The following is a 144,179-nucleotide window of genomic DNA, read 5'->3' on the forward strand; positions in this document are numbered from 1 at the left end:
TCTGTACATACAATATCCTTTGATGTTATTGTATTATGTTACAGAGTTGGGAAATGTTTGCTTTTCCATTATGTGAATAGTGAGTGAATACTGACTGTACTGTGTAAGCTCTGGAGACATGCTTCTAGAGTGATGTCGCTGAAGTCGATTATTTTTTTTTATAAAAAATAAATAAACATAACTACATTTGTAAGTGTGAATGTCATTAAAAAGCATATTAAATGCTGCCGTATTTCACATGGAGCATTATATGTATAGGAACAAGTATTGCAACATGGCTACTTACAGTGGGTATAGAAAAGAATCACCCCCTTTAAAATAATCACATTTTGTTGCTTTGTGGTCTGAAATGAAGACAGAGTTTTTATTTTATACAGCTGTATTTACTCCATGTAACTCAGCTGTATTTACTCAGCGCCACATCATAATCACCGAGTTGGAAAAAGGGTCACCACCCACCCCTGCTCCCCCACCACTTATAGAAATTGCTTGGAAGCTCAATCAGTTGTAGCAAATCATCTTCTCAAATGGCACACAAAGCCATTTGACTTTCACCTGTGAAAATTTTGATTAACTCAGCATAAAAAGAGCTTTCCTGGAGCATTTCAGTGTCTGGCAGTACAACTGAAGCAATCAACTATGGATGGTAAGGCACTGGCAAAAGATCTCTGGGATAAAGTTGTGGACAGGCACAAGTAAGGAGACAAGCTAAAAAAAAACGCCATGTAACATCTGCGTTCAGACTCTAGAAAAGTATATATAAGCAGCCAGCAGCAATTTGTTGATTACAAATTAAAAGCAAATAAGGAAAAAGTGCAGCAAGTAACCTAATCAATTATAACATCAAAGTCCATATAATATAGTTAGCTTGTAAAGCAGAGACCCCTGCACCAGATTTCATGTAAAAGATGAATGCACACAATACCACAGTGATGAGGTCAATCAGCTTACCAGAATGAAGTAGACCCTCAAGTTATAGAATAGTCTTAAAAAAAAAAAAAACGTTTAGCCACTATACTGAAAATCCCCATCTATATAGTAGATCAAAGGTTATCTAGAATCCAGCGATATCTGGGAAACGTTGACCTATTTAATGTTAATAGGTCAAGCAGGACCTTTCCCTTTCATTGAAGGGTAAATAAAGCAGTTATTCCCAGCCACTGAATAAGCAGATGCAATGATCCACAAGCTTCTCCCATAGGATAAGGGGCATAACCAGGCTCATTCACTCAAGGCAAAGACAAAACCCAGCTTTCCAATAGGGGTGTGCATGTACAACGACCCACCCAAGTCAAGGACATTATCTGCCTGGTCCAAATCAACCAGCAAAAGTGACTGAAATATTCCACAAAGGAGTCTTCTAATCAGAGATGAGAAAGACATCCATCCAGTAAAGCATATTGAATATGGGTGGGATACCTCATAGGGGTGAAAAATCATGTCCCTGAACATTTAAGGTATTTTAATTTCTGTTGGTGTCCTCTCTGTAAAGTTTTTTCACCTGTTGTCCCTGTAATAACACAAAAGCATGGGGAAATCTCAACAGGAACGGACGCACTAATAAAAACTATGAAAGAAGTTCCATCTCTGTCCCACTCCATACATATCTGGCTAGGTGTAGATTCACTTTTAAGGTGGCCATGGATGGATGAAAATCCATCCAGGTCACTGCTGGGCAATGCCAAATTTCAATCCATGTGTGGCTACTGCAGTTGAACAGTTGAGTTCTGCTCAACAGCACTGGCTGGATAAAAGCCTCTTGATCTGTGGCTGCAGCACTGATCTGTGTATTCTGAAAGCAAGAGAGCCTTGAATGTGTGGAAGGGGAAATCTGTTTAAATGTTCTTTAGAACCATGTGACCAGCTTTAATAAACAATAACATAAAAATGGTTCAACTTCAAATTGAGCTCATCTTGTTTGCCATGGATAAACCACAAACTGAATAATTCCTAACAAAATAAATGCATCTTTAGATTGAGTACCAACATTAAAAATACATGCCATAATAATAAATTATTTTCAGTGTATTGTATACCTTTACAATAAATCAAGGCAGTGTGAAGCTATTACAATGTAGTTCATTAAAAATGCAATGCCAGTTCATACAGACAGGTCATTTATTGAAAGTGTTCACCTTGTTACATTTAGTGCTTGCAATAATAAATTATAGTTATAATACACAAATATAATCAGAATTCTACAAACTACAACTAGTGTAGAAACATAATGGTAGGTAGATGATAGAAGTCACAAGACTGATATATACTGCTAATGATAAAAGGTATTTAGGAGTTTATATTTACTAAAATAATTGCATTTCCATGTTATGTTTACAGTGGGAGACCAGATATCATGGATGCAGGATCCTGGGTTTAGTAACACTTTAATTTATAACTGTCTAGGCTTACTTATAACATATTTAGATGTGCCCCTATTTTTAGATTACTTGGAGTTATAAGCTAAAAGGTGACATCACAGCTGTCCTACCAACTGCCTTACCTCATTGTGATAACACTTGCTGTCAAACATGTCCCCTGTATACTTATTAATATTGAGTAGCAAGGCCCTGTCGCTAGGAGCGAAAAAAAACCCCAGGAGATTCCGTTATTTTATACTGTTATGCACACTCAGTAGATTGCTGACTGCATGTTATCAGCATGCTGTCCGGACAAGAAAACCATCAGCCACGATTTTCAGAGCCAAGCCTGAGCATCAGACAATGTAGGATTTTTACGCAAACCCCATCATAACTCGAAGTCCACAGGGCAAATTTTCAGAAAAATTTGGGGAAAAGCGCCAAAGCCTACAGAGGATACAGTGTCCAGGAACAGTGAATGTAATTGGCATAAATAAAAGGCGCGTCTTGAGTGTTTTAGTACAACACTGATCTAACAATACAGAACAGTCACCAAAAGAAATGTTGTGCTTTGAACAGTGGCAATGCATATCAATATCTAAAGAGTACCCACGTCAATGATAACTACAATTATTTACAAAGTTGCCATATAAACGGTTCAAATGCCTTGACCTGAAGGAGAAATCATTTCCTTTAGAACAAGATGTAGTAAGTGGTTCTGTTCAGCTGTTAAAAGTGGCCTGCAAGATAGACAAAATGTGTTAGTATTGATGGAATAGGGCATATAACTAATACTATGATGGGAATACAGTACATATTGTTACCTACTAGTAGTCCAAAAGAAGCAATAGAAATGGAATGTTCTTACATACTCAAATTGGAATGTCCCTGCATACTCAAACTGGAATGTCCCTGCATAATCAAATTGGAATGCTAATAATTTAGGGTACTTTTATAGCGCTGTTAATTTACGCAGCGCTTTACATATACATTCACATCAGTCCCTACCCTGAAGGAGCTTACATTCATACATATACAGGGGGGGCAATTTAGACAGGATCTGATTAATCTATAAGCATGTCTTGTTAGAGTGTGGGAGGAAACCGGAGTACCCGGGGGAAACCCACGCAGGCACAGGGAGAACATGCAAACTCCAGGCAGATAGTGTCGTGGTCGGAATTTGAACCTTTTTGCTGCTAGGTGAAAGTGCTACCCACTACACCACTATGCTGCCCCATATCTTATTATCTGTAGTTTTCCAGGAGTTGTAAAATTTATTTTATTGTAAAAAATGTTTAAAGGATATCGAACAATGGAACAAACTCTAAAGCAGGTGTTCTTAACCTGGGGTCCTTGGACCCCTAAGTGGTCCAATTAATGGGTTTCAGGGGGTCTGAGTGTCAGAGAAAAAAACATTTACTATACAGCCCTCCCACTTGTCTTTTCAACTAGCGTTTTGCCCACTAAGCGTCTTTTCACTTGTTGGCCCATGTTCACCATTTAAGCATCATCATTTTCTGCACAACCACCATCTTGCGCCACTCCATAACAGCAAGTGCTAGTTCGGTTTCTAGTAGTACAGTAGATTTGAACAGAATTAAAGTTGTTTTGTTTAATTAGCACAAGCAGATTGTATTTCATTTTTGTAATGATTGTCTCTACTTTTTTGTTAAGATTTGTTTACTTTATTGAGTATATGTGAATATTTCTACAGAGGGTGTACATAGCTTTCATCAGATTCTTAAAGGCCTGTGACTCAAATAAGGTTAAGAACCATTGCTCTAAGTTCAACATTGAGAAAAAATAAGGGTCAGGCTAACAAACTGTCCCCACTGCCCCAATCTAAAGCATCTCTTGAGTAAGGGACAGGCCCATTTAGAGCTATCCTTAACCACTTACGGACCGAGCCTCTGAGATTTGGTGTGAAGTTAAAATCATTTTTTTTTTCTTGATAGAAAATTACTTAAAACAATATATAAATGTTTGAGGGTTCTAACACCCTAGAGAATAAAATGGCAGTCATTGCAATACTTTGTCACACCATATTTGCGCAGTGGTCTTACATCCCTTTCACACCAGGGCGTTTTGCAGGCACTATAGCGTTAGAAATAGCGCCTGCAATCCGCCCTAAAGAAGCTGCACCATTGTGTGTAGTGTGAAAGCCCGAAGGCTTTCACACTACAGCGGTGCGCTGGCAGGATGTCAGAAAAAAAGTCCTGCCAGCAGCTTCTTTGGAGCGGTGAAGGAGCGGTGTGTTTACCGCTCCTCCACCGCTGCTCCCCATTGAAATCAATGGGGCAGCGCTGTTGCGGCTATTGCGGCATATTGCCGGCGGTTTTAACCCTTTTGCGGCCGCTAGCAGGGGTAAAAGCTCCTTGCTAGCGGCTGAAATTCGCCGCAAATCCGGCGGTAAAACGTTGCTAAAAATAGCGGCATTTTACTGCCGACGCTATGGGCGGTGTGGTGTGAAAGGGGTCTTACAAGCGCACTTTTTTTTGGAAAGCAAAACCCCACTTTTTTGCATTGAAAAAAAATAAGACAGCAGTAAAGTTAGCCCAATAACGTTACACCAAGTAAATGGATACCCAACATGTCACGCTTCAAAATTGCGCCCGCTCGTGGAATGTCGACAAACCTTTACCCTTAAAAATCTTCATAGGCGACGTTTCTACAGGTTGCATGTTTTGAGTTACAGAGGTCTAGGGCTAGAATTATTGCTCTCGCTCCAATGATCGGGGCGTTACCTCACGTGTGGTTTGAACACTGTTTTCATATGAGGGCACTTCTCACGTATGTGTTCGTTGGCAGAAGGGCACGTACAGGAAGAATCACGTACCTGTATGTTGCCCTTTAAGAGGTGGCTGGGATACCCGCAATCGTCTCACTGAGAGGAAGGAATGCTAAAGTGAACAAGCATCTCCCTGTTCTGCCTAGAAACAGTGACACTGATCTCTGCTTCCTGTGATTGGAGCAGAGATCAGTGATGTGTAAAACACAGCCATGTCCCCCAAAGTTAGCAACATTCCCCTAGGACACACTTAACCCCTACACTAACACCTAGTGGTTAACCCCTTCACTGCCAGTGTCATTTACACATGAATCAGTGCATTTGTATAGCACCGATTGCTGTATAAATGACAATGGTCCCAAAAATGTGTCAAAAATGTCCAATGTGTCCGCCATAATGTCGCAGTCACGATAAAAATCACTGATCGCCGACATTTAAAATATATATATATATATATATATATATTTATATATATATTAATAAAAATGCCATGAAACTAGCCCCTATTTTGTAAATGCTATAATTTTTGCGCAAACCAATCGCTTATTGTGATTTTTTTTTTTACCAAAAATATGTAGAATACGTATCGGCCTAAACGGAGGGAAAACATTTTTTTAAATATTTTTTGGAGGATATTATAGCAAAAAGTAAAAAATAATGCGTTTTTTTTTTTTTTCAAAATCGTCGTTTGTTCTTGTTTATAGCGCAAAAAATAAAAACCAAAGGGGTGATCAAATACCACCAAAAGAAAGCTCTATTTGTGGGAAAAAAGGAAGTCAATTTTGTTTGGGAGTCACATCGCACGACTGCGCAATTGTCAGTTAAAGCGACGCAGTGCCGAATCGCAAAAAGTGCTCTGGTCAGGAAGGGGGTAAATTGTTCCGGGGCTGAAGTGGTTAAAAAAAATAAAAAATTCTTATTTAATTTTACTTTTTATACCATTTAAAAAAAAATGGTGTCACTTTTATTCCAATTACAAGGAATGTAAATATCCCTTGTAATAGAAAAAAAGCATAAAGACTTCAGATCTCACATTTACACTAAAATGCAATAAAAAAATAAAGGGTCGTTTAAAAAACAAACAAAAAAAAGTAAAAAAAAAACAACACATCCCTTTAAGAGTTATGGGCATTAGTAACGTTTTGACGTGGCTTCCACCCTGCAATGGTATGGAGCTGGGTGGGGGCCAGCTTTCCCTTACTCAGCGCCATACCACACACGGAAAAGGACCTGATGGTGTACAGCAGACTGGTGTACAGCAGATGGGGGGGCCCTCTCCTGCCACCAATAAAAGTGATCTTACGGCAAATCCGCTGACGAGACCACTTTTATCTGAAACCGCTCACTGAAGAAGAGGATACTGGGGTTATAGCAGCAGCTAGCTGTTGTATACAACCATCAGAAAATTTTCAGTGAGATCAGTCACCACTTCCCTTTTAAATAAAGGGAAGTGGTAACTGTATGAGAAGCAGATCCTAGTAAATGACAGGAAGAGGTTTCCCACACCAGTTAAGAATTATTAGACTACAGAAGCAGCTTTTTTGGACAAGGAGTAATTTAAAAAAAATGCATTCTCCGCATTTTTCTCCAAAACAATACCTGTTTTACCACCATAAGAGTTGGTGACAGGTGCACTTTAATTCTAACATTTTAAATCATTCACTTCTAATGCTAGTAACAAAAGTCTACCCATCTCACAAGATTGATCACTGCATTTCAAAGCTTGATAAACCAAATACATTTATAATCAAGTTATACTTTAGGAATTTATTTTTCAAAAAGCATATCTTCTCATCTGCCTGAAATAATGTTAAGCTAAGTAAGCCTTTGTAGAGAAGCTTATATGAAAGCTCAACACACCATTGCAATACAAGTTAAACTGGAAATAATATTTTCTGAGCAGAGGGGATGAGGGGGAGAATTGCATAACATCAATAGCCTGCTCAGTTGCTTGAATACTCCTTGAAGGCTTATATGAAGATAAACACAAGGATTAACCCGGTCAGGGAATACTTGAAGTTCTATACATTTGCTGTAAAATAGCTATAGCATGTCTTATACATTAACAGTTAAAAACACCTATTAGAGCTGCAATTCTGGCTAAAATGAGAATCCACATTTTTTTGGTTAGAATAAAGTTCATGATTCTCTCAAAATTTTCATGGCGTAACATTATATTTCACATTTATTTATTTTTTAATTCCCAAAAATTGTATTTGAAAGAGCGCTGCACAAATACAGTGTGACATAAAATATTGCAACTTCTGACATTTTATTCTCTAATGTCTCTGCTAATATATATATATATATATATATATATATATATATATATATATATATATATATATATAGTTCGGGGATTCCAAGTAATTTTCTAGCAAAAAGTACAGATTTTAACTTGTAAGCAACAAAATGTCAGAAAAAGGTCTGGTCTTCAAGTGGTTAAACTGCCCTCATCTACAGACTGAAGATCATTCCTTTCATCTACAAGAACTGAGAGATGCATTGTATGTCTTCTCTTCTCTATCTCTCAGAGCTGAGGAATGTTGATAAACATTGGTCTTTTTTTTTTTTGACAGCTCCGCTCTACACTGTTTACATAGAATCGTGGAAACAGCTGATTATAATCATCTTTTGGCGATTAATCATGCAGCTCTAACACCTATCTAAAAAAACAGTTTACACTAGCAGATAACTATAAAATGTGCAAATTTACCTTTTTGTTTTGATTAAATGTACACAATTACACACAGTGAATTAAATAGAGCACTGTAGCACTCACCACAGTTCAACTTGAAGTACTTTAAGAGACTCTATATCATTTTCCTGGCACGCCATCTAAAAAGGCAAAATGAAGAGGCTCTTTAAAAGTTTTTACACACTTAAATAAAACTCCTTCCAAGAGTGTCTTAACACAAAGTTCATAATTTGTAGTATTCTACTATATTTATTGACCATATGATACAGTATGATTTAAAAAAAATGACATCCTCCAAGTGATATTAAAAATCAGCACTTGTGGACAAAGTTTCCAGCAATGAAAGATATGCATTTTTAGTTTCTGAGGCCAAATGATTTGATTTTGGCACATGCTGCTTGGGTCACACCACACGGTAAGTAAACTGCAGGAGGGATTACATGAGGCTGGGTTCACATATATGCGAATTGGCATTTTTAAATGCATCCAATTCTCATAACATATGAATCGTAATGACTTTCAATGTTGCCGCACTGGACTCCAAACAGCAATTTCCAGCCTTACTGTGAGATTACTTTAGGGTAGCGTAAGGTTAGTGTTAAGGTCAAAGGTTAGGAGTTTTAGTTCAACTGTTAGGGTTAAAATTAACCTATCATTCGCTTTATCGTCAGGAATAATTCTAGAGATGTCACAACAAAGTCAGGCAATAGTAGGTGTTGCTGTGGCCTTCCAACCATTTTATATATTTGTTTTTACAGTAGAGACTAATTAGCCCTCATGAAGAGGCAGCAAAGACTATTAAAACATTTTTGGTTTCTGTAACGCTCGCCTCAATGATTAATGCGTTTTAGTCACAAGGTGAGAGGCAACAGTAGGATTAAGTTCACACACATGAGCAGACCTTGCCATCCCTCTGAAAAGTAATCCCCGGTGGAGTTTTTTGTCTGGCAATAAGTCAACTCCTCAGCGCCTGCTTTAACTTCCTAAAGCCCGAACCACTGTTGCAACCAGCTTCACATTCAACGGGTACTATCCGGCAAATGTGATATTTTGCCATGGCTGCGCACATTTACATCTCTGTATGGCTGCCTTTGCAGTAGGGGTGCACATCTTCCCTGGTCTCACGATTTAGTAATGATTATCATGTCAACGATTTTATTTGATTCCACAATGCTTCATGATTACTGCCCATATTTTTATGTGGTTATGGAAGATGGCTGGCGAATGGGGGTGAGGAAGACATAGGATGAGAGATGGCATGCCGGGATGACATCATGATGAAGCAGGTGTGGGGGGTTGGGGAGGGGTGTACAGTATGCAGGTGTGTGGGGGGGTGTACAGTATACAGGTGGGTGTGTGGGGGGTGTATACAGTATACAGGTGGGTGTGTGGGGGGGGGGGGGGTGTACAGTATATAGGTGGGGAGGCTCACAATACAAATGCATTGGTTCCTTGAATAATGTGCCTTCAGAGTGTGGTATAGTCTCCCCCCTTCAAAGTAAGTATGCAGACAGCTTTGTAGGGAGGTCAGTGTTCCCCTGGCAGTAGGTTCCTACTATAGTGTGATAAGTACGGGCCCCATGCAGGCTCCTATCATCACTGGACACCGACTCCACTCTTCTTCCTGCCCAAACCTGCCTCCTAGGCAACGTCATCATTCAACAGATTCCGTAGATGATTCAAACTTCTTCCTGTACGAGTGAGAAGGAGGGGGGCAGGAAGGACTTTGACAGGGACGCGCTGGGACATCAGTCAAGCAATTCACAATTCAGCTGGTCTCTGCATCGATGCAGAATCGTTTATGGCTGAATCGCAATGCATCGTTGTGATGATTAATTCCGACACCACCTACTTTGCAGCTTAAGGTAGGCCGACATTGGGATGTAAAAAATATGACTCAACTGCCCATCTACCTTTTTTTCTATGCTTTGAGGTGTTGGCATTGTGTGCGCCAGTCACAAAAAAAAAAAGAAAAAAGAATGCATATATATATATATATATATATATATATATACACACACACACACACACATATATATATATATATATATATATATATATACACACACACACATACCGTATATATGATTCTAAATCCTGGCTTAGGAGTTTCGTTTTAGGTTAAAGTGATTGTAAACCTCAGACATGAAAATATGACCAAACCATATCCCTCTATAACGTGTATTTGTCTCACTATAGAGCACTCAGTGTAACTTCTGTCCGCTGGCTCGTTGCTCTGCTATAAGCATGAATTGCTTCTGCCAAGTTTTCCTGAAACCAAGAGAAATATGGTGACAGGGAAGGGATTGATTGACAGCCCCAACTTTGTTCCTGTGTGAAAGGGGTGGGTCTCTTCCCTCCAATCAGCTTTAAAAGCTCTGCTTGTTGATGTAACTTCTGCTCTCTGCCATCTGCTTTTCAGAGCTGAGTGATCCTGTTTAAATTCTGCACTTTAAACAGATAAAGGGGGAAGACGCTGTAGATAAAACACATACAACTTATGTAGGAGGATGCGTTTCATCTCTGTGTATCACCTGATGTCAGTCACTTTACTGGGTATATTTATATGCAAGGGTTTAAAACCACTAAGTGTTAAAGGTTCATTTTAGCTGTTAGGTTAACCACTTGACAACTGGTCACGTAAACCTCCTTCCTAACAGACCAATTTTCAGCGGTGCTCTCACATTTTGAATGACAATTACTCAGTCATGCAACAGTGTACCCATATTAAATTGTTGTCCTTTTTTCATATAAATAGAGCTTTCTTTTGGTGATATTTAATCACCGCTGTTTTATTTTTTGTGCTATAAATCAAAAAAAAGACTGAAAAACACAAAATTGTTTCTGTTAAAGTTTATTTCAGCGTATTGGCGAGTATTGCACATTATTGCAGAGTATTGTACAGTATGGGCACAGAGAAGCGCTGTGGGCATTGTAGATCTAGCCCACAGCGCTGCTAAAAATGATCTCTCCCCCTGCACTGTACAGATCGGTACAAAGAGGGGAGGGAGGAACCATCATGATATGACGCCAGCTTGTTTAAAAGGGATCACGTGGTAAAAGGCCTCTACAAGTGGCCATTTACCGTAATTTGTGATGTGCCGGGTCTTCCGGACGGATGTTTTCAGGAGCGTGCCCCAGGGGGCGCGTGAGAGCAACATTTTGGTAAGACGTCCATGTACGCCATCCCAGAATAAGCAGACTGCGCTGTAGACGTCTTCCGGCTATGGCCCGGTCCGCAAGTGGTCAAGTATCTAAATCAAAAATGATTTAAAGCGTTTGTTAACCGAAAAAAAAAAAAATCATATTCTGGTCCCTTAAAGCAGATTAAACAGCACAGCACTTTTGCCGTGTAATCTGCCCCCTCTAAACTGTAAAAAAAAAAAAAAAAAAAACGGAATATGCCAAGTCCTGTATGGTCACCCCCTCTATTAGAGGCATACCACACTGTATTAAGCATTTTTTTGAAAACAAATGCTGTAAATACACATTTTCAGCTGACTTCAGGCTGGTCACGTGACTCACGGCCGCTTTACAGCTGAGACAGAGCTTCTGCGGGTGGAGCCGCGCGGCCATGTGATCTCCCCGGCTGACATCAGAGGGAGATCACGGCTCTTCCTGCAGAAGCCACCCGTCAGAGCTGGAAAGCAGCCTTGAGTCATGTGACCGGCCTCAAGACAGCTGGAAATCCGTATTAACAGCTCTTGTTTTAAAAAATGCTTAACAGTGTGCTATGCCAGCCTCTAATAGAGGGCTGGCATAGACTTTACAAATAGGTTCACAAACACTTTAACCAATTTTGGATACAGTACTTTTACTAATGGTAAAGGGAAGGCAAATGGGTCTTTTGTTATCTTTTTCCTTCATAATTTTCAGCATGGTACCGCAGGGAGACCCAATTGTTACATAATTCATTAGCGATTATCTTTACACATAAAGGCAAAGTCCAAGGTTGATGTGCTTTGGAGCAGATTAAAAATTCCCCACAATAACAGCCCTCAAGTTATTAGGAATATGCTATGCTTGAGATATAGGGAAATAATACTTGCCACAACAGATTGTAATAGCAGAAACACCTCTTCTGTCAAAAAGTTCACTGTAAAAAAATAAATAAATCTGTGAGTAAGGCTTCAACTGCATACAAATTGAAAGTGTTTAGGTTTGACTTCATATTATATAGGTTTTACATCCTCTTCTACATTCCAAAGTCCCCCTGCGCATTACACAGAACAAAGACCCCCCCGACACATTACACAGACCCAAGCCTTGTGGGTTTGGTTTACTATGACACTTACAGCATTCAAAGGAGCTATGTGAACGGACTGGCAGTGATTTTTTTTATTTTTAGAGTAAGCCGTGGGCTGTCCCAGGGCCAGGAGAGGCCGGATGGCTGGCATGACACCCCATATCAGACACACACATCACATGAAATATGAACAACGCATATACCTGTATATGATAAAATATACATGCGAATAATATATAACACCCACACCATACCTCAGTGACTTAAGTAAATTAGTGCAATGAGAGCAGCTAATGCTACAACTAGTGAATAGTAGGGTGATAAGACAGCACTGGATAAACTCATTGATTAACAGCGCTTGCTAAAGTGACAACGTGCAAACAATATTAAATACAATAAAAAGCAACTGTGGAAAAACTGTGTTGAAAAAATAAATTATATCAAATTAAAAAAACAATCCCTTTACGGGATTCCAAACAGTGAAGTTATAACAAAGTAAAATGTGACATAGTCCATGTATCAAACGATGCAATCCATGTTCCTGTGTAGCTGATCTGACAGGTACAACTGTAAACACTCAAAATTCAAAGTCTGTGTGGCACATTCCTTCCCAGAGGTAAAGACAGACAAAGATGGCATATAGATCCCTACACACATCGTTGACCCTCTGTCTTACGACAGGAGGAGTCAAATTGTGCACCGTGACCAATTGCATATTTCCAGCCGGGACTTCCTTACGAACGTCCAGCGGTGCTAGATATCCCAAGTGTGCGCTCCCAGGTCTGTTGATGTGAGCTGTGTGGATGGGCGGTATGTCCCTTTCCTCAAATAGGCTCTCAGAGTTTTCCTAATGGTGCTCTGCAGAGTGCAACATCAGCCCTCCTCCCACCCTTTTTCTTAACTCTCAGACAAGCTTTAAAATTCAGCACTTTGAACAGATTTAAAGAAAGGGCTACAGATAAACAGATACAACATATGTAGGAATATTTGTTTTCTCTGTGTATCACCTGAGGCCAGTCACTTCATAGGGTATGTTAAAGGGTTTACATCCACTTTAATAAATTAAAATAGACATTGTATACAGTTGATGTGGGAGTGTGTGTGTGTGTGTGTGTGTGTGTGTGTGTGTGTGTGTCTCTCACATAGATATGGCTTATTTTATTTATATTGCGATTTAGCAGTTGTGTCTGCATTTATATTTATATCTATGTACAATATAAATTTTGTGTACAAGGTTGTGTTTTTCTTTTGCCAACAACCACCAGCTACAGGAGAACTGTACTGTGTATTAGTATTCTTATTACATTTAAGTGGGTATTAACAACAACAACAACAATAATAATAATAATAATAATAATAATAATAATAATGTCTTCTAAATCTCAACTCCAAAAATAACTAGTTATTTTTGAATCATAGCACACCTAATTAAAATACCAGTACACCTTACAATACCAGAGGTTTCAGTCAAGTAATTACAAGGGCAACACCCGCTAGACAAGCAAAGCCAACAAATTACTAATCTGAGTCAAGATACTACTCCCAGGGTTTTGCCGTCATCTCCATACTAAATCGCAGGATGAGCCAATAACTAAAACAAGAACATGGAAGCTGAACACTTTAGTGCACAGTTATGAACCTCAAAAGTTTATGAAATGTCCAATTCCCTATCTTAGGAAAAAGCTTTTGTTATATTATATTATATATATATATATATATATATATATATATATATATATATATATATAGAAATTAGAGTTACGCTTACCGGTAACGTCTTTTCCAGTAGTCTTTCAGGACAGCCACTATGAGAGATAGACTCCTCCTCTTCCTCTGGAAACACTGCGCCAGCCCATAAATTCTTACTTCCCCTGCCGGACCTCAGTTTATATCGAGAATACCTCCGGCCAGCTGAGGAGACACAAGAACACATTAATAACATATTTATCAAATACCATTATCTTGCTGCGCTCTGGTCTTTTGCAAGACTCCCCCCAATTTTCGGGTGGGAACTAGGGCTGTCCTGAAAGACTACTGGAAAAGACGTTACCGGTAAGCGTAACTCTAATTTTCCCTAATCGTCTTTCAGGACAGCCACTATGAGAGGATAAGCGAGCACTTACCAGTTAGGGTGGGACTACAGCTTGCAAAACCTTTCGCCCAAAGGTCTGCTCACCTGCCGACACCAGATCCACTCTGTAGTGTTTTACGAAAGTGGAATAGCTGGACCATGTTGCTGCTCTGCAAATCTGCTCTGGCGTAGCTCCCACTCTTTCTGCCTGGGAGGCTGCCATAGCTCTAGTGGAGTGTGCTTTAATACCCACTGGGATTTCTTTCCCTGCAACTGAATAAGCCTGCTCGATGGCTACTCTGAGCCACCTAGCAATAGTGCGCCGGGACGCTTTACAACCTTTTCTGGCCCCGGAAAACAAAACAAATAAGGAATCTGACCTTCTGAATGTTTTGGTCAGTTCCAGATAGTGTAGGATACATCTCCTAACATCCAAATAATGAAATTTTAGTTCCTTCTCACCGGAGGGATTGGGACAAAAAGAGGGCAAAACTATTTCCTGGCTTCTATGAAAGCTGGATGCCACTTTCGGCAAAAAGGCTGGATCGGTCTTTAAAACTATCAGATCCGGAAAAATAACGCAAAAGGGAGCCCTGACTGATAAGGCCTCCATCTCACTGACCCTCCTGGCAGTTGTTACTGCTACCAGAAACACTGTCTTCAGAGTAAGCTCTCTCAGAAAACACTCCTTTAAAGGCTCAAAGGGGGGTCCAGTTAAGCTCTGTAAAACTAAAGATAAATCCCATCTGGGAAAGGACAGACCCTGGACCGGTCTCTGTCTGGACAGGGCCCTAAAGAACCTGACTACCCATGGGTTGGCAGCCAAATGATCTTCTAAATAAACACTGAGGGCTGATACTTGACCCCTAAGGGTACTAATGGATAAGCGCTTATCTGCCCCACATTGTAAAAATTCCAAAACTGCGGAGGAGCTCCGTACTGGGAAAGAGCTCTCTGCGCACCACTTGTTGAAACGCAGCCAGACCTTTTCATAGATCTGGCGAGTTTCCTTCTTCCTACTGTCCAGGAGGGTAGAAACTAGTCTCTTTGAAAATCCTTTAGATTTTAATAAACCCTCCTCAGTAGCCAGGCCGCTAACTTCCACTGGCGTACCTGTGGGCAGAGTAAATTTTGTGAAAAACAGTGTAGCGCTTATTTGTTTTTACATTACAATGTGACCAATGTAGTCAATACATGTATTAGACTATGCAAAGAAATAAAAAAACACATTTAAAACATTCATTGCTGTATGTGCAAAGCTAGAATGTCCAGACAAATATATGAAAAAATGTGTCCAAAGAAAAAATGGAAAAAACAGCATGGAAACAAGTGAAGAGTTCTCCGAATTTTCCAAAGTATCTGTGTGTGATACGATGAAGTGAAGACAGTCCTACACCTTCTCCAAGGAATAATCACACAATCACCGCGTGAACCCTCCACCGCATAAAATGGGGGCTTACCAGATTTAATAGATCCTACTCAAAATTATATTTGGAGGATCATATATGCTTGTAGATATACATAGGCTGTTTTTGGGGTGTTGTCCTTTTCTGGAAGACTTTCAAGTGTGGCTATTTCCTCTGCGGTATGTCTCCATCCACATAAATCATCATAGGTAGTGGGATAGATATAAAGGAAGAAAGCAGGGACCACAATAGTGTAACTCCGTTTTTCGTTTCAAGTAATTTAATAAAAAATTATCAAACTCACGTGTACAAAGAACATAAGCGCTTTTTCAATAAAATCTCAGGCTGCAGTGAAGTCCCGACGCGTTTCGTCTTAAGCAGACATCATCTGGGGCAGAGGAGATCGTCCCGAGGGGGCAAGAGTAGGGGAGGTTCTACCGCCAACTGCTTTAGCATTGAGAACCATGCTCTCTTGGGCCAATGTGGAGCCAACAGAATCAGAGATGTGCTTTCCATCTGAAACTTTCTCAGAACTGCTGGCAACAACGCTGGAGGTGGGAAGGCATAGCAAGTTCTGAAGTGCCAATTCTGGTTCAAGGCGTCCACACCTAAGGCTCCCTCTCCCCTTTTTAGGGAGAAAAAACAGGGGGTTTTTGCATTGTTTTTGGACGCGAACAGGTCCACCTCTGGATACCCCCATCGCTTTATTATGAGATTGAATACCTCCTGGTTGAGAACCCAATCGCCCTCCCTCAGCCTCTTTCGGCTGAGAAAGTCTGCTACCACGTTTTTCTCTCCCCTCAGGAAAACTGCTGAGAGCGAAAGGGTGTAGGTTTCGGCCCAGGACAGGATCTCTGTCGCTAAAGACAACAGGGTTCCGCTTCTCGTGCCACCCTGCTTGTTTAACCACTTGCTTACTGGGCACTTAAACCCCCCTCAGTCCCAGACCAATTTTCAGCTTTCAGCGCTGATGCACTTTGAATGACAATTGCGCGGGCATACAACACTGTACCCAAATTAAATTTTTATCATTTTTTTCCCACAAATAGAGCTTTCTTTTGGTGGTATTTAGTTACAGCTCGGAGTTTTATTTTTTGCTAAACAAACAAAAAAAGATGCAAAAAAAAAAAAAAAAAATCATGTTTTAATAGTTTGTTATAAAATTTTGCAAACGGGTCATTTTTCTCCTTCATTGAAGTGCGCTGATAAGGCGGCACTGATAGGCTGCATTGGTGGGCACTGATGGGCTGCATTGGTGGGCACTGATAGGCTGCATTGGTGGGCACTGATAGGCTGCACTGGTGGGCACTGATAGGCATAGTTAAGGCGGCACTAATAGGCACAGATAAGGCGGCACCGATGGGCACAGATAAGGCGGCACTGATGGGCAAAGATGGGCACAGATAAGATGGCACGGATGGGTGGCACGGATAAGTGGCACGGATGGGTGGCACGGATGGGCACTGATAGGTACCACAGATAGATGGGACTGATGGGCACTGATAGGTGGCACTGATAGGTGGCTCTGATGGGCGGCACTGCTGGGCACTGATGGGCGGCACTGCTGGGCACTGATGGGCGGCACTGCTGGGCACTGATGGGCGGCACTGGGGTGCAGCACCTTTGAGGCAGATTGGGTGGCACTGTGGGTGGCACTGTGGGGTGGCACTGTGGGGTGGCACTGTGGGTGGCACTGTGGGCACTATGGGCACAGACGGGGGGCACTTACTTTTACTTTTAAATCTACTTCAGGATGGCACTGCGGGAGGCAGGTGGGCACTGGCAGGTGGCATGTGGTGCCTTGCATTGCTGGCCGTGATCGGGACTGATGTCCCGATCACGGCCGCCGGTGATCGGCTTTTTTTTTTTCTCCTCGCGCTGTCAGCGCGAGGAGGAATAATAGCCGATTACCGGCTCCGTTCTATCACATGATCAGCTGTCATTGGCTGACAGCTGATCATGTGATAAGGGGTCGGGATCGACCCCTTACACGGATCGGTGATCAGGCGAGTCTCACGGACTCGCCGATCACAGAGCGCGCCGCGCGCGCCCCTCAGGGGGCGCGCAGGCCGCTCAAAACCGGGACGACGTCAATAGACGTAGTCCCGGTAATCTAGGTCCGCGCTAATGCCGTCATTCGGCAATAGCGCGGATCCCAAGTGGTTAAATAGGCCACTACGGAAGAGTTGTCCGACCGCACCTGAATGTGGTGACCCCGGAGCTCTTTTTTGAAGAATCTGAGGGCTAGTCCCACTGCCCTTAATTCTTTCCAGTTGGACGATCGAGTCAACTCGCCGTCCTCCCAAGTGCCCTGGGATAGAAGGGAACCCAAATGTGCCCCCAACCTTTTCCACTTGCATCTGTGGTCACTACCCGAGAAACCGGGATGAGCCACAGACGCCCCTGCGACAGATTCGTCATTTTCCTCCACCACCAGAGGGATCTCTTTACCTGGTGAGGAATATGTACTAGGGTGTCTAGAGCCTCCTGACTGTGGTCCCACACCCCTAGGATGAAGGTCTGTAGGGGACGAAAATGTAGCCCTGCCCACTGCACTGCTGGGAGGGTAGATGTAAGGAGACCCAATACTGACATCAGAACCCTTATGGAAACCAGCTGGTTGCTCTGAAGAGAGGCCACCGCTCTGTCCAGTTTTTGTACCTTTTCTCTTGGTAGAAAAACTCTCAACAGTGTTGAGTCCAGCAGGAAACCTACATAGGAGATCTGTTGTGAGGGGATCAGGCTGGACTTTTCCAAGTTCAGAAGCCACCCCAGGTCTGTAAGGACCCCTTTGGTTAGATCGAGATCCTTGACCAACTGTGTTGGGGATGCTGCAAATAAAAGCAGGTCGTCCAGGTAGGCTATTATACATATCCCCTGGAGCCGAAGAAAGGCCATGGCTTCTGCCAGGACCTTGGTAAAAATGCGGGGTGCAGAGGATAGCCCGAATGGCAGGGCCTGAAACTGAAAGTGTACTGTTTCTCCCCCTAAATCTATGGCAAGGTGTAGAAAACTCTGCGAGGCTTCCGCTATAGGGATGTGTAAATACGCGTCCCTTAGGTCCAGAGATACCATGAAACAGTTGCGGGGCAGAAGAGCCTTTACTGAAAAGATCGATTCCATGCGGAATCTTTTGTATGTCACTGAAGCATTCAGGGGCTTTAAGTTCAGAATCAACCTGAACTTCCCTGAGGGTTTTTTCACTACGAAGATGTGAGAATAAAACCCCCTTCCCTCTTCTGCTTTTGGGACCCTGAGAATAACATCCTGATTCTCTAATTCCCTCAGAGCTTCTAGCAAGGCCTCGGCCTTTACCATGCACCTGGGTAGATGCGCGACAAGGAGCCTTTAAGGGGTTGGTCTTAAGAATTCCAAGAGGTACCCCCTTCTTATTACCCCTAAAATAAATTGATTGGGGGATATTGTCTCCCACTGTGGTAGAAAGGCCCCCAGTCTTCCTCCCACTGTAGCTGGAATGTCACTGGGTTTTACGGGGCTGGACAGGAGGGCGAAAAATCGTCCCTCCTCTGCCCCTGCCTTTTTGGGGCCAGGTTTTCTTTTTCCCCTCTGGTTTAGAGGTTTCCCTACGCCCTTGCGGTCGAAACCCCTTTTTAGTTTGTACGGGGGTTTTCCGTTTAAGAGGAAAGGATTTTTTCCTGTCCGCTGTCCGGTCTAGAACAGTGTCTAGCCCTGGGCCAAAAAGGAGGTCCCCCGTCAGGGGTATCCCACATAGCTTTATCTTGGAGGCATTATCCCCTGGCCATGTTTTTAATCAGAGGGCCCTCCTGCCACTCCTTTTTAACTGTTTCCATTAAAACTTCGTGCACTGGAAACACCCTTCTTTTTGGCTCCCCCAAACCTGAATACATTTGGTTATGCAGGGTTAGGGGCTTTTTATCCGTCTGGATACCGAGGGTTGCATAAATTGCCTTTAAGAGGTCCTCTACCTCATCAAGGGATAATTTATATCTGGAGGCTTTCCTGGACCCGTCCTGGTCCTCCCCCTCGGAACCCTCCTGGGAATCGGAAGAGGAACTGTCTGGAAGTTCCCTACCTGTCCCTGAAGGGCCTGCAACCTCTGTCCCTCCTGTACTAGCAGGTTGGACCGGAGCAGAACTCTGTGCTAGAGGTGGGGTTGTATCCTGGGGAGATGGACCCGTGGGAAGCTGAAATTTTTCAAAAAGGGACCTAAAAGAAGAGAAGGTGGACGAGAGCTCTTTGACTGAAGCTGCTAGTCCTGACTCCTGTTCAGATTCCCTTTCCCTAACGAGGGAGTCAATACAGCCTTTGCACAACACTTTGGTCCAAGATTCCCCTAAAATGTCCCTACAGGAGGCACACTTCTTTTTAGAGCTATGCATAGACCTAGTTTTTTCCGTAGCTTTCTAAAAAAAAGGGAAAAAAGAAAAAACAGAAAAAGTCAATCCAAAGCTCGGGATACAACCCTGGGAGTGCACTAGACCCTTTTTTAAAAGAAGGAATCTGAGCCTCCCCTCCCCCCTGGCCACCCAGGGGGTCTGCCCCCCCCATGATAGAACCATACATTGGGGTGGGGGGATCCTAGATAGAGAGTACCCCTCCCCAGGGTGCTCTTACCTTAGGAATGCTGGAGATAGAGTCTGTTGTTTGAGCCTCAGCTTCCGACATGACTGCAGGTGGCTGCTTACTACAGAGTTCCACACTGCCTGTGCGCGTTCTGAACTCATCTCCAGCTTGTGCCCGGCCCTCCTATCAGCTCCACGACCCGGAACCGGAAGTCGATCGTTTGAGGTCAAGCCTTCGTTTCCGCCGGATACCACGTCGCCTGTCGTTCGGCCCGCTCGGTTCAAAGAAAAAAAGGGGCGGACTGTACCCTTGTACAGGGAAATCTTCCGAACGGCTTGCCAGCTGCGTCCCTGTAGACGCGATAGGAGTCCCCCACAACCTGAAGCCGCGCTCGACTCGGAAGGGGTGGCAGTACCTGGTGAGGTAAGTAAACCGTTCGACCCGCCCGACACGCGGACGTTGGTTTCGAACGGTTTGAACCCAGCTTTCTCCAAACGAAGCCCCTGCTTCTTTCAACCGGGTTCTTTAACGACAAAACGGCCACAGCCTCCCCGACTGATCGGTCTGGTTCCTTGCACAGTGTCTCCCCGCCGGAGGAAACACTAATAACTGAGGTCCGGCAGGGGAAGTAAGAATTTATGGGCTGGCGCAGTGTTTCCAGAGGAAGAGGAGGAGTCTATCTCTCATAGTGGCTGTCCTGAAAGACGATTAGGGAAAAAATATATATTTATTATATACACATATAGGATATAACACACCCCTGTTAAAATGTCAGGTTTCTGTGATGTAAAAGAAGGAGACAAAGATAAATCATGTCAAATTTTTTTCCCCACATTTAATGTGACCTATAAACTGTACAACTCACTTGAACAACAAACTGAAATCTTTTAGGTGGAGGGAAGTAAAAATAAAAAATAAACTATAATAACTCTAGTTACATAAGTGTGCACACCCTTACACTAATACTTTGTTGAAGCACCTTTTGATTTTACTTCTGTCTTTTTGGGTATGAGTCTATCAGCATGGCACATCTTAACTTGGCAATATTTGCCCCCTCTTCTTTGCAAAAACATTCCAAATCTGTCAGATTGTGAGGGCATCTCCTGTGCATAGCCCTCTACAGATCACCCCACATATTTTCAATCGGATTTAAGTCTGGACTCTGGCTGGGCCATTCCAAAACTTTAATCTTCTACTGGTAAAGCCATTCCTTTGTTGATTTGGATGTATGCTTTGGGTCTTTCTAATGGTGAAAGATGACGTTCCCCTTCATGTTCAGCTTTCTAGCAGAAGCCTGAATGTTTTGTGCCAATATTGACTGGCATTTTAAGCTGGTCATACTTTCCTCTACCTGGACTAAGCCAGTTGTTCCAGCTGAAGAATAACAGCCCCAAAGCATGGTGGTGGCAGCATCATTTTTTTTTTTGGTGATGTGCAGTGTTGTTTTTTGGGCCAAATCTATCTTTTGAAATTATAGCCAAAAAAAGTTCAACCTTGGCTTCATCAGACCATAACATGTTTTCCCACATGCTTTTGGGAGATGGGAGAGGTGGAAAAATTACTGAAATTATCTATCTTTGATAAAAAAAATTCACATTGCAGAAACCTGACATTTTATATCCAGTGTGTGTGTGTGTGTATATATATAATATATATATATATATATATATATATATATATATATATATATATATATATATATATATATATATATATATATATAGTTCTGTTCTCTGAAAATAAACCCATCATGCTGCTAAACTAGAAACTGAAAGTCTGCTCACACCTGCAGCAATCTCTTAAAATCATCCACCAGCCCCGAAACCCATGGCAACCCTCCTGTAGTAGGAAAATCAGCTCCTGCCCCACCTTTTTTCCGGGCACCTTTAGTGGTCCATCAATGTGATAAGTATACTTTTGTTCCAACAAAAAAGGTAAAGAAGGTAAAGAAGTGGGGGCGGTATAAAGCTTTATGGCTGCATTAAAGTGGTTATGTTGACAATGCCCAAATCTTCATAAATGCATTAACACCTAAAAACCAAAAGCCACAGCAGTTATGGCACAGTGTATTAGGCAGACTACTCAAAATGAATGGGCTGTGACACACAAAAATGAAGCATAGTGCTACACACATTTAAAAGCCACCACTCCATGAATGGTGTAGTACTAAACCATGGGTAGTGTGAATGAGCCAATATTAAGTACTACTATTAAAATTGTATAAAAATGTGTAAGGAAATTTTATTTTTAACACCTCAGTCAAAAGGAGGCAGTTCCATCAGAAACAGGTACAGGAATCTACATACTGTGTGTACACTATCTGTTAATGTACATCAGCAGATTGCAATGATGTAACTGCTACCCTGTACGGAGTTATTTACCTGTCTTCATGTACTTGTTTGTTTTATTTCTGTCCAATAAATGTTCTGGAAAGTAGAATCTCTTTGCTTACTCAGAGCTACAGTCTCAGCATTGCATACTAAGCTGTCAACCATGCATTACGGTTGAGGGAAGGCTGCTATTATTGGAGGATTCCACCCCCAGTCGACATTTAGAAATATAATGACGCTGGAAATGTCAGTGAAAGACAATCAACTAAACTACATGGGCATTGGGGGAGTCTCAGGGCTGGAAGATCCTCACCATGGTTGTGACTGTCAAAAGCTTCCCAGTCATACTTCTCTAGAGTCTGTGCATGTTCTGGTAGAAGTTTTTGAGGGGGAGGCTGAAACAAGAGAGAGAAAAAGAAAAAAAAATTAAGAAAAGTTACAATAGTTCAGATGCGACATAAGTAAAAAAAAAAAAATACAAACAAAATGGCATTAAACCTTTGACATAATGCTTATGTACTCCTACTACTACTGTAGGCTTGGGAGAGGGAAGTGTAAAATGATGTTACAATCTGCATTAGAAAGAAATCACAGAGCTAGGCCTGTAATATCCAGCAATCATTCTAAAACTTGACCAGACCCCATTCCATTAGATTCTTCCCCTTTTCTCTGGGTTTCACATTAGCTTGAGATTCAAGTAATGTTAAACATTTGTTTGTTTTTATTAAAATTACTCAGTGCATTGCTTTTGCACAGAGCAGCCCCACAGTCCCCTGTAGTGCTCCAGGCCCCTTTTCTCTTCAGTGAGTGTCCCCATGGAAAGTGTCTTTTCATGGGGGCACCTGTGCGGGCTTGCGCTTGAGCTACCCTGTTTGTGCCCATTGAAACAGACCGGGCAACTCTTCCCCGCCCCCTGGTCACTGCATTTGATTGGCAACAGCAGGAGCCAATGGCTCCCATGCCTATCAATCTGCCCAATGAGGAGGAAGACAGTGGCGAGAGTTGCTGCTCTACTGCACGCTGCTGGATCAGATTGGGCTCAGGTAAGAATAAGGGGGGCTGGGGGGATTCTGCAGCAGAGAAGACATTTTATGCATAAAGGTATAACACCTTGAGGCTTCAGAACCACTTTAAGAACACAATAGACAATAAACTACTTGTTAAACACAAACACACATAACCTTTGAATTTTAACAATGATGTAACACATCAGCTTTGTTCATGCTTCCGCTTTGCAACAGCTGGCCATAACAATATCATGAAAATCTTTTGGTTACCAAATAGACTTTTCATTATGCTGGAGCCTCCCACATATAACTGCTTTAAGTGCCTGTTTATACCAGGACGGGGTGCAGAAAACCCGCGTTCGTCACCCCCATCGCGTTCAAAACACACTACCGTTGCAATCTGCTGTAGTGTACCATAGTTGTAAGTTAGCAACACCCCAAAAAAAGGTTGCAAACGCAGTGCCTTTGCCTGCACTGGATCACTTAGTACAGAAATACCATGCAATTCAATTGCAGTGCATTTTTTATAGCGAAGCACTACTTTTGATGTGGTCCAGTGTGATTTAGCCCATTTAAAGTGAATGGACTAAAATTGCATCACATGTGAATCTCACAGGAATATGCAACATGCTCGTGGTACAATTTCTGGTGTGAACTGACTCTAAAAAAAGTTTTCTGCACACAATTTATATCAATTATCATGCGTCTCATCCACGTACAAAACAATCAATAAAAAAAAAAATCATCATGGAGGTTGGACTATACCCTACTTATTTTACTTATTTAACATGTTGTGGCCCAGGTAACATATATAAATTACTTCTGTGAGTGTCTTTTTTATTACCGGATACAATAGAAAAAATTTGTTCAGGATTCTAGAACAAAAAAATCCTCCTCACTACCAATAGCACAAATTTGTAGGTGAAAGTTACCAAAACATCTACCTAAAGGGTAAAAAGCCTTTGAGGAAGTCACTAGTGAAAGCCCAAATTAAAGGACAAGGCGTTATCTGACCAATTCACTTCTAGGTCAACTTATAATCGGTCAGCATATTGTGGGGATGGTGGAAGATCACTGGCGGTGATTACTGGAACTAAACAGCACACAGACATGAGGAGATGCATACACTTTATTGTTGAATTTTGACAATGGTAATTACCCTTCATAGTCATCAGTGGGAGGATCTGTACACTTTTTGGACAGTAAAGTTGCTGCATACATTCATGGATTTAGGTTATGTTAACTGGAATTTATTGATAAGGCATATGTATTATGTCACTTTAAGTATTGACGGATACTCTTAGTATTGTACACATAAGTGTGTGTGTGTGTGTGTGTGTGTGTGTGTGTGTGTGTGTGTGTGTGTGTGTGTGTGTGTGTGTGTGTGTGTGTGTGTGTGTGTGCAGAAGTGATTAAATACTATGAAAAGAAAGCTTTATTTGTGTGAAGAAAATTATAAAAAATTCACATGGTTACAGTGTAGCATGACCACTCAAATTTTCAAAGTGTTACAGTGCTGAAAGCTGAAAAATGGCCTAGGTTGGCAGGGGGTGTAAGTGCCCTGTATTGCGGTGGTTAAAAGATGTTACAGAACAAAGTAGACATCTACGGATGGCCATATATGATCAAATTTTTCATACAACTAGATTCGACCAATAATTTTGCCAGCCAAGAAAGCAAAGTGAGAAAAAATGTATTTTGAGATTATGTTGTATGCCAATAACACTTTTCAATCATTTGTATCAATTAAGAGAATAGCTTCTTTGTTGCATAAATATATTAGAATTACAATAATTACTGCTTACTTGCAACAGCATGAGGAGGAGGACACGCGATACTTCACATTTTGCTATAATGTCCAAAAATGCTCCTGTAATGCAAAATATTACACAAAATAAATAAAAAACATAAAAGTCTAATGTATGCATTTTTTTCAATCCTGTGTGTTGTTCATTTTTCAAAATTTTCTTTACCAATTCACAAGACATTCTTTTTTATCCTTTTTCAAATCACTCGATTTTTTATAACATGGATCTGGTGAAGTTTCTACGTGTGAGGTTTTATTGATTTCTGCAATATTTGGTTTTAAAACTTTACTTTGTAATGAGTTACTAACAAGTCTGCTGAAGAGGGATATGGCTTAGCAAATGGCTGAATTTGCATATATATAGCATTATCTTGAAGACATAAAATTATTTTATTTTAGCAACAACATTTACCATACCATATTTAGGGCAGTATCGCCCAAATTCATCTGTTTCACAAAAAAAAGTTGTATAGACTGTTGAATACTTTATTGCTTTTGTTTTTCGACAGATAGATAACCAGATAAAACATTAAATTGATATTAAAGTTTTTTTTGTTTTTTTTAAACAACATGTTATACTTACCTGCTCTGTGCAGTGCTTTTGCGCTCTCTCCTGTCAAGTGCCCCCAAAGCAAGCACCTTGGGGGGGGGGGGGGGGGGACGACGACAAGGCTCGCTCTCAAACTGTGGCTCTGCATGTTCACTCACACACAGGGCCGTGGCTTGGCCCTGCCCCCTCGCTCTTTTCATTGGATTACTGGCTGTGATTGACAGCAGCGGGAGCCAATGACTTTAACCTGTTCCCGTCAACGCTATAGCCGAATGATGGCTACATTGCGGACCTACATTGCCGGGAGGCAGTCGATACAAGTCCTCCCCTTTGCACGCTCCCTGCAATCACCAAGTCTCCCGGCCCCTTAACACGTGATCAGCTGTCAGCCAATGACAGCTGGTCACGTGATGCAAACAGAAGATCAGTAATCTTTTTAAAACAGCTTACCTGTAAAATCCTTTTTCTTATCGTACATCACGGGACACAGAACCATATTAGTTACTATGTGGGATGTCCCATAGCAATGCCAACTAAAGGGAGGGAGACACAACAAAAGTAGGGCACTAAGAGACTAGAGGACTTATACTGCAGCCTGTAGTACACTGTGCCCAAAGGCGATATCCTCATGACCTTTTACTATCTATTACTATCTATTTGATAGAATCTGGTAAATGTATGGACTGAAGACCAAGTTGCGGCCTTGCAGATCTGAGCCATGGAGGCCTGGTGATGCACTGCCCAGGAAGTACTAACAGCCCTGGTGGAGTGTGCTTTAATATGAAAAGGTGGAATTTTCCTTTTTAAACCATAAGCTTGAACAATCACTTGACAAATTAATTTAGAAATAGTAGATTTGACGCTGTTTGTCCTCTTTTAGGACCTTGTGGCAACACAAACAAAACAACTGTTTTACAAATCTGTGCGGTCTTCTTCAAATAGACCTTGACTGTTCTCACCACATCAAGAGTAGTGACCTTTCTTCCGCAGAATGAGGTTCTGGAAAAAATGAAGGCAGAATAATATCCTAGTTTAAATAAAAACCTGACACTGCCTTCAGTGGGAAATTAGGCCGTAATACAACCTTATCCTTATGAATAATCAAATATGGTTCTTTACAAGAAAGAGTGGCCAACTCCGAGACTCTTTTTGCAGAAGATATGGCAACCAAAAAAATGTATTTCCTTGTCAAGAGGACCAAGGGAATATCTGGTATTGGCTCAAAAGGCCCTTTCTGAAACGCTGACAGGACTAAATTTAAGTCCCATGGGTGACCTAACTGGAGTATTAATGCGCATTACCCCCTGAATAAAGCTACGAAACAGAGAGTGTAAAGCAAGTGGTCATTGAAAAAACACCGATAAGGCCAACACCTGGCCTTTGATAGTTCCTTTAAGCCAGCTTAATTTCTAATCCAATCTGTAGAAATTCAAGGATCCTTCCCTATGATATATTTCCTGGGGTGCCAACCCCAGGATTCACACCAGGAGACATAAGCCTTCCAGAATATATAGTATATGACTCTGGAGGCCGGCTTCCTAGCATTAACCAAAGTAGAAACTACTGAAGCCGACAGCCCATGGTCTTTCAGAATGTGGGTCTTAATAGCCAAACTGTTAAATTTAGCGTTTCTAAGGTAGGATGGAATACCGGACCTTGCGAGAGAAGGTCTGGCCGTGGTGGTAGCGTCCATCGGTCCCCTACCACCATTTTACGATCTCTGCAAACCAAGACCTCCTGGGCCACAAGAATCACCTCCTTCCCTTCCTGCTTGACCCTGCGAAGAAGACACTGTAGTTTTTGAACAGGAGGGAACGCACAGATCAGTGAAAACTGATCCCATGGAAAAAAACTAAGGCATGTGTTCTGCATGTCATTGGATGTTGTCTATTGTCTAACTTTTTGTTGAACCTGGACGCAAACAGATCCACGTCCAGAATTTTCCATCTTTGACATACTGACAGAAAGATGTCGGGGTGAAGAGACCACTCTCCTGCGAACAACTGTTGGTGGCTCAAGTAGTCCGCCTGCCAATTCTCTATTCCTGGAATGAAGATTGCCGATGACAAGGAATGTTGTCTTCTGCCCAAGATAGGATATGATTCACCTCTCTCTGGGCCGCACGACTTCTCGTGCCCCCTGGGCGATTGATATAGGCCACTGTTGTCAGATTGGATTCTGACAGTACAATTTCGTAATATGAGCGTCCAGTCCTTCAGGGCCCAGCATGCTACCCAAATCTCTTGAATATTGATGAGCAGGGTAATTTCTGATTTGGATTATTTCCCTTGGACAGATGCTTCTTCCAAGACTACTCCCGAGCCCAGAAGGCTGGCATCTGTTGTTACCATCTTCCAGGTAACTGGTAGAAAGGATTTTCCTTTTTAAAGATTCTTGGATATCAACCGAGGTTTTGACGCACTTTGGGGGTTAAACCCATTGGGGAGTCCAGAGCTTGGACTTTCTTGCTCCAAGTTGACAGGATACAGTTTTGCAGCAGTCTCGAATGAAACTGCTCATAAAGAACAGCCTCGAATGAAGCCACCATCTTTACCAACAATTTCATGCAAAGTCAAATAGAAGGATTCTTCTTTGTTTTGACCAGCTGAATCAGTTCCCTTATGGAACTAAATCCTTGCCTGGGGCAAGAACATCCTCTTCTGAGCTGTATCTATGATCAGACCCAAGTACTGCAATCTTCTTGATGGTTTTAAGGAGGACTTCTCTAGGTTAAGAATCCAACCTAGGTATTCCAGGTAGCGGACTGCGGTGACAAAACTTTGGTTTAAGAGGGCTACTGACTGATCTATCAAGAGTAGATTGTCTAAGTAATCCAGAATCGTTATGCCTTGAGCACTAAATCTGGCTAAAGGAGGAGCAAGGACCTTTGTAAACACTTGGGGTACAGTAGCTAGACTGAAAGGCAGAGCTACGAACTGAAAATTAAGATTTTCTATCTCAAATCGTAGATATTTCTGGTGAGTGGGAAAAATAGGCACATGGAGATAAGCATCCTTGATGTTGATTGACGCCAGATGTTCTTCACCTTAGGATGGAGACTACTGATCAGATTGACTCCATGCGAAAAGAGCGGATATTCAAAAACTGGTTTAGATCTTTGAGATCTAAAATAGGTCTGACATCCCCGTTTGGTATTGGTACCGTGAAAAGGTTTGAATAAAACCCTAATCCTCGCTCTTCCAAGGGGTCCACCGATATCACTCTTTGAGACAAGAGATGATCCAAAGCTAGAAAGGGAGACTTCTTTTTCACTGGATTTCTGGGATCGTTTGATCTGAGAAAACAAGGAGACGGGAACTCTCGTTTGTAACCTAGAGATATTGAGGAAGCCACCCATCTGTCTTAACATTGTTCCTTCCAGATCCTTGAAAACGGCAGAAGTCTTCCCCTCACTGGAGCGAGTGGGGGCGTCCCTTCATAAGGAGGTTTTAATATTTTGTTTTGTGGGCTTCCTCCCCCAGGTCCTCTTTTGACCCTGGAACTGACCCTGAGGTTTACCTCTTGAACCTGATGGTGGAGGCCGTCATCACTGCCTGGAGGCTGATGCTCCTTAAAAGCAAAAGCACTTAAATTTCTTAACTGTAAAAGGGAACTTTTTCCATTAGAAATTATTTGGATATACTTATCCAGATCATCCCCAAATAATCGTTAACCATGAAATGGAAAACTGGCCAAGAGCTTTTTGAATGGCGCTTCGGCTGACCAATTTTTCAACCCTAAAATTCTACGCACGTGTACCAGCCCTAGCATAAGCCGTGAGGCCTGGAATAGAATCTTTCACAGCGTCTACTGAAAAAACAGAATGCCTCTGATATCCTGGCCAAATCTTGGGCCTGCTGATCAGGAATAACCTTGAGTACCTCTTTAAACTGGTCCTTTAAGGGCTGAGCTACCCCAATTGCTGCCAGCGCAGGCTGAACCACTAAACCCGTGAGTGAAATATATTTTTTAAAAAGGAATTCCAACTTTTTATCTGTTGGATCCTTTAGCATTTGAGCATTGTCTACTGGACAAGTCAGGTATTTGTTCACAGAGGATATAGCAGCGTCAATTGCTGAAATCCCCCACTTTTTATTAAACTCTTCCTCCATAGGATAAAGTGTTGAAAACTTTTTTGGAGGAAAAAAAGGTTTATCTGGGTTGCTCCCACTCAGAATACATAAGCTTTTTTAGCAATGAATGGATAGGAAAAGCATGCATAGTTTGGGGAGGTTTTAGCGAACCCAAACTAGAAGTGGGCTCATCGACTGACCTACCGACATCAAAAATGTGGAGCAGACCAATTCAGTGACAGATTGTACCAACAACCTTTCCTGTGAACCTGATCCATCCGTTTTAGACTCTTCAGTCACCAGCCTCTTCCTGGTCCCCTGAGAGATCATCATTTCTCGCCCCCCTATTCCTCAGTTTAAGGGTCCTGAGTAATGGACGGGGGCCTGTTACGCTTAGTTCCACTCTGGGAACGGATTAAAGCATCAATTTTTTGCCCCAAGCCAAAAAAAAACTCTTCCGAAATATAAAACAGGGGCTGCAGTGTTAAGAGCAGTTGCAACATCCGACGTCTCTGATGGCTCACCCTTTCCAGGCATATCACTCTCAGGGGAGGATGCCATCTTCTTTGAGATGGTTTTAGGCTTACTTGTGACTGTAGAAGTCTTTCTAGAGTCATTTTTTAAGCTGCTTTTACGCCCCCTTCCGACCATAGCCTGATGCACAAAGCAGAGGTACTACCAGAAGGAATGCATCCACTGCTTGAGCAAATAGTCCAGCCCTGCTGCTGCTATTAATGCTCAGCCTCATGCAATAGTAAATGTGTCAAAAGGAATGTCTGCGTTACCAAACCTCTTTCATGCCACCCTTGCTCTTGTGTCCCTCCGCAGCTTGGAGCAGTAACAACGATGCTTTTACTTTCCCGTGCTGGACATTGGAGGACATCAATGCTGCGCCAAGCCCCGCCACAATCCATCTCCTACGGCCCCCCTCCTCTCTTAAAAAAAGAGCTTTCCCACACGAGAGCAGGCCTCTGATCCTATGGGATCACTTTTGAGAGGTGGAAAAATGGCGAGGAGGGAGCCTGGAAGCTGCCGAGTAGGGCAGCGTGGCAGGCTTTTTTTTTTAAATCTTTTCTCCTGGCCCTTCTTACTCGTGAAGAGTGGGAGAAAATAGCACAGGTTGGGAGTGTCTGGTGGGGAGGAAAACCCCCCCAGACTTACTGGAGGACTGCTGCTGACTGGAAGAAAGGAAACTGCTTGTTCTGGACACGTGAGCTCTCTGAGGAAGCGTGAGAAGGTATGTGCTCAATAAAGCCCCCAGTGGTGACACATAGGCATGACAACATTCACTAATTAAAGGAGACATTTCACAAGAAAATTCTAAATGTTTTTAGAAAAACTCCACTTACCTTTCCTGCCGCAGAGTTTTCTGTGGTAAAACCAACAGACCCAATCTTCACGGTGAGTTCTGTTACAAACCTTCAAGAGCTGGGGATCATCGGGGGAAACCCACAATCCTGGACCTGTAATAGTACTACCGCCAGTAAAAACTTTATGGCCTTAATACCAAAAGTACTGGATCCCAGGGTGCAGCTCTCTAAAAGAGAAGCGTTTACAGGAAAAACCTTTTTTCTTCCGATACGGGGCCCAGGTACCATTCAAATTGGCCAAAAAGACACTTTGAATGGATCCGGCTGCATGGCTAGCCTCAGCAAGGATTGCTCCAATGGAGCTCAGCACAGCACATCATTACTCGTGACCAACACCTTAGACACTGGCAAAAAAACTGAGGTAATCCCAGTAGTGGGAGGGGTTCTATAGGGAGTGGACTTTTTGTCTTGGGGTGTGCCAGTGTCCATCACCTGAAGGTGGCCTATAACCCACACAGTATCTACTATGGCTCTGTGTCCCATGATGTCTATCACCAGCTTCTGTGTAGGTTCGAAAGAGGCACAACCGCCTCATCTGTGCCCAACAGTGTATATCAGTGCCACCAATCAGTGCCAACTATCAAAGCCCACGAGTGCCCCCTATCAATGCCCACCAGTGGTGCAAATCAATGACTCATCAGTGCCACCTAGCAGTGCTGCCCAGTGTCACCTACCAGTGCCAATCACTGCCAGATATCAGTGCAGCCCATCTGTGCTAATCAGTGCAGCGTACATCAACGAAGGAGAAAAATTTCCTGTTTGCAAAATTTTATAACAAAATATAAAACGGTTTTGTATTTGTTTTTAAAATTTTCTGTCTTTTTTCATAAAAAATAAAAACCCAAAAGGTGATCAAATACCACAAAAAGAAAGCTCTATTTGTGGGAAAGAAATTATAAAATTTTTATTTGGGTACAGTGTAGCATGACCACTTAATTGTCATTCAAAGTGTGACAGTGCCGATAGCTGAAAATTGATCTGGGCAGGAGGAGGGTTTAAGTGCCCAGTAAGCAAGTGATTAAGGCCCCCCTTATGGTTTGTGTACACCACTGCTGGGCCACTAACTGGGTGACCTTGCAGAAGCTGGGTCCAATGCTGTGGCTCTCATTTACAGAATGTCAATGAAAAGGTGGACATCCAGAAGTCAAAAGGAATTGTAGGAGTAGTAGTAGTGGGAGGAGGGAGGGAGTAAGGAAGGGAGGAAGGAAGGGAGGAAAGGAGGAGGAGACTCTGCTTAACAATTCTAGAACTCTGATCAGTGGATTACAACCTGCTGTTCAGTGTTATTACCCCTAATGTGACCGCCTCCCAAAGTCATTGCCTCCCTGCATGGTGCTGCATGGGGCTTGCGGGGGGTGTCCAGACGTGTCCCCCAAATACATCTGATCACCCCAATCCATGATCACTGTGAGCTGCATCTCTCCTTCCCTCCCGCTGCCTGCAGTGTCGCCCTGCACAGATCTCTGTGATCTGTCAGCTTGGAGAGTGCGGGGCAGAGGGGAGGGGGAGCGGTTCGGGTGGGGATGAAGTTGTGGCTTGGGGGGGCTTGGTATACATGTGTATACCAAACCCCACCCCTCCTGTACAATGGATAAAGCCATCGATATATCCACTGACAGTTGATCATGGTAACCGTGTTACAATGTATCATGAATGAATGGAATCTCTATTCCATTCATTCATTCATGTAAAGTGCTACAGAGAAAGGGACTATCTCACCAAAGCCTCAGGCTCTAATAATGCAGCTTAAGAAAAAAAATTATAAATGGATTGGACTCTGTCAAGCAGATCCGCTTGATCAGCAGGGGATCTGTCTGCTGATCCCTGCTGAGCAAGCGGATAACAGGTCCGTGTCCGCTCCGCTGATGCAGAGCGGACACGGACACAGCCTGCTATTCTCTATGGTGTGAAAGGATGGAAATGTACCGTCTGTCCATTTCCATCCAAAACAATTTGATCTGCTGGATGGATGGGGGATAGAATCGCCATGCGTCTGTTTTTAGCAGACTGGACTGCATCGGATGCAGACGGGTGTAAACGGACACATATCCATTTACATCAGCCTCTCCTTAGAGAACAATGAGTGGTCCGATTGGGCCCCCTGAAAAACAGACAGGCAGACCCAATCAATCTGCTTTTGTGAAAAGGGCCTAAGGCCTTGTTTACACAGGGCATACACCGCGTACCTTTACGGGGACGCACAGGTGTTTCGTGCATTCCTGTGCAGGCAGTCCCGCTGAAGTCATTTGGGATGTAGCACCTGCACGAACGCCGTTGCTCCCAATTTTACATCCATGTAGGTCCACATGCACATCCCTGAGCTCACACTGTCTGCGTTCGGGGTCATGTACCCACACGGATGTCAGACTGGGAACAGCAGCTATGCCGTTGCATCCCAATTGACATAAGTGGGACTGTCTGTACAGGGATGCACGGAACACCTGTGCATCCCTGTGTGGGTAAACGTGGCCTCTCATGAGTGTAAACTTTAGTATGTCATATGTGAACGATGCTTTAGTAATTGCAGGAATTTTGTTGAGTTTATGTACACTATTAATGATTTTAGCGAAAATATTGATTTGATAAACATTTGCGCAAATATCGCGATGCCTTAAAAATCAGTAGCACCTTCTTTTTATTCTACTGGCCATGTGCTTTCATAAAATGTATGGTGTGTGGGGGGTCTTTCACAAATTCTGAAAGCTGTAAGTTAAAAGTGAAAACCTCTAAATTGTTGGAGAAATTTTTGGGCATGTTCGATTTTTACCGTTTTTCAAAAAGGAGCAATTTACAAATACTTGTTATTAACTCCATACAGGTTAAGCTTTTACATTTAGTAGGGATTTAGCAGGAATTTTGTAAAATTAGCTGTACTTTTATCTGCGAATAATGGTTTTACTGCATTTCTTGCGAATATACTGGTTTGATGAACATTTGCGCAAAAATCAGTAGCAACTTCTTTTCTCTGTTAGAGAAATTTGGATATTTACATTTTTGCATATGTTCGTTTTTCACCATTTTGCAAACAGCGATGACCGACACTCATGTCTCTCTGCTTAGAGTGCAAGGGGAGAACTGAGCAATCAGTGGTCTTTGATCGCTCAGTTCTCACCCTTCGAGATGGCGGGGGATAGATGCAGCATTGCATCGATGCTGCATCCACTTAGGCAAGTATAAATTAAAACAAAAAAATCAACCCCCCCCCCCCCCGGTGACAGCAGTACGGGGAGATGTTCCCCATACTAGATGTCTTTTTTAAATCAGTATGGCGGTGCGGGGCTCCACTCACATGGCCACATCATTAATTTACACAGCTATGAACTACTAAAGCACTGACATCCTTTGCAGCTTGTAGTTCTCTATGAACTACCACAGCGCTGTTGAGCGCTGTGGTAGTTCATTGATTCTTCCCATCAGTGAATCTGCTTGCCCGTACACGATGTACAAGCACACAGATACACTGACAGATCTTCAGGTCTGCTGATCGCTGGTGTAAGGCTTTACAAGTTAAATAAATGTACTTTTTTTTTTCCTGCAAAAAAAAAAAATAGGATTTTTATAACAGCTTACCTGTTAAATCCTTTTCTTTTGAGGTACATCACAGGACACAGAGACTCAGTAATTACTGATGGGTTATAGGGCATCACTAGGTGATTGGACACTGGCACACCCTAGACAGGAAGTTCAATCCCCCATATAACCCCTCCCCCTACTGGAGGTACCTCAGTTTTGCAGCAAAGCAATATAAGTGTATTAGAAGCGGGGAGGGACCCCTGTGTCCCATGATGTACCTCAAAAGAAAAGGATTTTACAGGTAAGCTGTTAGAAAAATCCTATTTTCTTTCTCGTACATCACGGGACACAGAGACTCAGTAATCACTGATGGTATGTCTCAGAGCAATGCTATCTGATGGGAGGGAAACCACACAACATAGGGTGTAATCAGACCTGAGGACCCTGTACCTGTAGTGTGTGCAGCACACTATGCCCAAAGGCGATATCCTCATGCCTTCTCACATCCACCTGATAAAATTTGGTGAATGTATAAACTGATGACCAGGTTGCGGCCTTTCAGATTTGAGCCATGGGGCCTGGTGATGCACTAATAGCCCTAGTGGAGTGCGCCTTGATTTGAAAAGGCGGAATCTTTTGCTTCAAAGCATAAGCTTGAACAAATTACTTGTTGAATCCGTTTAGCAATGGTAGATTTCAACGCTGCCTGTCCTCTCTTAGGACCCTCTGGCAATACGATGCAAACCTGAGCAGTCGCTTCCAGATAGGCTTTGACTGCTCTCACTACAGCCAAAGAATTTAGTGACTTCTCTTCCGTAGAGCAGGGATTTGGAAAAAAGGAAGGCAGAACAATATCTTGGTTTAGATGAAAACCTGAGACCACCTTCGGAAGAAAACTAGGATGAGGGCCTAACACTATGTGCATTATCAGGTATGGCTCTTTACAAGAGAGGGCCGCTAATTCTGATACTCTTCTGGCAGAAGAAATGGCCACCAGAAAAATGAATTTCCTTGTCAACAGAACTAAGGGAATTTGATGCATCTGTTCAAAAGGCTGCTTCTGTAAAGCTGACAGAACCAAATTCAGATCCCAGGGGTTCAGAGGCACCTTAACTGGAGGATTAAGGCGCGTTACCCCTTGTATAAAGCTTCAGACCAAAGAATGTGAAGCAAGTGGACGTTGAAACAGAACCGATAAGGTCGAGACTTGGCCTTTGACGGTACTCAAGGCCAGTTTCATCTCCAACCCATTTTGCAGAAATTCTAGGATTCTGCTTATGACATATTTTCTGGGGTGTCAACCCCTGGATTCACACCAGGAGACTCTGTGATAAATCATTCTGGAAGCTGGCTTTCTTGCATTAATCAAGGTAGAGATCGCAGGGCCCGAAAACCCATGATCCTTCAGAGTGTGGGTTTCAATAGCCAAACCGTTAAATTTAGAGTTTGTAATTTAGGATGGGATACTGGTCCCCGAGATAGCAGGTCTGGACAGGACGGTAGGGTCCAAGGAGAGTCTACCGCCAACTTCACTATTTCTGCATACCAAGCATACCACTTCTGGGCAATGCTGGGGCCACCAGAAGCATCGACTTCTTTTCCTGCCTGATCCTGCAAAGTCCTCGTGGCAGTAACAATAGGAGGGAATGCATAAATCAGAGAGAACTGATGCCACAGTTACCAACTCATCTGTCCCGCATTCAAGAGGATCCCTCGTTCTTGACACAAAGTTGTCGATTTTGTTGTTGAACCTGGACGTAAAGAGATCAACATCTGGAACCCCCCATCTCTGGCATACGGCCAAGAAGACGTCGGGTGAAGAGACCATTCCCCTGGGACTAACTGCTGGTGGCTCAAGTAGTCCGCCTGCCAGTTCTCTACCCCCAGAATGAAGACTGCCGATACGCATGGCACATGTCTTTCTGCCCAGATTAAGATCTTATTTACTTCTCCCTGAGCTGCACGACTCTTGGTGCCCCCTTGGTGATTGATATAAGCCACTGCTGTGGCATTGTCGGACTGGATCCTGACAGGGCAACCCTGCAACCTGAGTCTCCAGAATGTTGATCGGTCTTGGACCATCTCCCTTGGACAGTCGACTGTTCCAGGACTGCCCTCCAACCCGAAAGGCTGGCATCTGTTACCACTGTCCAGGTAACTGGTAAAAAGGATTTTAATTCCGCAGATTTTCGGGTATGAACCACCAGCTGAGGCTTTGACGCGTTGTAGGAGACAGATGCATCAGAAAATATAACGCCTGAACCTTCTTGTTCCAGGCCGACAGGATACTGTTTTGCAGAAGCCTCGAATGAAACTGAGCGTAGGGAACTGCTTCGAATGAATCCACCATTTTCCCCAACAACCTCATACAAAGACGAATAGAAGGACCCTTCTTTGCCCTGACTACCTGAATCAGTTCTTTTATAGCATTGATCTTTGCTTGGGGTAGGAATACCCTCTGCTGGGCTGTATCTATGAGCAGACAGAAATATTCTAGTCTTCTTACTGGTTTTAAAGAAGACTTCTCTAAGTTGAGGACGCAACCTAGGTATTCCAGGTAGTTTATTGTGGTGACCAAATTTTGGTCCAGGCGGGCTACCGACTGGTCTATCAAGAGCAAGTCATTTAGGTATGCTATTATTGTTATACCTTGGGCCCTTAATCTGGCCAGAGGAGGGGCCAAGATCTTTGTAAACACCCGAGGTGCAGTAGCTGGCCCGAAAGGCAGAGCAAAAAACTGAAAGTGATGTTTTTCAACTTCGAAACGCAGGATTTTTTGATGAGCCGGGAAAATATGTACATGCAGGTACGCATCCTTGATGTCTATTGACGGCAGAAGTTCTCCTCCTTGCAGGATGGAAACTACCGATCGGATCGATTCCATGCGAAAGGACCGTATCTTTAGAAATCGGTTTAGATCTTTGAGATCTAGAATGGGTCTGACATCTCCGTTTGGCTTTGGTACCGTGAAAAGGTTTGAATAAGCCCCATTCCCTGCTCTTGTGTGGGAACTACCATGATAACTTTTTGCGAAAACTGTCGCTCCAACGCTAGAAGGAGAGACTTATTTTTCTCTGGGTACATTTGATCTGAGGAAACAAGAAGGAAATTCTTGGAATTTTAGTTTGTAACTTAGAGTTATTGTGGAGACCGCCCATTTGCCCCAAAATTCCTCCTGCCAGAGCCCCGAGAACTTTAGTAGTCTTCCCCCCACTCGAGCAAGCGAGGGTGCCCCTTCATAAGGAGGCCTTAGAGTTTTGTCTTAAAGACCTTCTCACCCAGGACTTCTTTTGTCCCTGGGGTTGACTCCGAGTTTTAACCTTTCAGCCTGATGGATGAGGCCATCGTGACTGCCTGGAGTCTGATGACCCTGGTACTGGAGAAAGCGCTCGTTTAAAGGAGGGACGTTTACTCCTTTTCTTGACTGGTAAAAGGGTGCTTTTTCTACTAGAGATCCTTAGGATATAATTGTTCAAATCTTCTCCAAACAGTTTTGCACCACAAAAGGGAAATCCCGCCAGGAGTTTCTTACATGGTGATTCGGCTGACCAATTTTTCAACCATAAGATTCTACGCATATGTACCAACCCAAGCATAAGGCGAGAGGTCTGAAGGATAGAATCTCTGATAGCATCAACAGCAAAACACAAAGCCGCTGGTAGGTTGGCTAACCCCTGGGCTTGCTGTTCAGGTAAAGCTTTAAGCACCTGTTTAACATGGTCTCTCAAATATTGACAGACTCCAATTGCTGCCACTGCAGGTTAAGCTACTGAACCTGCCAAGGAGAAAACGTTTTTTTATCAGTTGGATCCCTAAGCAGCTGAGCGTTGTCAACAGGAGGTCAGGCTTTTTTTATGGAGGAAATGGCGGTGTCAACTGCCGGTATACCCCACATCCTAGTAAATTTTTCCTCGATAGAATAAAGCACAGAAAACTTTTTAGGAGGAAAAAAAAATGTTTATCTGGGTGATCCCACTCAGAATAGATAAGCTTTTCCAGTAAACAATGAACAGGGAAGGCAGAAGAGAAGCTGAAGAGGACCCTTCACCACTAGATTCCTCAGAAGTGGATTCCTCAGTCTCCACCCGATCCTCTGAGGGGGATTCCTCTCCTTTATCCCAGAGTTCCTCACTCTGAGGGTCCTGGGGGACAGAGAGGGACCTAGTGCATTTTCTTCCACTGAGTGAAGACGCGATTAAGGCCACTAATCTGTCCTCTAAACCGTTTATGGTTGAGGAAAAAAATCTCCTGTGTAATGTATACAGGGGCTGAAGTGTCAACACCTAACACACTGGCGAAAAAAACTGATGTACCTCCAGTAGGGGGAGGGGTCATATGGGGGATTGAACTTCCTGTCTAGGGTGTGCCAGTGTCCAATCACCTAGTGATACCCTATAACCCATCAGTAATTACGGAGCCTCTGTGCCCCGTGATGTACGAGAAAGAAAAGTGCATTTATTTATTTTTTGGAAAAGTGAACTCATCCTTTAAATTTGGCATTTTCTTTCCTCCCATCTAGACTTGCTTTTAGGATGATGATCATATGATCTCGACACCTCCCAGCTGCCACACTTCCACCACCGATAGCTGCTGAAAAAGCACACAGCATATTTGCTGTTCTTCCTGCTGCCTTCTGCAACACAGACACACCCGCAAGTACTAGGTCAGCACCTGAGTTATTTTAGCTCACGCATTCTGAATATGCAAAACCCCATTCTTTCCACATCCCATTCTGTGAGTAATACACCAGGAATCCCCTTCACTTGAGCAATAAGAGATCACGGGCGCAAGGGAGCTGAGACAAAAGAGCTGACTAACACATATTTTGCTAATGGCCTACAGGAAATTCAGAACACCGGACTGGGTGATAGCTGTTCCCTTGTCCTGCAGCAATGTTCTACTATGACACCGATCCCATCCTCTGACTCTAGATTCCTCTTAGGAATGCACATCATGCAGTAATCTAAAAGCAGTATTTATTTCTCTGCCAGAATTTCTGAATTCTTTGGAAAACTTTTGGCACACTTAGAACCCTTGTTTTCTAGGTGACACTACAATTCCTCTCTCCCATGATCATATTGAAACCTTCAAACCTGTTTGAGGATGAAGTGGAAAGGGATGGGGATTTTTTAAATCCCTGCATTTTATGAGCCACATGCTATGGCTTCTCAACAAATGTTCTACATTGCTGACACTCTGATGCAGTGTGAACTAGTTTTTGCCTAGCAGCACCCAATTCTTCACAGCCAAAATAAGCCCCTATGGGCAATAAGAAGCCTGGAGAAAAAACAAAAAATACTTTCATATCCATGCACAAATTGAATGTGCACTACATGAGGAATGGCGTAATCCTAAATGAGATTCACGCCTAAGCTTTTCAGTGAAATGTACCCTATGGAAACCAAATTTTTTATATTGCATTTTAAACAGCATTTTCACCATGCAATTTTACTCTTGAATTTTATACATATTAACATTAGAAATATTATAACAAATATATCAAACATAAGTATTTCTTGTACTTCTACTGCTCTAGAAGCACTAGAACATGGGAAAACAGCATGTGTTCAAGTACATGTAAAACAAACAGTACAAGTGCCATGAAATACTTACCCACTGGTAGATTGCTTCCTGGGGCAGGCAGACCCTTTTCTTGAGCCAGCAACTGCATCTCTGTGAATACTGCAAGAGCTCCATCATAATCTCCTGCAGGGAATATTAGCAAATTCCAATCAATTAAATAGAATGCAGAAGACATTTATGTGCTAGCACGTTTTATGATGTGACAAAAGAAAATAAAAAAAGTGTGTGCTGCCAAAAATCTGAGTTCAAGTAGGTTTGAGTCACTGATCTAGAACTAGTATTCATATCTGTAAATCCATAAAACCTTATTTGTATGCATGTTCCAGGTGAAGAAATGCAAAATATTACAGAAAGAGGGTAAACGACCAAGAAACTGGTATATGTGTGTCACGTTTACTCTTCTTAGAAGGAGAAGTAGCATCCATGTGTTTCTTTTAGTAAATACATCTTTTAAAGCTGAACCCCAGGTGGATATAAAAGGTACACAATTATTGTAGCTCTTGCCATTAATACTTTGGGGGTTTATTATTTTATTTTATTTTTAAAGGATGCAATGTCAGTACCAAAATTTGAATGGCATCAGCCTCTTGCAGTCCTTGTACAGCAAAGCTAAGAAAGGGTATAGGAGAAATATAACAACTTGGCAACGAGCATGAGCAGGGGGCATGTAATAGGAGAGAGTAACTGGCATCATACTACTTCTTTCACTGAACAGTCACAGGGTGGAACCTGTAAGTAAAAGTGAACTTGCAATAGAAAAACATAATGTTCCCTCACCTTCCAGGTAAGGATGTGCTTTGCAGCAGAGCAGTGTAAATCTCAGGAATTGATGAATAGAAAAAACGTTTTTTAAACAGGAATTCCAATTTTTTAGCAGTTGGATCCCTAAGCATTTGCGTATTGCCAACCGGACAAGTCAAACTTTTATTCACAGAGGGTATAGCAGCGTCAATTGGCTGGTATACTCCACATCTTAGTGAATTTTCCTCCATAGGATAAAGAGTTGAAAACTTCTTCGCAGGAAAAAAGTGCTTATCTGGGTGATTCCACTCAGAATACTTAAGCCTTTCTAGTAATGAATGGACAGGAAAAGCATGCAAGGCTTGTGGGGGCTTTAGTGAACCCAAACAGGAAGCGGGCTCTTCGACCGACTCCGCTAAGGGTAGCTTAAATGTGGCGCGGGCCATTTCAGTAAGAGAATGCACCAGCAACTGAAGCATGTGAAGCTGAAGGAGATCCTTCCCCACTTGATTCCTTGGAAGAGGAATCATCAGCCTGGTCACGGTCCCCTGAGGGGGATTCATCTTCCACTCCCACAGTTCCTCCATTTGGGGATCCTGGGTGGTAGAAGGGGACATAATGTGTTTTCTTCCACTCTCTGAAGACGTGATTAAAGCCACTAATCTTTCCTCTAAGCCACTCATAGCTGAGTAGAAAACTTGCTCAGTTATATAGACAGGAGCTGAAGTGTCGGAAGCAATTGCAGCCCCTAATGACCCTGATGGCTCACTCTGACCAGCTTCTTTAGTACAGGATGGTGTTGCAGAGGGAGGGTCCTTAGGACCTGAGGGCAGCCCCTTTGTGTCCTTGGTCTTTGCGGCATTTGAACCACCTCCTCTGGTCATAGTGCTGAGCGCAAATGCAGAGGTACAACCAAAAAAATGCACCCACTGCTGAGCAATAGTCCAACAACTGCCGCTGCTAAGCTCAGCCTGATGCTTAACCACATCAATACTGGGCACTTTGCCCCCTTTCTTGTCAGACCAATTTTCAGCACTCTCGCACCTTCAATAAGAATTGCGCAGTCATGCAATGCTGTACCCAAATTAATTTTTTTGCATTTTGTTCACACAAATAGAGGTTTCTTTTGGTGGTATTTATTCATGACTCCGTTTTTTTATTATTTGCGAAACAAGCGAAACATTTTTTTGGAAAAAAACATTTTCTTCTTTATTCTATTTTAAAAGAAATCCAATAAAATCAAATTTTGTCATAAATTTAAGCCAAAATGTATTCTGCTACATGTTTTTGGTAAAAAAAAATCCTGTTAAGTGTATAATTGTTTTGTGTGATTACGGACATATGCACGCAAATGATCATGTACAGATGTGCACAGGTGATCACGGACATGTGTGTGCAAATGATCATTGGGACATGTGATTTTACTGTTATATATGTGGGGGACATGTGTTTTGGGGATCATTACTATGTGGGAACATGTGTTTTGGGGACGTGCGTTTACTTTGTGTGTGTTTTACATGTGTGCTGACGCTAGACTGGTGATCAGTGATTAAAAAGCTGTAAAAAAACAGCTCATACTCACTGATCACCAGCCGACTGCAGAGATCCGCTCTCCTCTCCTCAGCGACAACTTCTGTGTAAGGAGAGGAGAGCCAATCGCCTAGCAACCGGCTGTTTGTTTACATTATATGACGGCCGTGTTTGGACATATAACAACAGAGCCCTCCTGTCGATCTAAGATGCGCCATGTCCGGATGACACAAGCGCATCAGGATCGCACCGCTGTGCGGGAACGCACGTTCTTCTCCTTCTGAGGGACATTCCTTAACATCCACTCAGGAAAGTGGTTAAAGTAAATGTGCCTGGGAATGCCTGTTTTACTCATTCACATGCCACCCGTCCGCTCTATGTCCCTCCTAGCTTTATGCACCTGAAAAAAGGTGCATTTTATAGCTATGCAACCCGCGTTGTGGACGCTAATTCGTGCCAATGCCACTAAGCCCTGTTCCTTCCTCCGATCACCCATTGCACCCCACATCTATTTTAAAATAGTGTTTTTCCGCACGAGCGGGCTCCTATCCTGACCGGACTGCATAGAGGAGGGCTGGGGGAGGAGGGGAGCTGCCGATGGAAACCGCCGTAATGGCAGCTAGAGCGGCGCAGCATACCGCTGTCTGACGCCATGATCCTACTGCCTGGAGGAAAGTTATCCAGGTGGGGGGACATTTCTAGGAGGAAAAAAAACCCTCTCCCATGACTTTACCTGGAGCCTGGGCCAGAGGAAGCGTGCAGCTTGTACACAGAGACGAGATTGACAAGCATGGAATCTGGTATGTGCTCTTGACAGCCCCCGGTGGTGACTATAGGCATATCAATATTTGCTTTAAAGGAGAAAACCCACAAGAATTAGAAAAATTCCTTAGGAATCTCCCTTCCCTTATCCAGCTGCAGGGTTCTGTGGCAACAGACCCAATCTTCACCTCTCACGTTGAGCTCCGTTTAAAAAACATTCAGGGACTGGGGGCCCCTTTTTTATCAGAGGATCTACAGCCCTGTGCCTGTAAAAAGCACCCCGTCAGGAATATGGCTGGAAAAAAAAAATACTGGATCCCAGGGTCCAGCTCTCTAAAAAGAGAAGCTTTACAGGCAAAACATTGTTTCTTCAGACACAAGGCCTGGGTGCCATTCAATTCGGCCTGGAAAAGACACTTTGAATGGATCCGGTTGCATGGCTTGCCCCAGTAAGGATTATTGCAGTGGAGCTCAGCACAGCATATCTTTACTTGTGACCAATACCCAAGACACTGGCGAAAAAACTGAGGTACTCCCGGTAAGGGTAGGTGTTATATGGGGAATTGAACTTCCTGTTCAGGGTGTGCCAGGGTGTGCCAGTGTGTACCACCTGAAGGTGCCATATAACCCATACAGTTATTACTGTGGCTCTGTGTCCCAAGATGTAAGATAAAGAAACATCTTTAACCTCCCTGGCGGTATAATTATGTCAGATTTTTGATGCCGAATGCCGTAAATTGTTTTGCATGGAAATTTGGTGTTTTATAATTGTAGGCCTGTAAATCTTCGGAATAACTCACTTAAAGCGGAGGTCCACCCTAAAGTGGACCTTCCGCTCATTGGATTCCTCCCCCCCTCCGGCGCCACAATTGGCACCTTTCAGGGGGGAGGGGGGTGCAGGTACCTGTACAGTACAGGTATCTGCACCCACTTCCGGGAAACACACAGACCCCAGAGGCAGCAGGTCCATCCTTATTGCGCAGCGACTCGCGCATGCGCAGTAGGAAACCGGGAAATGAAGCCGAAAGGGTCCACTTCCTGATTCCCATACCCAAGATGGCGGCGGCAGCACCAGAAGCCGACATCGTGGGCGCGCTGGACAGGTAAGTGTCACTATTTTAAAAGTCAGCAGCTGCCGTATTTGTAGCTGCTGGCTTTTAAAAAAAAAAAAAAAAGGCGGACTCCCGGCGGACTCCCGCTTTAAATCAGTCTAGTAGACATTCTGGGTATGATAACGTTTGAAACACAAAATCATAAAAATATAACAAACTATTAATTATCGAAAACAATATAATAATAAAATGTAATCAACTCAAAAACACTGAAATTTGCTCAGTTTCTGAATTGTCGCCGTCGTCATTTTCTGTGTCTGATGACGAATTTCCCTACTAATTACCATTGCTCAATTCTGCAAGTTTTCTATCGCTGTTTTCTAGCTGTTCTAAAACATCTTTTGACATTTTTTGCGGGCGTGGCCTGGACGGCGATGGAGTAGGTCGCACGTGAGGACTGCTCCGCTCCCGGTCTATCCTGTACAGTTATCCTGTGTTTCGGTAGCAGCCTGAAACTAACGGGGATCGGTGGATTGAGACCCTGTCTCCTATCCTGACATGTCGCCTACGAAAAAGCACGGCGCGGCGGTGGCATCTCTGGATAAATACCGCAGGCAAGACAGAGACTCTGCCCAAGATGGCGCCTCCTTGCCCTCCGCTTCTCAACCAGCGGCGAATGACACAGACAAGGTATTGGAAGCTATCTTACCACAAAAATTGAGGAGGTCAGAGTCGACATATCCCTCATTAGACAGGATATGTCTAAACTTAAGGACCGGGTGAAGGAGACGGAGGAAAGGATCGGCCGGACGGAAGATGTGCTGCACCCTCTTCAGTATTCCCATGAAGAGGTGAGGTGCCAACTTCAGCTTCTTGCCCAGAAACAAGACGATCTCGAAAATAGATCACGCAGATCGAACATTCGTTTCATAGGCCTGCCAGAGGGTGCGGAGGGACCCGATCCACCTACTTTTGTTGAGAGACTCCTGATCAACACTTACGGACGGGAAGCCTTTTCTACCACCTTCATAGTGGAGAGGGCACATCGAATGCCCGCGAGGCGCCCGCCGGAAGGCGCACCGCCTCGCACACTCATTGCCAAGTTACTCAACTACCGTGACAGAGACGCTGTTCTTAGACTGAGTAGAGAAAAGGGCAACATCCCCTACCAGGCAAGTCATGTCATGGCTTTCCCGGACTTTTCCGCAGAAGTCCAGAAACAACGTGCTCGTTTCGCCGAGGTCAAGAGACGACTGCGCACTCACCACCTCAAATACGCGATGATGTACCCGGCAAGACTTCGAGTCCTGGGAGAAGACTGAGCGCACTTCTTTGATGACCCGACGCAGGCAGTGGAGTGGCTGGAGAGGAGGGAGGCTGATAGGAATCGCCGGGCCTAGCGGATAATTTGACATGATGTCTCGTGGTGGTAAGCTGTTCTACCTTGCCACTGCTTCTGGTTTTCTTCCCAAGACTATATCCCTGCCGTTGGGAGTACGGCTTCACCGTCTGGTAACCGGGCTACACTAATTGTTCTCGTACGCCAACCCGCTGACGCCTGCGGACCTGTTTGGCTTTACCCACCACTACATACCGTTTCGCCTTGTGTGCCGGGTCACATTGTATAAACTGAGACTGTCCCAGTTCAATCGGATATCCTGATGTCTGCCTACTTTCCTCTCCTCTGGGACTATCTATGTGAACCTGGCTGTGTCTCTTTGCCTCCCAACGGCCAACAGGCCTGGTGCTATAACTGTACCTAGGCCAGAAGCAGGCTCTCCCTCTGTTCTTTTACTTGTCTTTGTTCCCTTTCTCCTTCTCTCATCTTTCCCTCTTGTGTTCACCTTCTTATGGACATAGCTGATTACCGTGCTTTGTTTGGAATGTTTCTTTTCCCCTTCTTCTCTAATATTTTCTTTCTACATAGATACCGGGGGCAGAGGCCGTGTCCCTTGTTCTATGGCCCTGTCCGGCGGCCTGCTCCCTGAACCTTATGCAGCGAGTGACCGCCCCGTGTATAGTTATATGCCTGGTCTGTCCCCCTGCGGAATCGAATAATCCAGGCGAGGGGAGGAGGTTGCGCTGGACGCCTTCGATGCAGGGGGTACAGACTATAGTTTGGCAATTTAGGGATGTATGCTCCAACCCAGTTGGGGGGGCTGAGAGCTGGGTGGGGGGAGGGGGGTTGTGTTTGGGGTTTGAGTTTATGTTTATTTTTTGGTTGATTACTGCATATATGGTACAGTGCAATGTATTTCTATGTTTACAGATGGGCTGGTGGTTGGTGGGGGGAGGGCGAGGAGTGGACCCAATTCTGGGGTCCGGTCTGCCCCGACTGCTACCTGGACTAAGCACTAATCTCTTATGGCTCCGATCAAGTTTCTGACGTGGAACGTCCGGGGTATCAGGGATAAGCTTAAACGTACGGCCGTTTTTACTTGCCTTAAATCTTACAGAGCTGATGTTATAGTGCTTGTGGAAACTCATGTTACGGGCCGGCTTCAGCTGGCACTTAGGAGGCCGTGGGTTGGCTGGGCGTACCATGCGACCCACACCTCCTATTCCCGGGGCGTGTCCTTGCTCGTAGCGAAAACCGTGCATTTTCAGTTGATTGACTTACGAACAGATCCCCAGGGCCAGTTTGTTTTTCTACAATGCACTATACAAGGCAGACGTTATCTACTTCTGGCAATATACATACCACCTCCCTACTCTGCCACTATTGTGTCTGAGGGACTCTCGTATATGGCTCAGCACCCGAATATCCCTGCCATATGGCTTGGGGATTTTAATGTAGCCCTTAACCCGCACATGGATAGACTGCCGGGTGGTTCCGCGCCTCCGGCCCAGACGGAGTCTAGGTTATGCAGCACCCTCAGGGAGTTTTCCTTAACTGATGTGTGGCGTCACAGATACCCCACGACTCAGGCGTTCACATGCTTCTCGGCCACGCACTCTACCATGTCCCGCATAGATTACATTTTGACGTCCAGCGTTCTCCTCCCTTATTTGGAAGACGCGGGGTTCTGTGCGAGATCCCTATCGGATCATGCTCCGTGCTGGGCTACCTTTACGCTGGCCCAGCAGGCTGGATCTCGGGTCTGGCGCCTCAATCCCTTTTGGCTGAAGGCGCTGGGGGAACAGGAGGACCTGTCGGAAGAATGGACTCATTTCTTTACGACTAATAGGGGAACGGCGACTGGTGGTAGTGTCTGGGAGGCATTTAAGATCCATGCACGTTCCACTCTGATCAGGCGCATTAACAGATTAAAAAGCTCCTCTAAACTTACACTTAGTCAGGCAGAAGAGCGCTTGGAGGTTGTTACCCGGGAGTTTGTACTGCACCCTAGTGCGGAGAACGCCTCGGCTCTCAGGCTCCAAACTCGTGTTTTAGATCAATTACACTTTGAACAGGCTAGGAGAAAACATTTTTTTACGCGACAACGGATATTTGAGCAGGGTGAGAGAGCGGGTAAATTGTTGGCGTATCTCGCTCATCAGGATGCGAGGCCGCCGGTAGTGGTGTCGCTGCTGGATGAGCAGGGAACTATTGTCTCTGACCCGGAGAGCATTGCTGAGATGTTCAGGTCCTACTACGCTGATCTCTACGCCTCTCGTGTGGAAGTCACGCCTCAGGAGACCCGGGACTTTTTGCAGGCTGTTCTCTTTCCCCAACTTTCGGTGGCCCAGATCGCGGATCTGGAGGCTCCGATCACACTGGAGGAGATTGAGCTGGCGCTCTCGTCCTTGGCAACGTCCAAGGCGCCTGGGCACGACGGTTTGCCGCTGGATTTCTATGCGGCTTATTCTGAGGTATTGGCCCCCGAGCTACTAAATCTATATAATTACCTTTTTGAGTCAGAATCCCTCCCAGACACCCTACGACAAGCGACAATTATAGTTATTCCCAAACCAGGTAAAGATCCCAACCGACCCGACTCGTATCGCCCGATATCACTGCTACAAGCGGACATAAAAATCTTAGCAAAAATTTTAGCATCCCGGTTATGTCCCCGTATCTTGTCCCTTATCCACCCTGACCAAACGGGTTTCATGCCCGGTAAAAATACGGCAATGAATATCCGTAGGCTTCACATGAACTTACAGGCTTCCCACGACAATGGGGGTTCTAGGGTTGTGGTGGCATTAGACGCGGCCAAGGCATTTGACTCTGTGGAGTGGGGGTATTTGTGGGAATGCCTTGGCCGGTTTGGGTTTGGGCCAAATTTTTTGAAATGGGTCAAGATCCTTTATTTTTCTCCGGACGCGCGTGTGGCGGTAAACGGTTGCCTGTCTGGTCCTCTTCCCTTGGGGCGGGGGACCAGGCAGGGATGCCCCCTATCCCCGCTTCTATATGCCCTAGCGGTGGAACCGGTGGCTATATCCCTTAGGTATAATACCCTTGTCAGGGGCCTTCGTGCGGGGCCCATCACGGAGACGGTGAGCATGTACGCCGATGATATGCTCCTCTATCTGGAGGATGAAGGGCCCTCGTTGAGAGCTGCCCTTCATACCATTACAGAATTTGGTAAACACTCGGGCCTTACTATTAATTGGGCGAAATCACTAATCCTCCCCATTGACCTGTCTCCACCGGAACGTGACGCGGCCTCACTCCCCCTGTGCAGGGTGTCTTCCATCCAATACCTGGGAGTCCAGATCACCAGAGAACCCTATGACTACATAGTCCAAAACATCGAACCCCTGATTCAATACTTGAAAACTAAAACTCAGTCCTGGACTTCCCCTCGGGGTAATGGGTAGAATAAACGTAACCAAAATGATTCTTCTGCCCAAGTTCCTCTACAAATTCTGGCAGGCGCCCGCTCTTATCCCCCTCAAATGTTTTAAAACCATAGATACTATCCTTAATTCCTTTATCTGGGGCTCTGGCAGGCATAAATTGGCATGGAACATACTAAAGAATCCTACCAATATGGGAGGAGCTGCGCTCCCCGATTTCCACGCATATTACATCGCTGCCCAGCTCTCTCACTTCTTTCACCTACATAAAACGGACGCTTCCAGATACCAAGCACTGCTATGTGGCATGCCTCATAGTCGCACCCACTCCCCCCTTCAGGTTTTGTTTTGGGGGAAGGGGCCCGACAGGAGGGCGCGGAGACGTGCCCCTTTGCTGCTTCAGCATAGGCGGATATGGGAAATTGCGCAGAGGATGTTGGGGGGGAAATGGGTGCATTCCCATACCCCCCTGTGGTTTCATTCTCAGTTGGAGGAGCTTAGGGGATTGCCGGGGGCGGGTCTGTGGGCCTCCAGGGGGGTGGTGTACCTGTATCAGGTCGTCACCCCGTTGGGGGTACGTAGCTTCCAGGCTCTGCGGGGTGAGTTTGAGATTCCTCAGTGCATGGCCTTTTATTTTGCTCAGCTATCCCTTGCCCTCCGGGCCCAATTTGTGGGGGGATGCCCGGATCCCCAAGAACTGCCAGTAGTGGGTGTGATAATTGGGGAGGAGCCCACGAAATTAATTTCCACCCTCTATGACTATCTTAGGAGACGGACTGTAGCCAGACTTGCGGAGGTGGCAAGATATCGGTGGGAGGAAGACGTGGGTCCGCTTGAGAGTGAGGCATGGGAGGAGATCTTAGATGGGGTCAAGTTAGTTTCCCCCAGAATAACAGACAGGCTGACTCAACTGTACATCATACACAAATCATATCTTACCCCGGCCAGAATTCGCAAATACAAACCCTCCCTGGAACCAGGGTGTCCGCACTGTGGATGCCTCCCGTGCTCTTTCTATCATTTGGTGTGGTCGTGCCCGGACGTTCAGGCCTTTTGGCTACAGGTGGTTCAATTTCTGCACGATCACATGGGCTCCCCCCTTCAAGTGGACCCCAAGGCTTGTCTCTTAGGCCTTGAACTAGACGTCCCGGCGGGCCCCTCGAATGCTGCTTTTGTTCAAGAAACCTTATTTTGTGCTCGGAAATTGCTTGCCCGGCTATGGATGCGACCGGAGACTCCGACGCTCAGAGATTGGGTAGCGGAGGTTAACCTAACTTTGCCATTGAAGAAAGTTATCTATGCACATAGGGGCTGCCCAACTAAATTCAATAAGATCTGGGATTGTTGGCTCAATGACCCAGACACTTGTGTAGGCTAGCCATACTGTAATGTCCTGATTTTCCCGGATGAACTGTACCACTGTATAATTGAGGTTTTTTCCCTTCCTTTTTTTTTTTTTTGTTGTTTTCCTTTCTGTAATACAGTCTTAGTGATTTTATGGGTTTAATGATATGGTGTTCATAGACTTGACCTGAGTGTTCTTCTCCTTTTGGCTATGGAGCTACTTCTGCCTGTTATTACTCTTAGTTACTGCATGTACTAAAAATGTAACTTGTTACTGTACCATGTACCAATAAACTTGTTTTGCAAAAAAAAAAAAAAAAGGGACATTTTTTGGTTGCTATGGACATTCTCCAGTTTCCAGGCAGAAAGAACAGTATATATTAAAATAAAAAACTGCATGCAAGGCACTGGACAAAGCATTAGGGACAAAAGGGAGGTGAAATTAAATGATACAGTAATGTAATCTGTATGATTACAGTCTACTATATGTGTTTGGAAACTGAGCACGGAATAGAGTACATTGGGCGGAGGACACAGCTGCCACACACAGCGGGGAGACATCGCAGGATCCTGGTAAGTAACTTTCCCTGGATACTGCGATGGAGCCCCGAGTGTGCCTCGGGATTACCGCTCTTGGTATGGAAAATTCACCCTGACCCACACTCGGTAATACCGCTAAAAAGGTTTAATGTGCATGGACACATAGGCTAACATGAAGGGGAGTTTAGAGGCACAGAAAAAAAAAATGCCTGAAGAAGCAGCTTTTTTGAGCTGCAGTGTACATGAGGCCTAATAATGAAAACATGTTCCATCCAATGTGTTTGATGCCTGTTCCCCTGTTACACTGTGAATCGTAGTGATGTAGGGGCAGTGAGAGGAAACACAGTGCACATTAGGTGACCCGGAAATCAATGTTCTTGCAAGTGATCTCTGCGGGATCTTCTACTAGTGGTTCTCTTCAATACTACAGAAATTGGCAGTGCGAGCAGAAGAGGGGAGTATTCAATGGGGTTGATTTAATAAAAGCAAATAGTGTGTTCATTCTGCAAGCAATGTTGCCCTTTGCAGGATAATTTTCCCCAGAGCTTAGTAAATATGGTGAAAAATTCACTTTGCAAAGAATACCCAATCATCTGCAAGGAAGAATACAAAAAAAACACACAAACACAAACAGCATTTATTAGTTCCACATGATTGAATGATGGAAGTCAGAAACTACATGGCAAATGAGGTTCAATGTAGAAAAATGTAAAATAATGCGTTTGGGTGGCAAAAATATGAATGCAATCTATACAATGGGGGGAGAACCTCTGGTATTTCTAGGATGGAAAAGGACCTGGGGGTCCTAGTAGATGATAGGCTCAGCAATAGCATGCAATGCCAAGCTGCTGCTAACAAAGCAAACAGAATGTTGGCATGCATTAAAAAGGGGATCAACTCCAGAGATAAAATGACAATTCTCCCGCTCTACAAGACTCTGGTCCGGTTGCACCTGGAGTATGCTGTCCAGTTCTGGGCACCAGTCCTCAGGATGATTGTACTGGAAATGGAGCGAGTACAAAGAAGGGAAACAAAACTAATAAAGGGTCTGGAGGATATAAGTTATGAGGAAAGGTTGCAAGCACTGAACTTATTCTCTCTGGAGAAGAGACGCTTGAGAGGGGTTATGATTTCAATATACAAATACCATACTGGTGACCCTACAATAGGGATAAAACTTTTTCGCAAAAGGGAGTTTAACAAGACTGGTGGCCACTCATTAAAATGAAAAGAAAAGAGGTTTACCCTTAAACTATATAGAGGGTTCTTTACTGTAAGAGCGGCAAGGATGTGGAATTCCTTTCCACAGGTGGTGGTCTCAGCGGGGGGCATTGATAGTTTCAAGAAACTATTAGATAAGCACCTGAATGACCGCAATATACAGGGATATACAATGTAATACTGACATATAATCACACACATAGGTTGGACTTGGACTTTCTTTTTTCAACCTCACCTACTATAACTATGTAGCAGAGCTTCACCTCATTTACTAAGCTTGGTTGAAAACTGCCCTGCAAACTGCAACATTTCTTGCAAAGCCGACAATCTGATTACCTTTAGTAATGAACCCTGTGTTCTTATCTCGAGCCACTTCATTTTACAATTTTATTTCAGTTTTGTTACAATATATGCATACAACAGTCACTCATAAAACAGAATAAAAAATACAACTGTCATTTTCATACAACCTAGAAACCATCAAATTATTTGATCAGACTGCAGCAACTGAAATTTAACAAAACACTGCTTAAAAAAAAAAAAAAAACTTGAAAAATATCCTGACCAGATGACTAGCCTTAAAGGAATCTGTCCAGCCATTAATAAGATGGATGAATATTCTAGTTTGGGGTTATGCACTGGTATGCTTTACTGGGAGCAAGAAAGCAAGAAAACAAGATTACTACTCACGTGTCAATATTTTACAAGATGCCACATATCCCAGAGAGAGAAGGCATTCGATAGGAACCTGTGTTTGTAACTCTGCTGCCCGTTGGAAATAAACTAAAGCTTCTCCCAACTTGTTCATGTCCTTAAAAATAAGAAGACCCATTTGTACCAGAACCCTTGATCTTACACAGACTGAATATCATATCTTATTCCACTAAACAAAAACACAATGCAAACATTACCATAATTTAACCACTTCCCCTCTGGAGAAACTGGTTTCATGATTCGCACACATTTTAATATCTACATTTTTGTCCATAAATTACCTTAAAACCCCCAGAACATTTTAGATTTCCCAAAAGCAAAGGACCTTCAGAATATAAAAATCGATGTTTGCAATTTCTTATGTTGCAAGATCATTGCGTAACGGTTTATCAAATCTATATTATCGGGAGAAAAATACACTAAAATGAATTTTAGTGCACATAAAACAATTTGATCCAAATTATTTTTTTGTACAAAATAAAAGATTGGGTAGCTTTGAGTAAAATAGATACCAAATACATCAAGCCTCAAAACTACACGCACCCTCAAAATTTTGAAAAGCACCTAAAATGATACTAGGCGATGCTTAAGGCTGTATCCCCATTGGTGTTTAGCTACGATGCAAATCCCAGTGACAAGAATCCGATTTATGCAGCTTGGATTGACAGCTGCACCTACCGAGCCCACAGCTATTCATGACTTTGCACAGTCAGGGATTACCTGCAGTGATCATGGCTGGAAGCACAAAGTGTATCCAGTTATAATCACCACAGGTAATCATTGGCTGTGCCAAAAAGTCACAAATAGCTGAAGTCGCCAACAGCTACTCATTGCACTGTGCAAACTCGGCAGCCGCAGCTATCCACACACAGCTGTCAATCCCTGCAGCAGAAATCTGTCGATTTTTGCTGCTGTGATTTGCAGTGTGACTAAACGCCCATGTGAATGCATCCTTAAAGGAGTTGTAACGGCAGAATGCTTTTTATCTTAACCACTTAAGGACCGAGCCTCTGAGATTTGTTGTTTACAAGCTAAAAACATTTTTTTTGCCAGAAAATTACTTAAAAACCCCAAACATTACACATTTTGTTTTCAACACCCTAGAAAATAAAATGGCGGGTGTTGCAATACTTTCTGTCACACCGTATTTTCACAGTGGTCTTAAAAGCGCACTTTTTTTTGGAAAATATACACTTTTTTGAATGAAAAAATAAGACAACAGTAAAATTAGCCCAATTTTTTTTCGTATTGTGACAGATAAATGTTACGCCAAGTAAATTGATACCCAACATGTCACGCTTCAAAATTGTGCCCGCTCGTGGAATGGCGTCAAACTTTTACCGTCAAAAATCACCATAACCGACATTTAAAAAATTCTACAGGTTGCAGGTTTTGCGAGGAGGTCTAGGGCTAGAATTATTGCTCTCGCTCCACCGATCGTGGCGATACCTCACATGTGTGGTTTGACTACCGTTTTCATATGCAGGCGCTACTCACATATGTGTACGCTTCTGGGCGCAATCAAAAAATAAATTGACATTTAAAAAAATAAATATATAGCCCTTTAAGAGCTATGGGCAGAAGCGCCGTTTTGACGTTGCTTCCGCCCTGCAGTGATATGGAGACGGGTGAGGGCCATCTTCCCCCTCACTCTTCTTCATACCCAGGCAGGGGACAGTATAAATGGTGAACCACAAAGAGAATTGTTCTATTCTCCTTAGAGTGTTGCCAACATCCCAAATAATTATTGTATAAGGACCCTAACAAGGGACCCAAGTACCCCACAGTACAGTGGGACTTTATAGGCGAACAAAAAGAAAATCATGTATCATAAATTGTAATTTATTTAGAAAAAGTAGTTTGTTATGAAAACATATATAAATGATAGACAAAGCAAAAAAAAAAATTTGTACAACAAAGAAAATATTCGCACATAATACATTTCTACAAATTCCAATGAATGCGAGTTTTTCTCCTTTGGCCTGACATGTTTCAGGAAAGATATCCCTTCTTCAGAGGCATTAGAGGAGGTTTTAACACAATATCTTACAACGCAACATCAACATTGTAGCACATGAGCACATCCAGTATACAATTCCGACATGGAATTACAAAAAACAATTGTTTTAAAATCAGATTTGCTGCTGTCTGTCCATCAAGAAACCAATGAACCCGGCCTGGGCTCGGAACAGCCCTCACAAAGGTCCCCACGGGATGATCACCATAGCGCAACCACAGAAACACCCTAAGAATCCCATTGTAAATAAGATTTGTATATGAACACAATATAAATGGCTATAACATCAATATACTACATGTATATGTATATATAGCGTTCATATACAAATCTTATTTACAATAGGATACTTTGATCATCCTTTAGGGTGTTTCTGTGGTTGAGCTATGGTGATAATCTCGTGGGGACCTTTGTGAGGGCTGTTCCGTGCCCAGACGGGGTTCATCGGTTCCTCGAGGGACAGACACCAGCGAATCTACCTCTTTATGCAAATCCGATTTTAAAATACCAGGGTTATGGCAGCTAGCTGCTGCCATAACTACGATATCCTCCTTCAAAGTACCGATGTATATCGACATGAGCCGGTCCAGAAGTGGTTAATGCATTAAGATAAAAAGCCTTCTGGTGTGTAGCAGCCGCCCTAGCACCCACAGCAAAGAGGCACCTGAAAAGAGGGGGATCCGGCCTTCCTTGTGCAAAATCAAACTGCACAGGAGCAGGTAAGTATAACATGTCTGTTATTTTTTTTAAACAAGACTTTACAATAACTTTAAATGCCTTCAAAGCTTCTCAGTTTAGAGTTAAGTTAACCATAAATAAGGGACTTAGAATTATTTATCTTACTCCAGCATGCATGGTAAGGCCCAATATGTGTTGCACTATTGTTTGCTTACATTTTATTTATTTTTTTTATAATGTATTAGACATTTTTAAATACTTTGTTACCCCAAAAAATATAGATCCTGTTCCCTTAAAGCATGTTATACTGCACAGTGCGTGTGCTGTGTAATTTGCCCCCCCTGTATTACCTAAAATACCTGGTTGATGCTGCCTTGTTCTGCCCTCCCCTTTGTAAACTGAATGAAACAGAGCTATCTGAAATAAATCTGCTATAAAATGTGTACCACATCCCCAGAAGAATAGAAAAATTGAGAAACCCCCTAGAAGTGGGACTTTATAGGTACTACCATATTACACATACATAGGAAAAAAAATTAAATTGATATATATATATATATATATATATATATATATATATATATATATATATATATATATAAATGTTTTATTATACAAAAAATACATATACATAATTACAATATCACAGAAATTTCAGATTACAGAATTTCATGCTATATACAGAGGGATGCATATCATATTGTAAAATGCAGCCTATATGATAATATATGCTATGCTATGATATGCATCCCTCTGTATATAGCATGAAATTAATTTTATTAGTGATGTCCCTCTGTTTGCTTTCCCTTGCAGATTCTCCAGCCTTTTCTGGCCCCCAGTGCACATGTAGGCCCCCTGTTGGTCCGATATTTTGGACTACAGTGTGGCTGATAGGATAGGTGATTAAGTGGGGGAATGCAATACTATTCCCTTGTCCTTTCCAATTTTATTTTTCTTGTTTACCATCTATATACTCTTTAAAGAATATCTGGTTGGATGGGATTCGGATTGGCCACTGCGTCAGGATGTCTCTTCTGCATTTATTTTAAAATTGTTTTGGATGCTAGAATGTACCTATCTAGTGATTAGGATGTAAGTATATGTATTGTACTATCAAATGGCATTACAAAAATCTTAGTTGTGATTTTTTTGGCTGATTTCCTTGTCTAAATCCTTTACTATGGTGTTACCCGGAAAAAAATCCCTGATGAAGGAGAATACGACTCATCTCTGAAACGTCGTTGGGTTTGGGTTACTCCATTACACCTATCCATGATTGTGTATTGTTATGCATCCTTGATTATTTATATGTTTCTGTGATATTGTAATTATGTATTTTTTGTATAATAAAACATACACATTATATATAACGAGAGTTAGACTTACCGGTAACTCTGTTTCTAGGAGTCGTCCAGGACAGCACTAGAGAGATAGGCTCCACCTCCAGAGGCAGGAAACACAAACCAGATCTTTAAAGGGCGGTCTCCGTCCCTTCCCCTTCAGTCTTGTAAACGAGAACTTCCCCGGAAACGGCTTCTGTAACGACAAAAACACTTGTCCAGCATTATAACAGCATATAGGGAGGGAATCCATGCTGTCCTGGACGACTCCTAGAAACAGAGTTACCGGTAAGTCTAACTCTCGTTTTCTCTATTCGTCTGTCCAGGACAGCACTAGAGAGGATCAACGAGAACTTACCAGATTAGGGGGGGACTACCGCTTGAAGGACCTTTCTCCCAAACGCCTGGTCTTGCGCTGAGATAAGGTCCAATCTGTAATGCTTCATAAACGTCGAGTAGCTTGACCAAGTTGCTGCTCGACAAATTTGTTCTGGTGTTGCTCCAGCTCGCTCTGCCCATGAGGTCGATAGCGCCCGTGTGGAGTGAGCCATGGGGGAAAAAGGACATTCCATTTTCATTCCTTTGTAGGCTTCTACAATAGCTTGTTTGATCCACCTTGCAATTGTATTTTTTGAAGCTTGTGACCCCAATTTTTTACCCGCATGTAAAACAAATAATGCATCTGATTTTCTAATGTTTTTTGACATCTCCAGATATTGTAAGACACAGGCTCTCACATCCAGTTGGCTGAACTCAACCTCCTTAGGATTAGTGGGAGACCCACAGAACGAAGGCAAAACAATTTCCTGTGTTCTGTGGAATTTTGTCACTACTTTGGGTAAAAACCCAGGGTCCGTGCGCAACACCAGCCTATCCTCAAAAATTTGTAAAAACGGCTCTTTCACCGAAAGTGCCTGAAGCTCGCTAATGCGTCTGGCTGTGGAAATAGCCACTAGGAACACCGTTTTAAGCGTGATCCATCTCAAGGAAGGTTCTTCTTCCAGAGACTTTTTTACCCATCCCTGTAACACAATTGACAGGTCCCATTTGGGTAAAATTTTGAAAGGAACAGGTTTAATCCTGGTCAACCCCTTAAAGAACCTGCTAACTAGCGGGTCTATCGCCAGAGGTTGATCCAAAAAAACAGACAGGGCCGTAATTTGTACCTTTAAGGTACTAATGGCCAGCCCCTTATCCACACCGTCTTGTAAAAATTCCAAGACTGTCGGGATACTTATAGACACCTTTTTAGTGTCCAACCATGAACAAAAAACTTTCCAGTATTTAACAAATTGCTTGGGTTACCTTCTTCCTACTAGAAAGAAGTGTTTTAATTACCCTATCTGAGAGTCCCTTAGACTTCAAGAGACTCTCTTCAGACGCCAGGCCGATAACTTTAGGGTCTGTAGTTCTTGTAGCAGAACTGGACCCTGAGACAGCAGATCCTCCCTCTCGGGCAGTATGAGGGGAGGTTCGTCTGTCAGGCCCAGCAGCACCGAGAACCATGGTCTCTTCAGCCAGTACGGAACCACTAGTATCAATGTGGTCTGTTCCTGCAAAAATTTCCTCAGGACTAGAGGAATTAGCTTGAATGGGGGGAAGGCGTAGCAAATGTGAAAAGCCCAGCTTTGTGCCAAAGCGTCTATCCCTTTTGCCCCTGCCTCCCTCTCTAGGGAAAAGTATACTGGGACCTGGGTGTTCGCTTTCCTGGCGAACAAGTCCACTTCCGGAAGACCCCATTTGCGCACTAACATCTGGAAAATCTCCCTGTTTAGTGACCATTCTGATTCGTACACCCGGTGTCGACTCAGAAAGTCCGCCAGGTGGTTGTCCACCCCTTTTAGATGGACCGCTGAAAGCGATTTTAGGCTTTCTTCTGCCCAATGCATGATCGTACTTGTTAGCTTGATCAAGGACGGGCATCTTGTTCCTCCCTGCTTGTTTAGGTAGGAAACCGTCACTATACTGTCCGAGAGGACCTGTACATGGTGGTCCTTCAGATCCCTGGCGAACACCCTTAAGGCTTCCCAGACTGCCTGCAACTCCCTCCAATTGGCTGACCTCTGGGACTGTGTCTTCCCCCAGCATCCTTGGGCTACCTTCGACCCCAAGTGGGCCCCCCAGCCCCAAGCACTGGCATCCGTGGTGATGCGAACAGACACTGGAGGAGACCACCAAAGACCCCGTACTAGGTTCTCTTCTCTTCCACGACCAAAGAGACCTTTTGGTCTTTGAGGATAGATGGATAGTCCCGTCCAGGGACTCTTGTGTCCCGTCCCAACTGTCCAGAATATTGGCCTGGAGACACCTGAAATGAGCTCTTGCCCAAGGAACTGCAGGGATTGTTGCCACCAATAGGCCCAACCCTGCCATAGCTGACCTGATGGAAATTGTCTGATTGGACTGCAGGAAGGTTACCATCTCTTTCACCTTTATCACTTTTTCCTCCGTGAGGAAGACTTTCTGTGACACTGAATCCACCAGAAAACCTAGATACTGTAAGGCCTGTGTTGGTATCAGGTGTGACTTCTCTTGGTTTATCAACCACCCCAGCCTTTTTAGGCAAGAGATAGCTACCCTCAGATCTCCCTGCAGTTGGAGCTTTGAGGGGGCAAAGAATAAAAGGTCGTCCAAGTACGGTATGACAGCGATCCCTTTCAGTCTTAGGGGAGCCAATGCTTCTGCCAGGACCTTGGTGAAAATCCTGGGGGAAGAAGACAGACCGAAAGGCAGAGCCCTGAATTGGAGGTATCGAATCTGACTTCCCCAAAGAATCGCTATCCTTAAATACTTTTGAGAGTCTTCTTGAATCGGGATGTGAAGATACGCATCCCTTAGGTCGAGAGAGGCCATGAAACAATTTGGAGGGAGTACTGATCTCACTGTAAAAATTGTTTCCATCCGGAATTTCCTGTAAGTTACCCACTTGTTCAGTAACTTCAGATTCAAGATCAACCGGAATTTGCCTGACGGTTTCTTTACTACAAACACGTGTGAATAGAAACCCTGATTTATTTCCTGTGGCGGAACTGGCACTAGAACCCTCTGATCTATTAAATCGCCAATTTGCGACAGCAAAGCTGACGCTTTCTGGGGGTCTTTGGGAGGTTTGGTCAGACACATCCTTGCAGGTGGGACGTGTGTGAACTGTATTTTGTAACCCTCCCTGATGATCCTCCGGATAAAAGGACTTGGAGTAGCGTATTCCCACTGTGGGAGGAACTGCCCCAGTCTCCCCCCCACAGGAACCGCGTCACTGGGATTTAGTGGTTTTTTTAGAAGAGGAAAAGAGATTGCTTTTCTGTTTTCCTCCCATCCACTGTTTCTTAGGGGTTGACTCCTTAGAGGTCTGACCTTGTGACTGTCCCTGCCTTTGAGGACGAAAAAAGCGTTTGCCTGTAGTCTTCTTAGGTTTGACAGGAAAAGCCTTTTTCTTGTCTGCAGTACGGTCCAGGACTTTCTCAAGATCCTGTCCGAACAGAAGGTCTCCCTCAAAGGGGATGCCACATAACCTCACTTTTGAGGCTGAGTCTCCCGACCAAGACTTCAGCCAAAGTGCCCTACGTGATGAATTTACGAGGGCAGCGGTCCTGGCTGACAATTTAACAGACTCCGCAGAGGCATCTGCTATATAGCCTGCTGCTTTATGTAGCATAGGAAGGGAATCCAGAATTTCCTTTCTGGAGGTCCCCCCTTCCAAGTGGCCTTGTAATTGTTCCAGCCAGACCTCCAAGTTGCGAGCCACTATTGTCGTGGCCATTGCAGGTTTTAAGTTATTCATGGTTACTTCCCATGACCTCTTTAACAGTACTTCCATCCTTTTATCCATGGGTTGCTTTAGAACACCCATGTCCTCAAAGGCGAGATCTGTTGACTTTGCACACTGGGAAAAAGCTGCGTCTACCTTGGGCACTTTATTCCAAACACAAGAGGGGTCCTCGCTGAGGGGGAATCTCCGCTTCATGCTTTTAGGAAAAAATAACTTTTTCTCTGGTTCCTCCCACTCTTTTTTGATTGAGTCTATCAGTGTGCTATGAACCGGAAAGACCCTAACTGAATCAGTTTTAAGGGTCTGATACATCCGGTCATACAAGGACAGGGAGACTGGCTCCTCTCTGATTTCGAGCGTCTCATAAATTACCCCCAGTAAGGCATCAACCTCCTCGAGTGAGAGCCTGTATCTGGGAGAGCTTGACCCTTGAACAGGAACATCTCTGGATGATGCCGCCTCACTTAGGCCATCCAGAGAATCAAGTTCCTCCTCCTCTGATTCGTCACCTACAACTGGGGTGGAAGCAGAGGGAACTGCGGCTGGTTTTGGGGTTTCAAGGTTCGCTAACATTGCTTTGATGGACTCCATTTCTTTCTGTACTCCAGAAATCAAATCCTTACAAGCTCCCGTAGCTTCCTTATAGACCAATTTGTCTATGCATGGTTTACAAAGGGGCTTAGACCATCCTTCTTTTAATTTAGTCATACATGAAGGACATCTCTTCTTCCCCCCTGACCTCTCTGGTTCTTTGGGCAGAGCCTAAGGCAAGAGAAGGAGAGAAGAAGGAAGGGAAAAAACAGACAAGCCAACGTCAGCGAAACCTTTAGCAAAATAGGACGCCTTCACCAAACACCTATGTGCACCCCACCAACCGCTAACAGGATTCGCAAGACTCTTTAGTCCGGATCCTGTTTGAGAGAGAGGGAGGGAGGAAAAATACACATGGACCATTTCAAAATGCCTATGCATTGATTAGTCCATTACTCCCCCCCCCCCCCTCTCTCCCAGCCCTGTAGGTACAAGACACCTCTGTGTTTGCCTACCTGAGCTGGTTCGGCTCCACTGCCACTCTCCACTGCATCCATTTCGTTCAGAACACGCCTGGAGGCTTCCCCTCGTAACGGCGATAAAGCGATGCAGCACGAACGCTTGAAGCACGCGCTTAACCGCCTGGAGGCTTCCCTTCGTAATGGCGATAAAACGATGCAGCGCGAACGCCTCGTGGCTGCGGCTTTTTATAATAGCCGCCAAGGTCCCGAACGTCCACGCTCGCCGCGCGACCCGGAACCGGTAGTGGATTGCCGGAAGTCCTCTATCCTCCTCCTGTGATGCACAGGCCGGAACTCGAAGCCTGTGCCCGCCCCCCGCCTGACTTCGCGCCCAATTTAGAACCTATTGTCAGGCGGGGAAACGAACGCCCTCCCCGGGCTTCAGAAGGAGAACGCCGGTTCGAAGCTGCAGTCAACCCGACCGGAGGACTTCAAAAACGTCCGTTTACCAACAGGTAATCCAAACTCCTTCCCCGTCTCTTATGGGCTATCCCACCGTCAGGGGAAGGGGAGCTCCTGATCCAGCCTCCTCCTCCGGTGGAGGAAACACAAAGACTGAAGGGGAAGGGACGGAGACCGCCCTTTAAAGATCTGGTTTGTGTTTCCTGCCTCTGGAGGTGGAGCCTATCTCTCTAGTGCTGTCCTGGACAGACGACTAGAGAAATATATATATATATATATATATATATATATATATATATATATATATATATATATATATATATATATATATATATATATATATATATATATATATATATATATATATATACACACACACACACACACACATATATATACATATATATATATACATATTTATTTATTTCCTATGTATGTGTAATATGGTAGTACCTATAAAGTCCCACTTCTAGGGGGTTTCTCCATTTTTTCCCTTTGTAAACTGATCAGTTTATCATGGCTGCTGAGCCCTGACAAGGTGGTCAGTTTACGTGCCTCTGTCCTTTCCCACATCCTCTCACCCCCCCCCCCCCTTGTCAGTTTGTGACAGTGCCACGCCTGCTGCTATAAAACTATCATACAATCCCCTCTGTTAAATAAGGACATGTGCCCCACAGTATTATTTATATAAAAAAGATGGCGATTTCTACCTTCTTGGTAGAAACGTGAATCCTCGGCTCTCTCCTTCGCGCCTCCTCTCCTCCCGGCTGATGTCAGCGGTAGTTCTCTGCCCCGCCCACAGGAGCCGTCAGCCCAGGAGAGGAGAGAGGAGTCATGTGAGCTCTGGGGGATGCTCTGAAAGAAGGTAGACAGCAGCATGTTTTGTTTTTTTTTTTTAGAAAAACAAATGCAGTGGGGCACATGTCCTTAAGTAACAGAGGGGATTGTATGGTTGTACAATAGTGGCTTTACAACCACTTTAACTTTATTGCTAGCATAAGGGGGCCAAAAAGTCCTCTGAATGTGCTGCCACCCATGGGTTATGCAAAAGTGAATAGGTCGGCTCTACAGCTGCCCAGATCCTTTTTACAGAAAAGCAGTGAGTCGGGTGATCAAAACTCATTACGCTAGCCCTGAGCTTCTTTTAATCTAATCAAGCTCTGGGCATACTAGACATGTCCAAAAAGATGAAACTGTATGCATACAAAACTATTCGGGTAATTACACTATAAATTTGTAAGAGGTTATTCACTTTACACATTGACACAAAAAGGAAAAAAGGTCTTGCCATATATAATGTGTGTTGTGGTGTACTTTTGAGATTTAAGCCTAGGTTCACAGTGGGTACAAAATCGTGAGAATTCAGCTGAACTCGCACTATTTCATTCCCACGTGTCAGTCCCAACTTCAGGGACAATTTCAGAGATATCTGTGCAGGTTTCTGCACAGATATATATCAAAATCGCACCCTGAAGTCACCAAAAGTGACATGTTAAATCGCAAAGTCCCTGAAATTTGAACCAGGGCTAAAAGAGAAAAAGCACTGAACATAATAAATAAGGGCACATTGAGTATTTATATTTAGATTTACTTTAGATTTACTTTTGCCTGCAGACTAACTGCAAGGTACCCGTTTTGTTGATACACAGGAATATACTAGAGGAGCTAAAAGGGCAGACAAAAGTCACTTTGTATTGGAAAATATGAACAGTCTCTGCCACTTTTCTTCCCTTCTATGCCATCTAGTGGTGGCAGAAGCAGCTGTTGCAGGAATGCAGGTCGAAAGCATGGTTTCCAGGCAGAAGGCCCCCATATGCCAAACTCCCATTTGCCTGAAAATCAAGTGCCCTTACTAAATGACATTTTAAGCAGTTTGTAGGCATTAGCAAGAATAAAGGATAAGTTCTGAAAGTACATTTAGCTGCTAAAAACAACAATATCAATGATGGATAATTCAATAAAAAATACCAGAGAAGGTTTGATAGTGAAATACCTTTAATGCATTTCCCAGTTCTAAACATAAGCTGGCTGCCATCACAGGCTGATTCAGTTCAATGTATACCTGGAAATAATAAATACATAAATATGCTAAGAAATCTGGTTTAATGACAGTTTAAATCCCTAAATACAGCCCAGTAACCAGTCTGCATTTGGATACATTTGTCACACCTCTAGACTCAAGTTGCTTCTTGATTACAGTGTGCTTAGGTCTCACATATGCCTTAACCATTTGACCACTGGGCACTTAAACACCCTTAATAACCAGACCAATTTTCAGCTTTCGGTGCTCTCACATTTTGAATGACAATTACTCAGTCATGCAACACTGTAGCCATATGACATTTTTGTCCTTTTTTCCCACGCAAATAGAGCTTTTTGGTGGTATTTAATGACCGCTGGGTGTTTTTATTTTTTGTGCTATAAAAGAAAAAAGACCGAAAATTCTGTAAAAAAATGAATTTTTCTTTGTTTCTGTTATAAAATTTAACAGATTAGTCATTTTTCTTCATAAATTTTGGCCAAAATGTATACTACTACATATCTTTGGTAAAAATAAGTACAAATTGGTGGATATTATTTGGTCTTTGTGAAAGTTATAGAGTCCACAAGCTATGGTGCCAATCACTGAAAATTGATCACACCTGAAGTACTGACGGCCTATTTCAATTCTTGAGACCCTAACATGCCATAAAAAGTACAAATACCCCCCAAATGACCCCTTTTTGGAAAGAAGACATTCCAAGGTATTTAGTAAGAGGCATGATGAGTTTTTTGAAGTTGGCATTTTTTCCCACAATTCTTGGCAAAATCAAGATTTTTTTTCCTTTTTTTTTCACAAAATCGTCATATCAGTTTATTTCTCACACACAGCATATGCATACCACAAATTACACCCCAAAACACATTCTGCTATTACTCCCGAGTACGGCGATACCACGTGTGAGACTTTTACAGTGTGGCCACATACAGAGGCCCAACATGCAGGGAGCGCCATCAGGCATTCTGGAGCACCCAGGACAATTCTGACATTTCTCTCCTACATGTAAAAATCATCATTTATTTGCTAGAAAATTACATAGAATCCCAAAACATTATATATGTTTTTTTTAGCAGACCCTAGATAATACAATGGTGGTCTTTGCAACTTTTTAGCTCGCACAGTATTTGCGCAGCAATTTTTCGAATGCTTTTTTGGGGAAAAAAAACTGTTTTGTGCTTAAAAAAAACAAAACAAACAAAACAAAACAAAAAAAACAGTAAAGTTAGCCCAATTTTTGCATAATGCGAAAGATGAAGTTATGCTGAGTAAATAGATGCCTAATATGTCACCCTTAAAAATTGTACACGCCCGTCGCTACTTAAAAATCCCCATTTTTACTGGTTACATGTTTTGAGTTACAAGGGAGGTCTAGGGCTAGAATTATTGCTCTCGCTCTAACGTTCGCAGCGATACCTCATGTGTGGTTTGAACATCGTTTTCATATGTGGGTGGGACTTACGTATGCGTTCGCTTCTGCATGCCAGCACATGGGGACAGGGGCGCTTTAAAAAAAAAAAAAAAAAAATGTATTGTTCATTTTACTTTATTTATTTTAGTTTGACATATTTTTCCCCAAAAATATATATAAAATATTTTTTTTTGAACACTTTTAATGTAAACATCCCTTGTAATAGGAATATGGCATGATATAAAAACCGTTTGTAAACAAAGGAATATGGCATGACAGGTCCTCTTTACAGTCAGATATGGGGTCATTAAGACCCCACATCTCACCTCTAGGCTGGGAAGCCTGAAATAAAAACAAACAAAAAAACAAAAAACGATTCTGGCTTTGATCGTATTGGCGAGTCGGTAGAAGCACCGGAGGGCGGGGACGACGACGTCTATAGCTGGGTATCACCGAGTATGGCTGAGTATTGCAGAGTATCTCCGAGTATGGCTGGGTATAGCAATTTATGGCAGAGTATTGCAGAGTATCGGCTGGTATTGCAGAGTATCGGCGGGTATTGCAGAGTATCGGCAGGGAATTGAGGGGTTAAATTCGGTGAGCAGCGATGTGGGCACTGCAGATGCAGCCCACAGCGCTGCTGACACCGAAATCTTCCCCCTCCGCTGTACCGATCGGTACAAAGAGGGGAGGGAGAAACCGACGTCATAACATGACGCCGGTTTGTTTACAAGTGATCACTCCGTGATTTGACGGAGCGATCACGTGGTAAACGGCCGTGATTCGCCAGGTCACGGATGCTCTCGAGTGCGTGCCCCAGGGGGGCGCGCGAGAGTGTAATTCTGGGAGGACGTCATATGACGGCCTCTCAGAGTAAAATAACTGCCCTATAGCCGGAATTCGGCTATGGGGCGGTTGTTAAGTGGTTAAACGGATCTATAGTCACCTTCGCCACCATCGTTGTGGTATACTGGCGCTCTCTGCCAGTCACTGACATGTTGGCCACCTTCTGGATATTGATCGCTGAACGCTTTTAATTGACCAGGCCGAGATGACATCCCTCCTGTGCATTTGTTCAGTCATTTTGGCATTGCCACACTTGAATAAACTACAGGGATGGACAGGCAGGAAAGTAACTTTAATCTAGAAGAGACATAGCATGTCTTTTCTGCATTAATCATGCTCGTTAGCCCCCCCACCTTTTTTATTTTTTTTAATAGGCATGTGCATTCTTATTTGAATCTTACTTGATGTGATTGTAGCCATATTAGTGCAATTGTGAAAGAGAAAAATTGGAGTATTGTCCTAAAACAAATTGAATGTTAGTGCAAATAAAAAAAGTATCACGGACAGTACTTCATTTTGGTATCCTTTATGTATTTTTTCCAGATCCACTGAATGTTTGCCTTTGGGCAGAATTTTCCTGTAATTAAGACTAGTCGCTGCTGCTCTGTGCAGGGTGACTGGTCTTGTATCTGCCCCATTATAGTTTTCTGTAGGCACCTGGTATTTGGTGGACCTAATGTGTCCCTTTCACAGCTCTGTGTGTGGCACAGTGATGATTTTCCTGCTACTTTTAGGAAATTGAAGGGAATACAGTGACACACAAAAAAAAAAAAAGTGTATTTGAAGCTTTTGGCATAAAATGTAATCTAAACCTCATCTAAGTAAAAAATAAAAATAAACAGATTTCTTGTGTCATCATTCCACACACCCATTAAACATGCACAGACAAAAGGTACGGGAACCCTTGGCATTAATAGCCGATTGAACCGCCTTTGGCAGCAATGATTTCAAGCAAGCACTTTCGGATGCACTGGATCAGACCTGCATAATGTTCAGAAGGAATGTTTGACCATTCCCGTTTACAAAACTGCTTCAGTTGTAGGATGTCTGCTGTGAACATCTCTATTGATGTCATTTTACAGTATCTCACAAGAGTTAGTACACCCCTAACATTTTTTAAATATTTTATTATATCTTTTCATGTGACATGTAAAATAGTGAGTGTACAGCTTTTGTAACAGTGTCAATTTGCTGTCCCCTCAAAATAACTCAACACACAGACATTAATGTCTAAACCGCTGGCAACAAAAGCGAGTACACCCCTAAATGAATATGTCCAAATTGGTCCCAAAGTGTCAATGTTTTGTGTGGCGACCATTATTTTCCAGCATTGCCTTAACTCTCTTGGGCATGGAGTTCACCAGAGCTTCACCAGTTGCCACTGGAGTGCTCTTACACTCCTCCATGACGACATCACGGAGCTGGTGGATGTTAGAGACCTTGCACTCCACCACCTTCCGTTTGAGGATGCCCCACAGATGCTCAATAAGGTTTAGGTGTGGAGACATGTTTGGCCAGTTCATCACCTTTACCCTCAGCTTCTTTAGCAAGGCAGTGGTCAGCTTGGAGGTGTGTTTGGGGTGATTATGTTGGAATACTGCCCTGCGGCCCAGTCTCCGAAGGGAGGGGGATCAGGTTCTGCTTCAGCATGTCACAGTACATGTTGGCATTCATGGTTCCCTCATTGAACTGTAGCTCCCCAGTGACGGCAGCACTCATGCAGCCCCAGACCATGACACTCCCACCGTATACGTACGTCTATTTCCCAAAGACAACCTCTGAGCATGTGCACTTAACTTCCTTGGTTGACCATGGCGAGGCCTGTTCTGAGTGTAACTGTCCTGTTAAACTGCTGTATGGTCTTGGCCACTGTGCTGCAGCTCAGTTTCAGGGTCTTGGTAATCTTTTTATAGCCTAGGCCATCTTTATGTAGAGCAAAAATTCTTTTTTTCAGATCCTCAGGGAGTTCTTTGCCACGAGGGGCCATGGTGACCTTTCAGTGACTAGTTTAAGAGTGAGAGCTATAAAACCAAATTTACCACACCTGCTCCCCATTCATACTTGAGACCTTGTAACACTAATGAGTCACATGACATTGGGGAGAGAAAAAGGCCAATTGGGCCCAATGTGGACATATTTCACTTAGGGGTGTACTTTTGTTGCCAGCGGTTTAGACATTAATGGCTGTGTGAGTTATTTTGAGGGGACAGCAAATTTACACTGTTATACAAGCTGTACACTCACCACTTTACATTGTAGCAAAGTGTAATTTCTTCAGTGTTGTCACATGAAAAGATATAAAATATTTACAAAAATGTGAGGGGTGTATTCACTTTTGTAAGATAATGTATATTGGGGTAAGTTGTGGGCTCGGACTGGGACACTCCAAAAAGGCACATTTTCTGTTTCTAAAGTAATCTGTGGTGGATTTACTTCCATCCTTAGAGTCATTGTCCTTATGCATCACTTAACTTCTACTAAGCTTCAGCTGTCAGACAGCCACCCTGACATTATCATGTAGAATGTTTTGGTATACTTGGGAATTTATTTTCCCCTTGATGATGACAAGTGGCCCAGGCCCTGAGGTAGGGTAGCAAGCCCAAATCATGATGTTCCCTCCACCATTAGGACCATGTTTTGATGTTGGTAAGCTCTGCCCTTTTTGCAACCATACATAGTGCTGAGTATTCTTCCCAAACAATTAAAATGTTGTTTCATCAGTACATTTTCCCATAGTGTTGCAGTTTGCCAAAGTGCTCTTTGGCATACTTTAGGAGCTCAGCAATGTGTTATTTTTGGATAGCAACAGCTTGCTCCATGGTGTTCTCCTCAAATACGTATGGTAGACACATGAGTAGGTATGTTTGCCAGTTCCATTGATATATTCAAGTTTTCTGCATTGTGCTTTGGAAGTCATCATGACTGGGTACCCACTTCTAGGTAGAGAAGTCCACAACACTAAACTGTCACCATTTCTAGATAATTTGTCCCAGTTGAAGCAAGTTATTGCGAAACATGTCGGGTACATAGCCTGCAGGCAAGATCTTCTGCGCTTTTTTATAGCTAGTCTTGTGTTTTTTTGTACCCCTCTTCACTGATGGCTTGTACATGCATGTATCCAAATTTTTATTGATTTTTTATTTTAATAAAAAAAATTTTACCGGATTAATCTGCTCTTTGAAGAGGCCTTCTGTTTTTCCTCTTTTATGCATCTATTTGGGTGCGAATACATTTCACTTCTTTTGAGTTCAAGCCGACGGTATTCCATATTGGACATCCTGATTGCAGAGAGTACGGAGGACTGCTCAGTGCAGCTGAGGTTTACATCACCCCTATGGTAGGATTGCCGTTAATCGCAACTTGATGCCTGAATGACTCACCACTAAGGTGTGTGGGTCCACACCTTCCGGTAAGCGTACCTATTACCTTTCTTTTATACACTCAGTGTGCTGTGGTACCTATAAGAAGAAACTCTAAGGGGTGTCGACCTGGTTGTGTCTTCATTGTTCCAACCTTCTAGGCATTGGATGTTTGGCATCGCTGCTAGTTCCGGCTACTCTCCATTGAGAAGTGACAATCTATGGTTAAAGGGACTATTGTTTCTTTATATGGTTTTGGTCTGGTTTCAGGCTATCATTTATTCATCCAATATAGTAGTTTTCTGATTCATGTGTTATGTTTTACATGAATTCTTACTAACTATGTAACTACGCTTGATCGTATGTCTTCAGAAAGCTCCTTTTTGTGATGCATGGTTCACATCAGCTGATGCAACTTATGAACAGCAATATTAAACACCTCGCGCCCAAGGTGCCTCATATGACATCCTGGAATTTCAGTGGGGATATCTGAATGATGCCTGCATCTACAGGCATCATTCAGACATCGTTCTCTCGCAGCAAGCGATTCTGTGCACCATAAGAACAATCATAGTGGCAGCTCTGCTGCTCGATTGTTCTTAAAGGCAGTGTCCTCTGGTGCTTCTCTGGGCTCTCCCAAGCGATCAGTGACCCGGAGAGGGAATCTGCTGGTGCTGGAAGAGAGTCATAGAGAAATCAGAGGGACAAATGGTCCTCTGCAACCTCTATGACTCTCAAAGGCCCGGGTGCAACGTTATGACGTCATGTCCAGGCCAGCTGAAGTAAACAAATGCAGGGGACTCGGCAGGAAAGCCTGAGATTGTGAGTTTTTTTGTGGTGATCTCAACTTATCCTGCCTAGAGGAGAGATGTGGGGTCCCACATCTCTCCAAAAAGAGGACCCGTCATGCACTATTCCAAAGGCTGTTTACATTTCTTGTAATAGGAATAAAAGTGATCAAAAAAATGTTTTTAAAGAGAAAAAGTGTAAAAAAAAAAAAAAATTTGTAATAAAAAAAGAGAAGATGAAAGAATTAAAAAGTGCACCCCATCCTCACATACAGAAGAGAGCGCATACCTAAGTTGCACCCGCATATGTAAACTCAAATCACACATGTGAGGTATCACTGTGAACGTGAGAGCAATAATTCTAGCCCAAGACCTCCTCTGTAATGCTAAATGGTAACCTGTAAAAAAAAATTCAAGCGCTGCCTATGGAGATTTTTTAAGTACCACAGTTTGGCACCATTCCATGAACGCGCTTAAATTTTAAAAAGTGTGACATATTAGGTATCTATTTACTCAACATAACAGAATCTTTCACATTATACAAAAAAAATTGGGCTCTCTTTACGGTTTTGTTTTTTTATTCATGAAACTGTTTTTTTCCCCCAAAAAACACATTTGAAAAAAAGCTGCGCAAAGACATAAAAAGTTGCAACAACCACCATTTTATTCCCTAGGGTTGCTGCTAAAAAAAATAAAATAAAACAAACCCTATATAATGTTTAGGGATTCTGAGCAATTTTCTAGAAAATAAATTATGATTTTTACATATAGGAGCGAAGTGTTAGAATTGGCTTGGGCGCAAAGTGGATAAAATGCTTGTGTGTCTATTAATCAAAGCAACTGTAAACCACACCTACAAACTAATTTCATTAATTGCACTTTAGGTGTGCAAACTACTAACTTCAATTAGCTTTTTAAGTAAATCTCATGCAAAAAAATCCGATAGGCTGGTTGTAATGAAGTTGATTGATGGATCGACTTCAGGACAACTAGCTTGCCCATAGATGGACCGAATCCTGCTAAACTGGATTTGATCCATCTATGGCCAGCTTTAGATGAGGATTAGACCACATTTTAGGGCAATTTACTGAAGAAAATCAGTTAATTCTAAGGGGTTCACAATGTCTCTACCTTATCCCCTGAATACTTTTGCAACTTTGACACGTGTTCATAAAACTACAAATAATCACAACTACTTGGTGCATCTAGATGCATTGTATCTTGTCCCCCCCCCCCCAAGACAATTCGGTCTTTCATTTGGTCTTAAATGGTCATGGATCTCTCTTGATTTTATTCATTATCTAATGAAATAATATAAACTACAGGTCCAAAGTTTTAGAACGCCCCCATTTTTTTTCAGTTTTTGTTGAAAATCTACATAGTTGAATGCTTCAATGTACTCTGAAAATAAGGCATAGAACAAAGAAACATCTGGACACAAAAAAAATAGGATTTTCTGTACTCACTGTAAAATACTTTTCTCTGTAATTCACAGACTGACACAGCTTCTTCTCTTTAGACCATTGGGTTGTTATGCCACCTTCAAGAGAAGACTAGGCATTACATGTTAACATGTGATAATAAAACTAGAACTTTTTAGTTCCGCCCAAGGGGCGGTCCCTTAGGTAACAACCCCTCAGCATGCTACTGCAGCCTCAATAAGTCAACAAGCAGTATAACGTAAAGAAAAATATGAGGGGTGGGTGCTGTGTCAGTCAGTGAATTACAGAGAAAAGGATTTTACGGTGAGTACAAAAAATCCTATTTTGTCTTATATTCACCGACTGAAACAGCTTCTTCTCTTTAGACCACTGGGACATCCCCAAGCAGTGCCAAATCGAGGGGTGGGAAAACAGCATAAAACTTCATCCACCATGGCATGTGGGAGCGAGTACAAACTTTACCCACAAAAAAAAAAAAAAAAACTACAGTGTGTGGAATAACCACCACAAAAAAACAGGGTGCTCCTCAACAGAGAAGCACTACCCTCAAACCGCACCAAAACCGTGATAACGAATGCAACAGTGCATTAACTTAAAAAGGTACTGTGCTTTTACCCAAAAAGCAGGAAAAAAGGAAAAAAATTGCATATACAATTGCAACTATACAGCCGCCTGAAAAACTTTGCAGCCAAAACAGGCATCACCCGATGCACTGACATCTACCTTGTAGAACTTTGTAAACATGTGGACAGATGACCAGGTCGCTGCTTTACACACTTGAGCGATAGACACTTGATGTCGGAAGGTCCAAGATGTTCCGATTGCCCTTGTGGAGTGGGCCATGACCGGAAAGGGGGGCATCTGCCTGTTCAAAGCGTAGGCTTGTACTACAATCTGTCTGATCCACCTGGAAATGGTGGCCGATGAGAACGCCATGCATTTCTTTGGACCAGCCAACGAAACAAACAGTGAGTCTGACTTCCGGAAGGGAACCGTGACAGACAAACACACCTTCAAAGCCCGAACCATGTCCAGAGCATGAAGGCCCACCTCGTTAGGATGTGTCAGCTTAGGACACAGAGATGGTAACACAATGTCCTCATTGATGTGAAACGCAGAGACTACCTTGGGCAGGAAAGACGGTTGCGGATGCCACACCACCTTATCCTTGTGGATAACCAGATAGGGTGACTTGCATGACAAGGCCGCCAGTTTCTAAACCCTCCTGGCTGATGTAATGGCCACTAGAAAGACTACTTTCTGGGAAAGAGTCAACAGGGGAAACTCCCTGATATTTTCAAATGGTGGTTTCTGAAACAAAGATAATACCAGGTTCAGATCCCACGGGAGTAACGGTGGACGCACTGGAGGGACTACATGTCACACCCCTTGAGCAAAAGTACTCACTATAGAGAGACGCCAGGGGGTCGCTGGAAAAGGACAGCCAAAGCTGATATTTGTCCTTTAATGGTGCTTAACGCCAATTTCTGGTCCATCCCTTGCTGAAGAAACAGCAGGATCCTGGATATAGAAAATGAGCGCGGATGCCATCCTCTCTCCTCACACATGGAGACGTAGGCCTTCCAGGTACGAAGATATCTTCTGAGAAGAAGATTTCCATGCTCTCAACATAGTTGGGATCTTCGAGTCCGACAGACCCCGGTTCCGCAACACCTGGCTCTCAATAGCCATGCCGTTAAAGCCAGCGATGGTAAAGCAGAATAGAGAATCGGACTCCTTACTGCTGCTGGCTGAGGGGCTCTTTCCCGCAGGACTCACCACCCTGAAGGGTTCTGCGCTATCCAGCAAGTAGTGCCTGTGGTCTCGGTTGGCTCCCATGTGCAGAGTGATCCGCTCTGTGTCGGTGGAAGCTGCTACTAATGACACTGAAACGGCTCTGCAATGTGCTCAGGCTCAAAGGAAATGGTAGCCCAGCGTCCAGTATAAGGACATAAAACACTGGGAAAATGGCCGCCAGAGCACAGGGACACATGCTGACGCTAGAGAAAGCTGAAAAACGTGTTCAGGCTTCTAGAAAATGGCCGCCGGCGTCCAGTAGAAGGACAAATCTCAGGGAAAATGGCCGCCGAAACACAGGAGAGCATGCTATCCCTTGCCTACACGTAAGATGGCCGCTGATGCTGAAACCACGAGGGACAGAGCTGAGCAAATGGTGGTGATCAGCGCTGCAAGGGGCACAGGTGCCTCCAGGGACATGAGAAACAGGATTCAGGACACAGCCAGCCAGTGCAGCCCCCCCCCCCCACAGTTGAAAGCCCTCCCCAGAGAGCCCCTGTACACACACATCGCTCAGCAGCCACATGCAGCAGGTCAGGAAGAGAAGAAAGGGAGGAGAGGGACCTCCGAATCAACCTCCCAGGGAATGTCCAGCTGCTCAGCCCCACCTAAGTAGGGAGAGATGTACTTACCAGTCCTGAAGAGCTGGGAGACATTACATTACAGACCCACTTTCTGATCAGTACAGGGTGGCTGAGGTTTAGTCGTGGCCGACCCAGCGCGGCGCTCTGGTCTGCATGCGCTTGATGGCCAGGCTGGGGAGACTACAAGAATAAGGGTATCCAGCCTGTCACCCATCCGGCTGTTGATAGCAGATCACAGGATCTTTCATCTTGCGCAAAAAGCCAAGCTTCTGCAGATTAAAAGCGGACCAATGGGGTCGTCAGGGTTCCTAGGTCCTTCTCCTTCACTAGGCAAAATAAAACTGAGGCTGCAGTAGCATGCTGAGGGGTTGTTACCCAAGGGTCCGCCCCTTGGGCGGAACTAGAAAGTTCTAGTTTTATTATCACATGTTAACATGTAATCCCTAGTCTTCTCCTGAAGGTGGCATAACTCAATGGTCTAAAGAGAAGAAGCTGTGTCAGTCAGTGAATATAAGAGAAAAGAAATTATGGAATAGTCTTCTTTAACAACTTGCCTACTGGCCACTTTATCCCCCTTCCTGCCCAGGCCAATTTTCAGCTTTTAGTGCTGTCGCACTTTGAATGACAAATGCGCGGTCTTGCAACACCGTACCCAAACTAAATTTGTATCTTTTTTCACACAAATAGAGCTTTCTTTTGATGGTATTTAATCACTGCTGAGTTTTTTTTTGTTTTGTTTTTTAGGCAAAAATAAAGACTGAACATTTAAAAAAAAAAAAAAAGTTTCATCGTTTATTATAAAAGTTTGCAAACAGGTAATTTTTCTTCTTCACTGATGTGGCTGCACTCATAGGAGGCACTGATTGACAGCACTGGTGGGTACTGTTGGGACTGCATATATAATCAGGACACAGTGCCCTAATTATCAGTGCTAATGTCCCTTTAACACCAGCTGGCTATTGGCTCTCTTCTCTAAAAAGTCAATAACCGGCTTGTGTTTACATCCGTGATCAACTGTCACTGGACACAGCTGGTCATGTGGTAAAGGGCCGCTGTGATTTGCCCTTTACCCCGATCTGTGAGCAGTTCAATCCAAAGGACTCAGCGATCACAGGGCACACACGGGGCGCGATCTTGGAAGAATGTCCATGTACGCTCCCCCAGCAAAGTAAGCCAGCAATGGAGCCGTTTGGATTTAGTGCAGGAAGTGCTTTACAAAATGTCATTAAATTTATAAATTTATATTTATATTTATCAAAGTAGCCACCCTTTGCAAATATACCAGCCGACAAGCTTGTGGCATTCTTTCTACAATGGAAATCGAATTTTGTTCAGAAAGTTCTTCCCGACACTACTACAGAAGTTCCCACAATGTGCTGCACTTGTAGAATGCTTTGCTTTCACCCTTCTGCCCAGTTCATCCCAAACCAGCTCGACAGAGTGTAAATCTAGAGACTGTGCTGGTCATTTCATTATTTGAAGCCTATGTTTTTTTTTCTTTTCTTCCAAGGTTGTTCTGACACTGGGGGTAGGTTTTGGGTCATTATCTTACTATAGGATGAACCCATGACCAACTAGGCATATTCCAGAGGGTATTGCAAGGTACTGCAAAATGCTGTGGTAGTAGTTTTGGTTCAAGGTGCTACTCGCTCTCTGTCCAAGTCACAGATGGATCTAGCAAAAGAGCTCCAGACCATCACGCTTCCCCCTCAGCGTTTGAACCATCCTATCACCTACTCAATGGCATACAATAACTCCTCAAATTCTGATTCATCACTCCACAAGACCGTCTTCCATTCTTCAGCAGTCCACTGGCAGTGCTTCATGGCCCAGGCAAGCCTATTTCTTATTTCTTTCTTCTTGTTGTCTTATTCTTCTTAGCAATGGCTTTCTTACAGCCACTCGACCTGTCAAACCAAACTTTTTATTTACTTACACTGCTGTAGAATAACTGAGTTAACTCATTCCTTCTTCCCTGAAAAATGCCTTTGTGTAGAACTCTGAAATGTACATTATTTTTCAGTTTTTGTTAACCTGAACTTTTTTTTTTCTGCCACTTTACTTCTTACCTTTTTACCATTTCAGGTTATTCACTGGCCTTCAAATTTCATGAAAACTGTAAAAATAGGGGTGTTTAAAACTTTTGACTGGTAATGTATGTACAATGTATCTTTTTCTAAATTCAAGAAGGAAAATAAAACAGGGCCAGGCTGTACAGAGTGATCACTGTGATAGTCCGGGACAATAACAATCAAGTGATCTGGAACCAGACCTGTTAGTACAGGACCTGACCTCTATGCTGGGAGGATGCAGATATATATGTTTTAAATGTAACCTTTTATATTTTTTTCTTTTTTCTTATTTCCTTTGAAACATATAGAAATTTAAAGTGGAACTAAAGATTCAAATAAACTACGAGCACACTGACTATTGCAGAATAGACATGCAAAGTCTCTTCTACAATAAAATTCTGGTTGCTCACAGTTATTTGTAGAATGTACACTTAGTTGCACATGCACAGCTAGGTTTAAATTTTGGCGCATTTCCTGTGTGCCAGGATGACATTGTTTTTGTGTTTGTAAAAGCTTCTGAGATGGAGGCATCCACATGTAATGAGGCTACAGCTTGGTAAGGCCATATTGGATTCTTTAGCACCCTCAGCAGCTACATAATTGGCTTTCTGGGGAGGAGCTGTACCAGCACGGACAGCAATTAGACACTCCCTGAATAGGCTATATACACATACATATATATATATATATATATATATATATACACACACATATACATATACACACACACACAATCACATGGCTCAAAGAATTCATTTGAAATCAATTCAAACCACATACAAAGCAGCCCAGTTAAAATGTCTTGAAATATTTACAGAGAAAATGACCCATGCATTAGGTTTTCTTAGACTGGAATGTGAAATGAAGCAAATGTAATAAACTAGCAAGAACTGAATGGTTGGAGAAAACGAAGAGCTGCTTTCTGACCCAGAAAAACATTAATTTTCTACCTTGATAGCAAAGCTGTAGCAGTTGATAGCTGCCTGCAAATGCTCCTCAAAACCGGGGCATTGTAATCGCTGAGTCTCCTTTTCCTCTTGCAGGAATAAGCGGGCAGCTTCAGTCAGAGCCATGGCTTCTCCCGATGCATTAAACAGTGTTTGTTCACACCTGTATCAATCAATATGTCACTACCAATTGGTAAAAAAAAATGCTGTAAATGTTACATTACCATAAACATGTCTGGGGTTCTGTCACACTGCTCCATTGCAAAAAACATGTTAAAAACGTATATGCATTTTTGATGCATTTCCGCTGTGTTTTCTGGTTGCCTGACTCCAATCATGCACCAGTGAAGCATTTTTGGTGCGTTCTGAGTCACGTGTATGTAATGCATTTTTGATGTGTTTGACACACTTTCCAATCATTTTAATGAGGCGCTGCATTTTTGTTGTACTTTTGAAAAGCATACCAAAGATCCGCAAAACGCGTTGACCCTTCTAGCAGACCTTATGCACAGACTTGTTTCTAATGTACTATACTGATAGCAATACATGCTTTTTATATTGTGTAAAATAAAGACAAAATTATTTTAGACATATTGTATGTAATTACTATCCCTTTCTATGGTATTGTGCACACGGAGGTATATCTAAAGTCCCAACCCCCACTTTTCCGCTTTGTTACTACATACGGGATGAGACCCCTGTGTTCACATGTTTTCAATATAGCTACACTCCTTCCCACAAACTCCTTGCATAGATACTAAACATGCCACACTTTAGAATTGCACACAATAGTAAAATGGCATCAAACTTTTGCACTTAAAAAGCTCCATAGTCTACACATTAAACATTTTTACAGGTTACCAGTTTCGACTTACAGACGTTTGCATCAATACGTCACATGTGGTGTGAACGGCATTTACATATGCAGGCGCAACCTACGAATGCATTTCGCTTCTGTGTGTGAGCAAGAGGATGGGCGGACATTACATTTTATTAATTTATTTATTTTTACACTGTCCCTTTAATATTTTTTTTTTTATCACTTTTATTCCTATTATAAGAAATGTAAACATCCCTGGTAATAGGAATAAGGCATGACAGGTGCTCTTTATGGAGACATATCTACTCTACCCTGAAAAGCATGAGATTAAAGAAAAAAAAAAATAATTTATCTCTGTTTTCCAGGGAAAATACTGGCAGTGTTTACACTGCCAGAGCCAGCAGTGACGTAATGGCCTCCCAGGGTCATAGAGATGGATGGCTCCCACTGTTATCAATCTGTCCAATGAGGAGAGATGAGCTTGTGCACATCGCTGGATTGGATCGGGCTCAGGTAGGAAAAAGTGAGGGTCTGAAAGGGAACTACTGCAGCATAGAAGGTTTTTCCACCTCAATGCATTATGCATTAAGGTGAAAAAAAACCTTAAGGCTTTACAACCACCAAGTCAAAGCTTTTATTTAGTAATAGCCATTTTAGGCAAATGATCCTGTAACTAAGATTTCTGAAGCTGTATAGAAAAGATGTCCACTGTATTATCTGATGAACAGTCTCTATAGAATGTGGTACAAAATTGTATTTGTAGATGCAAAACTCACCGGGCCATTGCCAGGTTACAGAACCCGGCATACTGAAGACAGTCCTGCTGTTTTAGCTCCTTTGCCAGCTGACCTAAAAGAAAAATGCACATGGAAATCAGTCAGTCATCAACTCTAGATAAAAGCTGGACACACAGCTACAACACACCAGCAATGCACAGTGCACACGGCCACATGGCCGTGTGTGATGTGAAGACAGCAGTGCCAATGTAAATAGCACATCACACTTTAACCTTTTTTTCTTAGAACTTTATTGAAATGTTACAAAGTGAGATTTTTTTCGGTGAACACCATCGCTGCGCAGTGGTGTGAAATGCCATGATAGGGAACAATGCTTTTTGCTTTGGGTATGAGTTGGGACTGCATTGGGAAAGGCTCTGTGAAAGGGCCTTTACAATCTGAGCACAGAGCACTCTGGTGACCCAGTGGTAAAATGGAGTTACAACAAGGAGCAATGCCAGAGAGGGGTGGAAGGGGTGTACTGCATCCTGATCGGTTTTATTTTGTTTACAAACGGTTTTTATTATGTAAAAAGGTCAGGGTATAAAACAGTTACAATGATGGTACAGATATAAATTCAGTTATAATAGTGAATATTGTACAGGAAGAAACAAAGGGTAATGGTTAGTCTGGCAAGAGGAAGAAAAGCATTATTTTATTTTTTCTGCATAGTTTTTATAATCCGGACATTTGAGAGTAGTAGGGAAGAGACAAGCAACAACTAATGCGCATGAGCCATCAAGGGGAGGAGAGAGAAAGAAGAACAAAACCAGCGCTTCCCCACTCTCTCTCTCCCCCACCCCACGCATCCAACTGCATCCTAAGTCAAGTGGGTAGTGTTCCAAAGGATCCATTTTTTGATAGACTGACATTGAATCATATAACGTGTGGTGAATCCTTTCTGAAGGTTTGATGCTTGTCATGCGACTGAGGATTTGTGGCCATGGTACTGTAGTGGAGCGCCAGTTAAAAGCTATGGCCTAATGTATAGAGCTAAGGAATGTATGGATTAGGCGCGTGTTAAACTTTGGAAGATCCTGTATAGGGAAGAACAGGAGGCATATCTGGGGTGTAAGAGCAAGCTTTTGTACCGGATATTTTTTCTATAATTGTACTGGCCCTGTGCCAGATGTGTTTTATGTGGAGACATTCCCCAAAAATATGTAAAAGTGTTCCCTGAGAGGGACAGCCCCTGAAGCATAGTGGGGAGATTGATGGATAAAATTAGTTAAGTTTGATGGTGGTAAGAGACTATCTATATTGCAATTTAATAGCGGATTCTCTGATTGATGTTGTTTTGGTAGATTTGTAAGAATAGAGTCCCACTGTTCAAGGGTGAATGTGGTATTTAAATCAGATTCCCATTGTAGCATGGGGTGTGTTTTCTCTGGCATATTGGTCTCATTCAAACACTTATATAATCTGGAAATCAAACCCCTGTCTCGAGGGGAAGAAAAGCAAATTTGCTCAAATTGGGTATATGGGGGGTGGAGTGTAAGTGAATAATATTTCTGAAACAACTGTCTAATATTTGTATAGTTTTCTAGTTCAGCGAATGGGAAATCACATTTTGTTTGTAGACTAGTGAAGGTGAGGAATGAATTCTCGTGAGATAGCGATTATCCTGATCTGTTTTAAAGGCATTATAAACCTTCCTACTTGCACCTTGTTTTTCACCTGAGTAAGATGTACATTAAAATAGGATTTTTATAACAGCTTTCCTGTAAAATACTTTTCTTTGAAGTACATCATGGGACACAGAACCATAGTAGTTACTATGTGGGTTATAGGCCACCTTCAGGTGATGGACACTGGCACATCCTAAGACAAAATGTGCACTCCCTACATAACCCATCCCACTGCTGGGAGCAACTCCGCTTTGTAGCAAAGCACACGTGTATACCAAAGAAGGGAAGGACCCGTGTCCCGTGATGCACTTCAAAGAAAAAGGATTTTTATAACAGCTTACCTGTAAAATCCATTTCCTAATCGTACACCACGGCACACAGAGTCATAGTAGTTACTAAGTGGGATGACACATAGCAATTCCAACTGAAGGGAGGGAGACACAACAAACTAGGGCACTAAGAGACCAGAGGACTCATACTGCTGCTTGCAGTACACTGTGCCTGAAGGCGATATCCTCATGACCTTTACATCTACCTGATATAATCTGGTAAATGTATGGACTGAAGACCAAGAAATGGCCTTGCATATCTGAGCCATAGAGGCTTGGTGATGCACTGCCCAAGAAGCACTAACAGCCCTGGTGGATTGTGCTTTAACATGAAAAGGAGGAATTTTTCCTCTTTAAACCATAAGCTTGAACAATCGCTTGACAAATACATTTAAAAATAGTAGATTTTGACAATGCCTGTCCTCTTTCAGGACCGTCTGGCAACACAAAGAAAACATCAGTTTTACGAATCTGAGCGATCACTTTCAAATAGACCTTGACTGCTCTCAACACATCAAGAGAATGTAGCGACCTTTCTTTCACAGAACAAGGTTCTGGAAAAAATTAAGGCAGAACAATATCCAGTTTCAAATGAAAACCAGACACTACCTTCGGTAAGAAGTTAGGATGAGGCTGCAATACAACCTCATCCTAATGAATAATCAAATATGGCTCTTTACAAATAAATAAATAAATAAATAAATATTTTCCTTGCCAAGAGGACCAAGAGAATATCTTGTATAGGCTCAAAAGGCTGTTTCTGTAATGCCAACAGGACTAAATTCATGTCCCAGGGGCTCAGAGGTGACCCAACTGGAGGATTAATCCGTGTTACCCATTGAATAAAGTTACGAAGCAGAGAGCGCAAAACAAGTGGTCATTGGGGGGGAAGAAAGAAAGGAAAAAAAAAAAAAAACACACAGATGAGGCCGACACCTGGCCCTTAATAGAACTCAAGGCCAACTTAATTTCTAATCCCATCTGTAGGAATTCAAGGATCCTACCTATGACATATTTCCTGGGGTGCCAACCCCTGGATTCACACCAGGAGACATATGCCTTCTAGACTCTATAGTATATGACTCTGGAGGCCAGCTTCCTAGCATCAACCAAAGTAGAAACTACTGAAGCGGACAACCCACGGTCTTTCAGAATGTGGGTCTCAATAGCCAAACCATTAAATTTAACCTAAGGTAGGATGGAATACCAGATCTTGCGAGAGAAGGTCTGGCCACAGTGGTAGGGACCCAAGGGTAACCTACCTCCATCTTTTTACACTCTTGGCAAACCAAGATCTCCTGGGCCACAAGAATCACCTGCTTTCGTTCTTGCTTGATCCTGCGAAGAAGGCGTGGAAGCAATGGAACAGGAGGGAACACATAGATCAGTGAAAACTGATCCCATGGAAAAAAACCAAGGCGAATAGAAGGATTCTTCTTTGTTTTGACCAATTGAATCAGTTCCTTTATGGAACGGACCTTTCCTGGGGCAAAAACACCTTCTCATGACTGTATCTATGATCAGCCCCAAGTACTGAAATCTCCTTGAAGGTTTTAAGGAGGAATTCTCTAGGTTGAGAATCCAACCTAGGCATTCCAGGTAGCCGACTGCGAAGACCAAAAACTTTGGTTTAAGTGGGCTATTGACTGATCTATCAAGAATCTAAGTAAGCTAGTATCATTATACCTTGAGCCCTTGGCCTGGCTAAAGAAGGAGCCAGGACCTTTGTAAAACACTTGAGATGCAGTAGCTAGACCAAACGGCAGAGCTACAAACTGAAAATTAAGATTTTCTACCTTGATGCATAGAAAATTCTGGTGAGCGGGGGAAATCAGCACATGGAGATAAGCATCCTTGATGTCGACTGACACCAGAAATTCTCCCCCTTGTAGGATGGAGACTACTGATAGGATTGACTCCATGAGAAAAGAACGGATATTCAAAAACCGGTTTAAATCTTTGAGATCTCAAACGGGTCTGACATCCCCATTTTGTTTTGGAACCGTGAAAAGGTTTGAATAAAACCCTAATCCTTGTTCTTCCAAGGGGACCACCGTTATCAATCTGAGACGAGAAATGATCCAAAGCTAGAGAGAGACTTATTTTTCAATGGATCTCTGGGAACGCTCGACCGGAGAAAGGAGACGGGAACTCTAGTTTGTAACCTAGAAATATTGAGGCAGCCATCTATCTGTCCTGACATTGTTCCTGCCAGATCCTTGAAAACTGTAGAAGCTTTCCCCCCCACTCGAGCGAGAGGGGGTGCCCCTTCATGAGGAGGCTTTAGTATTTTATTTTGTGGGTTTCCTCCCTCAGATCCTCTTTTGACCCTGGGACTGACCCTGAGATTTACCTATTGCACTTGACAGAGAAGGCCGTCATGACTGCCTGGAGGCTGATGCCCTTGGCACTGGACAAGAAGCACGCCTAAAAGAAAAATATTACATTTCTTCAACCAGAAAAGGGGGACTTTTCCCATAAGAAATTCTTTGGATATACTTATCCAGATCGTCTCCAAATAACCATTCACCATTAAATGGGAAACTGGCCAAGAGCTTTTTGCATGGCGCTTCGGCTGACCAATTTTTCAACCATAAGATACTACGCATATGTACCAACCCTAGCATGAACCGTGAGGCCTGGAGAATAGAATCTTTCATAGTGTCTACTATAAAAACACAAAGCTTCTGAAATCTCGGCAAATCTTGGGCCTGCTGATCAGAAATAACCTTGAGTACCTCCATAAATTGGCCCTTTAACCACCTCGCGCCCGCCCTATAGCCGAATGACGGCCGTAGAGCAGGCGCGTTCGTCCCTGGACGTCCTAATGTTTACTTCCGCGATGCGCGCCGCCGCGGGCGCGCATCACGGAAGTTCTGTGTTCGCCGTGTCCCCCGGGGACAGGCAAACACAGATCGCTGTAAACGGCCAATCACAGCGGCCGTTTACAGCGTGATCGGCGTGTCCAATGGGAGATGATCTCATATGTAAATATATGAGATCATCTCTCAGCGCCGCTCTCCCTCCTCACACAGTGTGAGAAGGGAGAGATGAACGGCTGCAGCGGCAGCCGTTCTGCCTCGAGTTAGAAAAAAAAAAAAAAAGGTAAAAAAAAAAAAAAGTGCCATCCTCCCCCAGCAGTGCCACCCTCCCCCAGCAGTGCCATCCACCCCAGTGCTACCTGCCCCCAGTGCCATCCACCCCAGTGCCACCTGCCCCCAGTGCCATCGGTCCCCAGTGCCATGTGTCATCAGTGCCACATAGTGCCACGTATTAGTGCCATCTGTCATCAGTGCCACGTATCAGTGCCATTTGTCATCAGTGCCACCTGTCAGTGTCACGTGCCATCTGTTGTCAGTGTCATCAATGGCACTTATCAGTGCCATCTGTCATCAGTGCCATGTCATCGGTGGCACGTATTAGTGCCATCTGTCATCAGTGCCACGTATTAGTGCCACGTGTCATCAGTGCCACGTATAAGTGCCACGTGTCATCAGTGCCACGTATTAGTGCCATCTGTCATCAGTGCCACGTATTAGTGCCATCTGTCATCAGTGCCACGTGTCAGTGCCATCTGTCATCAGTGCCACGTGTCATTGTCCTGGTGCTTCAAAAGTGTAATAAATAGTCAACAAGTTAGATGTGTAATTTATGTTCCTAGAACACATGATGGCGCTACCTGCATGTTGGGCCTCTCTATGTGGCCAGGCTGTGAAAAAGTCCCACACATGTGGTATTGTAATACTCAGGAGGAGTAGCAGAATTTTTTGGGGGGTGTCATTTGTGGTATACACATGCCACGTGAGAGAAATAACCTATTACAATGACAATTTTGTGGAGAAAAAAAAAAATCTTAATTTTGCAAAGAATTGTGGGAAAAAAATGACAACATCAAAAAGCTCACTATGCCTCTTACTAAATACCTTGGAATGTCTACTTTCCAAAAAGGGGTCATTTAGGGGGTATTTGTACTTTCCTGACTTGTTCGGATCACAAGAAACGAGATAGGCCACCAGTACATCAGATGTGATCAATTTTGTGCGATTCGCACCACAGCTTGTAGACTCTCTAACTTTCACAAAGACCAAATAATATCCACTAATTTGGGTTATTTTTACCAAAGATATGTAGCAGTATAAATTGTGGCCAAAATTTATGAAGAAAAATTAATAATTTGCATAATTCTGTCACAGAAACAAAGAAATATGCTTTTTTTCAAAATGTTCGGTCTTTTTTCATTTATAGCGCAAAAAATAAAAACTCCAGAGGTGATCAAATACCACCAAAAGAAAGCTCCATTTGTGGGAAAAAAAGGACAAAAAATTCATTTGGGTACAGTGTTGCATGACTGAGTAATTGTCATTCAAATTGTGAGAGCACCGAAAGCTGAAAATTGGTCTGGACAGGAAGGGTGTTTAAGTGCCCAGTAAGCAAGTGGTTAAGGACTGAGATACTTGGATCGCTGCCAGTGCAGCCTGAACCTGTGAGCAAAATATAGGTTTTTTTAAAAAGGAATTTCAACGTCTTATCTGTTGGACCCTTTAACATATTTATCTGGGTGCTACCACTAAGAATACATAAGCTTTTTTAAACCATACATGGATAGGAAAAGCATGAATTGGGTAGGCTTTAGTGAACCCAAACCAGAAGTGGGCTCATCGACTGCTGGCAGTAAAAATGTGGAGCGGACCAATTTAGTGAGAGATTGTACCAACAACCTTTCCTGCGAACCTGACCTTCCTGTATTAGGTTCTTTGGAAGGAGACATCAGCCTCTTCCTGGTCTCCTGAGAGAAAATGGTCATCTCTTGCCCCTTGTTCCTCAGCATGAGGGACCTGAGCAAATGGACAAGGACTTGTTACACTTAGTCCCACTCTGGGATGCGATGAAGCATCAATTGTTTGCTCTAAACGTAAATGTTGAAGAAAAAAACCTCCTTAGTAATATACACAGGGACTGCAATGTTGACAGCAGCTGCAACACTTGCCCCTCCTGATGGCTCACTCTGACCAGCCATATTACTCTTAAGGGGACGATGCCATCGTTACTGAGATGCTTTGGTTCTAGGCTTCCATATGACTGTTGAAGTCTTTCTAAAGCCCCTTTTTGTTTTTACCTCCCACCCCCTTCTGACCATAGCCCGATGCACAAGGCAGAGGTATCCCACAGGATTGGGGCCCATGCCAGAAGGGATGCATTCACTTGCTTGAGCAATAGTCCCAATCCGTTGCTGCTATTAATGCCCAGCCTGATGCAGTAGTAAATGTGTCAAAAGGATTGCCGGTGTCACCAAACCTTTAATATGTCACCTTTGCTCTTGTAAAATGGGAAGAAATGTTGGGACTTTATATGAGACCATGACCATCCGGTACACAGGTCTCCATCCCTGTTTATATGAGAAATAAAGGGGAAAATTGGGACTTTATATGAAACACATCACTAGGGCGGAATAAGTCATCAAATGTAATTAAATTAGTATATTTATTTGTTGGTACCACATGAGAGCACAATGCAGTAAATTATACAGGCATAGAATCAATAAGTATGGTACAGAGTGCATAAAACATGATAATTTAGTCACATTATAGTACAATAATAGTATGTTAAACACTAACACATGATACATGATAGTAACATTCAGCACTACACCCAACATGTATATACACAATCAAAATTGTATTGGTATAAAATTGATGGCTTAAACATTGAGACCCCTTGATAGGTACAAGATTGCCATGACATGACATCAAATATGAATGCTCAGCGCGTTTCATGGAAGTTTGTCCACTCATCAGGAGCTGCTAAAGGGGGATCCCTATAATGTAATATAATCTAAATTATTGTTAGTCATATCACACTACAATAGGAAGAGATGGAGCAAAATAATTGGTCCTAACACTACCTATGGATATATTGTATGAAAATAGTAAGGTATATGTGATAATATTCATGATGATGGAAGGCATCAGGGGATGCCTTTTTTAGGCGGACTGAAACCCGGACACATGATTCAAAACTCGAACTGTCCTGTTGAATCCCGGACAGGTGGCAACCCTAATCATCTGTACTGCCAATCACTCATCATTAAGGATGAGCAAAGGCGTGTTCGCAACGCCACATGCCTTCCAGGAAACTGACACTCTGCAGCGCTAATCACAGGTAGTGAGACATTTCCCAATCTGTGCAGCCACAGATCAGGAAATGTCTGTCTGTGATTAGAGCTGCAGAGTGTCAGCTTCCTGGCAGCCACATGGAGTTGTGAACACACCTTTGCCCATCCTTACTCAACATGGGAATTTGCTCACCAAATTGCTCGCTGGCTTCAGCAACATTCGGCTTTCGGAGAAATCTCCTACAATGAAAGACAGGAAAAAACAAAATGAGTGAAGATCGTTTTCATTAAGTTACATTAATGGGAAAAAATGTTTTAAAAGTTTTACAGTTGCAGCCAAAGATGTTTATTATATTAAAACAATCCACAACAAGTTCAGATCCCTATGATATGATCTGTAACACCTGACCATACACTATACAATTGGATTGTATAAAAGTTACTAAACTATGTAATGCAGTGTTTCTCATCTCCAGTCCTCAAGGCGCCCCAACAGGTCATGTTTTTAGCTTTTCCATTTTGCACAGGCGATTTGATCAATTTCACTGCCTTACAAATTATCACAGCCGTGTCATCTGAGGAAAATCCTGAAAACATGACCTGGAGTTGAGAAACACTGATGTAATGTGAAGACAAACCTACACAATCATTCAGGAATGCCCTGGTAATCTGTAGGTTTTGATGGATCTAAAGCTCACCTCGTTCTACAATCTCCTTTAGATGTAAAAACAAGCACGGTATGTAGAAAAAGGGCCTGTCTGATTGGATAGTTTAGGTGGCTTCTCTATCACAAAAGCAGATTGTGTGGTCAGATTGTAAGGTGTTTGGTGAGCCCTGACAATGAGATTGTGTAATGTATGGTCAGCATACGATCTTATTCAGAGAAGTAGAAGAACTGCAGGTCTCTGGGTAACATCTGACATGTCCTAGTGACAAGTTCCCCCCTGTGGTCCTGTACACCCCTATAAATGTCAGATGTACATCAGAGGTGTCATTGTCGGAACATTAGCCTGCTCTCCCCGGGATCACAACACATAAATACACTACTAGGAGAAGTAACGCACTTCTTTAGCTTGTTGGACACCGCTCGGTATCTCAGCAAGAAGTCTCCATCGGCCGCCATTCTAATTCCACAAAACACAGCGCTCTAGGACCTCTGATGATGTCACAGTCACATGACCAGGGTTGCAGGAAGCACTCCGTGAGCTAGTGGGCGTGGTCGTTCAGGTATTTGTAGTGCGCGCGCATTGGTGGCTGCAGGGAGGAGATGGAAGAGTCAGAAATAAATCTGTGTGGGGAAGAGACTGTGATACTTGGTGGAGGGCAATGGACGCAGTGTGTGTGTGTACAATATAGAGCAGAAGAAGGTGTATTCAAAATGTGAATGAAGATCTATTATAAACATCCCTTAGAGGCGCTCTCTCCCACTGAAGCCCCATACACACTACCAGTTTTTCTGCAAAGTTTCCCTTCAGATTTACCAAACCATATAATATGAGGTCCAACCTTAGGAGTTTCAATTTGTATGCAATCAGGGCGGCCCTTACACTACATGGTTTTGGTAAATCTGAAGGAAAAACTGGTAGTGTGTATGGGGCTTTACGGTAGGGTGACCAGATGTCCCCAGTTTCAGGATCCCAGATTGAGGACACTGTCCCTGGACCAAGTCTGTTCCCGGTTTTGACTTCAACAAGAGCTGGGGCAATTTTCAGACAGTCAGTGCAGAATAAAAAAAAAATCTGAATTACACAACCCCGCTCCTACTAGTTTAGGGGGTGTATTTTTTCCATTATCTGTGTCCCTTTCCCTGATGTGCTGGTCAGAGCGGATGGACTGTTTCTTCAGTTTCTGGCACATGCCCATTCAGCTCTGCTCACATTCTTCTGCCTTGGCTCAAATGCCGGCCAGCCGTCTGATTATTTCCTTGCCTTCCCTGGCAGAGTAATTTTCCTCCGCTCCCCACCCAGTTAGGGTTGCCACCTGTCCAGGATTCACCCGGACAGTTCGGATTTGGAACCATGCGTCCAGGTTTTAGACTGCCTGAAACCCGGACACATTATTTTGACTGGACCATGGCTTCCCAGCAGGGTTACTGGCTGCAGTTATCTAAGCTGAGAGTGTCTGTTACACCCTCTTTCACACTGCCTAAAGCCAGCACCCCCCCAAACACACAGACGGGAAAGGAGAGAGGGCTTGATCTGTATCTCTTACTCTCTTAATTAGAAGTCCAGCAGCCTCAGATACATCTGGGTGAGAGGTGCTGACTACCAAGGGGTGAGTGAGCTCACCATCCATCCCTATCTGTGACTGAAGTCTCCCCCCTTCTCTCTCCTGCTTCTGAGAGAGTACACTTAGGTAAATCAGGGTTCTCAGAGCACCCTTTACATCAGAGTTCCCCTTTCTACCAAAGGGCACACTGTTCCTTCTTACATCAAAGTCCTCTCCGTACATCAGAGGTCTTAGTGTTCCCCCTTAACTCAGGGTTCCCAGAGCATCCCTTATGTTAGAGTCCCCAGAGTTCTCCCTTACATCAGAGTCTGCAGAGTCTCCCCTTACAGTGAAAGGGAACTCTGCAAGTTCAGATGTAAAAGGGGAACTCTGTGGACTCTGATGTAAAGGGGAACTCTTGTTATTAATGTCATATGATTAGAAATGTTATTTAATAGCAAGATTTATCTATAGTTTATACTATAAAAAAAAATTGCTGTGCGCCGATAAAGTGTTCGGGTTTGACTTGAACAAAAGGTGGCAACCCTACACCCAGTAGTAGCCGGGGACCGGAGAGTGAGACCCGAGAGGATGTGAGTCGTGTGGCGGAGGTGGCACCGGGCAGAGACAGGCAGCTGAGCTCAGATGATGATGTCCAGCAGCAAGAATAGAGGGGAAGCAGATCCAATCATGGGGCTGCCAGTGCCTTCAAGGCTTCAACACAGGTGTGCTTTGGGGGTGTCTGTGAATAGACTACTTTGCACTGTGTCTGTCTCTCTGGCATAATGGATGATATCAGAACTCACAGGCAGTGGGGGGCACTTATTGGTTATAAGTTAACAAAATCAGCACCCAGCAGCCATGTTATGTGACACACTGTGACAGAGGCAGCCAGAGCCATGATAGAATGCCCGCAGCCTGTGAGCTATAATAATGCTGATGATCTTAACCAGTTGCCGATCGCCTGATAGCAGATTTACTACAGGGCAGTCGCGCTGCGCAGGATCACTTATATATGTGATCCTGCATTTCTGGATATCAGAGCCAATCAGCGGATCCGGCGGACTCGCCTAGTGGTCTGCCTATGTAAACAAGGCAGTTCACCATTCTATTAGTATGGAAGACATTGATCCTATGTTCCTGCAAAGCAAGTACAGGGATCTATGTTTTCCCTTAGTAAAATCACCTGCCCCACATTGAGAAAACACTTGTTAGGCACACATTTAACCCATTGATTGTCCTAGATGTTATCCCCTTCCCAACCAGTTTCATTAGTACAGTGACAGTACATATTTTTAGCACTGATCACTGTATTAGTGTCACTGGTTCCCACAAGGTGTCAAAAGTGTCACTAATGCCGCGTACACACGAGCGGAATGTCTGACAGAAAAAGTCAGATGGAATCTTTTCATAGGATATTCCGATTATGTGTGGGCCTCATATGATTTTTTTTTTTTTTTAAATTCTGACGGACCTAGAAATAGAACATGTTTTAAATATTTCCAACAGGAACCAATTCCTATTGGAAAAAACACTCGTTTGTATGCTGTTCCGACGGACCAAAAACGACGCATGCTCTGAAGCAAGTACGAGATGGCAGCTACGTGTTGTACGTCGCCACGTTCTAGATGGTCAAACTTTGGTGTGATCATGTGTAGGCAAGACAGTTTCAGTGGAATCCTTCGGAACTTCGTCTGAAAAACCTATGGAGTTTATTCCGATGGGAAAACCGGTCGCGTGTACGCGGCATTAGTGTCCGATTTGTCCATCGCAATATCGCAGTCCCGCTATGAGTCGCTGATTGCTGCCAATACTAGTAAAAAAAAAAATATGTCCCCGGTTTTCATTTTAAAAATCTGGTCACCTTACTTTACGGTGTTCTATCAGATTATCGCTACCCATCAGGTTGTGCAACAGAAGCGACATTCTGACCAAAAAAAAATACTGTGCATGCGTGATGCATTCCACCATGTGTTCCAAACACTTCATGATCTGACAGGTAACAGTATTCTGATAGAACAGTGGCAGCAGACATCTTAGTACACCCAGCTATGTCTTGAATTGCAGACTAATTTTAGCAATAACGTGAGCGTATATAAATCAATAGCACAGATATCAATATAATATATTTATTTCTATCCACTCACTTAACTGCTAAAATTACTCTGAAATTCAAGACGTAGCTGGGTGTAGTAAGGTGTCTGCATGGTGTCTATTCCACTGCGGAGCTAGAACTACCACTAGGAGGAAGAGAGTGTCCCCTGTGAGAGGAGAATGGGTCCATGCAGGAGGGGCAGTGTTCTCAGAATCCCGCTACCCATCGGGTTATAAAGTGTGGAACGCATCGCACAATCTGATGGGTAGTGGTAATCTGATCGAACACCAGCACATGGCTGAGGGATTCTGTACTGCGTGGGCGGACCCTCATGGGGATCTGGGAGACTACTTCCCCCATCATGTCTGCATTGCTATTGATTGGAAGTTGGCGGATCCTTAGCTGTTATTCAGTCCAATAGCGGCTTCAGAATTTGCACACTGTTGTGTGCTGTCAGTCAAAGCTAAAGCCAACCTGATGACTCCCAGTAGCCTCCAAGATCCCATCAGACTCCGCCCATCCAATGACAAGGCATTGGTAATGACATCCGCGCATCCCTGTTTACATGTAGCCTTCAGCTGGAGCATCTCCCAGCAGACCGCTGAACAGGGCCAGGGATACAGTGCTATGTGGGAAGCTCCCACATACATGACAGCTTCCCTGTACAGGCACGACCTGCTCTGAATATCTCTATATGCCAGCTTAGAGCTGGTCTTAATTGCCGCTGTTCTATTCTGAGAACTGGCGGTAATTCTTTAAGCGATTGTCGCTGTCATGGTGCCGATAGTAAGAACTACCTTAATTTGTTGCACATTTCAGTAATGTTACCAACACTGGTACAAATGCTTGCCTGAAGCTAAGGGGAAAATAATACTGGGAGTATGCTATAGGCCCTCTAACTTGAGGGAGGAGGCAGAGGTGGACCGCCTACCACAATTTGAATTAGCAGCAAGGATGGGAAGTGTCATCATAATGGGGAATTTTATTTATCCAGACATAGACTGGGCGGAGGGAAACACACATCCGTCTAAGGCTCGCTAGTTCCTAAATGTCTTGCAGGACGATTTCATGGGTCAGAAGGTAAACGCACCAACTAGAAATAAAGCATTACTAGATATACTGATTACCAACAATACAGACCTGATCACCGATGTGGAAATACGGGGCAAGTTAGGTAACAGCGATCACAGGTCAATTGGCTTCAGTATAAATCACACAAATAGCAAACATAAGGGGACTACAAAGGCACTGAATTTCAAAAGAGCCAACTTCCCTAAACTATGAATCTTGCTAGAATGTATAAATTGGGATAAAATCTTAGGAACAAAGAACCTGGAGGAGAGATGGGTTTGCTTTATAGCATATTAAAAAAGGCATTAGCCAGTGAATCCCTTGGGTAATACATTTAAAAGGGCAAATAAAAGTCCTGGATGGCTTAACTCCCATGTAAAAATGCATATAAAAGCAAAGGAGAAGGCCTTCAAAAAATGCAAGGTTGAGTGATCATTGTCAGCTTTCAGACTTTATAAAGAATGCAACAAGAAATGTAAAGGTGCAATTATGGCGGCTACGATAATACACAAAAAACCCATAGTGGAGGAGAGCAAAATCCCAAGAAATTCTTTAACCACTTCCCACCCGGCCAATGCACATATACGGCCGGGTGGGAGCCGCCTACTCCTGATAGGACGTTCAGGAACGTCATTCAGGAGTAGCGGGATCGCGCGCGCGCGCGCCCGCGCAGCGGCGCGATCCCGATGCGCCCGTGTCACCCGGACACGGCGCATCTCAGATCGGCAGGAGGGCTTTGTGATTGGCCCTCCTGATCACATGACAGCCGTGTCCAATCACGGCCGTCATGTGATGTAAACAAACAGCCGGTTGCTAGGCAATCGGCTCCTCCTCTCCTCACACAGAAGTCATCGCTGTGGAGAGGAGAGCAGATCGCTGCAGCCGGCTGCTGATCAGTGAGTATGGGCTGCTTTTTACAGCTTTTTACTCACTGATCACCAGTCTAGTGTACACAGTAAACACACCACACAGTAAACACATCACACAGTATAAACACAATGTCCCCACACATGTCCCCAAAACATACATGTCCCCAAAACATACATGTCCCCAAAACATACATGTCCCCAAATAATAAAAACACATGTCCCTAATAATAAAAACATGTCCCCCACATATGTCCCACTAAAATCACATGTCCCAATGATTATGTGCACACATATGTACGTGATCACCTGCACACATATGTACATGATCATTTGCGTACATATGTCCGTGATCACACAAACCAATTATTATACACTTAACTGATTTTTTTTTACCAAAAACATGTAGCAGAATACATTTTGGCTTAAATTTATGACAAAATTTGATTTTATTGGATTTTTATTGAAGTAGAAAAAAGAAAATATTGTTTTTTTTTTCCAAATTTCCGCTTTTTTGCGCTTATATCGCAAAAAATAAAAAACGGAGTCGTGAATAAATACCACCAAAATAAAGCTCTATTTGTGCGAACAAAATGATAAAAATTTAATTTGGGTACAGTGTAGCATGACCGCGCAATTGTCACTGAAAGCGCTAGAGCGCTGAAAGCTGAAAATTGGGCTGGGAAGGAAGGGGGCGAAAGTGCCCTGTATTGAAGTGGTTAAGTATGTAAACAGTAAAAAAGGAGGACAGACCATATTGGCCCCATAAAGAATGAGGAAGGACATCTGGTTACAAAGGATGGGGAGATGGCGAAAGTATTGTATTTATTCTTCTCCTCAGTCTTCACGAGGGAATCGGGGGGCTTAAGTAACCAAAACAGCAGTGCTTTTTCCTCATGGCACGTCACAGGAAGAACCCTCATGGCTAACAGAGGATAGAATTGGACTTGGGAAACTTAACATTAATAAATCACCGGGACCAGATGGCTTGCATCAGAGGATACTTAGGGAACTCAGACAAGTAATTGCCAGACCATTGTTCCTAATTTTTACTGACTGGAATGGTACCAGCGGATTGGAGAAAAGCCAAGTAACACTAATAATTAACCACTTGCCGCCCCCCCCCCCCCCTATAGGCAATTGACGGCTGCAAAGTGGTTTCATAATCAACTGCAACTACAATCTCGGTAAAGAGTCTCAGACGGAGACTCTTTACCACGTGATCAACCGTGTCCAATCAAGGCTGATCACAGTGTAAATAGGAAAAGCCGGTGATCGGCTTTTCCTCACTCGCGTCTGTCAGACGCGAGTAGAGGAGAGCCGATCAGCTGCTCCTCTGACAGGGGGGGTCTGTGCTGATCGATTATCAGTGCAGCCCCCCCCCGAGGATGCCCACACTGGACCGCCAGGGACGCCACCAGACCATCAGGGATGCCCAGCACAAGGTAATCCTCCCTAGACCACCAGGGATGCCAGTCAGTGCCCACAATGGATGCCAATCAGTGCCCACAATGGGCATCACTGATTGGCATGCATTATTGTTTGGCACTGATTGGCATCCATTAGTACAGTATAACATAATACAATGCCGCCTATCAGTGCCCACCTGTGCCGCCTATCAGTGCCCACCTGTCCCACCTATCAGTGCCCATCCGTGCCACCTATCAGTGCCCACCCATGCCAATTTGTGCCGTCTATCCATGCCCATCTGTGCCACCTATCCATGCCCATCTGTACCGCCCATCCATGCCAATTTGTGCCACCTATCAGTGCCCATCTGTGTCGCCCATCAGTGCCACCCATCAGTACCGCCTATCAGTGCTGCCTATCAGTGCCACATATCAGTGTCCATCAATGCCACCTCATCAGTGCCACTTCATTGGTGCCACATCATTGGTGCCCATCAGTGCCGCCTTATCAGTGCCCATCAGTGTAGCCCCATCAGTGCCCATCAGTGAAGGAGAAAACATACTTATTTACAAAGTTTTGAAACTGAAACAAAAAAAAAAATATTTTTTTCAAAATTTTCTGAATTTTTTTATTTGTTTAGCAAAAAATAAAAACCGTGGAGGTGATCAAATACCACCAAAAGAAAGCTCTATTTGTGGGGAAAAAATGATAAAAATTTCATTTGGGTACACTGTAGCATGACCGCGCAATTGTCATTCAAATTGCGACAGCGCTGAAAGCTCAAAATTGGTCTGGACAGGAAGGTGTTTAAGTGCCCTGTATTGAAGTGGTTAAAAAAAGGCCCAAAATACATCCCAGGGAATTACAGACCAGTTAGCCTAACATCAATAGTATGAAAGCTCTTGAAGGGGATAAGGGACTATATACAAGATTGTACCACACTTGTTTGCTTCTTCCCCCTCCCCCCGTGCCACATTTGGCACCTTTGGGGGGGAGGGGGGAACAGTTATCCGTTTTTGACAGGTACCTGTCCCCATTTCTGGGAGACCTGGCTGCATCGAGGTCCCCCGGAAGTTCGGCCCCCTTTTGGCAAGTTAGAAAGCACAGTCGAAAGGCTTCACTGCCAGTTTCCCTTAACGCGAATGGTGGTGGCAGCACCCAAGAGCCGATCATCAGCTGGGGTGCCGACATCGTGGGATAACTCGACAGGTAAGTGTCCTATTATTGAAAGTCAGCAGCTACAGTATTTGTAGCTTTTTTTGGAGGGAGGCTGGAGCTCTCCATACTGTGCCAGCCCTTCAGAGCTCCATGCCGCAGCCAAGGGCTCATGTGCGCATGCGCGGGAGCGTCTTCATCTGCTCACACAGCCAGAGCCTGCAAACCACGGAAGTAAGACTGGGGAAAGATGGAGGGTTTTGTTCTAAGGTAAGTATTTCAAAATGTGCTACTATGTAATACATACTACATACTTGCCTTGCAGGATTTTTTTTTTTTTTTAAATGCTGCAACCTACTACCGCGTTAAGGGATCCACTGCCAGAAAAAGTGCTCTCATTAAATTTCCCTATATATTTTCACCACCCTTCATTAGAGGCCCAGTCTCTAAGTATTTGTTCTGCCTCTGCAACAGCCTTTCTCCACATTTTATCCTAAAGGAACCCTTAAAATCATTTTCAGGGTCTGGGGGGGGGGGGGTGTCTTGTTAAAATGGATTACAACCAGTGGTGGCTGGTGTTAAATTTTTTTTGGGGGGGGGGGGCAGCAAACAAACCGATTGCCACCCCCCAGTCGGTCAAATCCGTGCCCCCCTTCGCTCGATCGCCAGCCCTGCACTTACCCCGTCTAGGTCCTCAGCGGCTTCACCCTGCATCTCTTCCTCAGCTTCACTGCGTCTTACCCTGCGTCTCCTCCTCCTCTGCAGCAAATACAATTGCTTCTCCTCTCGGCCAATTGGGTCTCAGGACCTGCTTCTTTATTGGCCGGGAGGAGAATTGGGAAGACAATAGCGAATATTAATTTGCTATTCTCACACAACTGGGTCGGCTCAGGGCGCAGTGCTCTGCGTCCCAAGTCCACACTTTTTTGAAGCCAATTAGAGCCTCAGGCTCTAATCATGTGCTTCAAAATAAAAACCCCCATTGAAATTCATGCATCCAGCTCCCTGCATGTAGATTAGGGGCCAGGCACATGGATTAGGGGGGCGGCGCCCCTGTACCCCTTATGGACAGGCCACCACTTATTACATCTACAGCTTATGGTACCTTAGCATGATCAATATGTTGAAGTGGTTGTAAACCCTTACATATAGCCAGTGAAGTGACTGACCTCAGGTGATACACAGAGATTAAACAAATCCTCCTACATAAACTGCACCTGTTTATCTGCAAAAAAAGGGACAGAGAGCTGAGATGAGCTCTGACAGCTGATTGGAGGGAAGAGACACCCCACCTCCCACTCACACAGCACATATTTCTTGGATAGCGGAGGAGCGAAATTACACTTAGTGCTCTTAATTAAGACAAGTACACACTATAGAGGGATATGCTTTGTTCAAGTTTTATGTTCAACCAATTGAAATAAAAGCATAAGCGCTCATTGTTACATGTGACAGCAGCCCTTGCCACCTCTGTAAAAGGCAATCTGCGATAGATTGCTTTTCAGAGGGAATTGGACAGGTTGTGAGAAGGTGATATGTCACCTTGTTGGAAGTAAAAAAACACCCCCTATTTCACACCTCCTCAATGCCTGTTTTAACCCTTAAAAGGCTGCATGGCCACAATTGCACTTAAAGCGGGACTGCACTGTGGAAAAAAATATTAAAAGCCAGCAGCTACAAATACTGCAGCTGCTGACTTTTAATAAATGGACACTCACCTGTCCCGGGGTCCAGCGATGCTGGCAGCCGAGGCCGATCGATCGCTCGGCTCTTGGCTGCTGCCGCCACCATTCTAGGTGAGGGAGTCAGGAAGTGAAGCGCTGCGGCTTCACTTCCCAGTTCCCTACTGCGCATGCGAGAGTCGCGCAGCGCAATAGGAATTGTCCGCGCTGTCTCTGAGACCCGTGTGTGTCCCAGCAGACAGCGCGCAGGGACAGGTAGAGGCATAGACTCCCGTGGGAGTCTATGCCCGGAAGTGGGTGTAAATACCTGTCTTTGACAGGTATCTGCACCCCCCTCCCCCTGAAAGGTGCCAATTGTGACACCGGAGGGGGGGAGGGTTCCGATCAGCGGAAGTTCCACTTTAGGGTGGAACCCCGCTTTAAATGGGTTATGTTTGGCAGGGGTCATTTTTGCCACAAAGCTTTGTACATCTGACTCTAGGTTGTGTTTTTTTACATGTCCGTTTTTTTTAAGTTATGGAAGAAATTAGTCTTAGGTGATAAGAAGAAAGACAAAAAATATGTTTTGTAGGTGGTTGCTAACATAATGGACAAAATGGGTGGACAATTACATTTTCCCAAGGGACCAGATGAGAAACTGAGATTATTGTGGAGGGCTGAACTTAAAGAGGAACTGAAGTCTGCTCACATAAGTTGTAATAAAAACATCTTTGCCATTCTGAAGCTTCCCTCCAACCACTTTGCATATTATTTTATATAAACTGCCAAATATGCTGCAGAATTCTCCCTCCACTGAGTCTGGCTGCAACCATTTTAAAGTGATTGTAAAGTCATGTTTTCTCTTTCATTCATTGACGGACACAGCATCTTCATCTTGACCTGAGGGTTATAGGAGAGGACTAGGCAGAACATGTAAAAACAGCAAAACTGCACAGTACCGCCTAGGTGTCGGTCCTACTGGCTATAACCCCTCACACTGCATCCAGCAGCTCAGTTTTTTTCTGCCTAGTGTAGAAGGACCTGGCTCCCGGTGGGACCATTGGTCCTGGGATTTTTTTTCGTTTGTTTGCATTTTTGATTCCTGTGATCTACAGTCTACAGCCAGGCTGGGTGACAGGCTGGATAATATATATCCTGGTAGTCTCCCCAGCCTGGCCATTGAGTGTGAGCAGACCTTAGCTACGTGTTGGGTGAGCCCCGACATGCTCTGTCTGATCCAGGGGCAGCCAATGAGCTATATGCTCCAGGGCACACATATGCCCGGGCTACTGCTGTCCGTGTCACAGTGTGCCATGACCGACAGCCACCCTGTACTGCGCAGGTGATGAGTCTGTCCATGGAATGCGTCTAGAAGTCCATGCAGGAGAGGTAAGTATGGTTTCACCTGTTTTGGCAGGATAGAGCAGCTGGGCATTCCCTGGGGGGTCTCTCACTCTCCCTTTCTTCTCTCCCTGTCCCTTTTCCTCCTCCAAATGCTATGGGCCGCTGTGTGACTGGGCATATGGGGGTGCGATGCACGTACCTGGCTGGGGGGGCTCTGAGTCCTGGCAGGGGGCTACGCTGGGTGTTGGTGGTCCGCTTGTCCTTTTCCCTGTTCTTCGTCCATGGTGGGTTGTTTTAGTGTCTACGCCATGTGGGGAGGCTGCAACGCGGACCACTGCCATTTTCCTAAGGCCGTGGCCATTTTTCTGTAGCCACAGCCAGTTTTTCCCTTTCGGCCATTTTCTGGAAGTCCTGCGGCCATTTTCCTGGTGCCCTCAGATGTTTTTTGCTGAGGCGCCCATTTTCTAGTAGCCTCAGCTTGTTTTGCCTCTAGTGCTGGGTTACTGTTTCTTTCTGGAACAGCGCAAATTTTACACAGAACACCTTGTGGCTGACACAGGGGAGAGCGGGTGGCGGCAGCACAGCGCAGTACCTGGGTCATGGTGGTGAGTCCTGCGGGGGGGCCAGTCAGTCTGTGGCAGCTAGGACGATGGGCATTTTGTGTGACTTGCCTTAGGTCCAGGCATGTGTGTGTCAGCATGGCGTCAGAAGCTGGCGCTTCTTCCCCAGACATCCCTGTTATGGCAACTGGTTCCCCTGCACCTGGGGTGCCTATGGACCCTCTGTCAGCAGTCCTGGAGTCCTTTGTTGACAGGGTGGAAGCGGTGTGTGGGCGTAAGGGGAGTAAAAAACGCCCCCTCACCCACCATCTTCTGGGGAAAGCCCTGATTCAGACTGGGGTCCCGCTGTGGCAGGCCGGCCCCTGTTCTGAAGTTTCAGATGATGTGAACCAGGACCGTTTGGACAGTAAGAATGACTCTGTGTCTGAGTCAGTGCAGGAAAAAGCGCTTGTAGGAGCACTTATCACAGCAGTGCGGGATACCCTAAAGATGGAGGATACGGCGGGGGCATCTACAAAGGTGTCGCTCCCTTTTGGGTCCCACAAGTGGTCCGCACAGCTAAGGTGTTTCCTTACCTAACTTATTTTGATACATTTATTTACAGGGAGTGGGGAAGCACGCAGCGGGCCTTTTCAGTCCCGAGACGCATAGCGGTGTGTTACCCCTTTGATGAGAGTTTCCTAAAGAGATGAATATCTCCTCCGATTGTTGACCCCCCGGTATCCAGATTAAATAAGGTAACCACGATTCCGGTAGAAGGGACCCCTACTTTCAAGGACCCTGCCGACGGGAGGGGTTGCCCAGTCCATGTTTACGGTGGTGGTGTGAGCATTGCGGCCCATGTTAGCCACGGCCCTGGTGTCCCAGACGCTTACTGAATGGGCTAAATTGTTGCACCGTGAGTTGGAGAAGCAACAGGCTTTCCCGGTCTGCGTGGAGCTGGCAGACCAGTTGGTGCAGGGCCTTAGGTGTGTTTGTGATGCAGCCTTAGATACGGCCCCCTTTCTCTCTAGAGTCTCAGTATCAGCTGTGGTGCTATATCGCCTGATTTGGCTAAAATGCTAGTCTGCTGACCAGGCATCTAAGTAAGCAGTAGCGGATTTTCCCTTTCAGGGAGAGAGGCTGTTTGGAGCTTCGCTGGATGACATTAAGAATGTTACTGGGGGTAAGAGTACATTGCTCCCACAGTCCAGGAAAGGTAAGGAGCCACGCCATAGGCAAGGGCCCTCATTTTCCACTCTTCACTAAGGTGCTAGCACCAATTCTGGCTTTGCTAAGGCATTGAGGGATCGCAATCGTGGGTTACCTGGACAACCTCCTTCTGAGAGAAGCTTCCGCCTCAGAATTAAGGGAGGATGTGGCAATCACCATGCAAACTCTTCGGGAGTTTGGTTGGGTACTGAACCTCCAGAAGTCCAGAAGTCGGTGTTGGTGCCGACTCAATGCTTGGAGTACTTGGGCTTGCTTCTGGACTCCTCAGAGGTGAGAGTCTTTCTCCCTTCAGATAAGCTGCAAACTCTTCAAGCTGCGGTGAAGTTGTTGGTGTCCCGCAGGTGGTCGTCGCTGCGTTTTTGCATGTGAGTCCTGGGTCTCATGGTAGGCACTTTTGAGGCGGTACTGTATGCTCAATTCCACACTCGAGTCTTGCAAAAGGAGATCCTGTCCAAATGGGACAAATCTCCGAATTGTCAAATTTGGGTGAGCCAACTAGTCAGAGATTCCCTGCTCTGGTGGCTGAGGTTGCCGGCCCTTCGGTCCAGGAAGTCGTTCCTTCCTCTTCATTGGAAGGTGATCACAGCGGACGCCAGCCTAACCGGTTGGGGGAAGAGTTTGGGGCATACAGTCGCCCAGGGTCGCTGGATGCAGGAAGAATCCCGCCTGACGATCAATGTGCTGGAACTTCAGGCGGTGACTCTCCACATGGTCACAGAGACTGTAGGGAATCGGGTCAGGATCCAGTCGGACAATGCCACGGCAGTGGCATATACATCAACCATCAAGGAGGAACAAGGAGCTTGGCTGCAGCCCTGGAGGTCGCTCACATCCTGCAGTGGGCAGAGCAGCGTGTGCCAGCTCTGTCGGCCGTGTACATTCCGGGCGTAGAAAACTGTCAAGCGGAAGTCGCCAGATGCTGGACCAAGGGGAATGGTCGCTACATCCAGATGTATTTCGGCTCCTTTGCCTAAGGTGGGGAACGCCAGATGTGGATTTCCTGGCTTCTCGACTCAAATTGCAAGGTATAGAGATTTGTAGTCAGGTCAAAAGATCCCTGGGCGGACGCGGCATACAAGGTGTGGCTCCATGGGGGCATTATTGGCTGATTTATGCCTCCCCCCACTCAAACTTCTACCACATCTGCTTCGCAGAGTGGAGGCCGAGGAAATTCCGTTGATTCTGATTGCCCCAGATTGGCCTCGGCGTTCTTGGTACACCGACATAGTACGAATGGTGGCGGATGTTCCTTGGTGGCTACCAATGTAAAAGGACCTTCTGTCGCAAGGTTCAATACTTCATCCTGCCTTACAGTCACTGGCTTTAATGGCATGGCTGTTGAAAGCCAGGTGCTAAGGGACCGAGGTCAGTCGGGTTTGATAATCTCCGCTATGCTAAGAGCACGGAAGCCATCTTCTCGGAAGAGTTATCATCGTACATGGAAGGCCTACATCTCTATGTGTGAGGAGATGGGGTGGCGTCTGCATACATATTCAGTTTCCAGGATCCTACTGTTTTTGCAGCGAGGAGTGGATCAGAAACCTGCCTTAAGTACCATTAAGGGGCATGTATCAGCTTTGGCTGTCTTTTTTCAGCGACCTTTGGCGACTCATTCATTGGTGAGTACGTTTGTTCAGGGGGTTCGACATGTGGCCCCTCCGGTTCGACCACCGCTGCCTCCGTGGGATTTGAATCTGGTGCGCTCGGTGCTTCAGAAACCGCCATTTGAAAACGTTAGGGAGATCCCCTTATTGACACTCAGTAGTCTTTCTAGTGGCTATTACATCTGCCAGGAGGGTTTCTGAGTTGGCAGCCTTGTCATGCAGGTCGTCCTCCACAAAGATAAGGCGGTGCTGCGCCCGCAGCCTTCGTTTCTTCCAAAGGTGGTTTTGGCCTTTCATCTAAATGAGGACATTGTGCTTCCGTTCTTATGTCCTAGGCCGTCACACCGCAAAGAGGTTGCTTTGCATTCCTTGGATGTGGTCCGTGCTCTGCGGGTGTATCTGTCTACTACGGCTCCTTTTCGGAGGTTGGACTTGCTGTTTGTATCGGTGGCTGGTCCGAAGAAGGGGCTGGCGGTCTCGTTGGCCACCATTTCTCCGTGGATCAGACAGATCGTGGTTCAGGCTTATGCCTTAAGTGGGTGGGAGCCCCCCTTTCCTGTCACCGCGCATTCGACCAGGGCAATTGATGCCTCCTGGGCTTTTTGACATCAAGCGTCCGTTTCCCAGGTGTGTAAGGCGGTGACCTGGTCGTCCGTTCACACTTTCACTAAATTTTACAAGGTTGATGTGAGCGCATCTTCGGATGCTTGCTTTGGCCACAAGGTTTTGCAGACGGCTGTTTAAGGTTGCAACTCCTCCGTTGAGGAGCTCTGGTTGTTATGGGTGGAGTTATTTTCTTGCTGTTCCCACCCCTTGTTTTTTTTACACTGCTTGGGGACGTGCCTAAGTTCAAGATGAAGATGCTGTGTCCGTTAATGAATGAAAGAGAAAATAGGATTTTTCTACTCACCGTAAAATCCTTTTCTCTGAAGTTCATTGACAGACACAGCACCCACCCCTCCTATTTATGTTTGTACTGCTTTTTGATGAACTGAGCTGCTGGATGCAGTGTGAGAGGTAATAGCCAGTAGGACCGCCCCCTGGGTGCTACTGTGCAGTTTTGCTGTTTTTACATGTTCTGCCTAGTCCTCTCCTGAAGGTGGAGATATAACCCTAAGGTCAAGATGAAGATACTGTGTCCGCCAATGAACTTCAGAGAAAAGGATTTTATGGGGAGTACAAAAATCCTATTTAAAAATAACAAATATGTTATACTTACCTGCCCTGTTCAGTGGTTTTGCACAGAGCAGTCCAGATCCTCCTCTTCCCAGGTCCCTCTTTGGCACTCCAGGCCCCTCCCTGCTGTCGAGTGCCCCCACAGCAAGCAGCTTGCTATGGAGGCACCCAAGCTGAGTCACAGCTCCCTGTGTATATTCAGAAATTGAGGCCCGGTTCTGCCCCATCCCCTCTCTCTCCTGATTGGCTAACTGACTTTGATTGACAGCAGTGGGAGCCAATGACACCGCTGCTGTGTCTCAGCCAATCAGGAGGAGACTGCCAAGGAATTTGTGGACATTGATGGATAGAGATGGGGCTCAGGTAAGTATTATGGGTGCTGGAGGGCGGCTGCTGCACACAGAATTTTTTTTTTTACTTAGGGACTACCTTTCAGAAACCATGAAATCAGATGAGAAGTACAGTTAAATCACACTTGTTTAATAATAAAAGTAAAAAGAATAAACGTAGTCAAAACATCCAAAGTTCAGTAACTGGAACGGATAGTTAGCCAAATGTCAGGGATCAATGTAGTGGAACAGCAAGCAGGATCTGGAGCTAGGAGGGATGTCAGCAAAGCAAGTCTTGAACAGGATCACAGGAGAGAATTTCTGTGATGTTGACCAAGGAGAAGGCAGAGCTCCTCTGGACCGGATGGCTTAAGTAGGCAGGACTGACGAGCAGGAAATCATCAATAGCTGAGTAGCTGTGGAGAGATAGGAGCTGCCAATTAGCAGACAGCTGAGCGGCCAGCCCAGAGAAGGAAGGACTGATCCCAGTCCTGACAGCACCCCTCCTCAACAACCCCTCCCGCTCAGGGGACCACCGGGCTTAAGGGGAAAACACCTATGGAAATCATGAAGGAGGACAGGGGGCATGTATGTCCAAGTATGAGACCCAAGAGCGTTCCTCCGGACCGTACCCTTTCCAATGCACCAGGTACTGTATGCGCCCATGGAACCTACAGGAGTCAACAATGGACTGTACTTCATACTTGTCATGGTTCTCAACCTGTGCAGGGTGAGAACATGGCAACGAGGTGGTAAAGTGGTTGCAGACCAAAGGTTTTAATAAGAAGACATGAAATACGCATATTAAAATAAAGTTATAATGCGTAAGCCACTGGGTTAATCCTGCATAGAATACGGAAAGGCCCAATAAACCAAGGTGCGAACTTCAGTGAAGGAACACAAAGTCGGAGGTTGCGAGATGACAGCCCCCAACCTGGTAGGAAGGCGCAGGCAGGTGTCTGCAGTCAGCATGGAGTCAGTACCTAACATTAGCATGTCGCAAAGCCTCCTGAACTTGTGCCCAAGTGGAACGAAGACCATGGAGATGCTCCTCTAACGCAAAAATACTCTGCGGAACAAACAAGTCAGGCAACATGGAAAGTTGGAAACCATAATTTGCCATAAACGGGGGCAATTGGGAAGCAGAATTCAAGGCACTGTTGTGAGCAAACTCTTCCCATGGTAATAGGTCTGACCAGTTGTTATTATGGTCAGAAATATAGCAATGTAGGAATTGCTCCAAGGACTGATTGGCTCGTTCTGATATGCAGAGGAAAAAGCAAGCTGAATTCCCAACTGTGCACAAAAGGCTCACCAGAAACGGGACACAAACTCACTACCCCTGTCCGAGACAATTACCCTGGATAGCCCATGTAAGCGAAAAATCTCCCGAGCAAAAATGCAAGCCAGTTCCTTAGAAGTGAGCAACTTTTTAAGTGGAATACAATGACATATCTTTGAGAACCGCTAATCCACCATAAGGATAACTGGGTTGCCCTGGGAGTTGGGTAACTCCAGAATGAAATCCATAGACAGGTGGGTCCAGGGTCTCCATTGAGGGCCACTGGAAGGTGTCGTGGAGTCTTACTCTGAGCACAAACGCAACAGGCAGCTATGAAGGCAGTTACATCAGCACATAGACTAGGCCACCGGAATTGTTGGGAAATGGCCCAAAGGAGTTGATTCTTCCCAGGGTGGCCAGCAGCCTTGGGAGAATGGTAAGTCTGGAGCACGGCAGCGCTCACAGGGTTTCTTAGGAGGAGCATGGACCTGAGCAGCAAGAATTTTGTCCCCTAAAGGAGAAGTGAGACTGGTGCGAACCGTAGCCAGAATACAATCAGGATTAATGACAGGAACTGGAACCAACTCCAACTTTGAAGTGAAGGAAAATTGTTGTGACAAGGCGTCAGCCCTTACATTCTTAGTACTGGGTAAGAATGCGACAATGTAATTGAAACTTGACAAGAAAAGAACCCATCGCGCCCTTCTGGGTCAGAGGCGTTTAGCCTCAGACAAGAATGTGAGATTCTTATGGTCGGTAAGAATGATAACCAGCACAGTGGCACCTTCGAGGAGATGTCTCCATTCTTTCAGGACTAAAATGATCGCTAACAGCTCTCTGTCACCAATCGTAATTTCACTCCGCAGGTGACAATTTCTTGGAAAAGTAGCCAGAAGGATGCATAGCGCTCTCAGAGGTAGGACATTGAGACAGAAGGGCGCCAACACTAGTCTCAGAAGCGTCAACCTCAAGGATAAAAGATAACATAGGATTAGGATGTGCAAAAACAGGGGCAGAAACAAAGGCAACCTTGAGACTCTGAAAGGCCTTAACGGACTCCGGAGACCAACTCTGCGTGTTACCGTCCTTTCTGGTCATATCAGTCAGTCACTTCCGATAATAGTCGGCAAAGCCCAGGAAATGCTGCAGAGGATGTAAACCCAGGAGTCGAGGCCACTATAGAACTGCCAAAAGTTTCTCTGGGTCCATCCAAAAACCAGCAGTTGAAATTACATAACCCAGGAATTTAACCTGTTCACTATGGAACTCTCTAGTTTACAATAGAGATTGTTCTCTCTTAGTTTCTGAAGCACACAACAGACATCTGTGTGGTGGCTCTCCAGCGACTTGGAAAATATGAGGAGATCATTGAGATAAACACCACACATAACTGCAACAAATCTCAGAGGACATTGTTAATACATTTCTGGAAAACTGCCAGGGAGTTACAAAGGCCAAAAGGCATTACAAGGTACTCATAATGGCTTGTTCTGGTATTAAATGCAGTTTTCCACTAGTTGCTCCCCTTAATCCTCACAAAATTATATGCCCCTCTCAAATCAAGCTTTGTGAAAAACATTGGTCCCTTGAGGTGGTCAAATAATTCTGTAATCAACGGAATCAGATTGGCATAGCCAGGTTGAAGGTTAATTGCACAATCATATGGCCAGTGTGGAGGCAAACTACCGGCTTGTCCTTTGTCAGACACCACTAAAATTGCGGTACTCCGGCAGAGAGGAGAGTGAAGAGGTGCACAGGACCTTGGCTACCTTCTGGAAGCATGTCTCACTGCATTGTGGTGACCAGGAGAGAACCTCAGCACAGAGCCAATCAAAAGGGCGGCACAGTGGTGTAGTGGTTAGCACTCTCGCCTAGCAGTAAAAAGGGTCACTGGTTCGAATCCCAACCATGACACTACCTGCCTGGAGTTTGCATGTTCTCCCTGTGCCTGCGTGGGTTTCCTCCCACACTCCAAAGACATGCAGGTAGGATAATTGGCTTCTGTCAAAAAATTGGCCCTAGTATATGAATGGGGACCTTGGATTGTGGGCTCCTTGAGGGTAGGGACCAATGTGAGTGTGCAATATACTCTGGATGGACTGGTGTCTTTATTCAACCTTACTAACTATGTAAAAGAGGGGTTGTGCCTCTGTAACCAAGGATAACCAATAACCAGCAGAAACTTAGGTGAGGAAATAACTTGGAATTGGATTATCTCATGGTGAAGAGCCCCTAGGGCCATGGACAACGGAACCATCTCATGAGTCACATGAAGCATCTGTTCAGGTCTGCCTAAAAAACCATCAGGCGGACTTGAACGGTCCGTCCGTGTGAAAAGGGTCTTAATGTTATACTGTTACTGTGTTTTATTAACTATTGTTTGTTTGTTTTGCAGGAACATCATTCAGTTCCAGCACTGTTCTCTTCTGACAGCAGCAGGGAAAGAAAAGTAATGTTTTATTTAATTTTTTTCAAAACCTTGACAAAAAATTTGATCTGCAAAATACTAAACTGTGTCTGATCAAATACCTTGGGGTGTCTACTATCCAAAAAGGGGCATTTCAGGGCCCCAAACCTGGGATAGGTAGTCAGGAACTGAAATAAGGAAATTACGACCTTTGAGAGCCTAAAGGTGGTCATTCGTTTTGGGCTCCTGTATGCAGCTAGGCTTCCATATGTGGGATCTCCATACTCGGGAGAAGTAGCAGAATGTGTTTTGGGATGTAATTCCACATATACCCATGGCATGTCTTTAAAACCATACGTTTTAAAGACATGCCATGGGTATATGTGGAGTGTGCATATATCACACTCACATTTGATGGGTGCTCCAGTGCACCAACTGTATACAGCGTATATCAGGGTTTCTCAACTCCAGACCTCAAGGCGCCCCAACAGGTCATGTTTTCTGTTTTTCCCTTAGGCCGCGTACACACGCGGGGACTGTTCGCTCAACTTTGTCCGCTGAACAGTGTTTCAGCGGACAGTCCGCTCGTGTGTGGGCTTCAGCGGACAGTCTCAGCGGACAGTTTGACGAACAAAGTTTTTCGGAAATCCTGAAAAACTGTCCGCTGAAACTTGGTTTGAGCGGACAGTCCGCCCGTGTGTAGGCTTGTTCGTCAAACTAAGTCTCGCGCATGCTCAGAAAGAATTTACACGCCAAAGGTTGCATTGCAGTGTATAGGACGTCGTTTTCTAGTCCCGTCGTATGTGCCGTTCACGTCATCGCGCACGGTTTCAGCGGACTGTTCGTTCGTCGTGTGTGGGCAAGTCCGTCCATGCTAATTTTGAGCGGACTGTCCGCTGAAACTGTTTGACGAACAAAGTTAAGCGAACAGTCCCCGCGTGTGTACGCGGCCTTAGATGAAACAGCTGTGGTATTGACTAAGGTAGTGAAACTGATCAAATCACCTGTGCAAAATAATGGAAAGCCTGAAAACATGACCTGTTGGGGAGCCTTGAGGACTGGAGTTGAGAAACACTAGCATATATTATATGAATCCATGGCACTGCAACAACTCCATGCTGCTCCAAATAGCTCAGCCTCTTGTCATACCATCTCCTGCTGCCCTACGGGTTAGGTCACAGGGTCACATGAATTCCTCAGGGGGATTCCTTGAATAGGAAGTCATGTGATCCTGACGTAATGCTTAGGGGATGTCAGATGGTATGAGGAGACGCTGAGATATTCTTTGGAGTAGCACGGAGTTGTCGCAGTGCCATGAATTCATATAACGCTGTATATAGTTGGTGCACTGGAGCACCCATCAAATGCAAGTGTGATATATGCATTTTAACCAGTTGCCGACCGCCGCACGACGATGTACGTCGACAGAATGTCACGGGCAGGCATATGGGCGTACCTGTACGTCCCTGCCTTCCCGCCGGCGGGGGGCCCCATAGGTGCCAGCGGCGGTCGGAATCCGTTCAGGAGCGATCCGGGATGAGGGGGCGGCCATTCATTCATGACCACCCCCTCGCGATCGCTCCTGACGAATGGAAGTGCAGCATGACATCACTTCCTCTCCTGTAATGTAAACACAGGCAGAGGAAGTGATGTAATCTCTCCTCTGTGTCAGTATTTTTCGTTCCGGCACCGAGGAGAGAGGATCGGTGAGTTGCACCAACACTACACTACACAGTAGAACATGCCAGGCACACTCTCACCCCCCCTTCACCCCCCCAATCACCCCTGCACCCCCAGTCACAGTGACACCAATTGCATTTTTTTTTTTTTTTGCATTGGTGTCATTTGTGACTGTAATAACTGTTAGGGCAGTTAGGGTTAGCCCCCTTTAGTTCTAAGGTACCCCCCTAACCCCCCCAATAAAGGTTTAACCCCGTGATTACCCCCCGTCGCCAGTGTCACTAAGGCTGGGTTCACATTGCAGCGGTTTATGAGAACGGATGTGATTCGCACCGCACTGCAGTGTAAATCACATCCGATCTCTGTGCGATTCGAGTTCAGCCATACAGATAGTATGGCTGAATTCGCGTCGCACCCGCCGCAATCTCGCACGGGACCCTTTTTTTGGTCCGCAGCAGAATCGGATCGCATGGGTGTTCACACCATGCGATCCGATTCCTGTCCGAGTTTGCAGATCGCACTGCGATATGCGAACTGATCTGGGGGTGTCATTAACATTTCACTGACACTCCCAGCAGTTCGCATAGGGCAGTGTGATGCGGGAACCCGCCGCAGATTCGTGGCGTTCCCCGCATCGCTCCAGTGTGAACCCAGCCTAATAAGCGATCGTTTTTCTGATCGCTGTATTAGTGTCACAGGTGATGCTAGTTAGGCAGTTAGGTATTTAGGTTCGCCGCAGCTTTTTATAGCGCCAGGGACCCCCATATACTACCGCATAAAGCCCCCTGATTGCCCCCTAGTTAACCCTTTCACCAGTGATCACCATATAACTGTTACAGGTGACGCTGGTTGGTTAGTTTTTTTTTATAGTTTCAGGGCACCCGCCATTTATTACCCAATAAAGGTTTAACCCCCTGATCACCCGGCGGGCGATATAAGTTTGAGGGTCAGATAAGGCCTGCGTCGCCCCAGGCAGCGTCAGGTTAGTGCCAGTACCGCTAACACCCACGCACAAAGCATACACCTCCCTTAGTAATATAGTATCTGATCAGATCTATATTAGCGTCGCCAGCAGTTTAGGTTTCCCAAAACGCATTATTAGCGGGATCAGCCCAGATACCTGCTAGCACCTGCGTTTAGCCCCTTCGCCAAGCCCAGCCCAGCCCACCCAAGTGCAGTATCGATCGATCACTGTCACTTACAAAACACAACACACATAACTGCAGCGTTCGCAGAGTCAGGCCTGATCCCTGCTATCGCTAACAGTTTTTTTTATAGCGTTTTGATACAGTCGCTGACAGCCTAGGTGCTTTTTTTACCTGCGAGTCTCACTAGTGTACCCCTAAATTTAGGGGTGTCTACTTTCCAAAAAGGGGTCATTGGGGGGGGGGGGGTTGTGCCATCTTGGCATTTTATGGCCTTCAAAACTGCGATAGGTAGTGAGGAGTAAAATCAAAAATTTACACCCTTAGAAATCCTGAAGGCAGTGCTTGGTTTTCTGGGCCCCGTACGCGGCTAGGCTCCCAAAAAATCCCACACATGTGGTATCCCCGTACTCAGGAGAAGCAGCAAAATTTATTTTGGGGGGTCATTTCACATATGCCCATAACATGTGTGAGCAATATATCATTTAGTGACAACTTTGTGAAAAAAAAAAAAAAAAAGTTTGTAATATTCCCGCAACTTGTGGCAAAATATAAAATATTCCATGGACTCAACATGCCTCTCAGCAAATAGCTTGGGGTGTCTACTTTCTAAAATGGGGTCATTTGTGGGGGTTTTGTGCCATCTTGGCATTTTATGGCCTTCAAAACTGTGATAGGTAGTGAGGAGTGAAATTACAAATGTATGCCCTTAGAAATCCTGAAGGCGGTGCTTGGTTTTCGGGGCCCCGTACGCGGCTAGGCTTCCAAAAAGTCGACCACATGTGGTATCCCCGTACTCAGGAGAAGCAGCAGAATGTATTTTGGGGTACAATTCCACATATAACCATGGCATGTGTGAGCAATATATCATTTAGTGACAACTTTGTGTAAAAAAAAAATATATATATATTTTTTTGTCATTATTCAATCGCTTGAGGCAAAAAAATTAAATATTCAATGGGCTCAACATGCCTCTTATCAATTTCCTTAGGGTGTCTACTTTCCAAAATGGGGTCATTTGGGGGGGTTTTGTACTGCCCTGCCATTTTAGCACCTCAAGAAATGAGATAGGCAGTCATAAACTAAAAGCTGCGTAAATTCCAGAAAACTTACCTTAGTTTGTAGATGTGACAACATTTGCGCAAACCAATAAATATACAGTTATTGACTTTTTTTTTAACCAAAATACATTTTGGCCTAAATGTATGACTAAAATTGAGTTTATTAGATTTTTCTAATAACAAAAAGTAGAAAATATCATTTTTTTTTCAAAATTTGCGGTCTTTTTACGTTTATATCGCTAAAAATAAAAATCGCAGAGTCAGTCAAATACCTTTAAAAGAAAGCTTTATTTGTGGGAAAAAAAGGACGCAAATTTTGTTTGGGTACAACATTGCATGACCGCGCAATTACCAGTTAAAGCAGTGCAGTGCCAAATTGTAAAAAGACCTCTGGTCATTGACCAGCAAAATGGTCCGGTCTGAAAGTGGTTAATAAACGTATGGTTTTAAAGATATAAGCACTATTTGGAGCTCTTCTTATATATATATATATATATATATATATATATATATATATATATATATATATATATACATATACACACACACACATATATACACACACACGCACCAAGCAACTGCTGATAGATACTGACAGGATGGGAAGGAGGAAGATATGCTCCATTAACCACTTCACGCCCAGGCCAATTCTGACATTTCTCTCCTACATGTAAAATTCCTAATTTTTTTGCTAGAAAATTACATAGAACCCCCAAACATTATATATGTTTTTTTAGCAAGACCCTAGAGAATACAATGGCGCTCGTTGCAACTTTTTATCTCGCACAGTATTTGCGCAGCAATTTTTCGAACACGTTTTTTTCAGAAAAAGAAACTGTTTCATGCTTTAAAAAAAAAAACAGTAAAGTTAGCCCAGTTTTTTTGCATAATGTGAAAGAGGAGGATACGCTGAGTAAATAGATACCCAACATGTCACGCTTCAAAATTTCACGCGCTCGTGGAATGGCGCCAAACTTTGGTATTTAAAAATCCCCATAGGCGACGCTTTAAATTTTTTACTGGTTACATATTTTGGGTTACAGAGGAGGTCTAGGGCTAGAATTATTGCTCTCGCTCTAACGCTTGCGGCGATACCTCACATGTGTGGTTTGAACACAGTTTTCATATGTAGGCGGGACTTACGTATGCGTTCGCTTCTGTGTGCGAGCTCACAGGGACAGGGGCGCTTTACATTTTTATTTTTTTTTTATTGTTAATTTTATTTTTATTTTTTTAGTTTTACACTTAAAAAAAATAAAAATAAAAATTGATGACTTTTATTCCTATTACAAGGAATGTAAACATCCCTTGTAATAGGAATATGGCACGATTGGACATATTTACAGTGAGATATGGGGTCAATAAGACCCCCATATCTCACCTCTAGGCTGGGAATAAAAAAAAAAAAAAAAAAAAAAAAAAGATCCTGGCTTCCTAGCCAGATCAGCGCCGTTAATTTGAATACAGAGGCCGGGCGAGACGTCATAACATCGTGCCCGGCCTCCGAACGATCATAGAGACTCTGGGGACGATCTGGTCCACCGGAAATCTCTATGGTAACTTGCTGTGGCCGGCGGATCCTGTGACCGACTCACCGATGGAAATGGTGAGTCGGTAGAAGCACCGGAGGGTGGCGGGAGGGGGGGTGTCCCCTCCCGCCTCCCGTAAGAACGATCAACCGGTGGAACAGCCGCTATGATCGTTCTTATGGTGCAGCGAATCGCCGGCTAAAAATGGCAATATCTGAATGATGTCTGTGGCCTCAGGCATCATTTCGATATAACCACTTAAAGCCCATGACGTCAATAGACATAGTATGGGCGCCAAGTTTTAATCCTGGGAGACTAAAAAGCTGTTTTTGACCAAACTTAAAATGTGAGGTCACATTACCTGAGGTGAGCACACACCTAATGGGGGGATCACTGAGGTGAAACACCATAAGCACATTTGAGGTCGTGTGAAGGTAAAAGGAAGCGTTTAGTCATTATTCGTGCACTGAAGCACTTGAACGTTCAATGGATTTTGACTGTTTATAGAGGAACACACATCAGTTTGAAATTCACTTGAGCACATATGATATAAATATGCACATCAAGAGAGTTGTGGCATGTTATATATGTTCACTAAATGTTTATGTGTTTATTTTGAATATTGATGTTTTTTAGATGTCTATACGCAGTGCAGCATAATTTATTTTACCAATTTTAACGCAAACCAATTACAGTAATTTACATTTATTGGGATTTTTTCCCCAAAGACATGCAGCAGAATACATTTTGGCCTAAATTTATGAAGAAATTTACTTTTATTAAATTTTTTATGACAGAAAGTAGAAAATATTTTTTCAAAATATTTGGTCTTTGTTTATATCAAAGACAAAAAAAAAAAGAAAAACCCAATGGTGATCAAATATGACCAAAAAAAAGCTATATATTTGTGTGAAAAAAAATGTATAAAAATGTAATTTGGGTACAGTGTTGCATGACTGCGCACTTGCCAGTTAAAGAAGCACAGTGCTGATGCTGAATAACAAAAAATGTTCTGGTTATGATGTGGATAAAACCCTGCAGAGCTCAAGTGGTTAAAAATCATTTTTTGTACAGAAGACCAATTATCACACTCGCTTCTTCCAGGCTCCAGGGCCAGGTGTTTACCTCTGGGTGCAAAACACCGTCTTCTGGCCATTCTCAGAGAAATTTTAAATGGCTGGCATGTGGTTTGCTGAAAAAAAAAAAAAGTCTCGTTTTCAGGGGTGCTTTGCACTGTCCTGACATTTTTATTTTAACAGGCATCATTCCATCTATTTTTTTTTTTACTATATAAAAGAAAAAAAAAAAAAAAATATATATATATATATATATATATATATAACATTTTAATTACCGCCAAAATAAAGTTCTACCAAAAATATTATATAAAATGTATTTGGGTACAGTATTGCACAACCAATTGTAAAAACAATCACAGCACTAAAAAACAGCCTGGTAAAGAAGTGGGTGTACCATGCTGGTAATTAAGGTGATTAAGTAATTAACTGCTTCCCACCCAGCCTATAGCAGAATGATGGCTGAGCACGAGCTCTCCCATCCTGAGTGGATGTCACACACCTCCTGTTTAATCTGGCAGCTGTGATTTGGGACACTGCAGATGACAGATCATTGTACAGGGCTATCCAGAGTACCATGTGATCGATATGACCAGTCACAGTGATCACGTCAGTTGAACGCAATGAATGGCTTTTATTCATAGACATTCATTGTATACTATTGTGATCATCTCTGTGATTGGTTACAGTAATTACTTGGTACAGATGGGGCCAGTGTCCCCAGTAATTGTCATTCAAAGTGTTACTGCACTGAAAAATCGACCTGGGCAGGAAGAGGGAAAGCATGTCATGTATTGAGGTGGTTAAATGCACCAACACAAACTTTTTTTTTTTACTGTATATGAATGTTCTCTTTTTTATTTTTTATTCACCATTCTGTCTAAAGGATAAAAAAAATTTGAGTGAAAAAAATACACACAACCAAATTAAATTATTTTTTATTTCATGTAGAATTCTAAAACAAAATCTAAAAGACATTAATGAAGGTACTTTGATTGTATTCATGTATTTTAATATTATCATTGTTGTGTCTAGTCCTTTTTCACAGTAAACAATTTAGGTTTCAATGACAGAAAAAAAACACACATTGACAATACATCATGCATAAATAAATGACAAATGTACACCCAATGAAAATATTGTCGCTCGTTAAACATCTACTTATTTGGGTAATTGCACCTATCTACTTTTGAATTACAATACTACACTTTTGAAAAATAAGCTAAAAACTGCCAAACAAAAATCAAAAGCAAAAAAATAACATAAGTACTTATGGTAGTTAATTCACACAAATATTTGTTTTCATATAATTATGAGAACTACACTGATAACACTTGTATACAAGACTATAGCTGATCGTAATTACAAAACATAACAAAACTAAGAATTGTTTTCATTATTTAAAGCCTATCCCTGGGGAAAGAAAAAAATACTCACTTGACCTGTCCCTGCACTGCAAGGGTTAAATATTTTTTTAGGTGTAGGGTACCAGGAAATGCAGTGTTACTTACCGATCCCCTGTTCTGCTAATAGCCAGCGTTCTCCTCTACTGTCCTATGCTCCAGCAATGGATTGTCCCTTGGGGTCCTCATATTCAATGCAGGGCAATGAACTGCCAGACATCAGAGGACCTATTACTGCTGGACTGTAGGGAAGAAGAGGCTTTAAGGACCAGTCTGGCAGGAGAATAAAGGGAGCCTGCAGGAGCATAGGATTGGTCAAAACTGCCCTACACCCAAATGGTCATTTAACGTACAGGAGCAGCCCCTTTGTAAATTTATTAAAAATAAAAATCACATGTACAAAAGTATTCACAACCTTTGCCATGATGCCAAAAAATTAGCTTAGGTGCATCCTGTTTCCACTGATCATCCTTGAGATGTTTCTACAACTTGATTGGAGTCCACCCAAGATAAATTCAGTTGATTGGACAGGATTTGGAAAGGCACACACCTGTCTATACAAGGTCCCACAGTTAACAGTGCATGTCAGAGCACAAACCAAGGCATAAAGTCCAAGGAATCAGAGACAGGATTGTATCGAGGCACTGATTTGGGGGAAGGGTACAGCACGGAAGGTTCCAATGAGCACAGCGGCCTCCATCATATATAAATTGAAGAAGTTTGGAACCACCAGGACTCCTAGAGTGGGCCACCCGCCCAAAATGGGCGATCGGGGGAGAAAGGCGTTCGTTGGGGAAGTTGACCAAGAACTCGATGGTCACACTAACAGAGCTCCAGCATTTCGTTGTGGAGAGAGGAGAAACTTCCAGAAGAACAACCATCTCTGTAGAACTCCATCAATCAGGCCTTTATGGTAGAGTGGCCAGACAGAAGCCACTCCTCAGTAAAAAGGCACATGGCAGCCCACCTGGAGTTTGCCAAAAGGCACCTAGAGGACTCTCAGACCATGAGAAACAAAATTCTCTGGTCTGATGAAACAAAGATTGAACTCTTTGGTCTGAATGGCAAGTGTTATGTCTGGAGGAAACCAGGCACTGCTCATCACCTGGCCAATACCATTTCTACCGTAAAGCATGGTGGTGGCAGCAACATGCTCTGTGGAGGTTTTTTAGTGACAGGAACTGGGAGACTAGTCAGGATCTAGGGAAAGATGAATGCAGCAATGTACAGAGACAGCCTTGATGAAAACCTGCTCCAGAGCACTCTGGACCTAGGGCAAGGGTTCATCTTCCAACAGGATAACCACTCCAAGCACACAGCCAAGGCTTGTAGCATCATACACAGAAAGACTTGGAGTTGTAATTGGTGCCAAAGGTGCTTCAACAAAGTATTGAGCAAAGGCTGTGAATACTTACGTATATGTGATTTTTTTTCCCCCCCTTTTTTTATTTTTAATATATTTGCAAACATTTCAAACAAACTTCTTTCACGTTGTCAATATGGGGTATTTGTAGAATTTTGAGGAAAATAATTCATTTAATCCACTTTGGAATAAGGCTGTAACATAAAATTTGGAAAACGTGAAGTGCTGTGAATACTTTCCGGATGCATTGTATGCGCCAAATACTACCCCACTACAAACATCCTCCAAAAACACAGTTTAATAAAAAACTATAACATAATGGTATTAATTCATCTGATAAGGGACTTTAGGAAAAATGGCTGATTAAGTTACATACATACACACATATAAAATTGCATACTTACATGGCAACCTTCCAATAGCTCCCATTATGTATTAAATGCAAAAACAGAAATGCAACAATTTGCAGCTTACCAGTCCTTAGATGTAGTGATTGTAACACAAGTACCCTTGCCATGTTGTCTAAATTACTAGTCACAGCTATCCACCATGTAATTAAGAAGGCAGGCATGTTTGAAGTTCAGTCTGTGGGACAACCATGGCTCCTTCCATAGATACAGTGGAGAAATGTGAAGAAAACAAATGCAGCCACCACATCTAAGAACACGTGAGCTGCAATATAGTACATTTTTGGTTTGGAGTTTGGATACGCTTTAATATTGTGCAAGCAAAACAATAGTATGATTAGGGCCAGAAGCTTTTTTTTCAGACTGCACCCACTGGTAACTGAAATCAAGGATGATACATCATATTTTTGATCTACAAACACAGAAAAAAAAAACAGAAAAAGAAAAAACACATGCACTGCCTCAATGCAAGTGTTACTATAAATAGATGTGTAATCAAATATGTAAAAGAGTTAATATATTTTAATTGTATGTCATACTTTTTTTTTTTATTCTCTTCATTATAAAATATATATATTAGGGTACAAAACGGTCATTGGGGCATACCCGGCTAATAATTGTACATAACCACATGCCTAAGGGAGAACAACTCACTACTTAACCTAAAACATTAAAATACGCATTGCTTGAACTTGCATCCATTTGGATATCTTTGAGGACTGTTAGTTCCTAGGACAAATCTCCCTCCCTCTTGTACACCGAAACATGTTGCCATAGGGACAGCAGTTGTTAGCACCATCATATTGGAACCGAGACACATCATAGCAATTTTTTTCCTGAGTACGAACCTCTGCTCAACTTGAATCAAAGTAGATAATCATGAAACTGGAGGAATCTAGCCTTCCGATTCAGGATCATCCACCATGGAGTCTGTCCACAGGTGCCAAACCTTTCCATATTTCTTGGGGTGACCCCGGGATAAGTAGGTTGCCATGGAATTAACTAGTTGCTTCCAAAAGGAAAATGTGGGGGGCATATCTGACTCCCACTTAAGTACTATTGCCTTCCTAGCGTAAAAGAGAATACCCAATAAAGTTTTGCTCTGGCAAAAGCTAACGAGTGGACCAGCCCAAGTAGGCATACACCAATTGTCAAGGGGATAGGTATGGTAGTCAATTGAGAGATAAATTGGAGTCACCTCCCGCCAACATTCTTGAATCTGTGGGCATTTCCAAAGCCTGTGCGTGCAAAGCCTGCAGGATCACCAGAAAATCAAAAACTGGATGATGAGGTAGGATTATATATGGTGCAGCTGCTGTGGCGTATAATAAATCTTATGCGATATTTTAAATTGAATTCATTTATCTCTGGTCGCAATTAATGGTTGAAATGGGTAGTCCCACGTCTTCCCAGGCTTCAAGGTGTACAGTTCCTCCTCTTCCGCATGCAACAGATCCCGCAGGCCATCCAGGCCAACCTGTATAGAAGGCAACAATGTCTTTTATATGAGGATAATGGTTTAATAGGTCATCATCCCTCAGGAGAACCCCCAGTTCATCCTGCTTCAGCTGGAACAAAAGGGACTTAAATTGCGATTCATAGACATGGGAGTGGCAGGAAAATAAAAAGTTAGAGAGTTGCAATCTATTTTCAACCTGTCAATTGTAAACAGGGCAGACCCATCATGAATATCAGCCAAAGACTTGATTCCTTTAGTGGCCCACAGACTGGGGTAGCCAACAATTGGAATTCTGACAGGTGTGGATTAAACCAGAGTGGGATACTTGTGGGAATAACGGCTTTCATGAGATTGGGCTTAAGCACAGTAATCAACCAAGCGTTAATAACTAATCATTAATGGCCAGAGTTAAGGGTGGATATGGGGTTTACGATACTCTAAAGAGGAGATTATGAAGGGCCTCATAGGATCCCGTATGTGCTGCTTTTAGAACTATGGAGGCATTGGTATAATCAGAAATGAGCCAATTACGGACATGTGTGATCATAGCTGCTCAGTAATATGCATAGAAATCTGGACAGGCCAGGCCCCCCTTTGTCCAAGGTCTATGTAGGGTCTTTTTACTAAATCAGGCTGGGTGAGATTGCTACAGGAATGAAGCTATGAGCGAGTCCACCTGATTAAAGAAAATCTTTGGGATCCAAACCAGAGAGTGTCTTAGCTTCTACACAGAACTGGAAGAATTTTCATTTTTAGTAGATTCATTTTCTCTACAAGGGATAATGGAAGATTTGACCAAGCCTTCAACTTTTGCTTACACCACTGTAGCGTTGGGGACAGATTAAGTTTGTGAAAATCCTGGACATTAGATGAGATGATGATCCCTAGGTATTTGGTGGTGGTCACCCATTGTAACAGGGAATTGGGGTCTACCAATGCCCTCGCCCCTGGATCTCTTGGCAAGATAACCGATTTGCCTCAGTTGGTATGGAGGTCTGAGAGAGCCACGAAGTAGTCCAATATCCACGACACTCCTGCCAGTGAGTTGCTGTGATCTTGCAGGAAAAGAATCAGGTCGTCGGAATAGAGTGCTAGTTTTTCTACAATGGAACCCATGCGGATCACAGATATACACTTGATCTCCATAGGGCCTAGACCAATGGCTCCATGACCAGAGGGAACGCGCCAGAGGAAAGAGGGCACCCTGCCTCATCCCCCTTTTGACTGGGAAAGGAGGAGATGAAGTTTTCAGTTTAGCTTAATCTCGGCCATAGGAGCCTTGTAGAGTAAGCCAATCCATTTCCTAATTACAGGACAAAATCCAAAAAGTTCCATGACCTGCATCACATAATTCCAACGGACTGTATCGAAAGCCTTCTCTATATCGAGGGCTACATGGACTCTCGAGACAGTCTTGTCAGGTGAAAGTTGGAGGTGTGTGAAGGCCCACTGGATATTAAATATCTGTGGATTTACCCAGCATAAAGCCTGTTTGATCGATATTATTAAGATAGAAATAGGTGAACAAAGTGAGCTGCGCTAAAAACAAAAAAATGTTTTTCTTTCTAAAAACTAATCACAAAAAAACACATCAATAGTCATGAGAAAAAAATAGTAATTTCTGGTGACAAAAATAGATGCAAATAATTAGATTAATTAAATTAACCAATTAATTAAATGCAAATAATTAAATTATATAAGTGAATAATATCTTTTCATCGTATAAGTGAAAAAAGTGTTTTTAAATCAGAACCAATAATGAAATTAGCATAAATTGTATACCCCTTATATATAAATCATATACATTAGAAAAGATAAACCTACACACCAATAAATTAATTGTAGTGAATAAGCAAAGAAAAAAAATTAACAAAAAATATGCATTGAATAAAAAAGAAGAAAAAAAACAGAAAAAATTGTCCAAAGAATAGTGTTGGTTCTTCAAAGGTGATATTATGGAGTAGACACCCACAGATTCCTGTGTGAAAAACAATCCAAACAATCCTCCACCAGTGAGAAGAGGGGCCGCTTACCAGAGTTATAGATCTTAGTGTCAATGAGATCAACAGAGCAACAGCACAGAAGTTATGGATGAACCATCACAGGCACCACACAGCTTTTATCTCCAATACGAAGCCTCCAGACAGGGAACGAGGGTATCGTGGATCATACAAAAAATCAAAAGGCACTCGCATAGCGTAAAACCACTTACTTTAATGGAATAAAATATAAAATATTACACTCACATGTGCATAGAAGAAAACGATCGTATAAATAAAACGAGCCGGCCGGGACTCGTGTGCCGCCCGCACTTCCTAGTTGGGCGTAGAACGCGGAGACGTCAGAACGCCTATCTCCCTACGCGCATTTCGTCTCGAACGGACGTGTTCATGGGATGCGGGACGGCCTTCTGACGCACCGCCTATATACCAAATCATAAACAAAACAGCCTCGGTCTGAGCTCCATGTTGTCTCCCAATCCACCATATTAAGTGAGGGAAAGAGGACAAAAATACCAATATCATCACCTAATCTGCCATTTTGCATGAGGGAAAAAGAATAAAAATTGCCCTACTACCACATAAAGCCAGACCTCTGCCCATAACCATCAGAGTTACCTGGGAATCATAAATTAAAAACAAAAAAAATCATAAAAAATACATTAAATATGAAAAACTTTTTATAAGAAACTTTTCATAAGGAAAAAGGGCTTGTCTCTTATCAGAGGGGATCCCCTCCTCCCCTCCCCTTTTCTCCGGACAAACATCCCACAGACCCATATCCATGTGTCCAAAGAGAGGAAAAAAAGGGGAGGGAAAAAAAAGGGAAAAATAGGAGGGAGGGGAAAAAAGGGAAGGGGGAAAAAGAAAAAAAAGGGGGGGGGAGACCACCCCCCAAAAAATTAAATTTTAGTAAAAAATAGTATTAATTAAAATAATATTTAATAAAAAAATATATATACAAAATAATATTAAATGTGAATCAACACAGGCAAAACAATCCGAATAGATAGGCAAAGGGGCTTATATGGCAAAGATATATAATATTTTATATATCTGAATATTAATACATTAGTTATATAGTTAAAATATGCCAACACCATAGAAAAAATATATGATGATACCCCAGGTAAAAAGCAAAAACAAAAAACGATAAAAACAAAAATCCCTTAGCGAGGACTCATGGAACTCACACCAAGTTTACAATCCAAGAAAAAACAGGGAGCCTAAATTATATAAGCTATTCAAACCAGTTATATGTTGTTCAAACATTGTCAATGAACGCATTTACGTCTACTTCAATGTTAAGGCCATGAGGGGTATAACTTTTTAATTTATGTATCCACATCATTTCAAGCTTTGAGATACTTCTCACCAAATGGGTTCCCCTCCAATGGGGGTTGAACTTATCAATTCCCCAAAAAAATGTGTTGGTACCAAAAGGTAATGTTTGGAGACCGAATGTTGGGTGTACCCCCTACGGATATTCCCAATGTGTTCATTCAAACGCACATGTAGGGCACGTTTGGTCCACCCTACATACTGGAGGCCACAAGGGCACTCCAGCATGTAGACCACCGCCTCCGAACAACAGGTAATGACTTGGAAGTAACAGTAGATCTAAAAGTGGTACTTCTCCTGGACCGACAGCCATTTATGTTACATACCGGGCACTTCCTGCATTGATAATACCCAGTGAGGTTTGAGAAGAAATGCGGGCGGTTAGTGGGTGGGTCCAAGGCATTAGGAGCCACCCTATCCCTCAAAGATGTCACACCTCTATAAACTACTTGAGGTCTATCAGGAAAAATGGTTCCCAATATTGAGTCATTCCTAAGTATGTGCCAGTGCTTTTTAAGTATATGTTTAATCCTAGTGTGTTGACAAGAATAATTGGTAATGAAGGGGTGGCGAAAATTGTTTTGACGACCCCCTTCACGTTCCTTTAATAGCTCAGATCTTTCAATATGGCTGATCTCATCTACCAAACATGTCAAGGGTTCAGACGGATAACCTTTATCAATGAACCTCTGGGTAAGAACACGGGCCTGTTGTATAAAAACATCCTGTTCTGTACAGTTGCGTCTCAACCTCAAAAGTTGGCTTCTAGGTACTGATTTAAGCCAGGCTGGGTGGTGGCAGCTAGCGGTAGGTATAAAGGAGTTCCTATCGGTGGCTTTAAAGAAAGTGTATGTAATAAAACTCTCTCCTTTAATCGCAATAGTAAGATCTAAGAAATTAATCTTAGTAGGACTAGCTTCATAAGTCAGGTGTATACCCCTGGTGTTAGAGTTAAGCTCACTCATAAACAGGGAAAGGTCTGATTCACTACCATCCCATAGGAGGAGGATGTCGTCTATGTACCTAGCCCAAAAGGTCAGCTGTGGCCTGACCTGGGCATAGACAACATCCTCCTCCCATCTCGCCATAAAGAGGTTCGCCAAACTGGGGGCATATTTGGCCCCCATGGCTACCCCCTTGATCTGGCGGAAAAAGTCCCCTCCAAACCAGAAAAAATTATGCGTAGCCGCATACTCTAAGAGTCTCATGATGAAATCAATTTGTTCTGGAGGGAGATCAGAAAACCTCTCCAGGGAATCTAAAACGGCTTCTAAACCCATATTTTGGGGTATGCTCGTGTATAATGACGCAACGTCTGCAGTTACCAGCAGGGTCCCTTGTTTGGGATGATGTCCCTCGAGGAGATTGATAATATGTCTCATGTCTTTAATGAATGATGGCATTCGACGCACTAAAGGTTGTAAAAAGAAATCTATGTACCTACCCACCCGGGAAGTAATGGAATCAATCCCACTAATAATGGGTCGTCCCGGGGGGCAGGTAAGACTCTTATGAACCTTAGGTAGGTAATAGATTATAGGGATTCTGGGAGTTTTTGGAACAAGGAAGGACCTCTCTTTCTTATTCAAGATTCCCTGATCGAATCCCTCTGCAACAAGAGACTCCAGAGTTCTTTTATATTGTGCATTCGGATTAGAAGGTAGGGAGATATAGGTAGCCCTATCCCCTAAAATGCGATTCATCTCGCCTATATAGTCATCCTTATTCAAGATGACTATACCCCCCCCCCCCCTTGTCTGCTGGGCGGATGACAACATTTTTATTATTACAGAGGGATTCAATGCCAGCATCGATCACCTCTTTATTTTTGACTTTTTTAATGCGTAAGTCTTCAAGATCTTTGAGGGCCAGATCGCGAAAGACTTTTAGAGAGGGACACAAATGCCCAGGTGGGTTGAAAAGTGATGCATTAGAAAGTCCCAAGTGACAATAATCACCAGAGGCATTCCTAAGAAAATTAATGGGATTTGAAGCTACATATCTTTGAATGTTAAGCTTCCTTACATACTTATGAATATCCATGTATGTTTGGAATTTATTCATATTCTTGGCTGGAGCGAACTTAAGGCCCTTATCCAGGACACTTAGTTCGCAGTCGTTAAGAGTGGCCGAACTAAGGTTAAAAATACCCGCACCGATTACGTTCTTAATCTTTTTGGGCTGAGTGCGCCTCCCCCCTCTAGTTCCTCTCTTAGTTCGACCACTCTTTTGATGCCCTGGTTTGGCCTGGGAAAACCCCAACTAGTATGGCCTGGGTTGGCGCCCAAGTTGCCATTGCTAGAGTCTCCCTGGGTTTCAACATAGGGACCCATATTATTGGGCCTCAAGTTTGCCATACCATCCGTAGACATATAGTTTCTTTCTAGTGGAAACACAGAATTCTGTAAAGGCAAGAAACTGTTTTGTGTAGGAATATTAAATTGAGATTGATAATCAACATCATAATGTACCACTTGGCTGTTATTATAAGCTGCTGGTGGGTTGGGTTTTGAATATTGAGAAGGAAGGGGTAATTGGTTGTAAGCAGGAGATGGGAAGTAACCCTGTTTGCAAGTGGTCTCTCCCGTCTCCAATTTGGAGGGGGAGCAGCCTGACCATAATAGAGAGAGGGAGCTTGGGCATATGTCTGAGGGGGGAGGGGGGCATTCTGACGTTGCCCACCTCGTCCTCTCCCTCTGTTGTCATGCCCCTGAGGGACAACAGAGGGAGAGGACGAGGTGGGCAACATCAGAATGCCCCCCTCCCCCCTCAGACATATGCCCAAGCTCCCTCTCTCTATTATGGTCAGGCTGCTCCCCCTCCAAATTGGAGACAGGAGAGACCACTTGCACCCCCCCCCTGGATGGATGGGAGGCCCTAATTCCAAACAGGGTTACTTCCCATCTCCTGCTTACAACCAATTACCCCTTCCTTCTCAATATTCAAAACCCAACCCACCAGCAGCTTATAATAACAGCCAAGTGGTACATTATGATGTTGATTATCAATCTCAATTTAATATTCCTACACAAAACAGTTTCTTGCCTTTACAGAATTCTGTGTTTCCACTAGAAAGAAACTATATGTCTACGGATGGTATGGCAAACTTGAGGCCCAATAATATGGGTCCCTATGTTGAAACCCAGGGAGACTCTAGCAATGGCAACTTGGGCGCCAACCCAGGCCATACTAGTTGGGGTTTTCCCAGGCCAAACCAGGGCATCAAAAGAGTGGTCGAACTAAGAGAGGAACTAGAGGGGGGAGGCGCACTCAGCCCAAAAAGATTAAGAACGTAATCGGTGCGGGTATTTTTAACCTTAGTTCGGCCACTCTTAACGACTGCGAACTAAGTGTCCTGGATAAGGGCCTTAAGTTCGCTCCAGCCAAGAATATGAATAAATTCCAAACATACATGGATATTCATAAGTATGTAAGGAAGCTTAACATTCAAAGATATGTAGCTTCAAATCCCATTAATTTTCTTAGGAATGCCTCTGGTGATTATTGTCACTCAGGACTTTCTAATGCATCACTTTTCAACCCACCTGGGCATTTGTGTCCCTCTCTAAAAGTCTTTCGCGATCTGGCCCTCAAAGATCTTGAAGACTTACGCATTAAAAAAGTCAAAAATAAAGAGGTGATCGATGCTGGCATTGAATCCCTCTGTAATAAAAATGTGGTCATCCGCCCAGCAGACAGGGGGGGGGGGGGGTATAGTCATCTTGAATAAGGATGACTATATAGGCGAGATGAATCGCATTTTAGGGGATAGGGCTACCTATATCTCCCTACCTTCTAATCCGAATGCACAATATAAAAGAACTCTGGAGTCTCTTGTTGCAGAGGGATTCGATCAGGGAATCTTGAATAAGAAAGAGAGGGCCTTCCTTGTTCCAAAAACTCCCAGAATCCCTATAATCTATTACCTACCTAAGGTTCATAAGAGTCTTACCTGCCCCCCGGGACGACCCATTATTAGTGGGATTGATTCCATTACTTCCCGGGTGGGTAGGTACATAGATTTCTTTTTACAACCTTTAGTGTGTCGAATGCCATCATTCATTAAAGACACGAGACATATTATCAATCTCCTCGAGGGACATCATTCCAAACAAGGGACCCTGCTGGTAACTGCAGACGTTGCGTCATTATACACGAGCATACCCCAAAATATGGGTTTAGAAGCCGTTTTAGATTCCCTGGAGAGGTTTTCTGATCTCCCTCCAGAACAAATTGATTTCATCATGAGACTCTTAGAGTATGCGGCTACGCATACTTTTTTCTGGTTTGGAGGGGACTTTTTCCGCCAGATCAAGGGGGTAGCCATGGGGGCCAAATATGCCCCCAGTTTGGCGAACCTCTTTATGGCGAGATGGGAGGAGGATGTTGTCTATGCCCAGGTCAGGCCACAGCTGACCTTTTGGGCTAGGTACATAGACGACATCCTCCTCCTATGGGATGGTAGTGAATCAGACCTTTCCCTGTTTATGAGTGAGCTTAACTCTAACACCAGGGGTATACACCTGACTTATGAAGCTAGTCCTACTAAGATTAATTTCTTAGATCTTACTATTGCGATTAAAGGAGAGAGTTTTATTACATACACTTTCTTTAAAGCCACCGATAGGAACTCCTTTATACCTACCGCTAGCTGCCACCACCCAGCCTGGCTTAAATCAGTACCTAGAAGCCAACTTTTGAGGTTGAGACTGTACAGAACAGGATGTTTTTATACAACAGGCCCGTGTTCTTACCCAGAGGTTCATTGATAAAGGTTATCCGTCTGAACCCTTGACATGTTTGGTAGATGAGATCAGCCATATTGAAAGATCTGAGCTATTAAAGGAACGTGAAGGGGGTCGTCAAAACAATTTTTGCCACCCCTTCATTACCAATTATTCTTGTCAACACACTAGGATTAAACATATACTTAAAAAGCACTGGCACATACTTAGGAATGACTCAATATTGGGAACCATTTTGCCTGATAGACCTCAAGTAGTTTATAGAGGTGTGACATCTTTGAGGGATAGGGTGGCTCCTAATGCCTTGGACCCACCCACTAACCGCCCACATTTCTTCTCAAACCTCACTGGGTATTATCAATGCAGGAAGTGCCCGGTATGTAACATAAATGGCTGTCGGTCCAGGAGAAGTACCACTTTTAGATCTACTGTTACTTCCAAGTCATTACCTGTTGTTCGGAGGCGGTGGTCTACATGCTGGAGTGCCCTTGTGGCCTCCAGTATGTAGGGCGGACCAAACGTGCCCTACATGTGCGTTTGAATGAACACATTGGGAATATCCGTAGGGGGTACACCCAACATTCGGTCTCCAAACATTACCTTTTGGTGCATAACAGAGACCCTACCAACACATTTTTTTTGGGAATTGATAAGTTCAACCCCCATTGGAGGGGAACCCATTTGGTGAGAAGTATCTCAAAGCTTGAAATGATGTGGATACATAAATTAAAAAGTTATACCCCTCATGGCCTTAACATTGAAGTAGACGTAAATGCGTTCATTGACAATGCTTGAACAACATATAACTGGTTTGAATAGCTTATATAATTTAGGCTCCCTGTTTTTTCTTGGATTGTAGACTTGGTGTGAGTTCCATGAGTCCTCGCTAAGGGATTTTTGTTTTTATCATTTTTTGTTTTTGCTTTTTACCTGGGGTATCATCATATATTTTTTCTATGGTGTTGGCATATTTTAACTATATAACTAATAATGTATTAATATTCAGATATATAAAATATTATATATCTTTGCCATATAAGCCCCTTTGCCTATCTATTCGGATTGTTTTGCCTGTGTTGATTCACATTTAATATTATTTTGTATATATATTTTTTTATTAAATATTATTTTAATTAATACTATTTTTTACTAAAATTAATTTTTTTTGGGGGTGGTCTCCCCCCCCCCTTTTTTTCCTTTTTCCCCCTTCCCTTTTTTCCCCTCCCTCCCTCCTTTTTTTCCCTTTTTTTCCTCTCTTTGGACACATGTATATGGATATGGGTCTGTGGGATGTTTGTCCGGAGAAAGGGGGAGGGGAGGAGGGGATCCCCTCTGATAAGAGACGAGCCCTTTTTCCTTATGAAAAGTTTCTTATAAAAAGTTTTTCATATTTAATGTATTTTTTATGATTTTTTTTGTTTTTAATTTATGATTCCCAGGTAACTCTGATGGTTATGGGCAGAGGTCTGGCTTTATGTGGTAGTAGGGCAATTTTTATTCCTTTTCCCTCATGCAAAATGGCGGATTAGGTGATGAAATTGGTATTTTTGTCCTCTTTCCCTCACTTAATATGGTGGATTGGGAGACAACATGGAGCTCAGACCGAGGCTGTTTTGTTTATGATTTGGTATATAGGCGGTGCGTCAGAAGGCCGTCCCGCATCCCGTGAACACTTCCGTTCGAGACGAAATGCGCGTAGGGAGATAGGCGTTCTGACGTCTCCGCGTTCTACGCCCAACTAGGAAGTGCGGGCGGCACACGAGTCCCGGCCGGCTCGTTTTATTTATACGATCGTTTTCTTCTATGTACATGTGAGTGTAATATTTTATATTTTATTCCATTAAAGTAAGTGGTTTTACGCTATGCGAGTGCCTTTTGATTTTTTTATATGATCCACGATACCCTCGTTCCCTGTCTGGAGGCTTCGTATTGGAGATAAAAGCTGTGTGGTGCCTGTGACGGTTCATCCATAACTTCTGTGCTGTTGCTCTGTTGATCTCATTGACACTGAGATCTATAACTCTGGTAAGCGGCCCCTCTTCTCACTGGTGGAGGATTGTTTGGATTGTTTTTCACACAGGAATCTGTGGGTGTCTACTCCATAATATCACCTTTGAAGAACCAACACTATTCTTTGGACAATTTTTTCTGTTTTTTTCTTCTTTTTTATTCAATGCATATTTTTTGTTCATTTTTTTTCTTTGCTTATTCACTACAATTAATTTATTGGTGTGTAGGTTTATCTTTTCTAATGTATATGATTTATATATAAGGGGTATACAATTTATGCTAATTTCATTATTGGTTCTGATTTAAAAACACTTTTTTCACTTATACGATGAAAAGATATTATTCACTTATATAATTTAATTATTTGCATTTAATTAATTGGTTAATTTAATTAATCTAATTATTTGCATCTATTTTTGTCACCAGAAATTACAATTTTTTTCTCATGACTATTGATGTGTTTTTTTGTGATTAGTTTTTAGAAAGAAAAATTTTTTTTTTGGTTTTTAGCGCAGCTCACTTTGTTCACCTATTTAGTTTGATATAGGAGTATTACGATTAGGGTTGCTGTTCGTAGGGAATTTATATAATATTATTTTGTGTTTGAATAGCGCGGTTTACTCTTTATACCATGATTAAGATAGAAATGCCTTCATAATTCTGTTAGCTAATACTTTAGTGAGGATCTTGAGATCATAATTCATCAAAGATATAGGCCTATATGAGGAGCAGCAGGTCAACTCCTTTCCTGATTTGGGTAACAGTACAATGTGTACCTGGTATATACTATCAGGCAACCTCCCAGCCTCCAAATAGTGGGCAAATAACTAATGTAATTTAGAAACCAATAAGTCAGTATAGGTCTTATACCACTCCCCTGGTAGGACGTCCGGTTCCAGGGATTTGTTATTAGGAAGAGAGTGAATCGCAGCCTCCATCTCTAAGGGCATCAAAGGTTTGTCCAAGTCCTGGAATTCCCTTAGTATACCCTCTAGGTCAGTGACGTGACCCCCCTCCCCCCATAGCAGACTGAAAGTTTGCCCTTTTTATCTCCTGCCCCAAATTATTTAGCTACCAGCCGTTGGGCATCTGATTGCACTAGGGAGGTATAATGTAGCTTCAGCTCCCTTCTAACCTGAATAATTTTCTGGTGTGGGGGCTACCGCAAAGAATGCCATGGCCCCCCCTCGCTCTGTTCCAATTGAGTGGTCTGTGAGGCAAAAGTCAGACCGCACTGCTTTAATAGGGGATACATTGAGCATGAGCTTTGCCCACCTCACACACCACTCCACCAAGTTGAGTTTTCATTAAACATTCAGTACTCGGATAACTTAGGAGATACCATCTCTTGAAACTTGGGGTTGCCAATCCAATGCAAATCTCCAAAATTCCGGCTCATATGTGTTACCCTACACATCTCAAAAGGGGAATGGTCTGAAAGACCTGCTGGGAGATAGACCACGCAAACGTGGGAAAGGGCAGAGGCAGCCCCGAACATCATATCAATGCGGGAACCCGACCTATGTGTGGCTGAGGTAGGTGAATAAATCTTGTCCTCTGGGCATTTCCACCTCCAAATTTCCAAGTCCAAAAGTGTCTGCCCAAGTGGCCAAGTCTGGAGGGCCTTTTCTAAGGGGATAAGACGTGTCTAGATCACTATCATTGTATGTCCATACTTTGCTGTATGTTTTAGTCAAAGGAAAAATTTCAGTTGCCTTGAAATATATTTCTATAGGCTACATCAATAAACAATGTTTGTAATCGAGATGGACGATGATAATGAATAATTATACAATTACTCTCTAAAGCACAGATCTACAGTCTACAGAGTTTCAGCCTATGCTTAGGCCTCTTAAAGTGTATATTATTCCTCTTCATAATATATGTACTATCTAGTTACATGTAATGACATTAGCTGGGACCTAGCACTTTTTGGAAAACTGAAAAAATAAGCAGCCACAGTGCAATTATGGCATTGCTCCTTTTCTGGACAAAACAGCACAGAATCTTGCTTGCCAGCAATAAAGGAGTATCAACCAACTGTCCCAGCCAGTAAGGTAGCCATGTAGTAAGCCATATAGGTACGTGGTTTATTCAATCTCCTAGCAGTCCTGTCATTCATGATATTCCACCAGTGACATCTTCACCCCTCCCCCTTTTAACCCCTACTTACCTGGTTGCAGGTCCTGCACATTTAGGGGTCTCACTGGCCAGTGGATCCAGCGTAGTCCTTTTTTTCTTCCCCCCTCAGGCTCATGCTAGCTTCTTCTGCGACATCGGTAAGCTGCTGGCTCTTCTGCTGGGTTCAGCCAGCGGCTACCTGAGGACATGCCATCTGCCCTGACCCCCCCCAACTATGTACATCACATATCCCAGGAGGCACAGCGGGCAAAGTGCACGTCATCTATCTAGGTAACATGCATGGGGAGATGGGGTGTGTGAAGATCAGATTTAAGTAACTTGCTGCAAAACTCAGTACCAGACAGGTTTACCAGTCCATTTGTATCTACTGTGATTAAACATTTCAATAGATATTAGGCAAATTCACAAAAGATTAATGTAAAATTTGCCTGCTAAAACTCTACAAATATACCAGCTCATCCCTGATACAGTCTTCAAGTCACACATTACTCATGCAGAGTTCAGTTACATCTTTGAAAGCAATCACAGATTGTTAGGTTTGACAAATTTTCACTAAACTTCTAGCATGATGTCCGTGAGCAGAGCATTTATTTTCTACAATGTGTTTTGATCCTGGTGTGAATTATTACTGCTGAAAAAAAGCAGAAAAGTATCTTCTACAACAGTGTCAACAACTAAACAGGTCATCAGCACCCCCAATCTCACCACAAAAGCAGAACTCTTTAGAACAGATGCAAAAAGCAACATTTATATGTTTTAAACAAACTTGTCCTTAGTCATAGTGACATTTGTGGACTATAAATATATCAACGACTAAATTTAATAAAAAAATAAATAAAAAGTGGAGGGGTGGTCAGTCCTTTCAAGTTAACATCTTTATTTTTATGTTTCTATAAATACATCAACAGTTCAGTACAATAACTAATTTTTACAAACATTTTTCTATTACTACATATACTGTACATATTGTTATGTAAACACAAGTCTAAGGGCCGGTTCACACTGCGAGCCGCGGCGAGGCGTCTCCGACTTCCTCGCCGCGACTTGCAGGGGGGGTCAGGGGCGACTTGCAGAGGACTTCTGCATAGAAGTCAATGCAAGTCGCCCCCGAAGTCGCCCCGAAGTAGTACAGGAACCTTTTTTCTGAGTCGGAGCGACTCGAGTCGCTCCTCTCAGAACGGTTCCATTGTACTCAATGGGGACGACTTGCGGGAGCGAGGCGAGGCGAGCCGTGTCGCCTCGCCTCGCGCCGCAGTGTGAACCGGCCCTTAAAGTGGTTGTAAACCTCAGACATGTAATCCGCTCCTCCCAATCCGCTATCAGATTCCACAGAGCTGTGTGCTATAGCTGTGCAGTGTGTGATTAGATCTTCGCCCCTCTTGTCTGCTGAGAGATGCTGTGTAGAATGCAGGTTTTAGAAAACTGTACAGAAGTGCTGCAGATAAGCAGCTACAACTTATGAGTTGCATCTCTGTGTATCACCTGAGACTTATCACTTCACTGTATGTAAGAGTTTACAACCACTTTAACAACTGTAAGTAGAAGAATACAGAAAACAAATTTTATCTCTCTATTAACTTACTGTACATGTTCTTTTTTATTTTATTTTAGACCCTACAATAATTTATCTCCTGGGAGACTATATTTCCACTAATCCACAGAGAAGGGTATTTTCCATTTACATTCTGGGAATAATAAGCAGTCATTATGCATACAATTAAATCTCTGACATACAAACCACACCAGCATAAAAAGCAATTGACCACATAATCCTAATAAAAGTTAAAAAAAATTATAAATTTCTGTGACAAACACTGTTTATGTGTTTCCCATACTTCGACCAGTCATACATGTGTAGATGAATTTAAAACAATAAGGACACTTGAATGGCTAGCGTTCCTTCTCGTTACAAAAACTGGACAGATTTGATTTAGAATAGAAAAAAAAAATTTGCTTCCCCATCCATACCAATAGGAGCATTCCTTCCTTTCACTCAATAAGGCATGATAATGCAATAGTGGATGTAGGTACAGGGACAGCACAGCTCCCGCTGAATCCCAAAGATCCTAAATTCAAACAGCCACAGACAATCTGCATATCTGGTGCAGGACATCACATTTTCATATTACTAATTATCTGTGCTATTAGTGGGTATAAAATATTTAAGTTCAAACCAAAATACATAAAGTAGAACTATAGGCAAACCCCTTTTTTCCCCCATTTTGGATAGAGTAATGGAGGGTTATAACCCCTTTCAGATTTTTTTTCACCATCTGTGTCCTTTTGTGGAGATGTCCTTTTACTTCCTCTCCCATAGCCAATCAGGAAGTGAGAGAAAATCCCTGTAAATTAAGGGATTTCCTTGGGGATCCCCAGGTCTCCGGAGCCAGTGTCCCCCTTGGAAGATTTCCCCGCTATTACTTTTATGGGGACAACCCAAAATGTGGGATTTTCTTCAATAATACTGGTAAACTGGACAAATGGAGAGAGTAAAAAAAAAGTTTTGCCTTTAGGTCTAATTACCGACCACCTAACGTACATATACTGTGACATGTTGGCTCTAATATGTGAAATTACATACCTATATGCCATTTCGTGCAATAGCCACTTGGACAGAGGGGGGCCCACCCATGATCGTTCCTGAGAGAGGCAGAACGGTGTTCTGCCTATGTAAACAAGGCATATCACCGTTCTAAGAGGGGAGAAGATAGAGATCTTGTATTCCTGCTAAGCAGGTACACGGATCTCTGTCTTCCACCAGTCAGACCAATCCCCACACGGTTAGCATGCACCCCCTAGGGACACATTTAACCCTTTGATCACCCCTGATGTCAACCCCCTTCCCTGCCAGTGTCATTAGTACAATAACAGTGCATATTTTTCGCTGATCGCTGCCATTACTAGTAAAAAATAAATAAAAAATGCCATAAAAATATCCCATAGTTTGTAGACATAACTTCTGCGCAAACCAGCTAAAATATATCCTTATTGGGATTTTAACCAAAAATATGTAGCAGAAAACATATTTGCCTAAATTGATGAAGAAATTAGATTTTTATGATTTTTTTTATTGGATGAGTTTTGTAGCAGAAAGTAAAAAGTATTGTTTTTCAAAATTGTCACTTTTTTTGTTTATAGCGCAAAAAATAAAACCAGCAGCGGTGATCAAATACCACCAAAACAAAGCTCTATTTGTGGGAAGAAAATGATATCAATTTTATTTGGGTACAGCATTGCACGGCCGTGCAATTGTCAGTTAAAATAACGCATATACACATACTGTATGTATGTGTATGTATTCAGTTACCCCATAATTTAACCATTACGTGTAGATGACATTTAAAATTGCCACATCCATATGTCTGGACACTTACTAATATTGGGAAAAAAAAGAATTCACATACTACAAGCCACTAGCTTTGTGCTTGACTGAGTTGGGATCAGCTCTTTAGTATCAAGAGAGAACAAATGATGCAACTTTTCCAGGCATTGCTTTCCACATAATATTTTGCATAAACATGTGTTCATGAATGTACATATATTAAAATATATGTACTCACATAAGTGTTCTGGTTACTTTGTTTCTTTTTTTAAGCCTATGAAAGATTTTAAGAAACACTAACATTTCACCCGTCTTACATACTAAACAAAAAATGCATTTTTCTGTTCGGCTGTTTGGCATCACAGATTTCCTTCTTTTGCAGCCTAAGCAAGACACGTATAGGACATGTAGGACACGTATACTAGTAAAGGCTATAGCATTTTAACACCCTAATCCATGATCTACTTTTTCCAATTTCTGACAATTGTGCTAAACACACATAGCACGGTAGCATTTTAACAAAACTGCAGTTAAAATTTACTATTCAGTATTCACAGTTTATAGTAAAAGTAAAAACTATTCTACAAAGCAGCATAAAGAACAACATTAGTCTGCCATGTACAGTAATCTCACCAGCTTTCACTTGAATAGAGATAGCTCAGAGAAATACGATCATTACTAAACTTTCACATTTCTTTCTGGCTTACTAAATAAGCCCAATGATGTCAACACTGATGTCATAATACCAAATAATACAAGATTACCCCAACAAGCTTACTATCATTAAAGAGGAGTTTGGTATTTTCAGTACAGAGTTTTGTAATTTGTTGCCACTTTCAAATGGCTAGAACTATGCTTGGTGTGATGGTACTAGTATACAAGACAACATAAAATTGGGCAGTATTACAATCATCCCCCTCATTGTGAGTTTTGAGACAATTCCTAAGAACAAAGCTGATTTTAGGACTTTACATATGATATGTAGTAGGGAAACATGTTGACTGCCATTCAGCAAATAGGTTTTTCCTAGTCTTGATTGTCTTGCTCCTTCAAAATTACAAGAGCTGCAAAAAAAAAAAAAAAAATACAGCATAAAAACAAAAATAAACATGTTTACAATATTACTAACGCACATAAATTTAAGTATAGTGTACTGCACAATTAGAAAAATGGTAGTAGACAAAAATATTTATGCCAGAGAAAGCTAGTTAACTAGCCATTTCAGAAGGAATTTAACAACAGCAAGCTATACATTGGAGCCGCTATAGGTTTCCTTAAAATAAATGTAAAGATTATACTTCTCTGCTAAAATAGGTGAACATGTATTCTTTATAACCACCATGTAAAATGTCTGCACTTAAAAAATACTTAAGCATATATATTGTCGTATTCATTCTTCCAATGCTTATCTTGCTTTAGCAAGTTTAGTGGCTTCATAGTTAATCAGGTTGAAAAAAGACACAAGTCTATCTAGTTCAACCAATAAAAAAAAAAAAAAATATACATTCCCATACACACAATCCTATACCCAGTTGATCCAGAGGAAGGAGAAAAACCCCAGCAAAGCAGGATCCCATTTGCTACAGCAGGGTAAAAAAATATTTCCTGTTCCCCAAGAGGCAATCAGATTCCCTGGATAAATTTTACCTATAAATGTCAGTACCCAGTTATACTATGTACATTTAGGAAAGAATCCAGGCCTTTCTTAAAGCAATCCACTGAGCTGGAAAGAACCACCTCTAGAGGGAGTCTATGCCACATTTTCACAGCTCCTACTGTGAAGAAACCTTTCTGTATTTGGAGATTAAATCTCTTTTCCTCTAGGCGTGGAGTCTTGTCCTCTGTAATGACCTTAAAGTGAATAACTTAACACAAAGTTCACTATATGGACCCCTTATGCATTTGTACATGTTGTTTATATCCCCCTTAGGCCTCATGTACACTGCTGCTGGTAAACGGACATTCAGAGGCAGTTGGCTGCTTTTTTTCAGCTGCCCCTGAACTCATCCAGTGTTATCTTATCAGTACATATACACAGGTTTGTTTAATGACGTTTTTAAGCAGTTGAGTTTAGAGGCCTTCTTTTAAAAGCAAAAAAATTCGTTCAGACGCTTAGTTTAGAGGCATTTCAAGTGCTAAAAGCTTCTAAACGCGGTAACTCGTGTTTAGTCATGTTTTGTTTATAGGCATTTAGAATTTTTGGCTATTTTGAAAGAATTTTTTTTATTTTCAAACGCTTCTAAAAGGCAAACAGGCAAAACGGTTCCTGACCAGCGCACGCCGATGTACGTTGGCAGAATGGCACGGGCAGGCATATTGGCGTACAGGTACGTCCAATCTTTAATGCCATCATGAGCGCACCGCCGGCAGCGCGCTCGTGTGCTGGTCGGGACCCCTGTGGGTCCGGTCGCGGGTCCCGCGAACTCTATCGCCGCGGGCATACCTGCGATTGTCTCACGGGGCGGCTGAACGAGGAAATGCCGTTGTAAACAGCATTTCCCCGTTCTGCCTAGCAACTAGTGACGCTAATCTCTGCTCCATGTGATTGGAGCAGAGATCAGTGTTCACTAAATTAAAGCCCAGCCCCCTCACAGTTAGTGACACACCCCTAGGAACACTTAACCCCTAACACTGCCACCCACTGGTTAACCCCTTCACTGCCAGTGTCATTTACACAGGAATCACTGCATTTATATAGCAGTGATTGCTGTATAAATGACAATGGTCCCAAAAATGTGTCAAAAATGTCTGATGTGTCCGCCATGTCGCATTCACAATAAAAATCGCTGATCGCCACCATTACTAGTAAAAAAAAATTCCATAAAACTATCCCCTATTTTGTAAACGTTATAACTTTTGCGCAAACCAATCAATAATCGCTTATTGCGATTTTTTTAACCAAAAATATGTATTAGAATACGTATCGGCCTAAACTGAGGGAAATTTTTTTTTTCTTATATATTTTTGGGGGATATTTATTATAACAAAAAGCAAAAAAAATGCATTTTCTTCTAAATTGTCGCTCTATTTTTGTTTATAGAGCAAAAAATAAAAACCGCAGGGGTGATCAAATACTACCAAAAGAAAGCTCTATTTGTGGGAAAAAAAAGGACATCAATTTTGTTTGGGAGCCACTTCGCATGACTGCGCAATTGTCAGTTAAAATGACACAGTGTTGAATCGCAAAAAGTGGTCTGGTCTTTGACCAGCAAAATGGTCCGGGGCTGAAGTGGTTAAACGTGGGTTACTATCTGTCAAGTTAAATTGTTCAGGAGAGTTTGTAAAAATGTCCCAAGTACATTAAGCCTTAATCTCCTCTTCTCAAGAATAAATTCAGTTCCTCTAATTTTTCCTCATAGCGGAGCTTCTCCATGCCTCTTATAAGTTTGGTTGCTCTTCTCTGCATTCCAGTTCCCCAATATCCTTTTGCGAACTGGTGCCCAAAACTGAACCGCATATTCCAGATGAAGTCTTATTAATGATTTGTACAGGAGCAAAATGATATCCCTCTCTCTCTCTCTCTCTCCTGTGACCATACCTCTCTTAATACAAGAAAGGACTTTGCCTGCATTGGAAACCGCAGCTTGGCATTGCATGTTATTAAGCTTATGATCTACCAAACCCCCAGATCCTTCTCCACCATGGATCACTCCAGTTGTACCTCCACTAGTATGCATAATGCATGCATATTCTTAGCCCCCAAGTGCATAACTTTACATTTATCTACATTAAACCTCATCTGCCACAGTCATCCAATTAAGCAGTGCATGGAGGTCGGCTTCGCAAGTTGGAAACATCATTTAAGGACGTTATTCCACTGCATGGCTTGGTGTCATCCGCAAAAACTGAAATTGTACTTTTAATCCCAGACCCTATATCATGTATAAAAAATATTAAAACGTATACCATGTAAACCTGTAGACTTTACCTTACACATTAGCCACGTGTGGGGAACTGTGTCAAACGCTTTTGCAAAATCCAAGTATACCACGTCCACAGCCACCCCACTGTCCAAGGTTTTACTTACCTCTTCATCAAAAGAAATTATGTTTGTTTGACAACTTTTGTCTTTCATGAATCCACGCTGTCTGTTGCTTAAAATATTTTCCAGCAAGTTTTTTTTTTATTATTAAACTCTCCAGTATCTTCTCTTAGTTAAACTAACAGGTCTATAGTTAATTGGTAAAGACTCTGATCCCTTTTTAAATATAGGCACCATATTGGCCCTATGCCAATTCAGTGGTACTATTCCAGTCATTAACAAGTCCCTAAAAATTTGCTACAATGGCTTTGAAATCACAGAGCTCAATTCTTTTAGGATCCGTGGGTGGGCGTCATCTGGTTCAGGTGCTTTATCCACCTTTATTCTGTCTAACTATTTTAGGACCATCATTTTGAGCCACTGGGAATCATTTGGGGCTGTGTCAATATTCTCCTTATTATGGACTTGAGCTCCCCCATGCTCATTTGTATACACAGAACTGAATAAAGTATTTAATAAATGTGCCTATATGTGCAGACCTGACCTTTTTACTATTAATATATTTAAAGATTTTTTTGCGGTTTGTCCTATCTTCTGCAATCTGCCATTCGTTTTGAATGTTTGCATCTTTTATTTCCCTTTTACATATTCTGTTATATTCTTTGTAACATTTAAACGCTAATAGTGTTTCTTAATTTTTATATTTTTTAAAAGCTCTTTTCTTACTATTTATAGCTTTTTTTTATCTTTGATTGTGAGGCACATAGGTTTTATTTTTAACCTTTAACTTATTGCCCATGGGAATATACTCTGCAGTTAGTTCACATACAGTCACTTTGAAGAATTCTCATTTCTGTTCTGTGTTCATCAATGCCAATATTCCCTCCCAGTCCAAGTCTTGGAGGGCAGTCCTCATCCTTGGAAAATGTGCTCTCTTAAAAGTTAAAGTGGAGTTCCGCCTGCAAAAAAAATAAAAGTCAGCAGCTACAAATACTGCAGCTGCTGACTTCTCAAATAAGGACACTTACCTATCCCAGGCCGCCCGCAATGTCCTCACCCAAAGCTGCCCAGTTTCTTGGCTCCTGCATCTTCAGTAAGTGAATCAGGACGTGAAGCCTTGCAGCTTCACAGCCTGCTTCCTACTGAACGAGTCAAGCTGCATGTTTTGAATGGTCCCTGCTGTCTTCTGGGACCCGTGTGTCTCCCAGTAGACGGGGGGGGGGGGGGGGTGGGGACAGAGGAGGGGCCGGACATGGAGTAGTTCACCGCAGATTCTGTGGAGCTCTTTAGCCGGAAGTGGGAGCAAATACCTGGATTAAACAGGTATCTGGTCCCCCCTACCCTCTTAAAGGTGCCAAATGTGACACCGGAGGGGGGGGGGGGAGGAACCAGATCAGCGGAGGTTCCATTTCTGGGTGGAACGCCTCTAAGTGTTTTTATCTTTCCAGTAAGTGTTTGTTGCTCTCAGCTAACATTAAATGAAATCATGTTATGGTCACTGCTACCCAGGTGTTCCTTTATATGAACATTAGTAATAAGTTTCATACCATAGCTTCATAATAAGTCATAATTAGTAATAAGCTTCATACCATAGGTGAACTGCTTCCAATTTACTGGACTCAGTACTAAGGGTCCTTTCATACTACTGTGGATCATTTTTGTATACACACACACGTGTGCCTTGTGTTAAGATAGCATTCCTTGTGACAAAATGTGTCAGGGAATCTTAGCTTGCTGATGTCATCACGCCCACCGGACGGAGTGGACTTTTCATACACTGTCTTACTGTTTGCGAATAGCTTTCTCCTAAAATACTGTATATATTGAATTTTTAAATAGAATTACATTATTGTCGCCCATCTGTTTTTTACCTCCATGACCCATACACTTAATGTTGAGGTGAAAGCATGCCCTGCTGGATCGATGCCAAGTCAGCTACCCTTTGACACAGTAGTATTCACATTTTACATATGCGCTTATGACCTAAGGTTGTAGGGCTCATGTCCCTCTGGTAAGAAGCTTATCTTTACATTGGTGGTGGAACACAGAAGTTGGCACAAGTGTGGAAAGTTGTCCACAGTATATTACACTGGAAATATACTGAATGTGAACTTTTGACAGTGTTTTCTGGCATATTTGTGTGGTAATGTATATTGTTGGTCATTCGCAGTTCCTGTATGCCAACTTAAATGGTGCAGTGAAGCACAGAATATCACATTGTGAGTTTACTATCACTTTTATGGAAAAACTGTTTTTTTTTATCTTTGTATTGAGATAATTTGACTGAAGCTCCCTTATCACGACTGCATGGTTACACTTTTTTTTTATTTGTACATTTTTTTTTATTCTGGGTTTCCCCGAAGCAAAGAGTTTTTACACACTTAAATGTACAGGTGAACAGAAGCCTTGGTGACAACCTTGCAATTCTGAGAAACAGATGTCCAATGCTGAAAAGCCCATAAAGCACAGGTTTGGTAGAGTATGCCTTAACAGAGAAGATAAGAATCCTATTCTTTAGGCTCAAATGATAACTTGCCTGCTCCACCTAGCAGAGGTGGAGTGAGAAGCAGAGAGCGCATACCATGTCAAGACAATGGAAAGAAATTTCCTTGGGATGTTTTGGAGCAGGACATAAGGAAGGAAGGATACTATACTTGCTGATGAATGAATGAATGAATGAATGAAATACTTGTATAGCGCACAATGCGAACTGAATCGCCTCTAGGCGCTGTGGCGAGCTTTGATCATCTGCTAAAAGAAGAAGGTCTTGAGTTTTTTCCTAAAAGCCAGGTGATTTTCTTCCAGGCGGATGTTGATTGGTAGAGCATTCCATAGCCGAGGCCCTTGGACAGCGAATCTCCGATCCCCCTTGGATTTATACCGGGCTTTGGGCACGAGGAGGAGGTTTTTGTTGGCTGATCGAAGACTGCGGTTTGGTGTGCAGGACAGGATGATTCTGTCAATTAGGTGGAAAAATGGGAATGTGAAAATAAGCACACGAGTATGAATAGAAGAAGGGGTAATGACCCCTTGAGACAAGAGTTGCTGGGCAGCAGCAGGAAAATCCACCTGCTGTGATAGTGTCAGGAACCATCAGATGGAGACAGAAAATGCAGTAAAGATCACACATTTTAATATAATGGTAAAAATGGTACAAATAGTAAAGTGTAGTCAAAACATAGCCAGGGTATGGTAGTGGGTAGTCGGAACAAGCCAGTAAATCAGAAAGCTAGAGATCAGCGTAGTCGAAGGCAGCAGACAGGATCAGAAACCAGAAGGGACGTCAGCCAGGCAAGTCTTCAAGAGGAACACAGCAGAGAGTCTTCAGATATGTTTGAGCAAGGCAAAGGCATGGAAGGAATGAACCAACCAGTTTAAAATAGCCAGAAGGTGCTGGCTGAGGAGCAGGACATGATCAGCAGGTGGGCCACTGTGGAACGATGAGTGCTGGCAATTAACCAACAGCTGAACACTGAGAAGGGAGAGCTGAGCCCAGCCCTGACAGTATCCCCTGCTCAACTAACCCTCCCCCTTGGAGGGCCACCAGGTTTGAGGGGAAAAAGTCTATGGAAAGCACGGAGAAGGACAGGAGCATGTACGTCCGTGTATGAGATCCAAGAGATTTCCTCCGGACTGTACCCTTTCCAATGAACCAGGTCTGTATGCACCTATGGAACCTACCAGAGTCAATGATCAATTGCATCTCATACTCTTCATGGTTCTCAACCTGACCCGGGTGAGGACATGGTACAGAGATGGTGAAGCGGTTGCACACCAAAGGTTTAATAAGGAGAGATAGTGTACATTTGAATTCCGCATGTTAGAAGGAAGGTTCAATGCATAAGCCAATGGGCTGATCTTATGGAGAATACGAAAAGGCCCAATAAACCATGGTGCCAGTTTCAGTGAGGGAACACGGAGTCGGAGGCTGCGAGATGACAGCCAGACCCTCTCCCTAACCTGGTAGGAAGGTGCAGGTAGGTGTCTGCGGTCAGCATGGAGTCTGTACCCATCACTGGTATGTTGCAAGGACTCTTGGACCTGTACCCAAGTGGAGTGAAGATAACAGAGATGCTCCTCTAATGCAGGAATTCTTTGAGGAACAAAGGAGTCAGGTAACAGATGCTTCGAAACCATAATTCACACTTTTCCAACTTACAATACATGTTGTCTCCCATATGCTACAGAGGCTGAGAGATATGTGTGGTGGCTCTCTAGGGATTTTGAATATATGAGGATACCGCACATTGCTGCAATATATCTTAGAGGAAATCGTTGATAAATTCCTGAAAAACTGCAGGAGCTTTGCAAAGACCAAAACGGCATTACAGGGTATTCGTAACGTCCTGTCCTAGTAATAAAAAACACAGTTTTCTCATTCGTCGCCCTCCTTGATCCTCACAAGATTGTATGCCCCTCTCAGATCTTGCTTCGTGAAAACTGTTGCTCCCTTGATCAAATAATTCCATAATCAACGTAATCCGATAAGCATTCTTTATTGTGATACGATTGAGACCCTGATAAAATTGATACAAGATCTCAGTTCACCACTCCTTTTTTTCACAAAGAAGCAGCCAGCACCAGCAGGAGATGAGAATTTGCGGATGAACCCTAGAGAAAGCATGTTGGCAACATAGTCCTCCATGGCTTTATCCTCTGAGACAAAGGGCAAACCCAGCCATGAGGGGTGGAGGCAGACTACCAGCTTGACCCTTGTCAAAGACATTGCTAAATTAGACCTTAGCCACTTTCTGAAATCATGGTTTACTGCATTGTCTGGACCAGGAAAGTACCTCAGCATGAAGACAATCAAAAGAGAGGTTGTGCCTCTGTAACCAAGGATAACCAATAACCACTGGGTAATTAGGTGAGAAAATTACTTGGAATTGGATTATCTCATGGTGAATAGCCCCTATGGCCATGGTCAATGAAGCAGTCTCACGAGTCACATGGGTAGGCTGTATGCCTCAATGGCAAGTGGAATGGAATGAAGCTGCAGCGTAATCAAGTGCTTAGACACAAAGGCATTATCTATGAACAGGCCTGAGGCCCCAGAGTCGATTAGAGCCTATGTCACGATGGACGACTCAGACCAAGAAAGGGTAACTGGAACTAAAGGCTTATCCTTCAGGATAACTGGGAACGTAATACCACCGCCTAAGGCCTGCCCCCCACAGGACCTCAAGTGCAAGCGTTTGCCGGACGGTAGGATAAAACTTCAAAAAGGGACCTGCCTGGCCACAATAAAGGCACAATCTCTCCCTCCTCCTAAAGGCCCTCTCATCTGCAGAGAGGCGTGTGAAGCCCAACTGTATGGGTTCTACTTCACTGGTGGACTTGGTACCAGGGAGGCATGGGAGGTGAGGGAGGCAAGGGTGTGACTACATAGCTCGGAGCCAAATCTACAGGAGGCTTCCACAAGCACTCTTTTAAAGGAAGATCTCTCTCGGAGTCTTGAGTCTGGCAAACGTGATCAATTTCTCCAGATCCGTAGGTATGTCTTGGGTTGCTATCTCATCTTTGATGCTATCCGAGAGACCATGAGAAAAAGCAGCCACGAGTGTCTCATTGTTCCAAGTGACCTCTGCTGCCAGAATATGGAATTCAATGGCATAATCTGCAACAGTTCACGTACTCTGATGGACATGAGACTCTTGGCAGCAGAAGTGGAGCATGCAGGAATGTCAAATACCCTATTAAAGGAAGCCACTAACTCAGAACAATGGGTTTTTCCATCCCCCATAGAGCCTTGGCCTGGGCCTCTATTAGAAAGTGAAGAAATAACAAAGCCTACTTTGCTTCTGTCCAGGGGGAACGCCTAGGGCAGCATCTCAAAGTAAATCCCAAACTGGTTGAGAAACCCTCTGCATTGAACTGGATCTCCCACAAATCACTGGGGAAGCAGAAGGGAACCAGACATACCTCTTATTGAGGTA

General features: G+C 43.4%; 3 protein-coding genes across 5 annotated transcripts in view; all 3 read right to left on the reverse strand.

The window, feature by feature from the left end:
- Positions 1-2,100: 2,100 nt before the first annotated feature.
- LOC143927976 (40-kDa huntingtin-associated protein-like) lies at positions 2,101-88,396 on the reverse strand. 2 transcript variants are annotated; one of them, XM_077452513.1, is made up of 12 exons: positions 88,263-88,395; positions 87,392-87,438; positions 79,130-79,202; positions 77,537-77,696; positions 64,243-64,311; positions 52,968-53,088; positions 40,375-40,467; positions 25,254-25,318; positions 22,755-22,836; positions 11,893-11,939; positions 7,928-7,983; positions 2,101-3,097 (listed from the first exon to the last, which is right to left on the reverse strand). In XM_077452513.1, the coding sequence occupies exons 1-12, from the start codon at positions 88,319-88,321 to the stop codon at positions 3,016-3,018; spliced, it is 954 nt and encodes a 317-aa protein (XP_077308639.1). In that variant the 5' UTR covers positions 88,322-88,395; the 3' UTR covers positions 2,101-3,015. The 2 variants fall into 2 exon arrangements, with proteins under 2 accessions (XP_077308639.1, XP_077308640.1); XM_077452514.1 differs by lacking the exon at positions 64,243-64,311 and having other exon boundaries at positions 88,263-88,396.
- On the reverse strand, positions 56,430-61,105 carry LOC143927975 (uncharacterized). The gene is made up of 2 exons (XM_077452511.1): positions 57,385-61,105; positions 56,430-57,222 (listed from the first exon to the last, which is right to left on the reverse strand). Exon 1 carries the CDS (start codon positions 60,147-60,149, stop codon positions 58,311-58,313), a length of 1,839 nt encoding a protein of 612 aa, XP_077308637.1. The 5' UTR covers positions 60,150-61,105; the 3' UTR covers positions 56,430-57,222; positions 57,385-58,310.
- Positions 88,397-132,517: 44,121 nt separating the features above from the next.
- Positions 132,518-144,179, reverse strand: part of FAM234B (family with sequence similarity 234 member B) — a 178,789-nt gene continuing 167,127 nt past the window's right edge. For both annotated transcript variants that reach the window (XM_077452516.1, XM_077452515.1), the window contains exon 13: positions 132,518-135,325. In XM_077452516.1, the coding sequence (XP_077308642.1) occupies positions 135,317-135,325 (9 nt within the window). In that variant the 3' untranslated portion in view covers positions 132,518-135,316. The remainder of the gene's footprint in view (positions 135,326-144,179) is intronic.

The sequence above is a fragment of the Lithobates pipiens genome, unplaced genomic scaffold, assembly GCF_037356315.1.
Source record: "Lithobates pipiens isolate NorthernLeopardFrog02 unplaced genomic scaffold, aLitPip1_a1.2 Scaffold_23, whole genome shotgun sequence".
In the NCBI taxonomy this organism is placed as follows: Eukaryota; Metazoa; Chordata; class Amphibia; order Anura; family Ranidae; genus Lithobates; species Lithobates pipiens.

Bases quoted from the DNA above. Each gene is read 5' to 3' on its own strand.
- LOC143927975 (XM_077452511.1), bottom strand. From the start codon at position 60,149: ATGTGTCTGACCAAACCTCCCAAAGACCCCCAGAAAGCGTCAGCTTTG.
- LOC143927976 (XM_077452513.1), bottom strand. From the start codon at position 88,321: ATGGCGGCCGATGGAGACTTCTTGCTGAGATACCGAGCGGTGTCCAAC. The intron at 79,203-87,391 runs GTGAGCAAATTC...TTTTTCTTTTAG, and splicing joins TGAAGCCAGCGAGCAATTTG to GTCAGCTGGCAAAGGAGCTA. The intron at 7,984-11,892 runs GCAAGTATTATT...TTGCCTTTTTAG, and splicing joins TGCTATTACAATCTGTTGTG to ATGGCGTGCCAGGAAAATGA.